General features: G+C 38.0%; 12 protein-coding genes and 1 non-coding gene across 14 annotated transcripts in view; 6 read left to right on the forward strand and 7 right to left on the reverse strand.

Annotated features, from left to right (window-relative positions):
• On the forward strand, nucleotides 12,009–16,763 carry LOC109230795 (serine/threonine-protein kinase CDL1-like). Its single transcript, XM_019396232.1, has 5 exons — nucleotides 12,009–12,570; nucleotides 14,127–14,308; nucleotides 14,568–14,757; nucleotides 15,238–15,629; nucleotides 16,219–16,763. Exons 1-5 carry the CDS (start codon nucleotides 12,423–12,425, stop codon nucleotides 16,528–16,530), a joined length of 1,224 nt encoding a protein of 407 aa, XP_019251777.1. The 5' UTR covers nucleotides 12,009–12,422; the 3' UTR covers nucleotides 16,531–16,763.
• Nucleotides 17,225–26,227, reverse strand: LOC109230796 (microtubule-associated protein TORTIFOLIA1). The gene is made up of 7 exons (XM_019396233.1): nucleotides 25,330–26,227; nucleotides 23,084–23,275; nucleotides 22,503–22,605; nucleotides 22,373–22,429; nucleotides 21,830–22,275; nucleotides 20,864–21,748; nucleotides 17,225–17,678 (listed from the first exon to the last, which is right to left on the reverse strand). Exons 1-7 carry the CDS (start codon nucleotides 25,984–25,986, stop codon nucleotides 17,481–17,483), a joined length of 2,538 nt encoding a protein of 845 aa, XP_019251778.1. The 5' UTR covers nucleotides 25,987–26,227; the 3' UTR covers nucleotides 17,225–17,480.
• On the forward strand, nucleotides 28,052–29,822 carry LOC109231451. The gene is made up of 5 exons (XM_019397113.1): nucleotides 28,052–28,351; nucleotides 28,675–28,848; nucleotides 29,110–29,192; nucleotides 29,245–29,398; nucleotides 29,463–29,822. Exons 1-5 carry the CDS (start codon nucleotides 28,052–28,054, stop codon nucleotides 29,820–29,822), a joined length of 1,071 nt encoding a protein of 356 aa, XP_019252658.1.
• On the forward strand, nucleotides 33,778–37,973 carry LOC109230797. 2 transcript variants are annotated; one of them, XM_019396234.1, is made up of 2 exons: nucleotides 33,778–33,898; nucleotides 36,876–37,973. In XM_019396234.1, the coding sequence occupies exon 2, from the start codon at nucleotides 36,923–36,925 to the stop codon at nucleotides 37,421–37,423; it is 501 nt and encodes a 166-aa protein (XP_019251779.1). In that variant the 5' UTR covers nucleotides 33,778–33,898; nucleotides 36,876–36,922; the 3' UTR covers nucleotides 37,424–37,973. The 2 variants fall into 2 exon arrangements, with proteins under 2 accessions (XP_019251779.1, XP_019251780.1); XM_019396235.1 differs by lacking the exon at nucleotides 33,778–33,898 and adding an exon at nucleotides 35,263–36,369.
• LOC109230798 lies at nucleotides 37,242–38,286 on the reverse strand. The gene has a single exon (XM_019396236.1). It carries the CDS (start codon nucleotides 37,865–37,867, stop codon nucleotides 37,436–37,438), a length of 432 nt encoding a protein of 143 aa, XP_019251781.1. The 5' UTR covers nucleotides 37,868–38,286; the 3' UTR covers nucleotides 37,242–37,435.
• On the reverse strand, nucleotides 40,239–40,310 carry TRNAM-CAU. Its single transcript has one exon. It is a non-coding gene; the product is annotated as a tRNA-Met (tRNA).
• On the forward strand, nucleotides 40,364–43,988 carry LOC109230799 (protein LHCP TRANSLOCATION DEFECT). Its single transcript, XM_019396237.1, has 2 exons — nucleotides 40,364–40,690; nucleotides 43,429–43,988. Exons 1-2 carry the CDS (start codon nucleotides 40,424–40,426, stop codon nucleotides 43,684–43,686), a joined length of 525 nt encoding a protein of 174 aa, XP_019251782.1. The 5' UTR covers nucleotides 40,364–40,423; the 3' UTR covers nucleotides 43,687–43,988.
• On the reverse strand, nucleotides 50,901–51,860 carry LOC109231452. Its single transcript, XM_019397114.1, has 3 exons — nucleotides 51,621–51,860; nucleotides 51,448–51,518; nucleotides 50,901–51,255 (listed from the first exon to the last, which is right to left on the reverse strand). Exons 1-3 carry the CDS (start codon nucleotides 51,858–51,860, stop codon nucleotides 50,901–50,903), a joined length of 666 nt encoding a protein of 221 aa, XP_019252659.1.
• On the reverse strand, nucleotides 51,866–53,327 carry LOC109231454. The gene is made up of 2 exons (XM_019397115.1): nucleotides 53,035–53,327; nucleotides 51,866–52,778 (listed from the first exon to the last, which is right to left on the reverse strand). Exons 1-2 carry the CDS (start codon nucleotides 53,325–53,327, stop codon nucleotides 51,866–51,868), a joined length of 1,206 nt encoding a protein of 401 aa, XP_019252660.1.
• Nucleotides 56,145–63,121, forward strand: LOC109230800 (septum-promoting GTP-binding protein 1-like). Its single transcript, XM_019396238.1, has 6 exons — nucleotides 56,145–56,771; nucleotides 57,414–57,534; nucleotides 57,641–57,737; nucleotides 57,878–57,917; nucleotides 59,484–59,567; nucleotides 62,653–63,121. Exons 1-6 carry the CDS (start codon nucleotides 56,475–56,477, stop codon nucleotides 62,815–62,817), a joined length of 804 nt encoding a protein of 267 aa, XP_019251783.1. The 5' UTR covers nucleotides 56,145–56,474; the 3' UTR covers nucleotides 62,818–63,121.
• On the reverse strand, nucleotides 63,551–71,686 carry LOC109230801 (FHA domain-containing protein DDL). Its single transcript, XM_019396239.1, has 11 exons — nucleotides 71,579–71,686; nucleotides 69,758–70,818; nucleotides 68,911–68,939; nucleotides 67,599–67,665; nucleotides 67,295–67,352; nucleotides 66,292–66,384; nucleotides 64,843–64,957; nucleotides 64,712–64,759; nucleotides 64,573–64,618; nucleotides 64,405–64,475; nucleotides 63,551–63,931 (listed from the first exon to the last, which is right to left on the reverse strand). The coding sequence occupies exons 2-11, from the start codon at nucleotides 70,775–70,777 to the stop codon at nucleotides 63,895–63,897; spliced, it is 1,584 nt and encodes a 527-aa protein (XP_019251784.1). The 5' UTR covers nucleotides 70,778–70,818; nucleotides 71,579–71,686; the 3' UTR covers nucleotides 63,551–63,894.
• Nucleotides 118,394–121,417, forward strand: LOC109231758 (cytokinin dehydrogenase 1-like). The gene is made up of 5 exons (XM_019397390.1): nucleotides 118,394–119,042; nucleotides 120,156–120,283; nucleotides 120,377–120,637; nucleotides 120,742–121,004; nucleotides 121,090–121,417. The coding sequence occupies exons 1-5, from the start codon at nucleotides 118,394–118,396 to the stop codon at nucleotides 121,415–121,417; spliced, it is 1,629 nt and encodes a 542-aa protein (XP_019252935.1).
• Nucleotides 122,620–124,769, reverse strand: part of LOC109230802 (eukaryotic translation initiation factor 3 subunit E) — a 4,380-nt gene continuing 2,230 nt past the window's right edge. The window contains exons 5-8 of the mRNA XM_019396240.1: nucleotides 124,374–124,593; nucleotides 123,420–123,562; nucleotides 123,097–123,234; nucleotides 122,620–122,982 (exon numbers count right to left, since the gene is read on the reverse strand). Of these exons, the coding sequence (XP_019251785.1) occupies nucleotides 122,883–122,982; nucleotides 123,097–123,234; nucleotides 123,420–123,562; nucleotides 124,374–124,593 (601 nt within the window). The 3' untranslated portion in view covers nucleotides 122,620–122,882. The remainder of the gene's footprint in view (nucleotides 122,983–123,096; nucleotides 123,235–123,419; nucleotides 123,563–124,373; nucleotides 124,594–124,769) is intronic.

Here is a 124,769-nt window from a genome sequence, read left to right on the forward strand (position 1 = left end):
TGTCACGCCCCGGATTTCCCACCATCAGAGTCGTGATGGCGCCTACTCGTGGTAGCTAGGCAAGCCAACTTAATTATCTTTCCATCACTAGCAATTATCTTTAACAGTTTATAACATCAATATAGAACATAAAGTCTAACAAGAACAATAGCGGAAGTCTGTCTTAAAATGGTGATTTTAAAACGCGGAATAGTCAAAAACAACCTCTACCCAAGATTTGGTGTCACATTACTCACGAACCACTAAGAATAAACTAAATGCAAAGGTCTGAAAGAAATGTAATAGCTGTCTGTCTCGAAACAAGGAGGCAACAGTCTAAAAGAAAACAATGAGAAGAGACGCCGGGCCTGCGGACGCCTGCAAGGCTACCTCAGTCTCGTGAATATGAAAGCCTGCTCCCGTACTACCGCTGCTGCTGCTCCTCAAAACTTGGACCTGTGCAAAAATGCACAGAAGTGTAGCATCAGCACAACCGACCCCATGTGCTGGTAAGTGCCTGGCCTAACCCCGACGAAGTAGTGACGAGGCTAGACAGGTTACCACATAAACCTGTGCAGTTATAGATATACAGCGGAAATCGAATACCAAGTAATTACCATCATGGGAGGGGAAACATGCTATGGGGAGTTACAATAATAACAATAATCCAGATTAATAACTAAAACAGCTTAGGTTCACAGTGAACAAAGAATCAATACTCAAATGTAAACACATAGCCTCAATAATTGTTGCGGCATGCAACCCGCTCCATAATTACCACTTGTTGCGGCGTGCAACCCGCTCCACAATATCATTGTTGCGGCGTGCAACCCGACCCATATCATTTATCATGTATCATTGTTGCGGCGTGCAACCCGATCCTCATCATCATTTAACCGTCTGACTTCCCAAACAACAGTCACAATTAAGGGCATAAAATAAGCAAATATTTGACAACCATCCCGGCAAGGGAATAATCAACAACGCTTTCTGTTTCTTACTTTTCTTATCTTTTAATTCACTTTACTATTTTGAGCCAACGCTCCAAAGAATCAAGTCATTTCGTATACTTTCAATATTCATATCACAATTCGAGCCAATGCTCCCAGGAATCAAGTGATCATATTATCGTTCACATGTTATTCACACCAAATGGAAATCCTCCAATAAACACGGAGTTCACAACCAAATCATGATAATCACATTATAAAGACTCACGGTCATGCTAGACACCAATGTATAGATACCCGTCACCATGCCTATACATCGTACTCGATCACATAGCAATTAGCAACAAGACTCAGCTCCTATTCCCTCAAGCTAGGGTTAAACCAAACACTTACCTCGAAGGTTTACGGCCAATTCAATCCTTAAGCAATGCCTTTCTTTTCGAATTTAGCTCCAATTCAATCGTATCTATACACAATTGATTTAATATCATCAATAATACTCAACAATCCAACCCAAATACCTAAATATAATCTTTCTAACATTTTGCCCGGAATTTGCAAAACCGACCCCGGGCCCGCTTGGTCAAAACACGAGGTTCGAACCAAAATAAATTCACCCATAACCCCACGAATCCAAAGATATAATTTGTTCTAAGATTCGACCCCAAATTGGGGTTGAATTACCCAAAATTCTCAAAACCCTAACTCTACCCAAAACCCATGATTCCTACCTTGATTTCATGATTTAGGCTTAGAAACTTGCTAATTAATGAAGGAAAAGTAAAGGAAATAAGTGGAAAATTACTTACTTAAGTGGTCTTGAAGCTTGAGGGCTTTAATGGCTTCCTAAGGCTTGGGAGAGAAGAGGGCTCGTGATAAAAAGTGAAAAATCCCGAGTGTACTGTTTCTGTTCTTTTTAAAAAAATCACTGGACGACATTACACTACGCGTTCGCGACAGTAGGGTCGCGTTCGCGATGAATAGAAGTTGGCAAGCATCGCGTTCGCGGACAAGGGATGCGAACGCGAAGAGAAAATATTGGGTGCCTGGAAAATTGGCCTACGCGAACGCGTTGGCCTATACGCGAACACGATGGGAAATGGGCTGGGAACTACGCGAACGCCGTCCGGCCCTCGCGAACGCGAACAAGAAAAGAGGACTGGGCCCTCAGAGGTTCATATCTCTACGCGAACGCGGACTAGTGACGCGAGCGCGATGAAGGAACAAAATGAAGCATCGCGAACGCGTGAGGGGGAGTGCGAACGCGAAGAAGGATTTCACTGGGCAAAAATTGCAGAAAAATCTGCTATCATTCCAAGTGTAAAACACCCCGAACTACCTCCAATTCACTCCCGAGCCCTCGGGGCTCCTAACCAGTCACACACACTAACTCAAAAACATCCTACGAACTTACTCGAGCGATTAAATTGCGAAAATAACATCGAAATCATTGAATCAAGCCTCAAACTCATCATTTCTATCTCAAACTTCATAAACTTCCAACTTTAGATAATTAGGTCCGAAACACGTCAAACGACGTCCGATTTCTACCAAACTTTACAGAAAGCGCTTAAGACATATTTAAGACTTGTACCGGGCGTCGGAACCAAAATACGAGCCCGATACCACAGTCTTTTAATCAATTTTCATTTCCATTTTCCTAAATGATTTCAGAAAAACAATTTCACAGAAAAATTCATTTCTCGGGCTCTAGACCTCGGAATTCGACTCCGGGCACATGCCCGAGTCCCATATTTTTCTACGGACCTTCCGGGACCGTCCAATCTCGGTTCCGGGTCCGTTTACCAAAAATATTGTCCAAAGTCAACCTTAAACATATTAATATCAAAATTCTTCAAATTTTTCACAGAATTCACATATTTCATCATAAAAGCTTTCCGGCTACGCGCCCTGATTGCACACACAAATCGAGGCAAGTAAAAATGATGTTTTTAAGGCCTAAGAAGCACAGAATGAATGAGAAAACAGGTGATGAACCCTTTGGGTCGTCACATCCTCCACCTCTAAAACAACCGTTCGTCCTCGAACGGACAAAAGAAAGAAGTACCTGAGTCGTGGAACAAATGTGGGTAACGGCTCCGCATATCAGACTCGGACTCCCAGTTCGAGGCCTCAGGTGGCTGACCTCTCCACTGAACACGAACAGAGGAAAAACTCCTAGATCTCAGCTGACGAACCTGCCGGTCTAGAATAGCTACCGGCTCCTCCTCGTAAGATAAATCCTTGTCAAACTGGACAGTGCTGAAGTCTAACACATGCGTAGGATCGCCGTGATACCTCCGAAGCATAGATACATGAAAAACTGGATGCACGGCTGATAAGCTAGGTGGCAATGCAAGCCTATAAGCCACCTCTCCTACTCGATCAAGAATCTCGAACGGACCGATGTACCTAGGGCTAAGCTTGCCCTTCTTCCCCGAATCTCATCACGCCCTTCATGGGCGACACCCGGAGCAATACTCGCTCTCCGATCATGAAGGCTACATCTCGGACCTTACGGTCTGCATAAGTTTTCTGCCTAGACTGAGCTGAACGAAGCCTCTCCTGAATAATCTTGGCCTTATCTAAGGCCTCCTGAACTAAGTCTGTACCCAATAACTGAGCCTCTCCCGGCTCGAACCATCCGACTGGAGACCAACATCGCCTACCGTACAACGCCTCATATGGAGCCATCTGAATGCTGGACTGGTAGCTGTTGTTGTAGGCGAACTCTGCTAAAGGAAAAAACTGGTCCCATGAAACTCCAAAGTCAATAACACAAGCCCGGAGCATATCCTCCAAAATCTGAATAGTCCGCTCGGACTGACCGTCCGTCTGAGGATGGAACGCTGTGCTCAACTGAACCTGGGTACCTAACTCTTGCTGAACCGCTCTCCAGAAGTGCGAGGTAAACTGCGTACCCCGATCCGAAATGATAGATACCGGCACACCATGAAGGCGAACAATCTCCCGGATATAAGTCTCAGCTAACCTCTCGGATGAATAGGAGACTGCTACTGGAATGAAATGCGCTGACTTGGTCAGCCTATCAACAATGACCTAAATAGCATCAAACTTCTTCCGAGTCAACGGAAGTCCAGTAATGAAATCCATGGTAATCCTCTCCCACTTCCACTCGGGAAGCTCAATCGTCTAAGACAAACCACCAGGCCTCTGATGCTCATACTTGACCTGCTGACAGTTTAAACACCGAGCCACATACGCAACAATATCCTTCTTCATCCTACGCCACCAATAATGCTGCCGCAAGTCCTGATACATCTTCGCGGCGCCCGGGTGAATCGAATACCGAGAACTGTGGGCCTCCGCTAAGATCAACTCTCGAATCCCATCAACATTGGGCACACAAACTCGACCCTGCAATCTCAAAACACCATCATCATCTAAAGTCACCTTCGTGGCACCTCCACGCTGCACCATGTCTCTCAGGACACACAAATGGGGATCATCAAACTGCCGATCACGGATACGCTCTAATAGAGAAGAACGAGTGACCGTGCAAGCCAACACTCTGCTAGGCTCAGAAATATCTAATCTCACCAATCGATTGGCCAACGCCTGAATATCTAAAGCAAGCGGCCTCTGACTGACCGGGATATAAGCAAGACTACCCATGCTGGCAGACTTCCTACTCAATGCATCGGCCACCACATTGGCCTTACCCGAGTGATATAAAATAGTAACATCATAATCTTTCAACAACTCTAGCCATCTCCTCTGCCTCACATTCAACTCCTTCTGCTTGAACAGATACTGCAGGCTCTTGTGATCCGTGTACACCTCACATGTCACACCATATAGATAATGCCTCCAAATCTTTAAAGCATGAACAACCGCTGCCAACTCTAGATCATGAACCATATAATTTTTCTCGTGGATCTTCAACTGTCTCGAAGCATAAGCAATAACCTTGCCATCCTGCATCAATACTGCTCCAAGTCCAATACGGGAAGCGTCACAATAGACCGTGTAAGGCCCTGAACCTGTGGGCAAAACTAACACCGGTGCCGTGGTCAGAGCTGTCTTGAGCTTCTGGAAGCTCGCCTCACACTCATCTGACCATCTGAACTGGGCACCCTTCTGGGTCAATCTGGTCATCGGGGCTGCAATAGAAGAAAATCCCTCCACGAACCGACGGTAATAACCTGCTAACCCCAAGAAACTCTGAATCTCGGTCGCTGAAGCTGGTCGAGGCCAATTCTTGACTGCCTCAATCTTCTTCGGGTCCACCTGAATACCCTCTGCTGATACAATATGACCCAGAAATGCAACCGAACTCAACCAGAACTCGCACTTCGAAAACTTAGCATATAATTGACTATCTTTCAGAGTCTGAAGAACCACTCTGAGGTGCTGCTCGTGCTCTTCTTGGCTGCGAGAGTACACCAAGATGTCATCAATGAAGACTATCACGAATAAGTCTAGATATGGCCTGAACACTCGGTTCATCAACTCCATAAACGCTGCTGGGGCATTGGTCAAACCAAATGACATGACTAAAAACTCATAGTGCCCATACCGAGTGCGGCCTAATCTTCAGCTGATGATAGCCAGATCTCAAGTCTATCTTTGAAAACACCTTTGCTCCCTGAAGCTGGTCAAACAAATCATCAATCCTCGGCAGTGGATACTTGTTCTTTATCGTCACCTTGTTCAACTGTCGGTAATCAATATACATCCGCATCGAACCATCCTTCTTCTTCACAAATAACACTGGCGCACCCCAAGGAGAAACACTAGGCCTGATAAAACCCTTCTCTAGTAATTCCTGCAACTGGTCCTTTAACTCCTTCAACTCTGGCGGGGCCATGCGATACGGCAGAATAGAAATGGGCTGCGTGCCCGGAGCCAGATCAATACAGAAATCAATATCTCTGTCGGGCGGCATGCCCGACAGGTCTGAAGGGAAAACCTCAGGGAACTCTCGAACAATAGGAACAGAGTCAATAGAAGGAACCTCTGCGCTGGAGTCGCGAACAAACGCCAGATAAGATAAACACCCATTCTCGACCATGCGTCGAGCCTTGACATATGTAATAACACTGCGAGTGGCATGAACTGAAGTCCCTTTCCACTCTAGTCGGGGCAACTCTGGCAAAGCCAAGGTCACGGTCTTGGCGTGACAATCTAGGATAGCATGATACAGGGACAACCAATCCATCCCTAATATAACGTCGAAATCCACCATATCTAAAAGCAGTAAATCAACACGGGTCTCTAGACCCTCAAACACAACCACACAGGAACGATGCACCCGGTCGACTACTATAGAGTCACCCACCGGTGTAGATACATAAACAGGAATGTCCAAAGCATAACTAGACATAGCCAGGCAGGGCGCAAAATAGGAAGACACATATGAATATGTAGACCCAGGGTCAAATAGCACTGACGCATCTCTATCACAAACCAGAATAGTACCTGTAATAACGGCATCTGACGACTCGGCCTCTGGTCTGGCTGGTAAAGCATAAAACCGGGGATCAGCCCCACCTCCCTGAACCATGTCTCTGGGACGATCGGCTACCGGCTGACCCCTACCTCTGGCGGTCCAGCCTCCACTCTAGGGTCTCGACCTCCACCTCTATGATCCCTACCCCTTCCCCTGGCTGGCTGGGCAGGCTGTGGGTCACCTGGTGCCTGAATCATGGGGCGAGGACCCTGCTGCTGTGACTGTGTACCCCTCAATGCTCTCCTGATGTGACCATACTCGCCACACTCATAACATCCCTCTGTACGATGAGACTGGCCCTGACGACCCGAATGACCTCCACGAAAACTCTGAAGAGGCTGTGCACTGATGGGCTGCTGATCAGAATGCGGTACACGAAAACCACGATCGCCTGGAGCACCCTGCGAAGCCTGGAGGGCTGACTGAAAGAGCCTGGAAGACTGACCCCTATCATAAGAATCCCTGCCTCCAGGTGAGGCACCACTGAATCGACCTGAGTGAAGGGGTCTCTTGTCTGACCTATGACCACCCCCTTGTGGCAGAACCATCTCGATCCTCCGGGCCACATTGGCCGCCTCCTGAAACGTAATGTCACTACCCACCTCTCTGGCCAACTGAAGACGAATGGGCTGGACCAAACCGTCAATAAATCTCCTCACCCTCTCCCTCTTAGTGGGAAGTATGACGATGGCATGGCGAGCTAGATCGATAAACCTGGTCTCATACTGAGTGACCGTCATAGACCCCTGCTGGAGGCGCTCGAACTGCCTCCGATAAGCATTCCTCTGAGTAACGGGGAGAAACTTCTCCAGGAACAACCCTGAAAACTGATCCCAAGTCAAAGGCGGCGACCCTGCTGGCCTGGCTAAACAGTAATCCCTCCACCAAGTCTTGGCGGATCCAGATAGACGAAAAGCCGCAAAATCAACTCCATTGGACTCCACAATGCCCATGTTTCGAAGAACCTCGTGGCAGCTACATAAGAAATCCTGGGGGTCCTCAGAAGAAGCCCCGCTGAATGTAGTAGTGAAAAGCTTGGTGAACCTGTCCAGCCTCCACAAAGCATCAACAGACATAGCCGCTCCATCACCGGCCTGTCAACTACTCCCGGCTGAACTGCCACAGCTGGCTGAGCCGGTGGAATCTGAGTCTGGGGAGCTACCTGCTCCAGAGTACGTGCAGTAGGAGTCTAGGCTCCTCCTCCAGCCTGGGAAGTGGCTGGTGCTGCAGGAAGCAATCCTGCTCGGCTGACATTCTCCATGAGGCCAACCAATCGGACCAAGGCGTCCTGAAGAACTGGGGTAGCAATAAACCCCTCTGGGACCTGAGCTGGGCCCACCGGAACTGTCTGAGCTGGGGCCGGAACCTCCCCGTCAAGGCCAACCTGAGGGTCCGCCACTGGTGTTGCTGCTGGTGGCTGGGCCCTGCCCCTACCTCGGCCCCTAGCACGGCCACGTCCTCTGCCCCTAGCGGGAGCTGCCTGGGGCTCGGACTACTGATTGGTAGATGAGGAAGAGCGTGTTCTCGCCATCTGCGAAAGAACAGAGTGGAAATTCAATCAGCATTTAAGAAACCAAATCGCACGACAAGAAAGAACAAATGAGAGATTTTTCCTAACTCAATAGACTCTGGGGAACAAGTACAGACGTCTCCGTACCTACCCCTCAGACTCTACTAAGTTTGTCCGTGGGTTGTGAGACCTATGTAACCTAGTGCTCTGCTACCAACTTGTCACGACCCGGATTTCCCACCATCAGAGTCGTGATGGCGCCTACTCGTGGTAGCTAGGCAAGCCAACTTAATTACCTTTCCATCACTAGCAATTATCTTTAACAGTTTATAACATCAATATAGAACATAAAGTCTAATAAGAACAATAGCGGAAGTCTGTCTTAAAATGATTAATTTAAAACGCGGAATAGTCAAAAACAACCTCTACCCAAGATTTGGTGTCACATTACTCACGAACCACTAAGAATAAACTAAATACAAAGGTCTGAAAGAAATATAATAGCTGTCTGTCTCAAAACAAGGAGGCAACAGTTTAAAAGAAAACAATGAGAAGAGGCGCCGGGCCTGCGGACGCCTGCAAGGCTACCTCAGTCTCGTGAATATGAATCACCTGCTTCCGAACTACTGCTGTTGTTGTTCCTCAAAACCTGGACCTGTGCAAAAATGCACAGAAGTGTAGCATCAGCAAAACCGACCCCATGTGCTGGTAAGTGTCTAGCCTAACCCCGGCGAAGTAGTGACGAGGCTAGACTGGACACCACATAAACCTGTGCAGTTATAGATATACAGCGAAAATCGAATACAAAGTAATTACCAACATGGGAGGGGAAACATGCTAAGGGGAGTTACAATAATAATGATAATCCTGAATAACAACTAAAGCAACTTAGGTTCACAGTGAACAAGGAATCAATACTCAAATGTAAACACATAGCCTCAATAATTGTTGCGGCGTGCAACTCGCTCCATAATTACCATTGTTGCGGCGTGCAACCCGCTCCACAATATCATTGTTGCGACGTGCAACCCGACCCATATCACTTATCATATATCATTGTTGCGGCGCGCAACCCAATCCTCATATATTATTGTTGCGGTGCACAACCCGATCCTCAGCATCATTGTTGCGGCGCGCAACCCGATCCTCAATATCATTTAACAGTCTAACTTCCCAAACAACAGTCACAATTAAGGGGCATAAAATAAGCAAATATTTGACAACCATCCCGGCAAGGGAAAGAATCCAACAAGTTCAACCAACGTCCCGACAAGGAAATAATCAACAACGCTTTCTCTTTCTTACTTTCCGGTTTTTGAACAGTGTCCGATTTCGACCCAACTTTATAGAAAGCGCTTAACACATATTTAAGACTTGTACCGGGCGTCGGAACCAAAATACGAGCCCGATACCACAGTCTTTTAATCAATTTTTATTTCCATTTTCCTTAATAATTTCAGAAAAACAATTTCACAGAAAAATTTATTTCTCGGGCTCTAGACCTTGGAATTCGACTCCGGGCACATGCCCGAGTCCCATATTTTTCTACGGACCTTCCGGGACCGTCCAATCTCGAGTCCAGGTCCGTTTACCAAAAATGTTGACCGAAGTCAACCTTAAACATATTAATATCAAAATTATTCAAATTTTTCACAGAATTCACATATTTCAACATAAAAGCTTTCCGGCTACGCGCCCGGACTGCGCACGCAAATCGAGGCAAGTAAAAAATGAGGTTTTCAAGGCCTTGGAAGCACAGAATGAATGAGGAAACAGGTGATGACCCTTTGGGTCGTCACAATTTTTGGTCAATGTTTTCTGTTCATCGCGAACGCGGGGGAGTTGACCGCGTTCGCGTAGAATAAAATGCACCTAGGCAGAAGGGTTTTTATATTATTTCATCCGCGAAGCTTGGTCCATTTTCCTCCATTGTTGAGCACCTTCAGAGCTTTTTGGTAGAAATTGAAGAGGGTCTCGACGGGAATTGATTGGAGGTGAGTCCTATGGCCTAGAAACATCATTTTATTGAAGAATCAACCTGTAAAATTCATGGAAATTTGAGTAAAATTGGAAGAGCTAGGGCTTGACTTTTGAAATGAAAATTTGGGATTTGAGGGGGCATTTGAGCTCCGATTTTGGTAAATTTGATATGTATGGACTCGTGGCGAGACGAGGAATCCGGTGATGTGAATTTTGTAATTTTTCGAGAAGTGCGCCCGGGGCTCGGGTTTTGCTAGTTTCGAGATTTTTGCTATTTTTCGATTGTTTTTGATTGGGTATTGTTCCCTTAGCATATTGTGATGTATTCGCTCTGATTTTGTTTAGATTCGACGCGCGTGGAGGCCGATTTGAGGGGCAAAGGCGTCGCGAGCTAGAGATTTCACCGGTTCGAGGTGAGTAATGATTGTAAATGATATCCTGAGGGTCTGAAACCCCGGATTTGCACCCATAGTGCTATATTGAGGTAACTTGCACGCCGGATAGAGAGCGTGGGGTAGAGCACCGTTGGGGATTATGACTTGGTCCGTCCCGGTTGTTGATTTTACCGCGTAATTGACTGAAACTTATTTGATATTTTCATGATTTGGGCTGATTGCCGTATTTGGGCTTCGTGCCAATTATTTGAATCCTTCAGGGATTGTTATCACTGTTTTCGCATTACTTTGCATATTATTTGATCTCGGTCCAAGGTTTTAATACTGTTTTGCAAACTCAGCCATTTTTCTAAGATTTGAAAACTTAAACAATATTTTATTGACGTTTTGAGCTGAGAACTACCATGTTGAATTGCCCAAGTGGCTTATGTGCATTTCTAGACTGAGCATGGATGGGGATGCACGCCGCAGCAGTGTTACATGTGTATTTCTAGACTATGGATGGCTCGGGCTGCACGCCGCAGCGGTGTTATATTGATTTTGAGGCCGAGGGCCTGGTTGATGCCACGAGATGGCTTGATATTGCGCTTGGGCTGTAGGAGCCCCTCCGGAGTCTGTACACACCCCGAGTGAGCGCCGTCGACGTTAAATGGATCGGGCTGCACGCNAACCAATCACACACACTAACTCAATAACATCCTACGAACTTACTCGAGCGATCAAATTGCCAAAATAACATCAAAATCATTGAATCAAACCTCAAACTCATCATTTCTATTTCAAACTTCATAAACTTCCAACTTTAGATAATTAGGTCCGAAACACGTCAAACGACGTCCGATTTCGACCAAACTTCACAGAAAGCGCTTAAACAATATATAAGACTTGTGCCGGGCGTCGGAACCAAAATACGAGCCCGATACCACAGTCTTTTAATAAATATTCATTTCCATTTTCCTTAATAATTTCAGAAAAATAATTTCACAGAAAAATTCATTTCTCGGGCTCTAGACCTCAGAATTCGACTCCGGGCACATGCCCGAGTCCCATATTTTTCTACGGACCTTCCGGGACCGTCCAATCTCGGGTCCGGGTCCGTTTTCCAAAATTGTTGACCAAACTCAACTGTAATCATATTAATGTCAAAATTCTTCAAATTTTTCACAGAATTCACATATTTCAACATAAAAGCTTTCCGGCTATGCGCCCGGACTGCGCACGCAAATCGAGACAAGTAAAAATGAGGTTTTCAAGGTCTCGGAAGCACGGAACGGATGAAGAAACAGGTGATGACCCTTTGGGTCGTCACAATAATGCAGTTGTTTACAAAAAAAAAAGTAAGAATAAACTTGTTAGCTATACTATTAGAAATTGCATAGAGATGATCTATGTACATTTTGAAGTTTTCCGAACTAAATGGAAGGTCCATTTGATCTTGCTAAATTGGAGATAATGATAAAGTAATTCACCTTTTAATTAAAGTCTGAATAAATATAAAAATCATCTATTGCTTTCACTTCAAAAAAAAATTTAGTAATTAGCATAGGCAAAAAAAAAATTTAATTTAAAAAAATAGAGCCAGTCAATTTAGTCATAACAAAAAAAAACCTGTTTTTCAAAGAAATATTTCCCTGACAAGTGTAATATTCTCCAAAGAAGGAACAAAATGAATTTAAATATATTCCTATCATACCAGAAATCATTTTGTCTGAAGGGCAAGGAAGCAAAACAAACATTTTTCCTAACCAAAAAAATAATTTATTGATTCCCTAAAAGGCCAGAAAGAAAATTGGTTCTTTCTGGAATTAAAGGGTTTCAATTTTTCATCTTCATGTGGATTATCAAATTTGTTAATGTGTTCTTCTTGGATTCCTATTTGGGAATTTTCATCATTAAATTTGGCAACAGTTAGGACATTAATCCCAAAAAGACGAACATTGTGGTGTTCTAACGAGCAGAAGATCAATTAAATTGGCAGCAGTTAGGACATTAATCCCACAAAAACGAATATTGTGGTGTTCTGACGGGCTGAAGATTAAACAAGAACTTGATGAGCGGAATCTGCCAGCCAGGAAAAAATAAGAAATAAAAAAGAGAACCTCATTCTTGATGATTTTTTGTTGTGAATATTAGGTATGACATTGGGTAACAAGAAGAAAATGAAGATGAATTGCTTTACATGTTGTGTTGCAAAGGAAGAAACTGTTCATAAAAGATCTTTGAGAAAGAACACTCAAGAACACAAGAACACAAAAACTCAATCCAATCTTTCCTTTAGAAATGGTAAAATTTGTCTGCCCTTTGATTTTATTTATTATTTCTAGCCATCCAATTTTGTTAAATTTAATTAGAATTGCATTGTCTTTGAATATTTTACAATTTTGCATGGTTTTCTTTTTCCGAGAGTCTACCGGAAACAGCCTCTCTATCTTCTCAAGATAGGGTTAAGGTCTGCGTACATACTACCAGAGGCGGGTCCAGGATTCGAGCCTTATGAGTTCCTATCGTAATTTCAGATTAATATGCAATAATAACTGGGTTCACAATTATATATTTACAAATATTTAGTGAATTTGTTAATACAAATACAGGATCTACGCAAAAGTTACTGGGTTCCCAGGAACCCATATTCTATGCTCTAGGTCCGTCCCTGCATACTACCATCCCTAGACCCCACTCGTGGGTTACGCTGGGTTTGTTGTTATTGTTCTTTTATCAATAAAAAAGACATTGCCTTTCGTATTCATGATCCTACCCAAAAAACATAAATTAATCATATTAATGCTTGTTTTGAAAAACTAGGCTTATGTGTGCTTAGCTAATTAGCCGGTCCCAAGTCTAGACGGAAAAAAAAGGGGCGCTGCGATAGGTTGATAGCCAGCATAAAAATAGTAGAATTCCCATATGAAAATGCTTGTTGTTAGAAGTTCATTGAAAAGGGTTGCAATAGGTTGACAACCAGCGTAAAAATAGTCGAACTACCATGTGAATGCTTGTGGTGCAAGTTCATTGAAAAAAGTTGTGATAGGTTGACAGCCAACATATCCATGTGAAATGCTTGTGTTAGAAGTTCATTGAAAGGGGTTGCAATAGGTTGACAACCGGCGTAAAAATAGTCGAACCACCATGTGAAATGCTTGTGTTGCAAGTTCATTGAAAAAAGTTGTAATAGGTTGACAACCAACATATCCATGTGAAATGCTTGTGTTAGAAGTTCATTGAAAGGGGTTGCAATAGGTTGACAACCGGCGTAAAAATAGTCGAACCACCATGTGAAATGCTTGTGTTGCAAGTTCATTGAAAAAAGTTGTAATAGGTTGACAGCCAACATAAAAATAGTCGAACCACCATGTGAAATGCTTGTATTGAAAGTTCATTGAAGAAAGTTGCGATAGGTTGACAACCAACATAAAAATAGTGGAATCGCCATAATGAAATGCTTGTGTTGGAAGTTCATTGAACACAGTTACGATAGGTTGATAGCCTGCATAAAAATAGTCAAATCACCATAATGAAATGCTTATGTTGAAGTTCATTGAATAACTTTTCTTGACATTATCATTCTAAAACCGAAGGGGAGCCTCGGAGCAACGGTAAAGTTGTCTCCCTGTGACCTATAGGTCACGGGTTTGAGCCGTGGAATCAACAACCGATACTTGCATCAGAATAGGCTACCTACATCATACCCCTTAGGGTGTGGCCCTTCCTCGGACCTTGCATTAATGCGGAATGCTTCGTGCACCGAACTACCTTTTTTATTATTCTAAAACCAATTAACTTCCCAAGAGACCTGAATTGTCCAGCTTTCACATCATAATCATCATTGTGCTGGTGTGCAGACAGCAGCAGAAGGAGGTACATAGCAGAAGAAATAGCAAAACTTGGAAAAGGGAACATTTCTGCTGAAATCTTCACATTTCAAGAATTGAAACTTGCCACTCAAAACTTTGACAATGATCGTTTGCTTGGTGAAGGTGGTTTTGGGAGAGTGTACAAGGGACACATTCAAAGCAAGAATTTGGTACTCTCTTCGCTTCGATTTTCTCCCTCGGGTGTGTTTGGTATGACATAAGTCGAACTTTTAAAAAATATTTTCTCGCAACCAAACACCAAAAGTTGACTTATTTTCTAAAAATATTTTCCTTCGTACCAATCACACCCTCTATACCTCCAATATAATATACTTGCTTCAAACTTTGAAAGACAAAATGATTATTATATCAAAAGGTTTAACTTCTTCTTCTTGATTTTTTGTATTTTTTGGTTTGTTTTCATTTAAGGATGTTGCTGTGAAGCAACTTGACAGGAATGGTTTTCAAGGAACCAGAGAGTTTCTTGTGGAGGTTCTGATATTAAGTCTTCTTCATCACCCTAATCTTGTCAATTTGGTAGGATATTGTTCAGATGGAGACCAAAGAATATTAGTATATGAATACATGGCAAATGGTTCACTAGAAGATCATCTTCTTGGTATGTATATTGATATGTCCCCATTTCTTACTTTCTTTATGCAACTTGAAATTTTGCATGTTCATCGAGTAACCTTTTTTAGCATTGACGATACTGGTAAGGCTGCTGCCATGTGACCAGGAGGTCACGGGTTAGAGCCGTGGAAACAGCCACTTGCAGAAATGCAGGGTAAGACTACGTACAATAGACCCTTGTGGTTCAGGCCTTTCTTGGGCTGCATAGCGGGAGCTTAGTGCACCAGACTGCCCTTTTGCCAACCTTTTTTAGCACTGTTAATGATACAAGGCCGCTAATTATGTTGCTCGGACTCTCCAGAAATGTTGCTAGGTGCATGTCGGATCCTCCAAAATTATTGCACTTTTAGAGGATCCGACACTGGTGCAGCAACATTTTTGGAAAGTTCGCGCAACATAACCACCAACATGAGACTTGAGTTTTATTTTCACATTGTTTACCAATTATATTCACCTTGTTTGGCAGAACTTGGTCCAGAAAAAAAACCACTTGATTGGAATACAAGGATGAAAATTGCAGAAGGAGCAGCAAAAGGACTTGAATACTTGCATGAAACAGCTAATCCTCCGGTGATTTACCGCGATTTTAAAGCCTCTAACATACTTCTAGACGAGAACTTCAACCCGATGCTCTCTGATTTTGGACTTGCCAAGTTAGGGCCAACGGGCGATAAAAGTCATGTGTCCACCAGGGTCATGGGAACCTATGGTTATTGTGCACCTGAATATGCTTCCACAGGTCAATTGACTACAAAATCTGATGTTTACAGCTTTGGAGTTGTATTTTTGGAAATGATCACAGGAAGAAGAGTCATTGACACCTCAAAACCAAGTGCAGAACAGAATCTTGTTCAGTGGGTAAGTTCCAACATATCATTGTCACTATGAAATGCTTAAGCAATGAGGTGACACTTTTACTTCCAATTAAAACATTGTTGAAACATTATGAACCATTCCAAACTTATATACACTAAAAAGGACAGTCTGGAGCACAAAATTCTCACTAGTGCGGGATCCTGAGAAGGGTCGAACCACATTGGGTCTAATACACACAATCTTACCTTACATTTCTGGAAGGGGAGCCTTGGCGTAACTGGTAAAGTTGCTGCCATGTGACCTCTAAGAGGTCACGGGTTCGAGCTGTGGAAAAGTCTCTTAAAAATGCAGGGTAAGGCTGCATACAATAGACCACCCTGTGATCCGGCCCTTCCCCGGACCCGCACATAGCGGGAGCTTAGTGCACCGGGCTGCCCTTTTTTACCTTACATTTCTACCGGAGGATGTTTTCACGACTTAAACCGGTGACCTCCTTGTCACACAACGGAAACTCTTACCCGTGTGTTAAACTGTATACCCTGACATCAATGTATCTTGACCTGTTGTAGCACGCAACTTGCCTGATTTACTTGACTCTTAAAGCTAAACTCTAACACAAATTGCTTGGCAGGCACAACCACTGTTCAAAGACAAGAAAAAGTTTCACTTAATGGTAGATCCAATGCTGAAAGGGAACTACCCAAAGAAGGGACTGTACCAAGCTCTAGCAATTGCAGCAATGTGTCTGCAACAGGAAGCCAGTGTTCGTCCGTTGATCAGCGATGTAGTCACTGCTTTGGCATATCTATCAGGGAACAAGAAAAAGGAAGAAGAGGAAGCTGCAGAAGACACTTCCAAATCCCCAGCTCCATTGCAAAGTAATGCAAATAACACTGAAACTATTGAAAGCAATGAAGCTAATGTTGATACAGCAAAACACTAAAACCTTCTAAGCATAATCAATACTTTTTCTTGTGAAGTTTCTTCAGATTTTGTACATTGTGTTAGGACAATATAGCCTTTCATGACCATGCTTATGTATTAACACATATACTTAACATTTTTAAGGGGCTAATGTACATAAGATGCATATAGATACAATGACTAAAGTCCTGTAACTTTTCAAGTTTATTCAAAGATACATGACCATAGTTCAATCTATCAATGTTAAATGGACACCTCCTCTATATATGAAGAACATTTATATGTTAAGTATAACTGTTTTTATTTTATTTTATATTTTTAATGGATAAATTAGGTTACAATGACCAAAGTCAACTAACTATTTGGATATAAAGATGGCAGCCCGATGTACAAGGCATTCCGTGTTCACACAGGAGCCGGAGAAGGGCTGTACCTCAAGGGACGTGATGTAAACAACCTATCCTAGTGCAAACATTAGTTACTGTTTTCACGGCTCGAACCATAACTTATAGGTCACACGGAGACAACTTTACCGTTGCAAAGGGAAAAGGGGTGTGAAAATAAAAGAAAAAAGTAGTAACCAAGTATATAAGGGGACCGGGAATTTCTCTATTCCCGTGCTCAAACCTGAGACCTCTAGCTTAGGATGGAGGAAACTCATCCATCCCACCACACCCTTTCGTGTTGATCCTTTACTAAACGTTATATATGAATCTTATTTAACTTTCACAGACCACTTTACTATTAAGCTGCGACAACAATCCGTGACACAATTTTTGTTAAGATGACAGCAAAATTGTGATTTGCAAGCGAAGCAGACTGCCCAAGTACATGAATTTGAAGAATAAAGCATCGCAATTTACATCAAATCTCAAAATATCAATCAATGCAGAAATGTTATCCAAGGTGAACAGGAGAAAATTCACGAGACATAACTTCGTGCAACAGGTGGAACCAGCTAGAAGGCAGCTACTTCTCCAGCTCTTGCAGATCAATATCCCAAGCAGATGCCAATTGCAACAACAGTTGCTCTGGTGTTGCACCTTCCCAATCCTCGGGAATGTCTACCGATGATGAAATTTCATTCAAATTAAACAGCAGCTCTTTTTTCACTTCCATAGGAATGTCCACTACATCAGGTCCATTTTCTACGACAATATCTAGCAACTGAAAATACAATGGAAAAAAACGACATAATTTAGTCAGTATAACTATAAACACTTAATTACATTATATATCAAACTTCAGTTTAAGTGGTACAAACTTCACAGATGAAACAAAGGATTTCGACTCAGATTATGAGGGGAAAGAGAGAAAATGATGTGGAAAATAATTAAACTTTAAGGCCCGCTCTATTATAAACGAAACAATTGTTTTCTGGAAAATAGTTGTTTTATTTTCTAGAAAAACATGTACAGATTTGAAATTCTTTTTTTGGGAAACGAAAGGCTCGTCCAAGATTAAATCTTCCAGCACACAAGAAAACACGTGTTTCCAAAAATAAAGCTAAACAAACTAAAAATAGAACTATCTTGCAGTCCAGACACGATATTCCTAATTGATTAATTCACCAGAGAACAGCATTTGAAAGCCTTAGCTGATGATAGAGGTTTATGGGTTTAGATCTGAAGTGGTTAAGCACCAGATAGTAACAATTGAAGAAAGTAGTATTCCCTCCATTCCAATTTATGTGAACCTGTTTGAATGAAAACTTTTGGAATTTGTGGTCCTAAACAAGTTAAAAAGGGGCCCAGAGTATTTGTGTGGTTATAAAAGCTTCTCATCAAGGGTAGAATTGTAAGTTTAAACTAAATTGTTTCCAAATTTAGAAAGGGGTCATTCTTTTTGGAACGGAGCAAAAAGGAAATAGGTTCACATATACTGGAACAGAGGGAGTATGTAGTTGTAGAAATTAATGTGAAATATGAATAATTTGTCTGTTATACAGTAAAGATGCTCTTTCAGTCGCATAATATTGACAATGAAATGAACAGTTCAAGGCACAATTTTCCATTAGAGAAATCCAGCGGCAAACTAAAGGGAAAGCTGACAGATTGAGTCCTACTTATCAGCATGTTACGTAGAAAGTCATGATTTTACTTGAGCTCAATCCGAAGGAAATGCTAAATGTAGAAGGCTTATACCCAAAAGTGAATGGAATAGATTTCATTTAATTCTCTTGATAGTGAGGCTTATTTTTTGAATGAGTGAGCATGAAGATAATGTTTCGAGCCCATTACCTCATTATTAACATTCAACACACAGTAGCCCAAGTTTAAGTACATGTATCAAAAGCACACAAAATAAGGCACACTATCAAAACACAAGAAACTGCCTTTCTATGTTGTACAAGAGAAAAGCATTTCAGATACAACATAAGTTAAGCCATGAAGCTAGGTGAGATTGAGATCAGGCGCTTCGCTCGCTTAAGTGGCACCTTAGTCCAGGTACCAAGGCACTAAGGAATGACCTCATCACCCACAAGTTTCTCGACAATAAATAAAAAGTATTACACTAATTGTTAACAAAAAGTTGTAAATTTTTCTGTGATTAGATAATAAAAAAGAAATTTGTAAAGAAACTAATCACTAGAACTCAAAACCGTGATTACTAGTTTGGAGGTGGGAAATGGTAGTAGGATTAAATTTTGGCTGGATATTTGGTGTGGTAATGAGAGCTTCAAAAGCACATTTCCCCAGATCTATTTAATTGTGCGTTGAATAAAGAGGGCTATGTTGCAGGTTTTAAAGCAGAATCAGGATGGAATGTTACTTTCAGAAGAAATCTGAACGACTGGGAAGTGGATAGTTTCTGTGAACTGCTTCAACTTCTGAATTCATGTTCAATAGATCAACACAAAACATATAGGCTAATTTGGATCGGCAGCTGGGATAACATATTCACAGTGAATAATTGTTACAAAATGTTGCAACAACAAACTAGTCAGGGAACTCTAAACTGGCCTTGGAAGATGATTTGGAGAACTAAAGCACCTATGAAAGCAGTTTTTTTTGGTTGCCTAGCAGCTAGGGATGCCTGCCAAACTCAGCATAAGTTACAGAGGAGAGTGTTTTCTCTGTGCGGTAGATGTTATTTTTGCAACTCAGAGGAGGAAACAGTTGAGCATCTCTTCTTGCATTGCAAATTTTCAAGAGAATGCTGGGAAATTTTCTTGAACATAGTGGCAATCTTTGGTGCTACCTCAGAAGATTAGTAGCTTGCTGGAAATGTGGCAATCCCAGAGAGTGAAAAGAAGCTTAAAGCTAATATGGAAAACTATTCCCAACTGCATAATGTGGACATTATGGCTGGAGCGAAATAAAGCATGCTTTGAGGGAAAGAGACTGCAGATTGCCAGAGTCAAAAACAAATGTATTAAAAATTTGTATTTCTGGTGTTATAGCAGTTCTTTAGATGAGACGGACCAGTATTTGGATTTTTTGCACTTGTTAGGAGAAAATATGTAGTATGAATTAAGTAAGAGTAGTATTCTGGTCCTGTACTTTTTTTTCTATGTACCATCTTGGTACCAGTTATAATAAAATCTTTACTTATCAAAAAAAAAAAAAAAATTACCGCATCTTTATATCTAAATCTTTTTGAACTTGATTGACATCATTTTTAACTACATTTACTATCTTAATTATAGTTTTCCTTATCAAAAAAGTTATTTCTATACATATTTCTTATCTTTTTCTGCATCAGCTTTTTCTTCGGTAAAACCGAAGTTTTAATCGTCATTGCACTTAAAGCCACAAAGCTTAGTGTTTTCCTAGGCTTTTCGCCTTTGAAAACTCTGTAGGTAGTCCCATAATGGTGTCCTAGCCGTCAAAGTCATTGTGAACTCGGTACGACGATAAGGAGCAGTTGGTTGATACATCAACCTTATCTTTCAAGGCATGTATTCACATCATTTGAGATGGGAGCAGATGCGTGGGTTGTTTAATCAGTCACCTTAGCTCCTTCGGTTTTTATAAACTCAATGGTAAATACACTCCATTCTGAGTTTACAAACTAGGTAGCTTAAAAAAGCTCGTTGCTATATGTGGTCTTGGAGTGCAAAATGAACAGATTCTGCATGGCACAACGAAGGCTAGGAATTTGACTCTCCGCAATGCTCCCATTCAAAACTTGATTGCTTGTATCAGGTAAGAGGAGGTTGTAGTTATGTGTACGAATCAGGATGAGGAACTACAGGTTTCTGTCAGAGGAACTCTATGACGTCTACCTACTAACCCGAGAAGACAACTAAAACTACAAGAAATTTTTGCTAGGGAAACAACTTTCTCTGGAAGAAGAAAAATCTATTAACATGAACTCAAGAAAGGGCATCAGAGATATTTTATTTGTACCTGTTGGACCCAAGATAAACAGATGTCTGTCAAGTTTGGCTCCATAAAAAACTGAGCAATAGCATGCAAGGCTTCACTTGCCACCTCATTAGATAGTTGATCGATCACTGGGCCTGATCTATCCATCAGCTTCACAAGCAAGAAATCGTCTCCAGTAGACAGAACTTCAGAGAAAGCTGATTCCATATCACCCACAGAAAATGCATCCATTGCATTGGTCCAGGAATTCCAAACCGGATCACGCTCTCGCACGATGTTGTCATCTGTTAGTGCTTCAGCCTCTAATTCTGGAATAGCTACTCTAGCGCCTCGAGCAGTTCCATTGTCTTCACCAGCCACACGGATTGCCTCCAAAGTTGCTTCATCCTTTGAAGCTTGCCAGATACTTCTGGCAGAAGGTCCCTCGCCAAACCTAACGGGTCCCGCTCCTTTGGCCCACCCTCTCCTGGTGCCAGCCTGATCTATCTCGTTTTCTGGTTTAGACGACCTAGCGTCCATGTGCCCACCACCTAAACCTCTCCTAGAGCCCAATTGCCCATTCTTACCATATGCATGAAAGTCCCAAGCATCAGGATTATCCAATCTCCCTGGTGGGCTCCTTCCCCTCATGCCCGAAGAATTACCATCAGATGGCACAAACCTTTCGCCAAATGAGATGCTCCCTTCACTACCTCTACCTAGCTTGGTGCTGGAGTAATCATGGAAGCTATTATACTTCCCAAGAGGCCTATTATGAGATTCATCAAATCTCGCCGTAAAAGTAGTACCACCTCTTCGACCTGCTGAAAGCGACAAATCACGTGCCATGTCTTCAACAACTCTTTCAAGGCCACGTACTCTGTTCTCAAGAGCCACCATGCTACCATGAGATCCGCCCATGAAATCCTGCAGTTGGGGAGATCTGTTGGTAGAAAAGTGGCTAGTGAAACCATTGTAAAAATAAGAAAACTAACTAAATAGGCGAACCTGCAACATATTTGTCAGATGAGCTTGTTGCTTCTCCAGAAGTAACAATTGCCTTTGAATAGCTAACCAGTTTCCTTTGTTAGCCATAAATCCCTCAGATGGACCAGAATTTTTTGCAAAACCAGCACGGCAACTGGATGATTCCCTCTGATTCAGATCTCCCTCGTCAACAGTATCATGTTCTCTGCCACTTACTCCGGAAGTTTGACTCTCCGTGTTACTGTACCCGGCATCCAGCTGGCTTTTCCTCATTATTCTCTGTCCTGTTTCTGCTTTGTCTGACTCAGACTCTACTTCAGTTGGTGCATTTGATGCATTAAGACATTGACGAGGGACAACCACTTCCACCGGCAAATCACCTGAACTCCTTTCTTCAAGTTTCTGAAAGAATTCTGGGTTCAATTTTCTGTCCGACAATGCTGGAGCTCTCTTCTTTAATATGCCCACTGTTTTATCAGAAAAGTTGCTAGCCTGAGTTAGGAAATAGAATTATCGGAAAAAGTTCCATAAATGAGTCCTTGACCAAAGCCTCATTCCACTCACCAGCATTTAGGAGGTCCTTCTTTTCTGACGATCCCGTAGATTCAGAGGATTCGCCAGCTGAAATGATAGTTCCATTTAAAGCAGGAAGGAAATCTATACCATATAAAAAATTACACGCTTCCCGGCTTACCATGACTTGAAGCTTTCTGATCGTCTGTGGCTCCATCTTCTTTCCCTGCAATTTTCTTCCAGTGCTGCAATGCCTCCAGCATACTATCTCTCACGGGTTTTATCTGGAAAAGCCAATTACATTTTAATTAGCTAGAACAAAATTACCTATAATGACATACAAATAACATATATTTGCTGAAGTTGAGTGCCGGCACTAAATTAACATTTAGCATAGAGTTAGAATCTATTCGCAAACTTCATATTCAAAGATATGAATAACTCTAATCTTATTCACTTTTTCATTTTGTTTAGTCAAAATTAAGTTTATTTTTTATTTATTCAAGTTTGAGATGCTCCGCAATAATCGTGTCAACAGAGGTGTTATTGTTCACCCACCAACTTTAGCACCGTCTAATTTGGCCTTCAGCATCAAACTCATACAAGGTTTGAATCATTTCAACTCTCTTATGGGCAACACTGGCTAGTCATGATTCTCGATATTGTTGACCAAGCTTTACCAAACTAGTGTTATAGTACCCTTCAAAAATAATCTATGAAATTACCCAAACACTATGTTAAAGCATTACTACATGAAGGTACCTTGTCAAACCGAGAAGCTTCAAGCACGGTTAAAGTGGAAGTGGCTCCCCCTGCTACCAAGTTGCTTGAATTCAACGCCAAGGCGCTTAATGTATCAGCTGCAGCCTTACGAGTTGCCCAATCCGAATTGCTGAGGCATTCGTGAATGGTCTGCAATAAAGGTTCCAAATTTTGCGGTGCTATGGCCCCTACCTGCAGTAGTATGGTTTCTGAAGGCTTTAAATATCACCACAACCACTTTAAAGATGACTTAAGTTTTCTATATATGATGCCAAATAGAACGCACAAGAAGAAAGACAAATTTGAAGCTGTTCTATATATGATGCCAAATAGAATGCACAAAGAAAGACAAATTTGAAGCTGTTCGTTATCTCAATTTATTGTTCTGATGTGATGCTTATGCCCTATGCAACAATTAAGAAAAGAACAAAGCAGCATTTCAACATAACTTGATCTGATTGATCCATGCATCAGTAGAATATTTGAATGTATTTCTAAAGAATTTCACAAATTTGGGGGCCCTCTTTTTTTTTCACACCATCTTAATTTAAGGGTATATTTTAAGGAAACGACAGGGCATTCTTCCACTCAATGTTTGACCTTAAATCCTTCTTTCCACTTCAAGAAATCTTATCCTAGAATGCACAGCCTTTCCAAAATTATCACTTGGCTAACTACATTATCAAATGTTTCTCACGGTGTTTTTGCTTTTCTAGACCTAATTCATCCCTCTAGTTGTTTTAGATCTATCTATACCCATACTTATGCCTGATCATCACCTACATGTTCAAATTATGCTTAGTGCACAACAATAAATATTAGAATGCACTCCTAAGATACATGCAGATGGGGGAAACCAACTGAATCAGACTAATAATCATCATTGTTAAACAAGTTCAGAGAGGTGAAAGTGCTTTGAGAACCAAGAAAGACGCAGAAATGCTACCTTAATTATTTGCACAATACAAATATCAGGTTATTGTTTATAATAACTGACAAGTGGCTGCTTCCTCAAAAAGAGGCATTTGACCTCATATGATAATGACATGAAACAGTTCTAGAAAAATAGAATCTTCAAGCAGGCACATTGAGCATGGAAATAACAATTTCCTCATGGAGCACTAAATGCACACTACATAAGAAGCGCCATATAACCTTAAGGGGTCGCTTGGCTGGTGGGATAAGGGATAACAATCTCGGGATAAAATGCAGGATTATTTTATCCCGCGCTTGATTATGGGTATTAGTTAGTCCCGGGATTTGTACTAAAATGGTGGGATTAGCTATTATCTAATATAGAAGATGGGATAGCTAATCACATGAGATATCCTTGTCTATCCCATCCTGGTAACCAAACAACCCCCAAGTCTTTCACAAGACTCTAGTTTGGCTTTCTTTGTTCTCCCAAGAAGCCTATAGTCATTCTTTCTATATTGTACTGAAGGCGATTAGGTAGTGTATTTGGTTTTCTTATCACAAAAAGGTAATGGTATTTGATTTGTCATTTTGTAGCTAAACATCATTTATACAAAAATCAAAATATCTTACTCACTTTGAGTGTCAAAAGTGACATACAGCAAACAGATACATTTTAAAGCAAGCCAGTGTTGAACTGTGTGAACCCCTGGTCTAAAAGCTTTAAATTGTTGGAGAAAGGAAACTTTTATTTATTCGTTTCAAGTCTGCAACACAGGCCCTCACGTGCCGGCTGATGCTTTTGAACCAAATACGGGAAAATATTCCGATGATGCGCGGCATTGAGATTTAACATGTTAAATTATGTGAGCTATCTCACATAAAGCTTAAGCTATTAGAAAAATGACGCTTTTACTTATTTATTACTTATATTTGGCCAGCAACACTAGCACAAAGTTCACTGGCTTCAACTTAATATCAAGAATATAGCACTACATTCCCGAAATGAATAAACATGTAGCAATCTCAAGGTAAACAAAATACTCCTTAGTTCCTGTCTATGTGACACTATTTCCTTATTACTCTATTCCAAAAAAAGAATGACACGCTTCTATATTTTGAAACTAAAAAAGTTTGCACTTCCCATTTTATCATTAACAAGAAGCTTTTGTAGTCATACAAATATTATGGCATGTTTAAGGTCATAAGTTTTAGTTACATGTTTACAACGACAAATTTCAAACTGTCTTCATTTTTTTTCTTAAACTCCGTGAAAATGCAAACTATGTCACATATATTGTATCGAAAGGGAGTAGCTGCTTTAAGAGAACCTGTGATAAGCTTGACACAACAGGCAACAAAGAAGCCTTAGCCATGAAATTAGGATTGTTAAGGTACTTGCAAATCCTTGGACAAAGCTTTTGAAAAGCCAATAAAGGCGTTTCGGAAGCACATTCCACCATTTTAGCCATACACATAGCTGCACCACTCTGAACACTTTTACTATTCTCGTTCATTGCCTCAAACAATGGCTTCACAAACAATGCAACCCCACTTTGATCACTCTCTCCTTTCAAATACATCGAGGACAACGAGCCAATCGCATCGCGACACGCGTCCCTAACACCCGAATCAGCATCCTTCAGCTTTTTAACAATGCAAGCTATAATTTTGGTCAAATGGGTGGCAGCAGAATCGCTATGTGAAGTACATACGGTAGGGAGGAGTCGTAGGGATTCTTTTTTAACGGCGGGTTTAGGGTCGTTAGTGGCGTCGTAAAGGCAGTTGAGGAGCATTGAAACGCCGTCGTTTGATAGGGTTTGAATGATTTTTTCAAGATCCTCAACGGCGATCTGATGGGTATCTCTATCTGAGAGTTTAGAGAGAGATATAAGGATTCTTTGCTTCAGCTCAATCATGGCTAAATGGGAAGAAAATTGGTTTGTGGGTTTTGAAGGTTTTGTAGATTTGGGAACTGTTGAAGCCATTTTTTACTGAATCTTGATTGAAAAGATTGGATTTTTACAATGTGTGTGTGCGTGTGTGTGTTTGGAGGTCACTGTTAGTGAGGCATAATGGAAGTAGAGAAGGGAACAGAAGAAATTTGAAATTGTGAGAGTGAAGAGAGAAAGTTGGGTTTTGCTACAAAGGGAAGCAAAGAAGTAAAGAGCAGATGGGAAATTTTGAAAGGAAATGGAGATCTGCTCTCAGGAAACAGTTGGTGTGGAGCCAATTTTTTTGTCACATTTTTATTTCACTGAACTCTTTTATAAAAATAATTAATTTCGGAATTAAATTTAAGTTGAGTTTATCTCATATTTGAATGAGATAAATAGCAGCAACTAATTCTGAGATTATAGTATTATTTTTATTTTTATGAAAGAGTGGGATAACAATCCCGAGATAATTAATCTCGGATAACTTATTTTCTGACGAACGACTCCTTGCTCTATTGTTTGGTTCAATGATTGAAAAGGAAAACAATGAAAATGTTTCTCTAAGTCAAATAAAAGTTTTGAGTGAATTAATTACTCAAATAGTAAGAAATAAAGTTTAGCTTCAAAAATTTAAACTAACATGCTTTCTGTTTAGTGTTTTTCAATGTACAACAATATACCCAGTGTGATCTTACAAGTATAATCTACGAAGTGTGAGGTGTATATATACCTTGCCCCTACCTTGTATCAGATAGGGAAACTATTTCTGATATTAGTATTTTCCTAAGTAACAACAAAAAAAAAAAAAGGCAAAATGGAGTAATGCTAAAAAGGATAAAGGTTCAAACATATCCTAATATTTGTGAATTGTCTTAAATATACCCTTGTTTAACTTACAATTTTATAAATGCTCTGTAATATTAAAATCGTCTCAAATATGACCTCCCGCTAATAATTTTATACCGTAGAAAGAATCTGATTTGACTGACACGATGGAAGTCATGTGCAGCTATATTTGGACCTTCACAACTGGGTTCAGGGGTATATTTGGACCACCACCAAACATCATATCCATGTTACCTCCACGGTCTACCTTGGAGGATTGTTAGAAATAGGGGCATAAATGGGTTGGCTTTTTAGCGGCGAGAGCATCTGTGAGCTGATAGGTTAACAAAGGGTATTTAAGACTAATCACAAACTATATGGGTAAGTTTTGACATTTTTCCTACTAAAATTTGGTTGTACGTTAAGGAAACATATTTTTGAGATGAAAGGAGTAACCTGAGTGCAAGGGTAGTTTGGTTTATTTATGTGTTATCGGATTAGTTAGTTAGTTAGTAGCTAATGAAGTGATTGATTGGTTAGTTGGGTGGTTATATTAGTTGGTAACACATGTGTGTGTGTGTGTATATATATATATATATATATATATATATATATATATATATATATATATATATAGGTTGTACAAGGAATTTGTAGTGCACCTATGAAAACAAAAGGTGTATCAATTTCTAATGGTCTTGGATGACTCTTACTCACAAGCTCGTAGCCAAATCCTTATGATGAAACCTCTACCTTAAGTGAATCAAGCATATGTTATGCTCATGAATGATGAAAGTCAAAGAGATGTACCTGCTTCTGCTGGAGTATTAGGACCTTCTCCCACCGTGAATACACATCCTTATGACTCTATTGCACTATATAGTGCTACGCCTAATTTCTATCCAAAGTTAGGAAGAATTACAACATTCAGTGTGAGTTTTGCAAGATGAAGGGCCACAGTAAATAAAACTGCTACTCCCTTTATTCCAATTTATGTGAACCTATTTACTGGGCACGGAGTTTAAGAAAAAATGAAGACTTTTAGAATTTGCGGTCCTAAACAAGTCAAAACGGGGTCCAGAGTATTTGTATGGTTATAAATGCTTCTCGTTAAGGGTAGAGTTGGAAGTTTAAGCTAAATTGTTTCCAAATTTAGAAATGGGTCATTCTTTTTGGAACGGACCAAAAAGAAAATAGGTTCACATAACTGAAACAAAGGGAGTACAAAATATTAGGTTATCTACCAGATTATAAGTTCAAAAAGAAAGGGGGAGTTGGTGCTTACAATGCAATGGTAGAACCTGGTTACACTATGCCTATGTACTCTAACCGTGCCTCTCAGAACATACCAATGCATCCTATGCCTGCATATTATGTTCACCAACAAACTATGGGTCAAAGTGCTGAATATTCTCAGGCTCAAGGACATACTGCCCCTCAGGTTCAAGCAGGTTGTTCTTCTACACAAGTTCAGGGATCAGCAAGTACATCTTCCAAGGCTCAAGGAAGTGTTTTCCCTTTTACCAAAGAACGGTATGATCAGATAATGCAAATCCTGAACAATTTAACTTCCTTTGCTCAAGCAAATGTGGTAGATACTAGCACTGCCCTTTTAGCATCTACTAGCCCACAATAATGGATTATTAATACAGGGGAAACTAACCATATGATGTCAGATGTTAACTTACTGACCAAGACCTCTCTAATTGCACCCTCTAAGCCTAGAAGAGTCTTATTATCTAATGGAGATATCACTCAAGTAACTCACATTGGCGACAATCATATTTCAAACAGAAATGCTATTAAAGAAGTTTTCTATGTATCACAGTTCAAGTTCAACTTATTATCAGTCTCCAAAGTGACTAGAGATCTTAGATGCTTTGCCTATTTTTATCCTGATTTCTGTGTGTTCAGGATCTCTTTAGTGGCAGGGTGAGGGAGATTGGTAGGGAAAGAGATGGTCTATACTTCCTGCAGAGACATGGTGTCAAGAAGCTTGCTGCAGTCTCTTTAGCTGCTACTGGAATAAAGTCAAGACATGGTGACACTGATATTGATGTTGCCTTGTGGCATAAATTATTAGGACATGTATCCAATATAGTCCTTAGAAAATTATTTTCCGCCAAACTAGCAAGTATCACTAACACTATCAATAAATGTAGTGTATGTCCCTATGCTAAGCAAACCAGGTTGCCATTCCCTTCTAGTTGTATTAAAAGTATTATCGCATTTGATCTATAAGATCTTGATGTATGGGGTCCATATAAATGTGCCACTTTTGATGGTAATAAGTATTTTTTGACATTTGTTGATGATTTCACTAGGATGACTTGGTTATTTCTTCTGAAGCTCAAATCTGATGTGTGTGTTGTACTTGTTCAACTTGTTGTATTTGTTCAAAATCAGTTTGACAAAACAGTGAAAGCAGTCAGGTCTAGAAATGGCCATGAGTTTGTCAATTGTACTTGTGCCACCCTATTTCAGAAATATGGCATTATCCATCAAAGACATGTGCATATACCTTTCATCAAATGGAGTTGCTGAGAGGAAGTGCAGGTACATTTTGGAAGTCAAAAGAACTTTAAGGTTTCAAGCTAATATTCCTATCAAGTACTGCGGCCATTGTGTGCTTGCAGCAGTATCCATCATCAATCAATAGGATGCCATCTTCTGTTCTTAATGGTCTTTATCCTTTTGAATAGCTATATGGTAGAGCACCTACTCTGGAGCAACTGAGAACCCTTGGCTGCTTGTGTTATGCCAAGCAAGTTCATGAACCAGACAAATTTCTTTATAGGGCCAAGCCAACTGTTCTCATAGTTTTTTCTGATACTCAGAAAGTCTATGTTCTATTGGATCTTGCTAGTCGCTGCTTCTTCATCAACAGGGATGTCCCCTTCAGGGAACACATATTTCCTTTCAAAGACACTTCAACCCCAGCACATCATATTTTCTTGCCTCCTGGCTCATCTACTTATAGTGAAGAGCAGTTCCCATCATTTTCTACTCATACTAGCTCCAGGCATGAGGATGACGACTCAAGACATGAGTCTCCTCTATAGCAACATCCTGCATCATAAGTGGTGCATTCTTCATTGCCTTCCCTTGACCAGAACTCCATTGTTCTGAGAAGATCTTTAAGGACAAAGCAGGCTCCCATCTGGATGAAACACTTTGTGTCACTGCCAGGGCACAACTCTGTTCCTTATTCTATTTCCAATTATGTGTCTTATGATGGACTATCATATAAGTATCGGGCATATCTGGTTTCCTTCTCCATTATTGGAGCCTACAACCATTGAAGAGGTTGTTTAAGATCCTAAGTGGGTAGATGCTATGCAGGCAAAAATTGCTACCTTGGAATCTAATCACACCAGGGATGTGGTCTCTTTACCTGAAGGAAAGGTGCCTATTGGCTGCAAGTGCATTTACAAGGTGAAGTACAAAGCTACAAGAAAGGTGAAAAGATTTAAAGCTAGGCTTGTGGCCAAAGGCTACAACCAGCAGGAAGGCATTGATTATCATGAGACGTTTAGCCTAGTGGTCAAGATGGTTACTATCAGAACAATTCTAGCTGTGGCTGCCTCAGAGCGTTGGCACATTCATCAGATTGATGTGCACAATGCTTTTCTTTAAGGAGACTTACATGATGAGATCTATATGACTCTACCAAAAGGATTTCAGAGTCAGGGGGAGACCAGACCAGCATGTAGACTCTTGAAATCCTTGTATGGACTCAAACAGGAACCAAGACAGTGGAATGCCAAGCTATATGAAGCACTACTGAGGTTTGGCTTCATGCAGAGTCAACATGATCACTCTTTGTTTGTAAAAGGGTCAAGCAAACACATCATAATCATTTTGGTCTATATTGATGATATGCTCATCACTGGACCTAATCTGACACTAATAACTGAGATTAAGACTAAGCTTCAGCTGGCATTCAAGATAAAAGACTTAGGAAAACTTAAATGTTTTCGTGGCATTGAGTTTGCCAGGGCACAACAAGGCATTCTAATGCACCAATGAAATACACACTAGAGCTAATTTCTGTGCTTAGGCTGGGAGCTACAAAACCTGCAGCAACACCTATTGAGGTCAACATCAAGTTAACCACCAAAGAATATGGTGAGCACACTGCAGTCCTAATGCAACGGATGATGAAGTCTTAACAAACATCAGTAAGTACCAAAGACTGCTAGGGAAGCTACTCTACTTAATTATCACAAGACCAGATATAACTTTTAGTGTTTAGACACTAAGCCAATTTATGCAGAAACCAAAAATATCACTATAGAAGATGCTCAAATGATAGTCAGATATGTGAAGGGTCAGCCAGGACAAGGCATACTTCTATCTAGCATACGAAGAAACACCATCACAGCATACAATGATGCAGACTGGGCAGCCTGCCCTCTTACTAGAAAGTTAGTGACGTGCTTCTTCATCAAGTATGGTAACTCTTTGGTATCCTGGAAGTCAAATAAACAAAGCACCATCTCTAGGAGCTCTGTAGAATCAAAGTAAAGAAGCAATGCATCAACTGTCGCTGAATTGGTTTGGATACTTAGTTTGTTCAAGGATATTGGTATAGTAGTTGATCTTCATGTGAACATCTACACTGACAGCAAAGTAGCAATTCAAATAGCTGGCAACCCAGTGTTTCATGAATGAACTAAACATATTGAGATAGACTGTCATTTTATAAGATATAAAATACAGAATGGTCTGGTGCAAACAGAATATGTAGCAACCAAGGAGCAGCTAGCAGATATTCTAACCAAAGGTCTAACCCGAGTGAAACATGAGTATTTGATGTCCAAGCTAGGGGTACTTGATGTCTTCATACCACCTAGCTTGAGAGGGAGTGTTGAGATAAAAGGAGCAACCTGAGTGCAAGGGTTGTTTGGTCTATTTATGTGTTACCGGATTAGTTAGTTAGTTAGTAGCTAATGAAGTGATTGATTGGTTAGTTAGGTGGTTATATTAGTTGGTAAGACATGTATATATATATATATATGCTGTACAAGTGATGGAATGACAGAGAATTCATTTTACTGCTTCATTCATTTTAGCTTCTCTTTCAGATAACTGCTCTCATCCTCTCTTCTCCCTCGTTAGCTAGGGTTTTTGCTCCATCTCAATTCCTTACTTTAGCACATACCTACTCAGACGGGCAAAAAGGTTGATAGCTTTTTTACACTATTTTTGGATCATTATTACCCATCGTTTTATAATATATTATATTGTATTGTATTGTATAGTATCGTTTTATGGATACAATATTTGAATAGATTGTATCGTTTACTGTTGTTAAATAACATTTTTGTTGTTTGGTTTGACTGTATCGTTTTGTACTGTAATAGATAAATTCACCAAAATACCCCCAATAATTTTTTATATAAAATTTATTAAGAATTACAAGTAAAAGTAATTTAAGAAAACATCTTTCTGCTAATTCATCATTAAGCACGTAGCTTGGAAACAAGAGCAAAAACCTAGAAAAAAAAAGATTAACTAATATTAGCAAAAAAAAAAAAAATTAAAACGATGGAAATAGATAAAGAATCGAATGGAGACTTGGATAAAAGAACGGAGAAAACCAACTCTAGAAAAGATGGAAGAAGACAAAGTATGTCAATAAGTTGGAGATTGGAGTTAAAATAAAAAATAATTAAATGATAAAATAGAATTATGGAAATAAGTAAGGGCATAATTGGAAAAGAAAATAGGAAACGATCCCACCACATCGAATCGGTTGTTTCATAAAATGGGGTTTTTGATTATCCCGAAACAATACATTTAACAATACGATACAATTCATAAATAAATAATCAAAACAAATATTGTTTTGTGATAACAATACAATAAGAGACAACTGGTAACAACCATCCAAACAAGCTGTTAGCTCTCACATGTTACAAAGAGAGTAAAGCATAAAAAATTATAGTGCATAAATACCTCATAAATTAAGTATGAAACTAGCAAAACGTATCTAATTTATTATGGCCTCGATGTATTTTTCCTTCTAACAAAATAATGTATATACTCATACCAAAGTACAGTATATATTATGTCACACAGGAATAGTAAATACAAGTCACGTTCAAGAACCAGAAAACGAATAAAATAAGCCAAAAACATAATCAAAAGGGGAGCTTAACCTGTCAGATATCGCCTCTAAAATCTTCTTCGTTTGACCATTCAGATACGTTGCCCAAAATAGGCCCCATCACAAGTTAAAAAACATAGAGATTGGTGCGTCATTTAGCACAAGATACCTTGAAATTGACACAAAATCATTGAAAATATAAGTCAATTGAGCTCCCGTGAATTAGTCGTTTGGTACGAGGTATAAGTAGATATAGTACTGGTATAAAATTTTAATATCACTTTAATACTTTATTTGGTTAGCAAACTTGGTACTATAAGGGGTCGTTTGGTACGAGGTATAAGAAGGTATAAGGGTGATATAAAAATTTAATACCACCTTAATTCTCTCTTTGGTTAGCAAACCAGGTATAAGTTATCTCGGTATTAATTTTAACACTGGGATAACTTATACCTTATAGAAGGTGGGGTAATTAGCACCGGTATAACTTATACCTTCTTCTTAGAAATTATGCAATTGTCGTTCTTAATTCAACATACCAAACAATGAATAAACAACAATCCCAGCATAACTAATCCCAGCATAACTTATCCCAATATAACTTATACCGGCATAACTTATACCGGCATAAATCATATTCCAACCAAACGACCCCTTTTATCCCGAGATTAAAATTAGTACAGGAATAACTTATAGTACCTTGTCGGGGTGTGGTAATTAGTGCCGAGATAACTTATACCTTCTTCTTAGAAATTATGCAATTGTCATTTTTAATACAACATACCAAACAACGGATAAAAACAATACCAGTATAACTAATCTCAGCATAATTTATCCCAGCATAAGACATATTCAAACCAAACGACCCTTTATAGTAATAAATTTATAGTACTGCTTTTGCTGATGGACTGGTCGGTGTTGCATTACTCTTGCTTTCATATGTTCTTGTGGGGTTTGTTTGACAATCTTTATTTGTGACTCATTTTCTCTTGACACTTTTGAAGAGCTCCATTTGCCACTTTCCTGGTAAATTTCTAATCATAATCTTAATTATGAACTTTGTTATCACCTATCTTTTGATTTAGTACATTGTGATCACATAGTTTTAGATCTATCTATTCATTTGACTTCATAAAGTTTGAATTTTTCTGTGTTTTCTAATTTTGGGTTCCTCTTGTTAGATTTCTACTACTACATATTGTTCCTTTCGCTTTCGTTTTCTTATTATCTTGTTGTTGTTACTGCTTGTTACCACTGCTTTCGCTTCATCTTTCCTTGAGCCGAGGATTTATCGAAAACAGCCTCTCTACCTTCTAGGTAGGGCAGAGGCGGATTTACATGGACCCAAGCGGTGTCACGGGATACCGCTTCGTCGAATTTTTTACTATTTATATATATATAAATAATAAGTAAAACAGAAATACAAGATAAAAGCGTTAAAAGTGACACCACTTGCAACAAAACAGCTCAGTAGTCTAGCGATTGACAGCTTCAAGTTTGATGTAAGAGGTCTTGGGTTCAAACTCCCCTGGCTCCCCACTGAGGTAGGGGTAAGGTCCGCGTGCACACTATCCTCCCCAGACCCCACTTGTGGGACTATACTGGGATTCGCACTCTCCAAAATGTCCGGGATCCTCCAAAATACACTACTTTTGAAGGATCCGACATGCACCTAGCGAAAATATTAGATAGTCCGAGCAACATAGCTTGCTACGTTCCACCAAGGGTCTTTTATCTCAGCCGAGAATCTATTCTAGTTATTTTTGCTAGAAACTTATGAGAACATATATTTCTGCTCAATTTTGCACTTATTGTCATTAAAAAAGGAGAGTAAAGGTTGCATAATTCTTCACAGCTACTAACTTAAAATTTTGCGCTTTAAAAGTTTCAGAGTCAAAACAAAATTTGAGTTTTTGGTTTGACTTACTGTCTACTATGTTGCATTATGTCAATCCTTTTTTGCTCTCATCGTGATGTTAGCGTTTGACCATAGATCCAAAATTTATTTTGAAAAATCTGATTTGGGTGAAGTTTGGTTTGAAGATGAAAATGTGTTTGGACATACGATTTCAAAACATATTTTTTAACTTTATTTTGGGAAAACATGTATATAATTCCCAAGTTTTGGAAATTTGGCCCAAATTTAGCTGAATTTGAGATTTCAAATATGTGATTTGAGTTTTGGCCAAAATGTGGGTCAAATTTATGGCCAAACATGGGATTTGAAAATAAATTTCAAATTAAATTTGGGAAAATGTATGGCCAAACAGGGGTAAGTTTGTTGGATATTTTAAGCAAAACATGGTTTTTCCCTATTTTGATAGTTCTTTTTTGTTCCTTTTGCGGATAGATCGGGGTGGGGTGGGGTGGGGTGGGGATATAGTTGTGGTGCTGTCCAGTAACGACAGATTTTAAGCTGTACAGATGAAGAAGATGGCGATTGAGTAGAAACGAAAGGACTAATCGCTATGTTGCTCGAGACTCTCCGAAAATGTCAGCGGGTGCGTGTCGGATTCTCCAAAAGCAGTGTATTTTCGGAGAATCCGACACGGTGCGGCAATATTTTGGAGAGTTTGCGCAACATTGACTAATCCGGTTTATGTTTCACTGTTATCTTGCACTGGCGAATTCAATTTCCATCAGCCATTGTTTTCTGGTAATAATAGTTGAGAACGTGTTTTAGATGTTTGCACTATTCCTTCTATGAGTGATTTAGCCTTTCAGAGATTTATTTGGTTATAAAATATACATAACTTCTAATACTTTTTATATCTATTTGCATAATATAGGCATAAGATGAGTTTAAATGAAGTTACGGGGGTCAGTGATGATTTATACAGTTGACCCCAACTTGTTTGGGACTGAGGCGTACTTGTTGTTTGTTTCTACTACTCTCTCCAACCTAACCCTGCTAGTTAATATCCATGGATCAGCTGGTTAAACTTTATTTTCTATTACGAGAAGATTTTAGCTGAAAATGATCGAATCTGGACAATCCTTTGGGCGTAGACATTCTTTTGTTGGTAAATCTGAGAAATCTGAACAGAACTTTTCAGTTTAGATCTGCTCCTTTACCCTTTTTAAGCCTCTTAATGTTAGTTCAAATATTAGCGATAGTGCGATACCAAGATGGTTGACTGTGCAGCTCTGAGAGTTAGATTTCAATGTTCTATACTTCATCTACAGTTAGATATCAATTTTGTTATATACTCTGTCTGCTTTCTCAGTTATGATGATAGGTGTAATTGGGTACTCGTGTTTGATTTTTTTTCTATCGATAGCATATTCATATATCTTAGCTGTAAATATAATATAAGTAAAATAACTCTCCTTTTTGTCTAAGCAAATCAGAACTGGATGAGATAGAAGTTTTTCCCAGTCGCGTACTTTCCTACTAAAGAATCCATTGTCTCCCCGCATGTTGTGATTTTTCAAACTTCTGATGAACTTGGCTGACATTTTAGTAGAATTTGCAGTGAAGTGAAGATTATGTTCTGGTGAGTATAATAGTGGTTTCCGAATCACTATTATCTTGAAATTGTATCTTTTCTACGCCCTCCAATTACTATATGCTGTTGCTGTTTGCCTTTACATTGCAAATAATACAGTTGACATTTATCTGGAGGTAGGGCGGAGCTAGCTCTTTGGCGATGGGTTTGGCGAAACCCAGTAGCTTTTGTCCAAAACCTGTATTTGTCTTAAAAATATATTGAATGTGTACGAACTATTAATTTAGATACCAGTAAATTAAAACGTACTATAATCCCGAACCTCATAACCTTCATTTCCTCGCTTCGCCTCTGTCTGGAGGAGCTGTATTTCTCAATCTCCCCTTAGCTCTTTTAGATGCTGTTCATAATAGTGTATATATGTATGGAAAATCAAAAAATTGGAAGAAGCAACGAAATTTATGCCGACCATGATTTCATGTTAATCTAGGCTATGTAGCTCATCCCATCATACCAACTTTCTTACGCGTGCTCTGCTTGCTATTGTCTTACAGGGTGCAACTAAATATCTGCTAGATCAATCCTGGAAAATTTGAAAAGCATGGCCCAAACATTAGAAGCGATCAAGGTCGGTGGAGGTTCTGTTAAAGTGGGAACTACTGGTAAAGTCAGTGCCTTGATGTCAAGAGAATTAGATTCCAAGAAACCTGATTCTCAGACGCCAACGTCATCCAAGAATAAGTCTCCTAGTGTTTGTGGTTTCATTCCTGGTAGCGCGACCAGTCCAAAGAGAATGAAGCCAAGAACATCAGGCGATGAAGCAAGCAGCAGCGGGACATCAAAACATAATAATAGTAAAAGCCCTGAATTTGTCAGGAAGACGAAACACTACAGTAGAAAAACACATCAAGTTCCGATACTAGAATCAGAAAATACTTCAGTTGATGGAACTCCTATTAGCCAGAAAACAGACAGAAAGGGACCTTACATGGTAGAAATTGTGGACATAAAATGCAGAAGTATGGACAGAACTTGGGCAAATCCTATAAAAAATAGCCTGAAGAAGCTTGGTTTCACAAAACTATCTGAGAACGCGGTCTAATTACGCAAAGCTTCAAATATCAGCCTTTAGATTCCTGTAAGTGAATCTTGAAATTACAGTTGGTGGATTACATTCTGCAACTTCTACCATTGAACACATGCTCGGCATCAGCTTACAACGCCGTCTTTTCTTTTTGGGATTCGTAACCAACGATCCAAGCTTTGGCCTAGAGTGACTGTTAGTAGAAGCCAGTTCTGAAACTTGACGCGGCTTCTGCGTGCTGTTGTGATGGTTTAGTTGCAGCCTGCTGAAGTACTCAATTTCTTGTAACACGAGGGATCCAACGGTTCCTCTGCTACCTATCTCAACGAGAGGATTATTCGCAGCCATCTTCTCAACAACTGTAAATCCTAAGCCATTGGCTTTATACTCAGATTTTTGCATGATATGAGAGAAAGTTATGGTATGAGGTTGGTGTTTTGCCTTGATCTGAGAATTGGTCATTTTGGTTTTAGGCCTAATTCACATGACTTTGTTTACCTTATATGCTTTATCTCATAAAGTGAAACCTATGGGCTTAAATGAAGATAAGGAGGCTCTCTGATCACCTTATTCATGTGTTTGTAGTTAAAAAAACTTTAAATTTGCTCAAGTTGTGTACCAACTTCTAACTATTTGTGCATTCATTTTATAATAGTTCTACCTAGAATAGGTCAGGGCCTCAGGGGTCCGAGCCATGAAATTAGCCACTAATGCTTGTATTAGGGTAGGCTATCACATTATATCCCTTGGGATGCGGTCTTTCCTCGGACCCTACGTGAATGCGGGACGCTTTGTGCACCGTACTGCCTTTTTTTTAAACCTAGAATAGGGGGGGTGATAAATTTATTTGTCTTTAATAGCTTGTTTGGATGGTTGTTACGTATCGTTTCATAATGTATCGTATAGTATTATATTGTACTATATCATTTTGATGTCACTGTAATGTTTGGATAGATTGTATTATTTTCCATCGTTTCATGATGTCATGCACCAACAATATGAATAATAAATTTGCAATATTATAAAGAAAAAATAGGTACGAGGTATAATTATTATATGAAAAGGTATGGTATTAGGATAAAATATGATTATTTAATAATATGGAAGGGCAAGATGAGAAAAATAAAATAAAGGAACGACGCGATCACACCAAATCGGTCGTTTCATAAGGTGACTCTTTTCGTCGTTACGTAACGATGGATTTAACGATCCGATACAATAAAAATTTAAGTAACAATCAAGATAACACAATATATTTAAAGTAACAATATGATACAATGCAATAGATGAGAACCATCAAAACAAACTATAACCTTTTGTGTGAAAACTTATGTTTTTGCTGTTGAACTTAAACATCCTATAGCTTTAGCCCTCTTAATACTACAAATTGATATAAGAATTAATTATGGTAAATGAGCTATGTTTTTAGGGTCATAGGCTTTTACTTCTGTGATTAATTTCTCCTAAGTGGCAATGGAGATGGTAAATAGATTATTGGTTTTGCACCTAAGCGTATGGCCGAGCGTCAACGAATGAATTGAGTGAAAATCATTGACGATCAAGATTCAAATTTTAGCGGAGAAAACAACGAAATGAAGTGATATTTTCTCATCTTTCTAAGTCTAGGTGGGTATGTTACCTGATACTTTTGCTAGTGGAATGCAGCAGGTACCTGATGAAATAATTGAGGTATACGGAAACCGGCCTCGACACCACCTTTATCTTTTAAGAAAAAGATGGTTGGTCCTTAAAACTTTTTCTTAGGAGATTTGATCTTGAATTGATATTGGTAATCCCTCTGTTTTTATTTACTTGCAGCATTTTGCTTTTCGAGAGTCACTTTGACTAATTTTTAAAACTAAATTGGATTAAATAATCTTCGCATCTTAAAATTATTAGATGTTCGAAAACTATACAAAAGTACTATAATTTATAATTCTTCTCTTATCAATATGGTGAAAAAAATATATGTTAAAATATTAGCCAAAATCATATAATTTGACTCTCGAAAAGCAAAACGTGACAACTAAATGGGAACGGAGAGAGTGATTTCTTGGTTTTATTGCGGTGGTCATGTGAAATCATGAGCAATTCAGAACTGAACTCTTCCATCACCCACTTACCTCTTTTGTCATTAATGTGAATTTTGCTTATTGAATGGTAAAATAAAATGAAAATGATGGTCCCTAGGGTTCTTGTTTGACTTTTTTTTCTAGGGGATCTTTACCTAAATAGTCGGCCTAATTCATTGTTTATTTTTCCTAATATATATATCGTTGGCTATTTTTCCTAATTCATTGCTTATTTATGTATATATGTCGCTGGCTATTTCTAATTTTAGCGATTGTGTACGCGACTATTTAGGTTAATTCGTTTTTCTGTTGGTGGTGGGGGTTGGTGCTGGTAGTCAAGTACCTAAGTTGGTCCTATACCAATCGCTTTATTGCTCTTTCATTATTTACTTTAATTTCAGCAACTTAATAAGTGTAAATTGTATAAGGGGTTTTAAGGAAACTAGTAAAGATTGAAAAGAAAAACGGAGTATATAATTTATTTGCGAATTTAATTAAGTGAATAGTTTAAGAGAGAAACAAAGAATTGTTTACACAAATATTTTTATGATTAAAATTATTAAATGTCTCTCTTAAAGAGTGTATATAAACAAGGTGAAAAACCTCTAAAAGTTATTTTATAAGTTGTTTCGAAGGCATGGAAGTAAAAAATGAAGAAAAAATATTTTATAAACAAGGTAAAATATATTAATTTTTTTTTTAATTACCAAAAAAATGAAGGAAAAAGAGGTGGTTCAGGAAGCTTGCTCTCTTTACACATATATCAGAGCCAGGTTTCGATCCTGGGACCTGTGGGTTATGGGCCCACCACGCTTCCGCTGCGCCACTCTGATTTTGATGCTATTCCATTTCAGCTAAATATATCGAATAATCATATCCAACAGCGAGAGCAAAGTGATAAGGTAGTTGATTTGAGCTACTTTTTTTCAGAAATTCTTCTCTAACAATGGCCTCAATTTCATGTACTCTCCAACTAAAATTCTCCTCCTCAACTCCAAATTTTTCATCTTCATGTCCACCAATTAGGTTAAATTCTTGTTTTCTGGGTGCTTCAAAACTGAAAAGAATAGGATGGTGTAGCAGACCAAATGGACTTGGACCAAGTTGTGGTTCAAGAACAACTTGCTGGTTTAACTTTCGTCAAAATGCTGAAACTGCTGGTGTTTATGGTAGTCAATCTCGTGATGATTTTGACCGTGACGACGTTGAACAGGTGTTTTTTTTTTTTTTTTTCATTCTCATAGTGAAATTCAAGAATTATACTTGCCTTGTGCCGAGGGTCTATCGGAGGAAACAGCCTCTCTACCTGCACAAGGTAGGGATAAGATTTTCGTACACATTATCCTCTCGAGACTCTACTTGTGATAATATACTTAGTATGTTGTTGTTGTATCGTGAAACTCAAGAATTAGAGTCAGCGTATGCAGACATTAGAGTTTGGACTATGGTGGATTGTTATATATTTTTAGAATTTTCTTTTATTTATTTATGGTCTGTATTAGGGTTGGAGGTCGAGTATTAGGGTTGTAGGTTAGGAGGTAGTTGAGTCTTGTCTTCTGCCATAACTTTGGGAGACTAGTTTGATAGGGATACTATTTTGCTTTTGCTTTTGCTTTGTATCATTCTTCTTGATTTCATGTTGTTCTTATATATATATCTTTCTTATTATTTCTGTGGTGGTACTAATATTGTCTTATTTTGTCTTTTTGTCTTCTTGAGCCGAGGGTCTTTCGGAAACAGCCTCTCTACTCCTTCGGGGTAGGGGTAAGGTCTGCGTACGCACTACCCTCCCCAGACTCCACTAGTGGGATTTCACTGGGTTGTTGTTGTTGTTATTGTTGTTGTATTTATGGTCTGTATTGAAGGTAGCAAGTACAATTGGAACCCCTGACAATAGCGTAGATTCCTATATGTTTTGCTAGAAATATGTAATTAAGTAAATAAAAAAAGTTAACTTTAAGCTTTCAGATGAGATGATATACATTTTAACACGGTGTCAGAGCATCCTTAGGTTTTGAATTCGAATCACACCACCACTCATTATCAGAAAGAATATCCACATGGTTGGCTCATGAAAAAAGGATGTTCTTTATAGCAGTTTAAACATTTGGGTTCGGATGTTCTTTCTGCTCCCTTTGCGCCTTATCTGTAGTATTACTAGTATGCTCATATTGTCTTATTTTTCATTTCTATAACTACCTGATGCTGCTGCTTAGGCTAGCTTACTATCTTTGTTGTTGATACTTTTCTTTTTGCCAGTATTTTCGACATAGCTCCTTTACTATTGTATTCCTTTTAGTACTACCATATTATTCCGTTTTTTCTATTCTTTTACTAGTACTGGTGTGTTATTTTCGCCAGTACTTTTGACATAGTTTCTTTTCTTGGTTCTTCAAACCTGTTTTGGAATCGCTTTCTTTGAGCCGAGGGTCTATCAGAAACAAGTTCTGTACCTCCACAAGGTAGGGGCAATTAAGGTTATATTGTTGTAGTTGTTGGTCACACACTTCGAATTTGTTTAAGGGCTGAACAGGAATAGAAAAGTGAATATGCTACAAGAATTGTACATTTGGACATTGCTATTGTATCAAATAGTTTAATGTATATGGGAATTTGGAAGGATAAGTGCTGTTGACGCTTAGCTATGGCCGTTTACTTCTAAGGACTTCCAACCATCAGTTGACTGAATGAATAAATTGAGTTTAATTTACTGAGCAACTGACATCTCATATAACAGTATAGATTTCTCTTTCCCCAATAATGTAACATTTTAATTTTGAGCGTCTGCCACCTTCAGTAGATGAGTCCTTGAACTCTTTGATCAGTGTCTATAGTCATAGTTTGGTTTGCAGAGATTTGCTTATTCATGTGAGACTGTTTTTAGATATAACAGATATGCCGTATGCGACAACTTTTTCCTTCTTTTCAATGATCCAAAATATTACTGTGTATTAGTATGATACTGAATCTAATGAGTTAAACTGAATTAAAGTAAAAAAAAAATGATGATCAACATAACCTAAGTTTTAGTATTGAGCGCCTGGCATCTTGAGTAAATGAGTCCGTTGCCCGGCAACTTGAGTAGGCGACTACGTTGTGCAGGCTCTCCAAAATGCTGTCGCACCCGTGTCAGATCCTTCTACTATTTTTGGAGGATCTGACACGCACCCGGCGATATTTTTGAAAAGTTCGGGCAACATAGGTAGCTGAGTCCTTGAACCCTTTGACCAATGAGTATAGTCTATAGTTTGGTTTGCAGAGATTTGCTGATTCGCGCGAGACTGTTTAGATATGACAGATAGTTCTGTCTATCCTCATCTTTTATGCTAACTAAACGAAACTGTGGAGATTCATTTCAAAATGGTATACAACAATACCTTATTTTCTTGTGAAAATTTATTGTGGCAAACTACTTTAATCATATGACATAACGAGAAAGTTCTTTGTTTGGAGGTATTTCTCTGAAAGTTGTATGTGCTGCTCATGTATATATGATGCTAACAATGGCGGAGCCATATCTACTCAAGGGGTGTCAACTGACACCCCTTCGTCGAAAATTGCACTGTGTAGCTAGGTAATTTTTTTAAATATATCTACACTATATATTTCAATTTGCTTTACTGTTCTAACTGTACTTGCCTGAGCCGAGGGTCTCTGGAAACAACCTCTCTACCTGCATAAGGTAGGGGTAAGGTCTGCGTACACGCTACCCTCCCCAGACCCCACATATATGAATATATTGGGCATGTTATTGTTGTTGTACACTATATATTGATACCTCTTGGCTTCTTTATTGGTTTACTTCTTTATATTTTGACCCCCTTTAGTGAAATTCTGGCTCCGCCACCGGATGCCAAAGTTGCAGCATAATTTTGTGAGGAGCACTAGTTTCACTTCAGTGAGCTATTTTTCATGGAAACAACTCACTGAATTTACTTACTATTTGTGTAGTACTTCAACTATATGGGCATGCTTGCAGTTGAGGGTACTTATGATAAGATGGAGGCTCTTTTGAGCCAAAACATACACCCGGTCGATATTTTACTGCTCATGGCTGCAACTGAAGGCGACCAGCCAAAAATCGAAGAGCTACTGAGAGCCGGAGCAGATTACACAGTCAAGGATGCAGATGGACGTACCGCCCTTGATAGGGCTTCTAGTGATGAAATCAAAGACTTTATCCTTAACTATAAGGTCCAGAAGGCGTGAGTGAAGAGGGTGTAGCGGAGTATCAAGTTTTGTTGTTAGCATCATATTTGTTCTTGTTTTCACCATAATTTAGATTAACACCCTTTTACCATCTCTCATTCCTTATGTAAGCTCTGCTATTTATCTGTTATAAGCATTAATGCATGCATCAGAACTATACTTAGCGAAAACATTTGTCCAAGTACTTATGTTTGCTTAATTTGATGGTGAAGTATTAGTCCCCCTGTTCTTCGGATACAATTCGATCCTTTTACTACCAAATCTTAATTTGTGGAAAGCCTTCGATGGCTTCCTTATGAAAACATCAATTCTTATTTGGGTATAGACGGTATTTCTTTATTTTTCGTGATATTGACCACATTTCTGATCCCTATTTGCATTTTAGTGGGTTGGTCTTGTATGACAAGTTATGGGAAAGATTTCTTGTTTTCTACATTTTCATGAATTCTAGGTAATGCCGTGGTTGCTTGTTGCTATTGCTTCTTCTTTTTCATCTTTCCTTGAGCCGAGGGTCTATCGAAAATAACTTGTCTACCTTCTCAAGGTACGGGTAAGGTCGTGGTACATATTATCCTCCCCAGACCCCACTTGTGAGATTACACTAGGCTTCTTGTTGTTGTTTCCATGATTCTTGTTCATAGTTGAAGGAGCAATAACGTGATCATAAGCAACAACAATAACAACTACGCCTCAGTCGTGAACAGGTTGGGGTCGGTTATATGATTTCTCATTGCTTCATTTAAGCTCACTGTAAAGTGATCATAAACACACTTCATTTATCTTCAGTGCTGGACCACAAGGGTTGTAGCCTTACCCTGCATTTATGCAAAAAATTATTTCCATAGCTTGAAGTCACATGGTAACAACTTTACCAATTATACCAAGGCTCCTCTTCGTTAAAAGACTAATGCAGAAACACAATATTTACCTTGTACAGGAAAATTGAGCATCTTCTATGCTGAGTCTTGGATTTTTCTTGTTCTTCTGGGATTATTTATTGATTTTCCAAAGTTAAAGTATGGAAAACTCAAACAAGAGATAACCAGGAAAAGATTTAAATGTAAAGAGCTTTTACTCTACAATTGTAATCTAACCGGTTATAGCATATTACTATTTTTTGGGGGGTTAAATTAATAGTGTCATTATTTAGAGTTACATTGACTTAATTCTATAAATACTTTTTGATATTAATGCAGCACGAGGTCCCTGCGCTTAACTAATTTGGAGTATGGTATCCTCATTTCTTATGGAAAAATAATACTGTATAATCGTTCTCGAAATAATAGCCGAAAAATGTATATTTTTTTCATATTTTTTATATATCAATACATTACGTATATTATATACAAAAAGTATACAAATTTTATCACTTTTTCGGCTACCGAATGTTAATAGTTTCAGGCACGGGCTAAAAATGATAATACACCTTTCTTATCGGCGCCACGAAAAGCCCACAACTTTGTACTTTTTTTATTTGGATCCACTTATTTATTCTGGATAGTTTTGATTCAATCAGAGTTTTTACCGAGTTTTAAAATGGGAAATTACCAGTTATGTCACTCTACAAACTTTCCTAACAAAAAATAGCCCAAAACAAAATATCTACTAAAAAGGCCCAAATGTCATTTTTGGCCCAAATAGTTTCAATTAATGTCAGTTTTTTTGTATCCGTTATTTTTCGTATAGNTCTCTCTTTCTCTCTCTCTCTCTCTCTCTCTCTCTCTCTCTCTCTCTCTCTCTCTCTCTCTCTCTCTCTCTCTCTCTCTCTCTCTCTCTCTGCGATTTTTTCCAAAATTCGACCAAAATTGCTGAAATTGACGACAAAACAAGATACATTTCGGTTATTTTCGTCTTATTCCAGGTAATTTGGAGTAGAAAACCTCTTATTTTGTATATTTTTCTGATTGTATGTGTTTTTGTAGAATGGATGTTGCTTTTCTTTAGGCTTTTGCGACTGATTTTGTAAGTTTTGGTCGAGTTTTTGTATTAATTTCTTCACAAATTTCTGTAACCTTTTGTTCGTATATTTTTTTTTAAATTTTGTCATTGAACCTAGTTTCAATTTTGAAACAGAGCAATATGAGAAGACAAACTCGTTCGATGAGTTCATCACCCTATTCAAAGTCAGTTTCAATTGAGAAATCGAGCAACATGAGAAGAGAAACTAGGTCGATGAGTTTATCTCCTCATTCAACCCCGGTTTTAGTTGACAAATTGATTGATGAACAAAATACGCGAAGACAAAATCGTTCCGACGGTGTTAATGTGTTAGAATCTCGAAAGGATATTGTTGGAAAATTTGAGAAAAAGAAGAGCAAGAGGGTTATAATGGATGTTGATCAAGGTAAGAGAAAACGTGTCGTGGAGGACGAAGTGAATTTGGGTGTCAAACCAAAAAAAAAGGTTCAGAAGGCAGAAAAAGTTAAAATTCCTGACAAAGTTTGTAAGGTGTATACAATTTCAGTTATACTTTCTTCTATCGTTGACTCTTCTTTTAAAATTTGGATTTAGTTTGTATTTGTTTGTTTTTAATTCGTGTCATGTATTTGTAGCCTTGGAAGCTCTATATTCCAGTTGGTGAGCCGTTTCCTGTTACTCATTGGTCATCATATACTAATGTGGACATTGTATCGATTTTACAGTCAAAGTTGACTGATGTCCAGCTTCGGATGTTTAGGGAAAGCTGTTTTGGCTATTTCCTTGATTTACCTCGAGTTGCTATCCATGCACAACTTATTCGTTCTTTAATGTTTAGGGAGTTGGTCCAAGATAAGTGTGATCAATTTTATGTGAAATTGAATGACGAATGTGTTTTACGTTTTGGTCTTCGAGAATTTGGTATTGTAAGTGGTTTAACCTGTTGTGGTAATGAACATGTTGAGGGTAAATTCAGTGGACCCAATAGGTTGGTGGATACTTATTTTTTTGGTTTTGAAGTGGTGTCAAAGAAGTCACTTATTGATTGTTTTGAGAAGAAGAAATGGCAGTCTGATGAAGACGCGGTTAAGATTGCAATCATTTATTTCATAAACATATTTCTAATGTCCACTCAGGCTCAGAAGACATTTATAAATAAACGTGATTTCCATCTTGTCGAGAGTGGTGAGTATGTGTCGTTTCCATGGGGTAAGATTGCGTTTCGAGCTTTAATGAAGTCAGTGAGGGACAGGTTGAGGGGAAAGTCTGAGTTTTATAGGATTGGTAGATTTTCTCTTGCACTACAGGTGTGGTTCTATGAATGTTGCACTGTAGTTGATCAAAAGTTTGATGTTCGCGTTGGAGATCATACACTACGCATATTGAATTGGGAAATGACAGACAGGCCAACGCGTGAGGACTTCTCTACTAGTTTCTTCAACAGCACAGGGAATAAGGTACCATCTTTTATGTCTTGATGGGATATACATTTATAATATACTGTAATTAGGAGTGGCAAACGGGCGGGTCGGGTCGGATATGGTTCGGGTTGAAAACGGGTAATGAAAAAATGGATTAATTATCCGACCCGATCCATATTTAATACGGATAAAAAACGGATTAACCGGCGGATAATATGGGTTACTCATATTATCCATGACTTCTTGTATATGATCATTTATGGGAAAATTCTTAGTCTCCCTAACTTGAGGAACCCCCAATTTGAGGCTATACAAGTGTAAAAGTTAGACCCATTGGTTACTCATTGGTTATCAATTTTCTAAATGGATAATATGGTTCTTATCCATATTTGATCCGTTTTTAAAAAGCTCATTATCCAACCCATTTTTTAGTGGATAATATGGGTGGTTAACTGTTTTCTTTGAACCATTTTGCCACCTCTATGATACATCAAACATACAGTTTTTATACATCTTTGATACATCTAGGACTAAGTCACTTTTGGTTACCTTTGTAGTTTAAAAATATCTCTCCGAAAATTGAAGAGCTAAGGAGATTTACTTTGCCTGTTGAAGTTACCGATGAGTATCAGAAATATTTGACATCACGTAACAGGGGAAAACTTCCTAGTGATGATAGCGATGATTTTGTCACGCCACCCCCGAAACACATTAAGGAGCCTGTCCCACCAAAAAAGGCGCCAGGTGTCCAACCTGTTGATTATGACCGTGAGTTGCAGAAGTTGAAAGCTGATGTGAAGCAAGTATGTATTGGTCTTTTTTATATATTTTTTTGAAAGTATTGTTCAAATTGTATATTCAAAGTCTATTATCTTTCTTATTTGTTTCATCTTGTAGCTCCATAAGCAGTTAAATTCCTTCATGGATTATGTTTCTGATAAATTCAAGGAGCTCTTTGAGTTGATAAATCCAAGGTATGTGTTTCTTTTCCATGGTGCATTTCTTTTTATTTTTTAGTGAACTTACTATATCCTTTTTTTAAAAATAGCTTAGTGCAAGCGAAGTCAAATATGGTGCACATCCAGAGGAAGACACCAGTGGTCGTCAAGACAATAATGATTTTGTGAGCAATATGGAGTTTGGTGGCAATGAAGATGTTGAAATGGATGGTTGTCAGGTGTGTTTAGTTGTGCATTATGCACTTTACCCTTTTCTTTTCTTTGTTGTTTTTGATAATTCGATTCTTTTTTAAAAAAATAGGTCGGTGGAAGTGAAGGCAAAGATGTTCCATATTCTCAAAGAGATACTAGTGTAGCATATCAGTTAGGTGTCAATGCTATGGAAGGACCTTCTGGTGTGAAAGTTGACATGTTTGTTGCTAAAGTATCTTTCACACCAGATGTAGCACATGCTGGCATTATTGGTGAGATTGCAGATGCGGCGGCAGGGGAGACGGAGGAAGAATCTGAGAAATAAAGGTTCCTGAATCCCGGGCTGGTGCTGTTTGTGCGACTGCAAGTGTTGATGCGGCGGCAGGGGAGACGGAGGAAGAATCTGAGAAACAAAAGGTTCCTGAATCTTGGACTGGTGCTGTTTGTGCGACTGCAAAAATTAATGAGGCGGCATGGGAGATGGTTCTGTACAATCCTGAATTACTTCCTAAAGTATCGCCGCAAATGGAAAAAAGAAAGAGATGTCCTGCAAAGGCCGTGCAGTCTCCGTTCATTACTGTGTTTGATTCAGGTTCCAGTACTGGTGTTGTTGCAGCGAAAGGAAAAAAGCAAATTTATGCTATTAAGCATCCTTTTCAAAGCAAAATCGGAACTGGCGTTAATAGCTCTTTGTTGAATGTATTTGCTGCATGGGTCAAATAAGGGAAGTCCAGAAAGAAGTATGTTTCCAACTTCTGAGTTTTTTTCAGTTTTATATTTTAATATATTGTCACTTATAGCATTATTTTATATCAAATCACTGTACTCTTTTGTGTATATATGTTACTGAATTCAATCCTGCTTATGATCTTGGTGTATTTCATGTTGAAGACAAAAAATAGTTTTATACTTTGGCATATAATGGTCAGCCCTTGGATGACTCGGTATGTAAGAATTAACTTTTGCAGTATTTTTTTTAAATTTTAGCCAGTGTACACATGAACACTCAGTCCTCTTAAGTTAGAACAGATTATTAATTGCTATTTCCTGGCACAAGAGATAGCAGTGAGCATTCATTTTCCTTTGTTTTCTGTGATTTTGGTTTGAAAGACCGTAGGTGCTTAAAGCTTACCAGCCTTTAGTGATTAGTTATTTGTTATGTTTTGTTTCAGCACATTGATGTTTTGTTCTTTATCTGAGGAAGAAGGAGAATTATGAAAAAACTGTAACATTCACCACCACAGATTGGTACTTCGACGAGAAAATTAATGAGTTGTGGCAGGCGTTTATTGATACGGATGGAGACAGTGATGTGTGCACTCCGAAAAATGTCATTGCAGAGTATATTCAGGGGTTTATCTTGGATGCCAATGTTCCATGGCACACTGTCGAGCATGTCTTAATGCCAATTAATGTTGCAGAACAATGGCATTGGATAATGGATATGATGTCCTTCAAGGATAGGTGCATTTATGTGTATGGCTCTATGCGCGCTGCTCGTCAAGCCAAAGTTCATAAGACCGTGACCAAGTATTATGTGTTGCTGCCTCATTTTTTCGTGCACACGCATTTTTATTTAAACAAAAAAGATATCAATTGGCGCACTGGTGTCTACAAATCAAAAGACTTGATTACCCCCTTTGATGTAAAACTGGTCGAAGGATTCCCTCAATAAGTCGAAGCATATGAATTTCTTTCAACACAATCTGTCTTGTTTTTAGATTATGCAGTTTGATAGTTGTTGTTCTTTTTATTTTTTCAGTGATTGCGGTGTATTTGCGGCATCATTTGCCGAGTATTTCATTGAGGGCAAGACGCCTCCTAAAAAATTCAATGCCTATGCACACCGGCGTAAATTTGGTGCTCTCTTGTGGGATTATGCTAGAAAGAGGATAGAACTGAACGCGCAAAGTGATGATGAGATTATTGGTCGACAGAATAAGTCGCGGAAGCAGAAGAAGTAGTTACTTTTGTCATTGTTGTAGGATAAACTCTATAATTTTGTTTTTGTATTGTGTTCTGTTATGTTTTCATTGTTGTAAGACATATCAGATTTGTTTGTGTTTGAATTTTATGATACTTTTAAGAATTGTATGGTAAATGAGATGTTTGCTCTGTTATAAAGGTTTAATGTATTTCAGTGCGATATTGGATTGTTGCAGTTTAGTTTATTTTGGTGTTTTCTCCCTTGATTTTGTGTTGTGAATTATAGATATGAAAAATATACGGTAGTTTGTGATACATTGTCTCTTGCAGATACACGCATGATACATACATAATACAGATATGATACACATATGATACACAGTTTTCAAAATATGTATTGATGAAGCCACTCTTATTTACAAATTTCTAAAACTATTTGCATAGTTTTCTAGCTGCTACGACTGTTTTCCATTAGTTAGCTTTGTTATTACACAAATACAGGCATGAGCAAGAGCCTATACACAGAGATACATAGGCGTACACAAGCGATACATAGATGATACAAATGTGATGCACAAGCGATACATATATGATACATAGCTGATACAACTTCTTTTTAATCAAACAGATGTATAATATAAACTTGCAATACGATTTTAAATGATACGTCAAATATTTATTTATATCTAAAATTCAAATGACATTCTACAATGATATAGTTCTTGATATATTGCATTCTTCTAAATCTCTATGATATTCAGTAAAGTAAAATAACAAGTAATTCTAAACTTGACATATTTCATCCTCTCTTTGGATTATTTCTACAAGTTTTCCTGTTGTGACCTTCTTTTCCACTCTGTCCACATGAAATCGACCTTTTTCGTTTCCTTTCAGATTTTGGCTTGCACCTGCTCTTCCTTGGCATTCCTATTGTTTTAGTCACGTCTGGTGGCAAGACTTTTTCATTTAGAACTTCTGCAGGAATTTCCCATGTGCTTTCATCAGGAACCGGATAAATTGGAATTTCATAGGTCTTCAATAGGTACTTCGTGGTGTAGTACACCGAGCAATACTCAATGTGATCAATGTATTTGTGTTTTAATATTGCCCAAGCATGTGCACATGGAAGCTCATCCAACTGAAACCTTCTACAGCTTCAAGTTCAATCTTTTAGGAACACCATTCTCTGCTTACCCTTGTCAAGTACTCAATATAAGTAACTCATCGAAGGGGTCACCTACAAAATTTATCAACTATAATTAGTGGTGACAAAGCAGATGCCCTAAAAATGCATATACTAGAGAGCCTACAAGATTCATAATAGTTTAATATCATGTCAAACCAACCAATATTTCAGGAGTGGGGTAGGCATAAATGCTACATTAAATTGAAAGCCTTTGCTTTGTGTAGGTGGACACTAGTTTAACAGAATCACACAAAGGGTTCAAGATATAACAGATCCGTTAATTCGGCATGATTACATATTCTATGCGGAAGTATCTACAGATTCCAGTCATACCTTCATCTGATGTGACAATTCAAGATTGTCCATCAGCATTGTGTCATATTTTTTTCCAAGATCAGTGAATGACTCTACTGCATTCTTTAGGTTTTTAACATTCCATCGTCTGATCAATTTCCTTATATAGTCTAGCAAAGGCAGTACTGGGAGTTCCCTAGCAGCCTTGAGTGCTGCATCGATCGACTCCGCATTGTTTGAAGTCATCGTCAATGTTCTGTTGACAGTGGTCTGGACCATCTTTTTTACCCAACATTCATTAAGTAATCTTTGAGCCTCTTATAAATTTTCTCTACCTCTGCCAAGTAGTAATCAAACTTCTCAACTGTGTATGTTTTGGCCAGAGCAAAGAATATGTCTTTGAGCAGCAAATAGTTTTTTTTTTTGTAGTTTTTTTTTACATTATTCCATAGATGCCATATGCAGACAGAATGAGGTACTTGTGGATACAATGTTGCCGCTGCATTTTCAATGCCTTCATGCATGTCCGAGACTATGCACATTCCCTCCCTTTCCCCAAATGCATCCTTGAATCTCGCAAAAAACCACTCCCAAGAAGCATTATTCTCTGAATCTACTATGGCATATGCGAGTGGTAGGATATTACCTGCCGGATCTTGTGTTGATGCTATCAATAATGTTCCTCTATATGCCGATTTAAGAAAGGTTCCATCTACAACAACAACCGGTTTGCAATACTGCCATCCTTTTATAGACGGATATAGTGCAACGAAAGCATACATGAACAAGTCTTCCTCTGTTTTTTTCAAACTTACCACCGACATTGGATTTGTAAGAACCAGCATATAAATGTAGCTTGGCAGCTTTTCATATGATTCGCTCGGGTTCCCTCTCAGTACTTGAACTGCATATTTTTTCGATCTCCATGATTGCATATATGTCATCTGAAGACCATACGGCTTGTTCATGTCTCCAATTATGTCATTAGGAGTGTATATTATGTTTGGGTCTTTATACTTGTCTATCAGAAGACTGTCGATGAGTTTTGCAGTAGCTTGAAGTTGTGCGTAAGATCTGTCTTTCAGGGGGCATGAGTGCACTTTGCTGAAATTTCTGACCTTGAAAACGTTTGCTTTTTTCAGGCTCAAAGACTTAAAATACCAATCACAGTTGTTGTTGATGCATACTAGGCAGTACCTACGACAAAACTATAAACTTTTCCATCAATAAACAGAGCGACATGAAATACAATCATATATAGTGATACACACCGCCATCAACAATACTAGATGAATAATACAACGACTATACAGTACTAGACGGTGACAACCACAACTTAAAAGTGTACAGCCACATACTTACAAGCAACAACTTATTTTCTGCATAATTATGCTTCTAACATCAACTACGCTATACATTGAGATACATAATTGTACAATAAATATTTTGATACTTGCTTTCACTTGATCTATGCACCTTAAACTGAAATTTTTCCTTTACTGCCAAGTGCCTCATGACTTTGATTATCGTTGCCTTCTCTTTATAAATTTGACCTTTTTCTACATCTATGTGATTAGGGTCAGTTATTATTGTATTTTCATCAGATTCTGTATCATTCCAGTCTTCTCCATCCCCAAACTCGATTATCTTAATTGTATCGCCATTGTATCTCTCCTCTACAACTGATCTTTGTGCACATTCTGAGGAAATCACAGCAGAATTGGAATTGTAGCAGATCATGTCCATATCTTTTTCACTCGATGTTATACAAAGGGGATACATTGTAAATTCTGAGCTTTTTTTCAGCTCAAGATATACAGATACACCAATACTATTGTGTATCACTATTGGTGGAGAACTGTTTTGGACAGTGTATTTGATTTCAATATCATTCAATGAAGTATCTATCATAAGTTGTTTCGAAATCACATCTACAAAATCTTCAAAACTTATATTTGGAGTAACTATTACAGCATCTGCATTATAATCTACAAAGTTGTTGTCAACATTCCATCGGCCAACTGAATAAAAATTGGTAAATTCGCCATTGAAGTAGCTGAAATTAGGTCAAAACTCACTAATTCCTTGATTGATTTTGATTGCAGTTCGTAGTTCCTTCTACACAGAAATTGCAAAAGCTATATCTACCCAGAAATTGCGAAGGTATATAGTGAAATTGATCGATTTTGAGTGAAATTTGGAGCTCCTTTGAGAATTTTTGAGAGAGAATGCCGTGATTTACAGAGGTAGAGAATATCGTGATTTGTTAAATTGATACGCTTGAAAAAAAAGGGAAGGGAGGAAGATCTTTAGCGTGATTCTCGGATAGAAGAATCCTTCCTTCCGTGTATCTCTAATTTTGGGCTACTTTTGGTAAGTGTCTAATTTTGGGCTAGAGGTTAGTAAGTTTGTATTTAAATTGGTTATTTCTGTACTTTTCCCTTTTAAAATCATTAAGACTAGGGCTGCTTATCGCGCGGACTGGGCGGTCATTTACTCTTAACGGTTTGGCTTATCGGTTATCGGCTTTTAAATGTATTAATCCGCTAGCCACCCGATAAGATATCGGGCGGATTGGTATCGGTTTAGCTCTTATCGGACGGTTATCGGGCGGTTTTTCGGCCTAATTCAGTCAAAATAAAATAAAATTTAGTCTCTGTATGTTTAAATAGGTGGCCGACGTACTAAGAGGGACGAAGCAGAAGAGACATCGTGATGGGTAAATCATCTGTCTTTATGTTTATACACATTGGCCTTTGTCCATGTGAAAGATTTTCAATTGGCCGTTGTTAAAACAAATGTTCGTCTTGAATTCTAGGATGCCTTAAAGCCCGGCAAAGTTGATGAAGTAGAGGTGTAACTGGTGTTGTTATCTTGTTTCAGACAGCAAATTCTGTCTTTTATCACAGTTAGATGACTCTTTTTATTTGGCTTTCTTTTATTCTAATTCACTTTCATAGAGTACTGGAGGAAGAAGGGTTTTTGCTTATTTAATATATACATGGATAAAAATAAATTTTATATATAGCAGATTATCCGTTAAGAAAATTGAATAATTCGCCCCCAAACTGATAAGCCGTTAATAAAAAAAGTTCAATCTGTTCCCCGTCCGTTAAACTGTTAACCCGATAACAATAAGCCATTAAGTTTCTGTTTCGGTTCGATTTTCGATTTTGGTTCGATTTTGAACACCCCTAATTAAAACGTTGGACTATAAAAAGAAAAATATCCTCCTAAGGGGCCTATGAAGGCCAACAAAAATCATGATTGTTAAATTAATTATTACACAATTCAGTTGTATTTATTCACAATCATACTTGTGGCATTTTTCTTCATGATCACGTCTTCTACCTAATTTATTTTTTTCTAAATAAAATATCCAAATAATTTATGCATGGGAATATTTTTGTTTGTTTACACGTGTTATTGATCAAGCTTTTCAAAGTCTTAAATATTAGAAAAAATAATTAAGTTACAATTTCGTTCAATGTATAATTTATTTTTAAAGAACAAAAAAGGTAATCACATTTTGCTAAAAAGTTGTATATTTTTAATATAGTATGATAGATAGATTCGGTGTTCAGTATTCATTTTGGGCTCGACTAATCTAGATTCACGCTGTGTACGCCAATCAAAAAATTGTGTTCCCATCTAGGAGACACCTTCCTCACGAGATGCCTGTGCCTTTTATATATACTCCCCAATCAGAGATCTATTGTGCATCTTATCCAATTACTCATTGGATTTACCATAGTGCCCTTAGTTGAAGAAAATGTCTTTTGGAGGTACATTTAAAATGGTCCTTTAAATATATTTTTGAGTTGTTTTAGTCCTTTAAATTTATTAAAAGTGGGCACTTTAGTCTTAGTTAAATATTTAACAAATTTTGATTATTAGAATTAACAAAAACTATAACAGAAAATTTAATATAAAATCACATTTTGAGGCTCAGTTTTTGTTATTTATTTTTGTTTATTTATAGATTTTGGTGCGACTTCAATTTTTGTTACAGTTTTATCTATTTCTGGTGTCCACTGCAGTTTTTTATGTTTCGAGTTCGAGGATTTAACGGGGCTTTTTGGTGTATCGAGTTAAATCTCTTTTTGCACAATTTTTCGAAATCTAACAATTAGAGCTTGTTAAATATTTGGAGGAAGCTAAAAGTGCTTAGTTTTTGTAAACTTAGAGGACCAAAACTATGCAAGAATACATTAAAATGGATCAATTCGTCTCTGCTACCTGATCAATATTGTCAAATCTCGAACTCTATCCATATAAATTGTACTCCATCTGTTTCAATTTAAAAGGTTGAGTGTGTAAAAGATTTTCCGTGAAACAGAGGTGTGTAACAGAGATTTCTGTGCAAGGTTGATGGATAAATTATGTATTTTGCTATAAACCAAAAGATCGTAAGGACTTTTTCGTCATTTTAATAAATATATATACCACCGGTCAACTGTCTAACACACGAATCTCAAAACAACGAACGCACCTTCCAAACTTTGGTTTGGTCCGTAAACGTTCTTCAAAACGACCAAACCCCCCCCCCCCCCGCCCCCCGCCCCCTCCACCCCAGAAAAAAGGCCAAAATTAAGCACGAGAATCTTGAAAACCAAAGCTCTCGTATACACTTCTTCTTCCTCCTCAAAATATTCATGAAAAATTCACTAGAAAAATGACTGACCCGATTAATTTAGATTCGTGTTGTTATCATGATCATGACTTGGAAACGTCAACAGAAAGATCGATTCTGACTTCATAGAGCCGGTGTTGTTGTTGCCTGTGTTGCACGTAGGACCGTCCCCTACTCCCGTCCATTCCCATTTAAGAGAAGCGGTCCGTATCAAGAATTTCTCCTTTTTTTCATGCTCCACTCGAGACGTCTGGTTAAAGATGAATCACCATCAGCTTTGCCGGAAAGTTGTTCAAGTTAATACTATAAGGTGGAAAATAGTTGAAAAAGTTTCTATATTTAGAAAGTTTTTAAGGTTCATTTGGGAAAGAATTATGGTTTGTTCAACTGGAAATTCAGTAACGTACAGAAGATTGTCTACAAAATTTTCTGAGGAATTATTAGCTGTGGAATCATCAGATGAAACATTAATTAGTGGATATGATAGTGATTCAGATTTAGTTGCATTGAAGATTAGTATTTTGGGTGATTGCCAGATTGGGAAAACAAGTTTTGTGGTAAGTTTTATAATTAATTGAATTAATCTCTTCTTCTATAACTTGTTTTATCTAATCCTTCAAGCTTACGGGTTCGAAATTCCAATCATTTTAAGTTAGTGAAAATTTTAGAACAATGGATTTCTTAAGATAAATATAGGTTTGAACCAAAGCTACTGGTTTTGCTTGATCGCAATCTCAAGACAAGCTCCGCTCCTGCCTATTAGGAGCGGAGCTAGAGTGCTGGGAGCAGATTCGGCTGAACCCAACAGCTTTAGTTCGAACTCTGTATTTGTCTTAAAAATTCCATTGAATATGTATAAATTATTAATATAGAATCCAGTAACTTCAAGCGTAAAATTTCGAATCCATAAGCTTGAAATCCTGGGTCCGCCTCTACTGCCTATATGGTCTTACTACTTTATAGAGACATGTGTTTTTTGTAAACAATCTCGTTGACTTGGTTGCTGCGACCCCTTTTTACTGATGTTTAAGGGGACTCGAACCTGAAACCGCTGGTTAAGAATAGAGTGATCTCTTACATTCCACCATATCCTTATATAGTTCTTTTATAACTTGTTTTATTCTTGATATACATGGAAACTAATGATTTTCTTTTTCTTTTTCTTCATTTTTTTTTTATTTTGGAAAAAATTATTTTAGATAAAGTATGTGGGAGATGAACAAGAAAACATGTGTTTGGAGATGAAGGGATTAAATTTAATGGATAAAACATTAATTGTACGAGGTGCAAGAATTGCTTTTAGAATATGGGATGTTGGAGGTATATTTCCATTAATTTCTTTCTAATTCCTTTTTATATATTTTCCTGTAGGCCAATTTTGAGTAGGTAATTATTATGATTTAATTGATTTTTTTTTTTAATACAGGTGACCATAGTTCATATGATCAAATTCCAATTGCTTGTAAAAATTCAGTTGCAATTCTCTTCATGTTTGATCTCACTAGTAGAAGTACTTTAAACAAGTATGTTTTTTTTTTTAATCATTCTTTTCTCAATTATTTCCCATAATAATCTTTTAAAAAGCAGGGAATAACACGGTTTTCACACTTTTTCCTTAATTAAATAAAAAAATAAAAACTTTTTTCCTTTTTTGTAATTGCAGTGTAATAGATTGGTACAGTGAAGCAAGAAAGTGGAATCAGGTGCGAAACTTTGCTTCTATTTCACATTACTGTTGTTTTATTGAATAGAAGAAAGACTTTTTAGGTCATGAATTTATTCTCTTTTCTTAGTGATGAATAAAGCTAGAAAAAATGGGACCTGATACTATTGTTGGTGGGAGGTAGCAGGTACCTAATGAAATACTCGACGTGTGCGTAAGCTGGTCAGGAGTTAAAAAAAAACTAGGAAAATTGGGACTGATAATTATACTGGTGGGATCTAGCAGGTAATTGGTGAAATAGTCGACGAGATGTGCGTAAGCTGGTCAGGAGTTGAAAAACTAGGAAAATTGGGACTTGATAATTGTACTAGTGGGAGCCTGGGAGGTAGTAGGTACCCGGTGAAATAGTCGAGGAATAAGAAGGTAGCAGGTATCCGGTGAAATAGCCGACGAGATGTGCGTAAGCTGGTCAGGAGTTAAAAAAACTAGGAAAATTGAGACTTGATAATTGTACTAGTGGGAGCCTGGGAGGTAGTAGGTACCCGGTGAAATAGTCGAGGAATAAAGAAGGTAGCAGGTATCCGGTGAAATAGTCGAGGAGTGCGCAAGCTGGCCGGACACTACTCTAGAAAAAAAATTAGGAAAATGGAATCTAGTAACTGTATTAGTGGGAGATAGCAGGTACCCGAGTAAAATAGTTGAGATGCGCGCAAATTAAGTTCGGACACCATCGTCGTAAAAAAGCAATAAAAATTAGGATATGATAATTGTGCTGGTGAAAGGTAACAGGTATCCGGTGGAATATTGAGGTATGTGCTAGCTAGCCGAAAACCATTGTTATAAGAAAAAAAAATAGGAAAATATGAGGAAATAATAGGTATTCGAGTAAAATAATTGAGATATACACAAATTAGTCCGGACACCACCATCGCAAAAAAAAAAAAAAAAAAAAAGGCAGTAGCAGTTTCTTTCACCAAACAATGAAATAGTAACAAGAATATAAATACAGTAGTTGAGACTTCAATGACAGATTAAAAAAAGGCTAGAATGGCCTGAAAGAATAAGAGCAGTGGTTGTAACTACTTTCATTCTTTTAGAGGAAAAAGTAGAAAATTTAATGGCAATAATTACAGAACTACTTCAAAGCCTCATTGCATAAAATATCCGGTGTTTATGCAGGGTTCGTGAAAGGGCTGCACTCCCACGGGTGTGATGTAAACACCCTATCTTTAAATATAAAAAAAGGTCAGCGCGATATACTAAGCTCTCGCTATGCGTAGGGTCTGGGGAAGGGCCGGACCACAAGGGTCTATTGTACGGCGCCTTACCCTACATTTCTGCATGAGGCTGTTTCCACGGCTCGAACTCGTGAGCTCCTGGTCACATGGCAGCAACTTTACCGGTTGCGCCAAGGCTACCCTCCGTAGACAGGCTACCTTAATGCAAGTATTTAGTGGCTACTTCTACGGCTCAAGTCCGTAACCTATAAATCACACCAAAATAACTTTACCGTTGCTCCAAGGCTCACTTCGAAAGTTTTAAATAGTTGAGGTTCAATTTGTTAAATATCTAATCCTTTCTTTTTGTTTGTGTTGGGCAATTGCAGACTGCTATTCCAATACTAATTGGGACCAAGTTTGATGATTTTGTCCAGCTTCCACTAGATATTCAATGGTCTGTTGTCACTCAGGTACCACTTCCATAAATGTTGCACTTAGTAAAGTCATTTCTTATTTATTTATTTTTTAATTTTTGGGGCTGATCGTATGTTTGTTCGAACTTTCTAAAAATATCATGGGATGCGTGTATGATCCTTCAAAAAATAATGTATTTTTGAAAGATCTGACACGACTACTGCAGGAACTTTTGAGAGTTCATACAAAAAAAAATTATGATTTTTTGTTCTTTAAAATGACTAATATATTGGACTTCAATCCTTTTATGTCGTTTTAAGGTTTTAACGCACTCACTAAGATCATCATTCAATAACATTATGGGATATCCTCTTATAATAATTCTAATCTCGTATTAAAATTTTTACTTTATAATTTCAGTATAATTTATTCTCAAATAAATGACCCATAAATAAGTTGTAAGAGTTGAATTGGAAAAGACAAAAAAAATAATGATTCTTGGTTCTTTAAAATGGCTAATATATTGCACTCTTTTTTAACCAAAGTGAGATAAAAGGTGCAGGTTGCAGGTAGCTATACTTATTAATTTATTATGGTTAAATCATAAATAACTATAATTTAATGATAAAAATACATATAAAGACATGTGTCATGTATTCATTGGTTCGTCGCGATAAAAACCTTTCTTTCTCATCTTGCTATTTTTATTGTGTGAGTTGGAAAAATTGTGTGCTCTAAATTGAGAAACTGGTTTTAAATGGGCAACTCTTTTACCACTTTAAACTTTATTTCCTGAAAATCGTGCATTATTTGGGGGTGACAGAGTCATACTCATCGTGTGATCAATCAAAACCAAGAAAAAAAAGTTAAAAGGGAGAAAGAAAAAGTCCTTTGACGTGTGAAACTATCAAAGAACAAGTTCATTTAATGTTCTTTTCTTTACTATACCAAATAAAAAAAAAGAAATTATTAAGAATTGTGGTGGGGAAGGGAATCTTGGAACAACGGTTAAGTTGTCCCCATGTGACTTATAAGTCAGGGGTTCGAGCCATTGAATCAGCCATTGATGCTTGTATCAGGGTAGGCTGCCTACATTACTCTCCTTTGGGGTGCAGTCCTTCCGAGGGGTGGATGTAGCATAACACCGATATATTCAATTGAACTCATAACTTTTGACGTGGAACATAAATTTATGTGCAAAAATTTACTAAAATTGTTATAACGAGTAGATCTGAACCTATAATTTTAGAAATATAATGGGTTCAATACTAGAAATCACCTCTATTCCCAGATCCTTCGTGAACGCCAGATACTTCTTAAGAATTGTGGTGGGAAGGATAGGATCTCTTTACACTTAATTAAAGCTCCCGGGTTTGAGTTATGAGTCACGTAATTTTTTTTGGAAGAGAGTGTTTTCTTCTTTAATAAGCTTTACGTGATGCGAATTCGAATAAGTCGATGTCCTAATACAACTACCAAATACCGAATGAAAAATTAAATAGATACTCCCTCTGTCTTATATTATGTGTCGTATTTCTCTTTTACACGTCCCTTAAGGAATATTAATTAGGAAAGGGATTGGACTATTCTACCGTTATTTATGTCATAAGATATAATCTCCCTTATTAAATATTTATTCTATTTATGTGTTATCTCCATCTTCAAGAACAATTATTACTAAGGGTTAAAAAAAAATCCGTTTTGTCTTGAACTTCTTAAAAAAAGGTAGCCTGGTGCACTAAGCTCCCGCTATGTGCGGGGTCCGGGGAAGGGCCGGACCACAAGGGTCTATTGTATGCAACCTTACCCTGCATTTCTGTAAGATGTTGTTTTTACGGCTTGAACCCGTAACGTTCTGGTTACATGACAGTAACTTTACCAATTACTAAAATAATTTTTGAGATAATTATGTTTAATAACCACGACTGTCAATATGACCGAGGGTGTAATAATGTCTTCATTTACTCTTTCTGTCCCTCTCTATCTTTCTGTCTCTTTCTCTTTTTCTGTTAAGGATAGGAAGTTGGTCTTTAAACGTCAACATAGAAAAGTAAAGAATGACCAAACTAAAACAAGTGAGTAAAGTCTAGAAATGAAAAGACAAACGTCAAATATTTTTCTTTTCCTACCTTTCCACATTGGCGTGATAGATAAGCACAAACTGAAAAAGATTAGGATAACACTTGCATTTATTAACAAAGCAATTATTATATCACTTTACTATTCAACACTAATAGGAGAAATAAAACTTCTCCTTTGTATAGGATTTAAGTTATAGTTACTTATTAGTACTGCACCGACAAGGGTGGTAGTAGAGTGGTAAGTACCGTTCCATCCTTAACCAGAGGTCTCGGGTTCGAGTCCATGGATATAGCCTAATGTGGGATATCCCGGAGCGAATCTGGATTTAATCGGACCCCAATATGGGTACCAGACACCAGGTGGAAAACCCAAAAAAAAAAGCTTATTAGTACTTCTTTCGGTTCACAAAAAGTGACTTTTTAGCCTTTGACACACTACTTAAGAAATACTAACTCCTAAAGAAATAAAAGTATTTTGACTACCCTTAATTAAAATTTGCATATTGTTACCTTCACACATTGGGTTATATAAATAAGGGCAAATTCTAGAAAAACAGAGTTAATCCTTTCTTGATTATATAAAAAGACATTTATTATGGACCAAAATATAGAGTCCAACAAGTCACTTAATATGAACCGGAGAAAGTATTAATTATTCTAACATTGTCAAGCATTTACATTAGGGGATTCAAAAAAATATTGGAACTTCACACTTAACATTTGAACCGGGGCAAAGTAGCCCGATGCACAAAGCTTCTTAGTACGCAAGATCCGAGGAAGGGCAGCACCCGAAAGGTGTGATGTAGACATCCTACCCTAATGTAAGTATTAATGGCTGCTTTTACGGCTCAAACTCATGACCTATAAATCATACGGAGACAACTTTACTGTTTCTCCAAGGCTCCCCTTCTGACATTTGAAGCTATAACCTAAAATAATTTTTGGCTCCGCCCTTGATTACAAGTGTTGTTTAGCATGTAATAACTATTTATGAATGAAGTTTATGGTAATCTAAATTTTGGAATGTTTATTAAGAAACTTGTATTGCGTTAATTTGCAGGCAAGGGCATATGCAAAGGCAATGAAAGCAACTCTCTTCTTCTCAAGTGCAACACATAATATCAATGTGAATAAGATCTTCAAATTCATTATGGCCAAGCTATTTAATTTGCCTTGGACTCTCCAAAGAAATGTCACCATTGGTGAGCCCATTATTGATTTCTAGAAATTCTGACGGACACTAGCTCTATAGAATTTACCTTTCACCTCGACCGTCCCCAATATCATTCAGTATCATATAGCATTGCCGGTTTTATAGATGTTTTATAGGACTTATCTTTCACCTCTACCTTTACAAATATCATTATGTTATTTGTAAATAGTAATCTCTAGCCAAGGGCCCATCGAAAACAACCTCTTTATCTTCCTAGGGTAGGGTAAGGTCTGTGTACGCACTACCCTCCCCAGACGTCACTACTGTAATTTCACAGGATTTGTTGTTGTTGTAAATAGTGATCTCATCCTCACTCAAGATCCCTTTCTTTGCCTAATAAAAATCAAGGGTGAAAAAAGAAGGTAGAAAAATGAGAAGAAACAGTGTTTCTTTTAACCTTTAATATGTCATTTCAAATTTTTACCAAAGGGGATTCTTCCTTTTGTTTTTCATACTAAATGTGTACAGATAACATATATGTGGAGTTGAAAAGTTGAAGGTATATCCTAGAAAAACAAATGGAAAAATTTAATGAAATTCAGAGATGTTCTACTACAAACTGTTTATTGGAAGTTGATGGTCCTAACAACTCTGTTATCTATTGTTGGAATTTTGGAATTTCATGTATTTGAATAGTTTGTAGTAGGATAGCAGAAGAAAAAGAGACTAAAATATGCCATTTTCATGATGGATAAACTTAATCGACTACCCGAATTCATTAGATTCAATTGCTATAACAAAGAAGTGGAAGAAGACAAAGAGAAACATTCAATAATTAGAAGAAATGTGTGAGCACATTCACAAGTTAAGACCTAATGAACAATTACATATCCCATATATAGGGGACAAAGAGCTTATAAACAAACTGGAGGATAAATCACTGATGCATAAACCAAAATTTTCATTAGCAGTGAAAAACTTTGCAAGCAATGCCCAAATCTCTACCACATTACACGATTTCGGCTAAGCACTTACAACGGCTATCCTGCTAGTAACTTGGTACAGCAAATATTTGATCTTCTGATAAAGCTTCCGACGTCAAAGCCAATCAATGCAAATGACACCTCTGTCGACCATTTTAGAGACTCATCATGCTGAATTCTCGTGAAGCAGCACATACTCCCGGCTGCAAATTTTCCAGTCAAAGTATTAATGCAAAATGTCCCAAGGGAGTATCTAAAAAAATCCCCTTAAAATCACCTTTAAGATACAGATAATTCAGAACTAACAAGCGCAAGCTCCTAAAGGCAAAGCGAGTGTAAATGAAAGAATAACAGAAAACAAAAGCTAATTCAAACTGCTATAATCAACTCAAAGATCATGTTAAGTTGTGCAAGAAATTGCATGTACGATAAAATTAGCAATTGGAGTAGATGATCTTGATAGGAATTGTAGATATGAGATGAAGCAAGCAAAAACAGGGATTCTACATTAAAACCGCAAAGATAAGGGGGGGGGGGGGGGGAGGGGGAAAGAAGGAACAAAAAAACTATAAGTATAGCTCATGGAATAGTCTTATTCAAACTATCGCAATTTTCATAAGATAAAAAAGATACTGTAGATTCAAGCAAATTGTTACATTTAATGAAAGCAACTTACCTACTATTACCAAACTTAAGTGTATCCTTTTCTAATAGCTCATAGTATCTCTGGGGCTCAATCCGATTTTCCTGCACGCAAGTGAATGTCATCAAACCATAGGGAAACCAATCATAGCATCTACATAATCTATACAGGAAGAGACTAGAAATGCAAATCACGACTCACATTAATGAAAGTACCATTAGTGCTTCCAAGATCCATTACGTATGGCCTATAGACCCATTAAACAGACAATTGTAAGTAAGGTATATATAAAGATATATGTCACAAACTTTTACCAAACAACTGACAGCTATAGTCGCACCTTACTTGCTTCGATGAAGTACCATCAGGGTTGTCTTTCTCAACTTGCCTATAAAGCAAATAACCAAAATACTAAAATCAAATAAACTATCAAATATTGAAGCTGAACTAGTACTTGAGATTATATTGTACCTGTACTGGAGGACAGCATGTTGCTTGCTGCAAGATGGGTGATCCGTAGGAATGTCTGCAACCCTCCTTTCTCTCCCAAAAAGATAACAACTTTGGCGATGAACATACAGAGGCTCTATAACATATGAAAAACACATTACATAGATCATTTTCCATTACCATTAAGGATAATCGTGCCAAAATCCACTTCAACAATTTAAATTAAAAGTTCAAAGACACCCACCCGCACACTAACATCCATGTATCAAAAGCCGTATATTTTCCGGCTCAATGAAACATGTGCAGCCAACATTTTAGGGTCAACTAGACATACCTCTCCTGTAGTTACTAAGTGACCCCGTCACACTCTCATCTAGTTTAAGAAATGAGAAACTACCCCTCTACTTTAACACGTGGCTCGAGTTTAGCAAAGCTTTTTATGGTGTTATAATAAGGACTTTCTGAGTTTTTTCTCTACCCTTGTTTCTCAAAGAATGGAAAATTGTTAGATAATAGAAAGTCACGACCTTAGACATATTACAGAATTGGATAAAATGCATGAATCAACTGAAAAATACAAGAAAACCCTACAAAATAAGACATCAGAGTAATTGAGTCAAATTATTCTCAAATTGAATACCATCTTACGCGACTCGTAGCGAATACAGGTTTCATGGAATTTTACAAGCTAAGAGGAGGACCATTTAGTTTCGTTAAACTGCTGTGAATCTCACGTGGTTCTGCCATATTTCATCTTTAAAGGAAAACAAAAGTCAGATAGGACATTAAACTTGAACTAAGTTTACCACTTAAATAGCAGAATCATGTGTAATGGATGCCATCCACGGATTATGATTTCTACTAACCACATTTTTTTTGATTTGCACCGGGTGTCCGAGTCTCTAAGAGCCCCGACTAATCCCGGGGGTGCACAGGCCCTCGGCAAGGAGTTTCCCGCAAGTGCACCACGGTTAATTCAGGTTTTACCCAGTCCGATGGCCCTCAAAAATTGTTTGCACCCAGTGGGTTTCGAACTTGAGACCTTGAAAGGGAGCAAACCCTAAGGCTCAAGTCAATTGCCACCAGGCCAACCCCTGAGGGTTAATTTCTACTAACCACATTACAACGAATAAAGACATATCAGTAGGCAGATGTGAATGATATGTACACAGCATCCCCCCAAAAGAAAAGGAATGCACGCGTACTTGGTAGGTGCAAATGATACATATAATGCATCCCAAGAAGCAGGTCGTCTCAACACTGTGATTAAATAAATAAAAAGGAATACAACATGCTAATTATTGGCAGATTGACACTGCAATTTAAGAAGGCACATAGAATACGTTTGTTAAATTTTGAGTATTACAAGTCACACTAAAATAAAATAACAAAAAAATAAATGGAGCCACGTATGGAGCAATTCAAAAGAAACATAAAGAATGAATAAGTAGAAGGATCCAGCAAATGTACCATTGAGGACTTCACCACCCTTAAAAACATACAAGCGCCATCTTATGTCGGGTTTTCTAGCATCTGGTGGCTCATTGAACAGAAGCGTTATACCTGGCATGAAACACCACACAATGAGGTAAGGCAGATACAATACAGAGGCTTATTCTCTTTGTTAGTTGACAAACGCAAGACCAAGATATGCTCTCTTTGTCCTCTCATGCTAGAACATAGGGCAAAGTCTCCTATAGTCAACAAGTTATTCATTTCCTTCTCTACCATTTCTGTTCGAAGATATCCACAGCATATGTTAACACTTAACATCTTGTTACCAGAAATATGGACAATCAATAAACTGTATTAGTTTCTGAGGCGATCAAGCTCAGAATGTTACAAGCTGAGAAGACCTAGGGCAACGCAAGCTCGAGAACCTCACAGGCTCACTTGATCCAGTTTCATCTATACCTCAAAATCTAGCTTTGGGTTTCAGTAATTTCTTGGCAGCAAGGTATACATCAAGGTTATGCAGTTTAGTGCCAACACCACTGCTCAAACTTAAAGATAAGATACTTGAGATTCTGGATGGATTTTCTGTCAAAAACAATATGGTTTTTACGCCCAAGAAAACCATGTTTTGAACACGACCAGCCACTCCAGGCAGCAAATAATGACTTTGTGGAACATAAAAGAACTTTGCTTACGAAAAATGAGCAGATCAAAATAATTTCCGTTCAGTCCAGAACATGTTCTGCCAAAGCCATGAAGCCATTTAAGGTGGAGTGGTTTTAACAGCAGTAATAATTGAATGATGAACTCGAAGACTTTTTTATAAAATTACAGAATAAGCTTGATGGGCAGATTACCCAAAAATCCACTGAAAGTTTGAAGTGTACTAACTCTCGGGAGAGAAAGACAATATAACTTGCAAAAGAAGTGACTGAAATTTCCTTATCAAAAAGAAGTGACTGTATTAAGAATGTAAACTTTCATCAAGTGTAATCCTTAAGCAACTTGAGTCACTGACCTCTTACTCGATTAGTTTCTGCTGCAAGCTTTCCAGAGAGCTCAAACGAAGGCTTGTCCTATACATCATAGTACCAAACAATTATGTTAGTACTATCAAATAATAAAGCTACTAATCAGAAGGTACCGAAGATCCACACATCTGCATAATAACAATCAGTTAAAGTGAAAATAAACACAGATCATCCTCACCCCAACATCAAGTAGGAAAAAACTTTCTACTGTAATTTAAAACAAAAATAAAGGAAACCTCGGGTCTAAATTAATGGAATGCAACTCAAGGTAATTTGGAAAAGAAATAATACTTTATTTTTAGCCTCCAAAGCCTCCTCGGCCGCCTGCATTTTAGATAAGGAGTCATCATCACCATTCCTGCCCAAGCAAAGGAATACTTATTAGTAATTCAAGCCTATATACTTTTCATAAAAATTCAAGTCTATATGCAAGCACATCAGGAGAGAAAAATCAAATATTTACGCATTAGAAAGTTTTGCACCAGCTAAAAGAGAGATTAAAATTCAGCAATAAGCAACAGCATCCATACAACACAATGACTATGTTGTTCCACTAAACACGGTATTTTAAGCAAATGTTAGCATCAATATCCATATACTTCCATGGAGTAAAGTAATAAATCAAAAAGTAATGAGAATCAATTTCAAGGAAAATGTAATGAGTACTGAGCTTAGAGATTAGTGCATAATATATGTTTACATAATAACAAGTTACTACTGTGCATCAGCAGTACAACAGGAAAACATAGGACCCTGAGATTTACTGCCCAAATTTCCATTGTTAAACGGCCTAGTACATATATTTAAACTCCTTTCCGTTAGGACTCGTGTTAAGCTTTCTACAACGTAACATTCCTCGTTGCATTGTCAGGTGGCTAACCAGTTGTAGAGGGTGGTCTTTAATTTGTTTGGGACGCAATGGGTGATGCCAAGAATAGTAAAGGAGGTGTTGCATAGCTAAGCTCACAGGAGGGGGAGGATAAGTCCAAGGGCATGATGTGTGGCCCAATTAGCAATCACCTGGGTTATTTGGAATGAGAGAAATAGGAGGGCATTTGAAGGGGTGGAACAAGATTTTGTAGAATTATAAAATAGCCTTCTGTTTATTGTTTCTTTTGGTGTACTCGTGAGATCCATATTTGTATAGAGGATTGGATCTCTTTTGTTGAGAACCATATTTTGGTGTACGTTCTCTTCTTTTGGTATATGGCTTGTCTACTGGGTATCTCCCAATTGCTAATAAAATGTTTGCCTTATCAAAAAATGTAACATTCCAGTATGTTTGGAATATCTGTAGACATGATGCTAATATATGCACGATTCACCAGGATTCAAAAGTTAAATTCATTAGAGAATGCAAATTTATCTAAGATGTAATTGTGATGCTTTCTCCTCCAGACAAACCTTGTAGACATGCAACAATTAAATTAACCTTTTTTCTATTAGAACAAATGTAATTGTAGCCAAGCTAACTCCTTGATGTCCAAGCACAATTTAATCTATTCATAAAAGGGACAGAAGGGAGGAAGTCTAAACCATATTGCTCAAACAAGCATGAGAATGATAGCAATTTACTCCAGAACGTTCAAATTCAGCAACTCACCTGTGTTCACCTCTCCTTGAGTTTGTCACCTGTAAAACATAAGCACCCAATATGAGCTGTGAATTATAGCATTCAGTTAACCAGCAACTGATATCAGCATAGAAAACTGCATGGAAAAGCAAAAGTCCTGACAGAAGTAAACAAAAAACAACAACTTTAAAACTAAAGCAAGGTGCAAATTATTCGATTATGGATGCAGCAATTATATGATAAATCTCTCCTGAAGTTGTATAGGAGATTTTTACTGTGTACACCTCGATAAAGTTGTAAGAAATTAGAGATGGTGTTTTATTGCAATTCAAATCTACAGATTTTCTTTGCTATTTTGTTCAGGGATGCAATTACAGTTTTTATCACATCTCATCCAATTTGAATGAATTTGCCTGACCATAAAATTAATAGGTCAAACTACTAAAGCTGTTCTGCAAATTGTAAGAAGAGCATCTTATGCAAGGATTTCCATAAGAATCAACCACAAAAAGTAAGCAAAATGACTGTTTATTTACGTACTCGAGAAAGGAAGAGAGGGGGGGGGGGGGGGGAGCTAAAAATCTTTGTTCTGGAGTCAGCATTCCGCTAGAACCTTAAGAAGATAAGCGGATATCAACCATGTCTTCTTGGTTTACATCTTTCATTATTAATGTTACCATTCTTAATAAATCATCTTTCATTATTACCCTGCTTCCCCAGTCCATAACGGGAAATAAATAAAAGGAAAGGAAAACTCAGTGGCGAATTTGTCAAGGAGCAATATACGTTTTAAGGTTTGTCATAGGCAGGAGAAATGACATCATTTGTTTCAAATAATGCTAAAGGTCACTTAATGTGATCGAATATCACCAGACACCTCATCGCGTTCTCTACTACCCGCTGCTGCAGGTGATCTTGATCTGTGACGACTCCTATGCTGACGTTCTGAAGGTGAAGCTGATCGACCATTTCTTGACTTAGAAGATCCATTATCCAGTGCATCCTTTCCTGATCTTTTCTCTCTCCTTTCATTTTGCACCATTCTGTCAGAATCCCTTTCCCTGTGTGTAGCCCTTTCACTAGATCTACCATGATTTTTCTCAGGCTCCCGCTCCGTTGACTTTTCTTTGGTCTCTCGTTCTGCTCTCCTTAGCCTTTTTGTTCGTGGTGAGGGTGAGCGGGATTCAGGCACTGTTCTGTCAGAATCCTTCTCCCTATGTGTTGCCCTATCACTAGCTCTACCATGATTTTTCTCAGGCTCCCGCTCCCTCGGCTTTTCTTCAGTCTCTCGTTCTACTCTCTTTAGTCTTTTTGTTCGTGGTGAGGGCGAGCGAGATTCAGATACCATTCTGTCGGAACCCTTTTTCCTATGTGTATCCCTATCACTAGCTCTACCATGATTTTTCTCAGGCTCCCGCTCCCTCAATTTTTCTTCAGTCTCTCGTTCTGGTCTCCTTAGCCTTTTTGTTCGTGGTGAGGGTGAGCGAGATTCAGGAGACTGCAACTTGGCACGTCTGGGGGACCTGGCCCGGCCTGAAGACTTCTCTACCTGTAACAAACTCGAATCAGGAGACCTTGACTTAGCTCGTTTTGGAGACTTTGTGCGACTTGAGGGTTTCTCTCTGATTGGGGAGTGAGATGCAGGGGAGATTGATTTTCTACGTTTTGGGGACCTATCACGACTAGAAGGCCTCTCCCTTCCAGATGAAATAGGAACAGGAGATCTTGACCTTGGACGTCTCGGGGACCTATTACGGCTTGAAGGCTTCTCTGCTACAGCTGAACTAGCAGAATGTGAACTCTTTTTCCGAGCAGGTGACTTTTCCCTCCGTGAAGGGCTCCTCTTACGAGTAGATCCACGATCCCTGGCAGGTGATCTAGAGTCACTGCGCCCCATTATAGAGGTCAAATTGACAGATGAATCTTCTGACGCAAAAACTACAAAAAAAAAAACATAGGATTAATCCTCCAGAAAACACCATAAGCAAAACCGAATCAAAATTATTCGATGAAAAATATAAAATTCATCACTCTTTCAGTCATCTTGTCCATTTCAAGCAAATAAACAACAAAATCGCCACTTCTTTAACAATACTAAAGATTGTGAAAGAACTAACACATATACAAATACATTCTGCACAATATGCTTTCATATCCTAAGAAATATAATACTCCTTATGTTTCAATACTCTCCGTTTCCAACAAACTAATAATATTATTATAAGTAACTTTCACTAGTTTCAAGCTTCAAACTTTATACTTAGTTCGATATTTTCCCATAAGAAGCTACATTTTTAATAAATAAAAATTGTCCTATCACTGATAAAGCATACAAGTCAAATTAACATTTTAAGCTTCATATCCAGTCAAAGAGTAGTTTAGAGGTAATTCCGTACATTAACCTTGTTCTGCTGGTTGAAAAATTACAACCTCAGGGGTTGACAATTATCAAATGGCAAACACATGCTGTTACAGCGCAGCATTTACTGATCCGAACGAAAAAAAGTTCCAATTTGAGCTTCTAGAGACAGAACCATAAGTATATAATTCAAAAAATACGCAATTTGTATTGAATAAAAAAACACATTACAGCACTTCGAATTCAATAAAAAAATAAATTAAAATTCATTTATTTGCTAGCAAAGATTTAGCAGTGGGAATGTTAGCAGTTCATAAGCGTGAAGAAATGGAGTTTTACCCAAAGCTGAGGATTAGGGTTTGCCGCGCATTGGAAGTTGGAAAACTCGGAAAACAGAGGAGAAAACGATAGTGATGAGAATCTCGGATCTTCGCCTTTTTGGGCTACTGGGCTAGTTTATTCAGAAAATATTGGGCTTCTAACAGTTTGGTTAGGAAGAAGTGCACAAATAGTCACTATTTAATAATTATTTAAAATTTAGCCATTTTATTACGACTAAGTAAAATTTGGATACAGAAATAGCAATGGAAGTACAAATAGAAGGGCAGCCTCTAGTAAGGTAGCTTTCGTTGAGCAAAACGATTGAGCATGAAGTAACTCAATTGAAAGAATACAAGAAGCACCCAAGGGTATGGGCTGGGCGTTGATCGGATCGATTCGGATTCTGTAGGATTTATTCGACTTTTCCTTTTTGATGTGTTGCATCATTTGCCGAAACTAACAGTTTTACTTGCTCAATATTAAAATTTAATTAAGAAATGAGAGCAAAATAGAATAATGGAGACAAGATATATATGTAGGAGGAGAATGTAGAAGTTATCTTATTCAAGTGTGTTTCTTGTGTGTCATTCATAAGATAAAGTATACCCTATTTATAGGATACATGAAAGGTTACAAATATTAAGTGATGACTTAACTAAATACACGAACGCAAATGGTCCATGGAATAGGGATGTATGGAGTATTCATGGACATCCACTTAATATATTCATAACACTCCTCCTTGGATGTTCATCTAAAGGATAGCGTGCGTCGTTAAAAACTTACTAGGAAAAACCTAGTGAAAAAACGCCCAGTGAAGGAAAAAGAGTATACACATCTTGTAATACGCATTGAGTGCTGCCTCATTAAAAACCTTACCATGAAAACCCAATTGGGACAAAATCTTGGTTAAGGAAAAAAGAGTACAGCGCGTATTATACTCTCCCTAATGAAAACTTCATTTGATATCTCGAAGACGATGCATTCCAATCTTATGCCTCAACTTCTCAAATGTTGATGCTGGCAATGCCTTAGTGAATGAATCTGCCAGATTATCACTTGAACGGATTTGGTGAACATCTATCTCACCATTTTGTTGAAGATCATGCGTGAAAAGGAGCTTTGGTGAAATGTGTTTTTGTTTTGTCTCTTTTGATATATCCTCCTTTTAGTTGAGCTATTGATAATAGGCTAGATTTATGTAATTTGGCGGTTGTTTATGCCCCAGCTTGATTATGTTTCAATGTTATAATATAGTTAAATGATGAAAAATAGGCTCTAATTGTGAATTTCACACGTTGCAGGAGTGAGGAGCTTGTATGAGGCCTTAAAGGTGTGATTGGAGCTACATTGAAGCAAGAAAAACCCCTAGGAGATGAGTACGCAAGAAGACGAGAAAAAAAATAGATGAAATGAAGGCCTGGACTAGCGCGGCCACTAGCGCGACCGCGCTAGCCCAAATGGTCGAGGCAGAATGGTAGGGAATAAGCGCGCCCACTAGCGCGACCGTGCTAGCCCAGTTCCGGAATATTAATTTTCAGGGGTAAACTTGGAAGTCTGGAGGTAAATTAACTTAACCTATAGAAGGTCAAGCTCGCCCAAGGAGGGATTATCAAGTTTTTCATAGCTTAGTGGAAGAAAAGGAGAGGCAAGAGGCAAGGAGGATAATTCAACATCGAGTTCTTTCTTTATTCCTTTTGTTTTTACGATTTGTGATGAATTTGAATATTGTTATGGTGAATACTAGTATGAGTAGCTAAATATTTAGTCTAGGGTTTTGATGGAACCTATTGAGGGTTGAACTTCTTGTTATGTTAATATAGTTTGCCCGGTTTAATCTCTATTTGTTCAACTACGTTCTTATTGTAGTTAATTGACAGGATCCTCAATTAGTTGTGCCTATTTAGTGTGCATAACTCGGGAGAGAGTGCGTATTTAGTTAATTGTTGAATAACACCACTCCCAAAGTATATGAGGGATCAATAACCGAGGGTTTAAAGGCGGGATTAGGGATAACGAAGCCTTGGGTGCAATCTAAAGTGAGCTGTAATAAACAAAGCCAGCTAGTGTATCTCGGGAGAGTGCGTCTAGTAAATTATCGTGATTACTAGGGAGAGATTTACGGTAATAATAGTGCTCATGATTGATAGAGATGATTAGGCAATTCTATGTGAAACATAACCGGAAGGGATTCCATCAATAGAGGAAATCATAACCTTAGAACCTTCTCTTAATTGTTTACAACTTAATCATAGTTAGTTTTCAGTTGTTTATTTACTTTCATTCTTAGTTAGTTGAAATACCATCAATTGTTATTTACAACGTTTGGGAAGTTGATTCTGTAGAATTTGGTAAGTCCAACGAAAGTAATTGATAGGTTAATTCCTTGTGGGTTCGACTCTGGGCTAAATACTCAGATTATATTTGCAACGTCCGCGTGTCCTTTTTATAAGGCATAGTTGGGCGTGATCAATTTTGGCACCGTTGCCGGGGAATTAACGGTGTTATCAATTACAATTGAAAGAAATACAAAAATTCTTAGTGTAGTCAGTTTTCTCTATACCCAATCTATACATTGAAATTTTAACGTTTGTTGACTTGGTTGTACAGGTGCATGCCTAGAAACTCAATGAGAACTGGTGAAGTACTCGAAGTTCTATCAGATCCCGAAAAAGTTTTTAAGGCCTTGAACCGGGCCAACCGGAAAAGCAAACAGCAGCAAACAATTGAACAATCCGAACCGAACATGGGAGATCACGAAAACAATCCACCTGCACCTATAGCGCCATCGGCGCCTCTTGTACCAGAGGCTGCTCTCTATGACTGGGCTCAACCCACAGCTGAAAATCTGGCCACAGCGATTGTAGTCCCGCTGATACAGGCTGAATCATTCCAAATCACGAATAACATGCTGCACTTGTTGCAGAACAAGGGACTATTTTCGGGGTCACAAGTCGAAGATCCTCAGCAACACTTGAAGAATTTCCTGTCAATCTGCAAAACCCAAAGGCAGCCCAACGTAACTCAGGAAGCAATCAAGTTGTTGTTGTTCCCATTCTCAGTGACAGGAGCTGCCCAGACCTGGCTAAACTCACTCCCCATAAATTCCATAACAACTTGGGAGGAGTTAGTCAAGTAATTCCACAACAAGTTCAACCCACCCAACAAGATTTCTCAACAAATTGATGAAATTTTGAGTTTTAAACAGAGACCAATGGAGACACTGCATGAAACATGGGAACGCTTCAAAGGGATGCTGGTTATATGTCCGCACCATGGTATTCCAGATCTGATGTTGGGGCAGCGGTTTTATATGGGGTTGTCAGATAGTGTAAAGAACATAGTTGATGCTTCAACTAGTGGAGCATTTTTGAGCAAAACATGGAGAGATGGCCAGAGTCTGCTTGACAAGATGGCACAGAATTCGGGATGGATAACCATGAATGCACCTATCACCCCAGTGGTTCGCTCAGTGCCCCTAGATCCATACAACTCTATGGCTGAAAATATGGCCACCTTATTGACACAGATGAGTATACTCACCAAAAAGGTGGAAGAGTCAGGGCAGAAGCAGCAGGTACACATAGTAGATACTACCAATGGGGGCTTGTGCGCATCTTGCATTAGTCAGCCAATTGGTAACTAGTGGAATGTAGAACATGATCATCATCACTACCCTGAAGACATGAATTATGTGTCTAATTATGGAGGCCAGAGACAGGGTGGTCAAAATTAGGGTCAGCAGCAGCAGCCATACAGGCCAGTCCAACCACAGTTCAACAATGGAAACATGGGAGGTATGAGACCCCCTAATAATATGGTACCTTACCAAAGGCCACAGGGATATAATAATCAGAATCAGCAGCAGGGGTATCATCCTTCTCAGCAGCAGCATGGTGGACGGCAGGAAGATGGGTTTGCTAGACTTGAGGCAATGATGCAGCAGGTTATTGGGTCTAATGCAAAAATTAGTGAGAGAGTAGATGCACATGATTCAGCTATCAAGAATATTGAAGTGCGGATGAGCCAAATTTCGATGTCTCTGAACAATCGTCCTCATGGGACATTACCTGCAGACACCCAGATAAATCCAAAAGATCAAGGCCCGAAGCAGCTGATGGCAGTGAGTCTACGCAATGGCAGAGATTTGGATGTAGAGCAAGAGAGGGCTCGAGAAACCAGACAGGCTGAGACACTCATACCAGTGCCCATTGAGCTGGATGAGTCAATGAAACTGACAGAGGTGATAGTCCAGCCTGCCCAGGAAGAACATAACATTCAGACTGAGACTAAGAAAGAAGCTGAGACAGCCCGGGAACCAGTGGTTGAGGTGGTAGTTGACAAAGAGCAGTCCCAAATCATTGGGAAGAAGAGACCTCCTGCACCATTCCCTCAGAGGCTGGCTAAGTACCATAAAGAGGAGCAGTACAAGAAATTCTTGGAAATGCTGAAACAAATCCAGGTAAATATTCCATTGATAGATGCTTTGAAAGAGATGCCTGGGTATGCAAAAATGATGAAGGACTTGATGTCCCGAAAATTTGATTTCCAAGGCTTGGCCACGGTGACTCTTACTCGGACCTCCAGTGCAGTGGTGACTAGACCAATTGCGGAGAAGCTATCTGACCCAGGGAGCTTTACAATTCCCTACACTATTGGTAATTTTGCTTTCACTAAGGCACTTTGTGATCTAGGGGCCAGCATAAATCTTATGCCCCTAACGATTTATAAGAGGCTGGGGATTGGAAGAGCTAGGCCCACCTCTATGTTGTTGCATCTAGCTGACATGACTGTAAAAAGACCCTCTAGTATCCTGGATGATGTGTTGATTCAGGTAGGGAAATTCGTGTTCCCTGCAGATTTTGTGATCTTAGACTACAAAGTAGATGAAGCGATTCCCATAATTTTGGGAAGGCTGTTCTTGGCCACTGGGAGAGCTCTCATTGATTGTGAACTGGGGAGCTCAAGATGAGATTGAACGACGACGAGATAACATTTAATGTGCAGAAATCTATGAGGCGACCAAGTGAATTCGCTAATTGCTCTCTTATTGATGCTGTGGATGTAATTGTAGAAACTGATGATGAGATGTTGACAATTGAGGACCCCCTGGAGGCATGTCTGATGAATTTAGATGAGGTGAATGGAGAAGAACTAGCAGAATGGGTGTTGGCTTTAGAGGGCAGAGGGTTATGGGACAGAACTCTTGAATTTGAGCCCTTACACTTAGAAAATAGAGAAACTCCTCCAGCTAAGCCATCCATTGAAGAACCACCAAAGCTGGAATTGAAGCCATTGCCAGCCCATCTCAGGTATGAGTTCCTTGGACCTGAATCCACATTACCCGTTATTATCTCATCTAGTTTGTTAGATGTGCAGGCACAACAACTCTTGTAGGTACTCAAGGAGTGTAAGACTGCCATTGGGTGGACCATGGCAGACATAAAAGGGATCAGCCCCGCCTACTGTATGCATAAAATTCTGCTGGAAAAGGGACACAAACCTTCCAGGGAAAACCAAAGAAGGCTGAACCCCAACATGAAGGAAGTGGTGAAGAAGGAAGTGATAAAGTGGTTAGATGAGGGAATCATTTTCCCAATCTCTGACAGCAGTTGGGTTAGCCCGGTTCAATGTGTACCTAAAAAGGGTGGCATGACGGTAGTTAAAAATGACAATAATGAATTGATCTCTACGAGAACCGTCACGGGCTGGAGAATTTGCATGGATTACAGGAAGTTAAATCTAGCCACCCGGAAAGACCACTTCCCACTTCCCTTCATTGATCAGATGCTAGACAGATTGGCAGGGAGGTCACACTTCTGTTTTCTAGATGGGTACTCAGGGTGCAATCAGATCTCTATTGCACCAGAAGACAGGGAGAAGACATCCTTCACTTGCCCATATGGTATTTATGCCTTTTGGAGGATGCCCTTTGGCCTATGTAATGCACCCGCCACATTCCAAAAGTGCATGATGGGCATATTCACAGACATGGTATAAGATATAATGGAGGTATTCATGGATGATTTCTCAGTGGTGGGGAACTCATTTTACGAGTGCCTCATAAATTTGACTCGTATGCTGAAGCGGTGTATTGAGACTAACCTGGTTCTTAATTGGGAGAAGTGCCACTTCATGGTACAAGAGGGCATAATCTTGGGGCACCGGGTGTCAAGTAAAGGAATTGAGGTGGATCGCGCTAAAGTTGACGTGATAGCAAAGCTACCACCTCCAACTTCAGTCAAAGCAATCAGGAGCTTCCTCGGGCATGTCGGTTTTTACCGGAGATTCATAAGGGACTTCTCGAAAATTGCCAACCCTCTATGTAAGTTTTTAGAAAAAGATCACCCCTTCTTGTTTTCTGATGATTGCAGGGTAGCATTAGAGGAGCTGAAAAAGAGGCTGGTCACATCACCAATCATTGTTGCCCCCGACTGGGAGCAACCATTTGAACTCATGTGTGATGCCAGTGACTACGCAGTGGGGGCAGTGCTGGGACAGCGGAAAGACAAACTAATGCATCCAATCTACTACGCAAGTAGAACGCTGAGTGGAACTCATGTGTGATGCCAGTGACTACGCAGTGGGGGCAGTGGTGGGACAGCGGAAAGACAAACTAATGCATCCAATCTACTACGCAAGTAGAACGCTGAGTGGAACCCAATTGAACTACACTGTGACAGAGAAGGAGATGTTGGCGGTGGTGTTTGCTTTCAATAAATTCAGATCATACCTGATCGGTTCTAAGGTAATTGTATACACTGACCATGCAGCTCTCAGGTACTTGATTGAGAAGAAAGAATCTAAATCGTGCCTAATTCATTGGGTGCTGTTACTCCAAGAGTTCGACCTCGAAATTCGTGACCGTAAGGGCACAGAAAATCAAGTCGCTGATCATCTATCACGACTTGAGGGAGCTGAAAATTCAACTGAGGTTGAGGACATTCTGGAAACCTTTCCAGACGAGCAATTGCTCGCGACCCATCTTGAGGAAGTGCCATGGTATGCAGACTTTGCAAACTACCTGGCATGTGGCATAGTTCCTTATGATCTGTCCTCAGTACAAAAGAAAAGTTTTATCGTGACTGCCGCATGTACTATTGGGATGAACCTTACCTGTTTCGAATATGTGTTGATAATATGATCCGGAGGTATGTCCCCGAGATAGAATAATCTTCTGATTTGTAGGCATGTCATGCATCAGCATATGGAGGGCATTTCGGAGGAGTTAGGACAGCTGCAAAAGTGCTAGAGGCCGATTTCTTTTGGCCAACAGTGTTCAAAGATGCGCACCAATGGGTGAAGGGCTGCAATGAATGTCAGCGAACTGGGAACATTTCCCGGCGCCATGAGATGCCCATGAACCCGATTCAAGAGGTGGAAGTGTTTGATGTCTGGGGATTGACTTCATGGGACCCTTCGTTAGCTCCTTTGGCAATAAGTACATACTTGTTGCTGTAGATTATGTGTCCAAATGGGTAGAAGCTGCTGCATTTCCCACTAACGATGCAAGAGTAGTGGTGGGGTTTTTGAAGAAGAACATATTTACCCGTTTTGGGATACCGAGAGCCATAATCAGTGACGGAGGCACCCACTTCTATAATCGAGCTTTTGAGAAGCTGCTCGCAAAGTATGATGTGCGTCACAAGGTGGCAACACCGTATCATCCGCAGACAAGTGGCCAGGTGGAAATGTCTAATAGAGAGATAAAGAGTGTATTGACAAAAACAACAAACGCCACAAGAACTGATTGGGCGAAGAAGCTAGATGATGCACTCTGGGCTTATAGAACTGCTTTTAGAACACCAATTAGTATGTCACCATACAAGTTGGTGTTTGGGAAGGCTTGCCACTTACCAGTGGAACTTGAACACAAAGCTTGGTGGGCACTGAAACAGCTGAACCTAGACATTGAGGATGCGGGCACAACGAGAATCACTGAATTGCATGAGCTTGACGAGTTCAGATATTTGGCTTTTGAGAGAACGCGGTTGTACAAGGAAAGCTCTATAATTCAAGACTACGGTTATTCCCGGGAAAGCTCAAATCACGATGGTCTGGTCCATTTCGAGTGGTCGAACTATTCCCCTCAGGGGCTGTCGAAATTTCCTCGGAGAAAGATTCTCACACGTTTAGAGTCAATGGGCAGCGATTGAAGTTATATGTAGGTATGAGTGAACCAAAAGAAGTGACAGAAATCCAATTGATAGAACCTCAGAGGTCGAGCGAGCCTTAAATGCGCTTGTCTGCGTCGTGCCGCGACGTTAAATCAGGCGCTGGCTGGGAGGCAACTCATTGAATTGTTGTAATCGTCGTGCCACGACATTAACTAAGGCGCTGGTTGGGAGGCAACCCAACGATAGTAGTAGTTGTTAATCGTGAGTTTTTGGAAGTGCTAACCAATGCAGGTGACAATGGGCGGGTAATAAGGCCATCAAAAGTGGTAAGAATAGGTGATAAACATGGAAAAAAAATTGCCCAGGAGCGTGCCCTCGCTATTGGCCGCGCTACAGGCCGCGCATATGGGCAAACATTCTGCCTGGGCTCAAAAATATTAGCGCCCGCGCTTGTGACCGCGCTAGTGGCCGCGCATATTGGGTAGTATTCTGCCTGGGCTAGCGCGGCCGCGCTTGTACCGCGCTAGTCCGCCCAAAAATCTGACGATTTAAGTGTTATATTTTCTGATTTGGTTTAAAAAAAATTAAATGTTAAGTTTTTTTTTCTTTCTTTTTTTTCTTTTTTTATTCCCTTAGTCTAAATTACCCCAACTAACACCCCCCCCCTCTTACTCTCAAAACCACCGCCCAAATCAAACTCCCCCAGCAAACCTTTCCCAACCCTAACCCCTTCTTCTTCAACGTTCACTCCTCCTCTTCCTCTTCCATCTTCTTACAAATTCCTAACCACGCCCCCCCTCTACTTTCTTTTCTTCTTCCCACATTCTCTCACTACAGGTATGTTGCTCTTGTTCCATTTTGTTCTTTGTCTTTCAATTTATTTTTGCAGAATTTCATTTGTTTTAGTGTGCATTTTTGTAGTTATTTTGCTGTGTTTTTGAGTAGTAGAATTGGTAACATATGTTGTAGTGTTTGTGGGTGGTGAGATTGGTGGGGTGTTGCTTCACTTGATTTGTGATTTTGGGAAGATATTATGGTGGGTTGATTTTATAAATTGCTTGAAATGGGTCGTGAGTGCCTAATGCCCACGAGGTGTTTGTGGAAAGGCCTCAGTGAAGGAATTATGTAGATTGTGACCACTTATGCGTGTGAAGTCTGAGTAACCGCATTGCGTCACAATTTTGTGTTGGGCTGTGCTAATGTGTTCCCGTTTTTCAGGTACTATGGCTCCATCTCGGAAACGCCGCACCACAGGTGCATCTTCTAGCAGCCAAGACGGCTCGTCCAGGACACGAGGGGCAGCCCCTGCACACCCCTTTGATAGTAACAGATTTGTCTCGGACAAGGCTCAGGACCGCTTTGCGGAGAAGGCCTCTAAAAAGCCGATTCCGGAGAGGGGTATTGACATCGGTTCGGTCCAGCTACACTGCCTCACATGTACACTGAGCTGGTGAGGCGGGGGTTGCAAACCTTCATTAATGAGCCAGGGGAGGGCAATGCAATGGTTGTTAGAGAGTTTTACGCCAATGTGCCGGAGCATGACAATGGTGTAGTCACGGTGCACCGAAAGGCGGTGAATGCCTCGATTGAGGCGATATGGACGGCGTACCAGCTGCCCCCTCCTGTGGTTGATTATGATGACTTTTATGGGTATGGCCGTAACCCAACACGCGCAAAGTGGAAGCGATTCTTTGAAACGATCTGTGTACCCAGGAAAGAGGTGGTCTGGATGCAGTATGGTGAGAAGTTTCACTCATCGGCACTAACCTTTGAAGGGAAGTGCTAGTTGTATCTGGTTAACAACCGTCTGATTCCGTCCTCCAACACTACGGAGGTAAATGGGCCCCGAGCTGCTTTGATTTGGTGCTTCATCAATGGTCTTGACTTCGATGTGTCCAGAGTGATTCACGAGGAAATGTTCATCCGCTACCCAGTCAAAAGGTATGGGTTCTTTTTCCCTTCTTTAGTTACTCAGTTTTGTAGGGGAGCTCGGGTGCCCGAAAATCTACCTGTGGATGGACTAGTACCAAAAGACCGCAAGTTCCGGGCTGACAAGGTAACCACGGGTAAGGAGCCAGCGGCAGCAGGTGGGGAGGATAGTAGTGGCTCTGATGACTCGGAGGAAGAGGAGGCCGAAACACAGGCCCATGAGCCCAGTACAGCAGCTGCAGCACCGTCCGGGACGGCAACATCTTCTGGAGCTGCCTGAGTGTCCCATTTCACCTCTATGGAGCAGGAAGTGGCCGGGTTACGTTCCTCCGTGATTGATTTGGGTACCCGCGTAGACGCGGTGGCTGACCGGCAGGTAAAGTCGGAGAAGAAATTTTTAGGCTGGTTGAGAGCTCTGGGTCGTGCTTGCCATGTGAACCCAGACACCGTCTCCAATCAGGAGTGATTTTTCAGAGAAGTTCCTTTACCTCACTATTCTTTAAATTTTGATGCCATGAGGACATGTCTACATTTTAAGTGTGGGGTGGGGGATACTTCAATGTATGTATGTAATTGTACAAATTGACTGTTTTTTGCTTTGATTGTTTTTGGTGTTTTGATTAATAGTTTTCTTAGGTAAGTTTAAAGTAGGTAAGTGGCTTTTCCTGACGACGGATCTCTTTTGGCGGGGTTCTTGAGGGACTAAGTCGGGAAAAAAAGGAAATATGGAGACTCTTCCTGATGACGGATCCTTTAGACAATTTTCTTGAGGGAAGTAAGTCTAGAGAAAAGACCAAAAAGATATTTTTTTTTAGGTAGTGTAGTAACTCCCCCTTGGTTTTCTTTGGGCCACGGTTCTTTTCCAAGGGTTTAGCTTGAACCGGGTGTAGGTAGTTTTTGTTAGGTTGTTTTTTAGTTGTTAGTTAGGATTAACGGGCTACGAGCTAAAATCGAAAGAGAACCCATAGCGTTGATACACCTGAACACAATAGACACTAGAGTGTAACGCTTAGTCCCAGTGGTTGATTCTTACTAAAGTGCCTTAAATTGTATGTTTGTCACCGACTTGAATGCTCAGAAGAGAATGTCTTGATAAGCCAATCTGGAATGAGTCATATGCCATGTGTGTGTGAGTTTTACTGTATTCCATGATTCACATTTGATGCTTAGAACTTGCCCCGTGTGTTTGCAAAGCGAAATAGTAGTTTCATTCAGTCTGAGAAGTGATATAGGCATTTCTTTGTTGAGCCAGACATATAAGTAAACCCACCTAATTGTAATACATCTTAGTTAACCCAGTTGAGCCTATAAGCATGTTTCTTTGGCAACCACAATGCGAACCTTACCCAATTGTTTGAATAGCCTGCTGTTTGAACCCTTTTACCTCCCATAAGCACTTGAATGGTATTGAAATTATGCAAAAGCAAAAGTGTGGGGTGGTGGTTTGGTTTTTGAGTGGAACCGTTGAAATAGAGAAAAGGTGCAATGTTTGGAAAAGGAAAAGAATAAGCACCACTTAAAAAAAATGAGTAAAGGTAGTAATCAATAAGTGGTGGTTTGTTATAATTGCACCTAATGGATGGGGTTGTTGTAAAAGTGGTTGAATGTTTGGTTGACATAAGTATGGTTTTGAATGTTAATGTAATTGTATTAAAAAGTGCTTAGGGAGGCTAGTCACTATATCAAAATATATCCTACCCGTCCCTTACGCCTACATTACAACCAAGTGAAGTCCTATTGATCNATAAAAGAAGAAGCACCATGAAAAAAAATGTTGTAAATAAATATAGTGGTTGATAAGTGGTGTTTTGTTATAATTGCACCTAATGGATGGGGTTATTGTAAATAAATAAAAAAAACAATTGGTGGAATGTTTGGTTGACATAAGTATGGTTTTGAATGTTAATGTAATTGTATTAAAAAGTGCTTAGGGAGGCTACTCACTATATCCAAATATATCCTACCCGTCCCTTAGCCTACATTACAACCAAGTGAAGTCCTATTGATCTTAGGCTGAGTGGGCTCGATTAGTAGAGTAGTACACTACGGGCAAGCCTATGGTGCATCTTTGTGGCATGTGAATGTTCTTTTTGAGAGTGAGCAAATTTTGTCTATCTAAGTTCCTAATTGTTCTAAATATCATTATATGTGGAACTACTCTCTTGTGTGAATGTGAGGGCATGTGATTCATGAAGGAAAGGCAAGTCTTGACTTCTGTGTAGAGTAGCTTGAGAAAGTATGAATATTTTCACGGCACGTGAGAGTCGACTTTTGAGGCTAAGATTTTTCACTACTAGGAGTAACTTATGTGATTTGTTCTTGGTGTGAGGCGTTAGGGAATAATACTTAGTGAAGGAACCTCTATAGAGTTGGGATTGCTCGAGGACTAGCAATGATCTAAGTGTGGGGTGTTGATAATAGGCTAGATTTATATCGATTTGGCGATGTTTTATCCCCTAGCTTGATTATGTTTCAATGTTATAATATAGTTAAATGATGAAAATAGGCTCTAATTGTGAATTTCACACGTTGCAGGAGTGAGGAGCTTGTATTGAGGCCTTAAAGCTGTGATTGGAGCTACATTGAAGCAAGAAAAAACCCTAGGAGCTGAGTACGCGAGAAGACAAGAAAAAGAATAGATGAAATGAAGTCCTGGACTAGCGCGTCCACTAGCGCGACCGCGCTAGCCCAGATGGTCGAGGCAGAATGTAGGCCACTAGCGCCGGCCACTAGCGCGGCCGCGCTAGCCCAGTTCTGGATATTAAGTTTTCCGGGGTAAGTTGGAAGTTTGGGGTAAATTCACTTAACCTATAGAAGGTCAAGCTCGCCCAAGGAGGGATTATCAAGGTTTTCATAGTTTAGTGCAAGAAAAAAGAGAGGCAAGAGGCAAGGAGGATAATTCAACATCGAGTTCTTCCTTTCTTCCTTTTGTTTTTACGATTTGTGATGAATTTGAATATTGTTGTGATGAACACTAGCATGAGTAGCTAATTCTTTTGTCTAGGGTTTTGATGGAACCTATTGAAGGATGAACTTCTTGATTATGTTAATATAGTTTGCCAGTTTAATCTCTATTTGTTCAACTACGTGCTTGTTTTAGTTAATTGACAGGATCCTCAATTAGCTGTGCCTATTTAGTGTGCATAACTCGGGAGAGAGTGTATATTTAGGTCAATTGTTGAACAACACCACTCCCAAAGTATAAGAGGGATCTATAACTGCGGGTTTAAAGGCGGGATTAGGGATAACGAAGCCTTGGGTTCAATCTAAAGTGAGATGTAATAAACAAAGCCAACTAGCGTAACTCGGGAGAGAGCGTCTAGTAAATTATCGTAATTACTCGGGAGAGATTTACGGTAAGAGGAGCGCTCATGATTGATAGAGATGATTTGGTGATTCTATGTGAAGCATAACCGGAAGGGATTCCATCAATAGGGGAAATCATAACCTTAGAACCTTCTCTTAATTGTTTACAACTTAATCATAGTTAGTTTCAGCTGTTTATTTACTGTCATTCATAGTTAGTAGAAACACCATCAATTGTCATTCACAACGTTTGGGAAGTTGATTCCGTGGAATTTAGTAAGTCTAACGAAAGTAATTGATGTGGGTTCAACTCTGGGCTAAATACTCAGACTATATTTGCAACGTCTGCGTGTCCTTTTTATAAGGCATAGTTGGGCGTGATCAATATCCTAGACATTTGAAAATTATACAAGGTGAAGTATGGAGAAAGAAAAAACATTAGCAGTAACTTTCACTCTTTCACAATAAACAAAGCAAATAGTGAGTAGAGGACAATAACCTGGCTAGCCCTAGCCATCAAATTAAACAAGAATGGCTAGCACATGCTAACTTCTATAATATGCAGAATGGAAAGCAACTTATCATGACTAAAGTCTTTATAATGAGTCATTCTATTGGTGATCTCCCTGTAGTTTTCACGTGCATGCATATGTTACCTATGGTGTCTGATTGTTCCAAAGTCACTAAAAAAAGATGAGAAGTCCTAGATCTTCTTAGGCTTTCTTTTCTTGTATATAGCAATAAATAATACTCCCCATGTTTCATATTAATTGAGGTACTTTCTTTTTTAGTCTGTTCCAAAATAAATGACACATTTCTAAATTTGGTAATAATTCAACTTTAAACTCCTCATTTTACCCTTAATGGGAAGCTTTTATAACCACACAAAAGTCATGGTCCCACAAAGCTTTACCCCTTAAGCTTTTAAGACCACAAATATCAAAAATCTTTCTTTTTTTCCTTAAACTCCATGCCGAGTCAAACTACCTCATTTAATTTGAAATGGAGGGAGTAATGCAGATATTTTACGTATACAGTTTCATGAGAAAGTATCATGCAGACTAATAGCCCGTTTGGATTGGCTTGTTTTAAGTGCTTTTAAGCTAAAATAGCTTTTAAGCCATTTTGTAGTGTTTGGATAAGGTAAAAAAGTGCTTTTAAGCACTTATTTTTAAGCTAAAATGACAAAAACAAGCCAAAAGCCAAAAGTTAGAATTCCTAACTTATGGCTTAAAAGCTATTTTGACTTAAAAGTCACTTAAGACAAGCCCATCCAAACGGGTTCTAAACAAAACATTGGACACAACTAAAGAAAAAGTTCAATAGAAACTCGATCGAAATTGTTTTAATCATGTTTAATACGCTTTCCTAAAAAGGTCTTATATTTTCTAGAAGTCGTTTAGTCATCTTATACACCAGTAGGAACTATAGATATACTACTACTTTTTCTTTCCATTTTTGTTTTTTATACTATTGGCTTGAGATGAACTTAACTAGCACTAAATGGTTGATCAAGATTAATAAAGTTGATTCCAACTTGAGTTTGAAATTAAGGCGTAGTTTTTTGGTATTGTTGTAAAGTTTCATGAGAAATATAGACTTAACGACACATCACTGCGCATCGTTTTCAAAGTTGTTGGTAGAAAGATGGCCCTGAGAGAACTAAGTGTCTCAAATTTAGTTCATAAAAATGTAATCAGTGCAATTTATCCAATGTTGTGAGTAGTTTGAGCTGGACATATGATTCAATTTACGCAACAAACAAGTTAACCCGTCTAACAACTAAGTCATTTTAGATTACTTATACAGTTAAAACAGACCGACTTGTCAAGAGTCAAAACATAATTAAACCAAAAACATCTGTTTGACTAATTACAGTATCCATGATATAATTTTTTTTGTTTGTTTGTTTGATAACTAAAATAATTATTAAAAAAACAAAATTAAAGTGGGAAAAGTTAGACGAATTGAATTACGACACATGGTCTAGCCTAATTATTTGACCCAACTCATTTTTACCTAATTAAATGTGAAATAATTTATAACCTTATTCAACCTATTTTAATCTATCAAAACTTACTCCAACTAACCTCGTCCATGTAATGGAACTTTTAATTTTAGCTGGTTGTGATTAAGAAACCACTCATTTCACTTGGTGAGTCGAAAAATGCCTGACAACTCAATTAATCCGATAAACTAGGAGCTCCCTGATAGTTAGGGATGGCAATAGGGCGGAGAGGGTGCGGGCGCGGGGCAGGATGGGGAGAGTTTGAACCTATGCAGTGGGGGAGGTTGCGGGGCGGGTTCACTTTTTTTTTCTAAAAAAATATTCGCAGTGTGGGGCGGGTGCAGGTTCAAATCCTGACACAAAATTAAGAAAAAGATGAATCTATTCTACACAAATTTTATTGCTAGCTATTTTAAAATCCGGCCCCTGCCCTCGAACACACCACAACCCCACCCCACCCCTAGAAGAAACTAAAAGCAGAAGATAAATTAACAAGTATACTTTTTGACAATGAAACAAGGAAATTAAACGCCAAAAATTTTCTTCTAAAAAAAGTTCTTTTGATTTGTTTCATTTATGTAATTCATCGGCATTAATTATTTTCTGTTTTTTTATGGGTTAAACTTCTAATAGCTGAAGCATATTCTTCAGCAAGATACAACTGAAGCAACCGAAATACCTCTAATCATAAATGTAATCCAGATTTAAAATCCCAAAAGAAATATTCCATTTGATATATACCAAAGAAATGAATTAGTCTAATGAAAGTAAATATAATTAACTAACTTAAAAAGCATGAGCAGAAAATTCAAAGCTAAAAGAATAAAAATAAAAAATAAAAAAATTTAGTGGAGTGGGGCGGGGCAGGGCAGGTGGATGCGCGTGGATACAGGGAAACATGCTATGCGAGGCGGGGTGGGCTGAAATTTTGTGAGTTAAAACAGAACCTGCCCCGCCCGCCCGATTGCCATCCCCACTGATAGTAACAAGCCATCATCCTTGTATTACGATAGGATAGTATTTGGCACAACCCGCGCTCGGTGAGGTATGCAATTGTGTCCACTTGTCGAAGACACAAGCATTGCTCTAAGTCCCACTGGATCAAGCAACTTGGTTTTGACACACATATATGCCTCTGAATTACTAGTCATTAACTAACTCGATTGCATGCCCCCCAACTAGTTACCTCTTCGCCTTTTAAAATGTCCCTTCGTGTTCTCTAAATGTCTATTTTTCAAAAAGTAGTTTGCTGTGTTTTACTTTCAATCAGTCTCTTGTCCTTTGTAATTTTTCTTTCCAAAATTGGACATATACATCTGATCCACTTTTAGGAGGTCTTGTCAGTGCTCTTTTGGCCAAAAGTATCTTTTAATCAAAAAACATGTGAAATCTTGTGGTAGTTATAGCCAGGTGGATTCAAAACTTAAATTTAATGATTTCAACTTTTAAGATTTTCAGTATTGAGTTTATTATACTGTTAAACTTCTGAATTCATATCTAATATTTATTAAGATTTTAGTAGGTTACATGTATATATATTTATATTCTATGTTGAAAGTTATGAGTTTAGATTAACTCATAGCTCAAAAGGTTACATCTACCCTTGAGCTATATGATATAAATTAATTGAGCAAAATCGTTCTAATTTCAGCTAGAATCTCATGGTCAGGGGCGGACGCACGTTCAATGAAGCGGTGTCACGCAACACCGCTTCGTCGGAAACGGATAAGTAGAAAAAATGATACCACTTGACAAAAATTATCTCATGGTGCATTGGTTATGTGCTTGAATTTATTCTAAGAGGCTAGAGGTTATAACCTCAACTGCCACGTATCTTTTGCAAAAATTATGATTAACGAGATTCGAACTCACCTTTTCTAACTTAAAAGACTCAACAAAATCAATGGACTATGAGTAACTCTTATATAGAAATATGATAATTAAAGTTATTTATTCCCGTTCTTCTATAAAGTTGTATACCGCATATAGAAATTCCTGCGTATGCCCCTACTCATGGTCATGACTAATGGTGTTGAGATTGGAGTTACAGCTTCACATTACAACTTCTGAAACCAATCTCTCTTTCACTTCTGTCTAACAGCACAAGAAAAAGAAGAGAAAGCTTTATTATTGAGTAGTATACAAATTTGTAACATCATTTTCAAGAAATAAAGCATGAAGTAAGCACAAATAGCTGTAACTAATTTCAATCTTTCTTAAGAAATTAATTAACCAAAAACTAATTGGAGGAAACCAGGCTAGCCTAATAGTCATCAAGCCAGCATGAGTAATTTGCACATTCTAATACTCAATATGGAGAATGGAAAGTGACCTAACATAAAACAAGATTTCTATGAATGATAATCTTGATTCTTAGCTTGTTCACTTAACTAGCAACTTTAACTGATGTATAAAGAAAAGATCTCCCTATTTAATGATGTTCACGTGCAATAAGGGTCCTATCATGTCTGATAATAATAAACAATAATACATATATTTCTGTTTTATAGATAGGGAAAGGTAAAAGAAAGAGCGATATATCTGGCAATGGTACCAAAAGTCTTCAAGAAATAGACGTAAATTCTAGTATTCTACCAAGCGAACCTTTAATAAAGCCAATCTCATAGGTGCTTGTGGAAAAACAGAGTCATAATCAATTAATATCCCTAGCTAGTTTCTCTGCTTCTTGAGTTGCTTTCAGCCTTAATATTCCTGTTTTGTGGGGTACATAAATCTCCTAGCTCTTATTCTGAATGATATATATATAGCATAAGTAGTACTCTATATATATGTCCCATTATATGTGACATGCATATTTTTGTAAATCTGTTTTAGAAAGAAAGAAATATTTATGTGGTGAAATTCTTAGATTATCATGTCATTTTCGGTAACCGCTTTTATTTTCAAGTTTACAAATTTAACTTTTTATGGAAGTAGTCACCTCATATTGTTGAAGAAATTGATCATGATAAAGATAAGTTTGAACGAGATAAGGATAGTTAGATAATTGTAGAGTTTGTACTTAACTTAATGTAATAGCGATACATGTAATAGAACTCTAGGTCATTTGTAGTAGTTATCACTTAGCATACTTAGCCTAGTTTTTAGTTGTTTTGTGACTTGTATAAATTCAGTAACTTGTGGCTTGGTAATACATAAGAAAACACACGATTCTTCAATACAATTTCTTCTCCATCTTGTGATTTTCTACATGGTATCAGACCTTACTGAAGCTACGCTGCCCACACGATCAAACATGGCCATAACAACACCCTCAACCTCTTTGTGTCTATCACCTGCTTCCTTGCACCATCTGATTGCCTTCTGTCCAGTTAAGTTGAAACCATCGAACTATTTAATCTGGAGGATACAAATACTCCAGTTGATTCAGGTAATGAAGGTGACAAACATGACTAAGGAAGGCAAGCCAGACGCAAGCAGTTCATCTACTTCTGCTAGTGCTAACAAGGTTGTCGACATAGGTGATGATAACACTGACTGGGAGAAAAAAGATGTGCTCCTGAGGAGTTGGATCTCTGCTACATTGACTGAGGAAAGCATGTACCTCATTGTGGGATGTTGAACTGCCAAAGAAATCTAGGAATGCCTGGAGGAAACATACCTGCAGGCAACCAAGGATAAGGAATTTCAGCTTAAGCAAAAGCTAAGAACATCAAGCTAGAAACCAAAAGGCTTGATAAATATTTGAAGGAATTCAAAGGCATATGTGATGGTCTTTCAGCCATACACAAGCCTGTTGATGAAGACGGCAAAGTAATTAACTTTACAAGAGGACTTGGTCCAAAGTACAAAACCTTTAGGACTGTCATGCCGGGAAAGGCTCCATACCCTACCCTCAACTAGTTTGTCAATGCTCTTAGAGGATTTGACAAGAGAGAAGATGAAGAAGAAGTGGCTCAACAAGGCTACAATATGGCCTTTGCTGCTCAAAGAGGAAGAGGTCATGGAGGTTACTCTAACAGAAGAGGAAACTCAAACTTCTCTTCAAGAGGAAGAGGTTTCAGACTTGCAGGACAAGGTAGCAATCAGATTAATCAAGCTACTCAAAACACTGCAAATTCAAGTCAACAAAAGGGCAAGGAAAATTGCCAAATATGAAGAAACAACCACGCAACCTTAAAATGCTTCTACAGGTAGGACTATTCCTACCAGGCTACAGAGGATCTGCCACAGGCTTTTTCTGTTGTTAATCTGCAGAATACACAGGCTAAAGATGAAGATGTGTATGTTGACTCTGGTGCAAGCAGTCACATAACCAATTCAATGGGTAATTTATCAAACCTTCAACCATATAATGGTTCTAATAAGATAATAGTTGGGGATGGCTCTAAACTTGACATCACACATATTGGCAATACAACAAAATTTGGACTTAAAGTAAAGGAAATCCTTGTTGTTGCTAAGATTAAGAAGAAACTGTTGTCAGTTAGTAAGCTTGCTAAGGACAATTCTTGTATACTTGAGTTTGATGAATCTGATTTTGTTGTAAAGGAAAATAGCTCAGGGAGACTTCTAGCTAAGGGATCTAAGAAGAATGATCTATATGCACTGGAGGACAATAACTTTTATGCCTTATCTGCATCAAATGAGTGGAAGAATACAGACAGTATTTGGCATGCTAGATTAGGCCACCCTAGCTTAAAGTCTTTAAAGATTCTTAGTAGTAACAAGTGTATTGATGTCAACTATTGGAATAAAGTCCCTACTGTTTGTGTTAGTTGTCAGTTAGGAAAAGGATGTAAGCTTCCATTTGAATTGAGAAATAAGATTGAAAAAGAGCCTTTGCTTATAATTCATTGTGATCTTTAGGGTCCAGCACCTGTTGAATCATCTCAGCACATGAAATACTATGTAGTGTTTTTTGATGACTATACAAGATATACCTGGCTCTATCCACTAAGAAGGAAATCTGAATTCTATGATATTTTTGTTAAGTTTCAAAAGATGGTCGAGAAACAATTCACAAAGCCTATTAAGATTTTTTCAGTGTGATGGAGGTGGTAAATTTAATAGCACTGCATTTGTTGAACATCTAGATAACTGTGGTATTTTTAGACATATATCGTGCCCTCATACACCTGAGCAGAATGGAGTCTCTGAGAGGAAACGCAGACATATAGTAGAAACTGGTCTGACTTTGCTGTTTCATGCAAAGTTGCCACAATTTCTTTGGGTAGAAGCCTTCTTGACAGCTGTATTCTTAATTTATAGAATGCCTTCATCAGTGTTACAAATGGTAACTCCATTCTTTAAGATCTTTGGAGAGCATCCGGATTATAATAGTCTAAAGGTCGTTGGATGCAGGTGTTTTCTTTACTTGAAAGGAAAAACAAAATTCTCTCCAAAGACCTATCCTTGTGTGTTTATTGGAAACAGTAGCCTTCGCAAAGGCTATAGGTACTACTACCCACCTACCAGGAGAGTGTTTGTCTCAAGACATGTTGTCTTTGATGAGAACATATTGCCTTATGTGCAACCAGATGCACCACTAGACAGTTCAAGTGATTCTACTCACATTGCTACCATCTGTGAGTTTTTCTCCGGGTTGCAGGATACCTCAAGCTCAGATGTGCACTCTTCTAATTCAAGGGAAGTGTTAAATGGATCACCATTAATTGGTGTAGGTGATCATCCTACAGCTGATGTGAATGCACCATCACCAAGTGATCAGTTCACAGTTTATGTTCCTGTTGAGCCTACACCTACAAATGATCACAATGCTGACCCTGCTGCTGAGCCTATACCTATAACTGATCATAATGCTGAGCCTGTTGAATCTCCTTTAGCAGCAGTTCCTACAGGAACAGATGATCGCATGACTGCAGCAACCCCTAGTCTTCCTTGGATCACTACTGAGAGTGAAGAACCAAATAACTCAGCTCAGGACAGTACACCTTCTGACTCTGATCTAATGTGTTTTCAGTTTATGATCCACAGGGAATTCAACTTGAAGTTGACTTGTCTCATTGGTTCAATACTAAAACTAATCAGGATACAAGCCATACCAATACAAGCTACACCAACTGATGATGCAGAACCAACAGAGCATACATCAAATGCACAAAACCATCACATGGTCACAAGACAGAAATCAAAATACATGCAAGTGAGACACATGTGTCTGGTAGCAGCTAAGGAGCCACAGAGTATAAATGAGGCACTTAGCTCACCAGAATAGCTTGCAGATGCAAGAGGAGATAAATGAACTTCACCAAAACAAGACCTGGATACTGGTGCCTCAGGCACCTAGTATGAATATAGTTGGCTCTAGGTGGGTGCTTAAAACCAAGTTAAAGGCTGATGGATCCATTGACAGGTACAAGGCAAGACTAGTTGCCAAAGGATATTCACAGCTTGAAGGAGTCGACTTTGAAGAAACTTTTAGTCCAGTTGTTAAAGCAACCACTATAAGAGTAGTTCTCTTAGTAGTTGTGAGTCTCCACTGGTGTATCAGGCAACTAGATGTAAAGAATGCATTTCTACATGGACATCTACAGGAGGAGGTGTACATGAGTCATCCACCAGGTTTTAAAGATCCTAGACATCCTGACAGTGTGTGCCTTCTAAAGAAAGCACTGTATGGCCTTAAGCAGGCACCTAGAGCCTGGTTTGACAGGTTAAGTTTACACTTGCTCCACCTTGGTTTTAAGTGCAGTACGCAGACTCCTCACTTTTTGTGATACATTGTAAAAGAGGCACAGTCCTGCTCCTTCTGTATGTTGATGATATAATTGTCACTGCTAAGGGTGTTCATAAAAATCCGAAAAACCGAACCAAACCGAAAACCAAACCAAACCAAACCAAACCGACCAAAAAACCCGATACTTTTTGGTTTGGTTTGGTTTTGGGTTTGAATTTTAAAGACCGATCAAATTTGGTTTGGTTTTGGTTTTAATCAGAAAAAAACCGAACCAAACCGACTATAGGAGTAGCTATTTCAAATTTATTATTACACATATATATATGTATACTTTTATATAAAGTTTCAAAAATTTAATGATAAATGTTAATAGTTTGCACTTTTAGTATAGTTCTTTACCTTTACATTCTAGTTTGATTGGTAGTTTTCTTTTGTTAAGTGTAAGAATTCATTTCGTGTTAAAAATAATATATTTTTAATTGAGTCCTTAAATTATTCATTACTATTTGATTCAATTACCATCAATATATCTTGGTAAATAATAGATTTCTCAAAGGTCAATTGATTTGATAGTGTTACGTTGAAAATGTGGTCTCCGGAATATGTGTTTGGTAGTGTATGTCTTATATTTAAGAAAAAACCGATAAATAACCGAAAAAACCGGAAAACCGACATAAACCGAATCGAGAAAAAACCGACTTAATTGGTTTGGTTCTAATATTCAAAAAACTGACTTACTTGGTTTGGTTTCTTTTTAGGGAAAAACCGATCCAAACCGAACCATGAATACCCCTAGTCACTGGGAGTCACACTGCACTAATTTCAGGAATTATTGACACACTAGGTAAGGAGTTTGCTATGAAGGACCTTGGCCATTTGCACTTCTTCTTAGGGATTGAGGTCACCTACTTTACTGGAGGCATTCATCTGAATCAGAGTAAGTATGCTGCAGAATTACTTGCCAAGACTAGCATGGCACTTGCAAAGCCAATAAGCACACCTCTAGCACAGAAGCATGGTCTACAAGAAGCTGTGGATGATCCAGTTGGTGCTTCACTATACAGGAGTATTGTTGGTAGTCTGCAGTATTTGACTCTCACAAGGCTAGACACAGCTCATGCAGTGAATTTATCAAGTCAATTCATGCAAAGTCCAAACAACACTCATTACCAAGCTGTAAAAAGAATCCTTAGATATGTGAAGGGCACAACTGAGTATGGTCTAAGAATCCTGTCTCAGTCACCATTCAGGTTATATGGTTTCTCTGATGCTGACTGGGGAGGGTGCCCTATGACTAGCAGATCAACTACAGGCTACAATGTCTACCTAGGAGCTAACTGCATATCTTGGACATCCAAGAAGCAACACACAGTGGCAAGGTCTAGTGCAGAAGCTGAGTATAGAGCACTAGCCTCGACAACAACTGAAATGACATGGATAACCTACATTCTCAATGACATTGGGGTTCGTTTAAAAACTGCACCAACTTTGTTCTGTGATAACTTGAGTGCACTATATATGACAGTCAATCCAGTAATGCATGCCAGAACAAAGCATGTTGAGATGGACTATCATTTTGTTAGAGAAAAGGTTGCTAGTGGTCAGCTTGTCACAAGGTTTGTTAGATCAAAAGACCAGCTAGCTGACATTCGTACTAAGGCATTGACTAAGCAGATGTTTGCAGGTTTTCGAAGGAAGCTAGGAGTGGTAACTACACCCCTCAGTAGCTTAAGGGAAAGTGTTGAAAAAGTTGATCATGATGGGGATAAGCTTGAACGACATAAGGATAGTTAGATTGCATTGTAGACTTTGTACTTAACTCAATGTAATAGTCATACAAGTAATAGAACTCTAAGTCATTTGTAGAAGTTATCACTTAGCATACTTAGCCTACACTACTAGAAAATAGACCTATTGCAACGGTTCCAAAACGGTTGCAATAGAGAGCAAAACCGTTGCGACAGACATATTGTAACGGTTCACCGACCGTCCCATCATATCGCGTGCCAATAGCTCTATTGCAACGGTTTCCCAACCGTCGCTAACGAAAGCTTGTTGCAACGGTTTTAGAATTGTCGTCGTAGGCCTATCTGTTGCAACGGTTATTTAGTCAAATGGAACGGTTCAAAATCGTTGTAATATCGTTTTATGCAACGGTCGTTGAGGCTGTTGCAACGGTTTTTGGATGCTATTGCAACGGTTCAGGCTACATATTGCAACCATTATTAGGAGTTGTTGCAACAGTTTATTGGACTATTGTTATAGGGGTTTATCGCAACAGTTTATTGTGGCTATTGCAACGGTTTATTGAATTAAATATGTACCCTTTTATTTAGTTGTTAATTATTTATCTAAATAAAAACTGATGTGCTAAAATGATGTATAAATCACGAAAAGATACTATTATTCATAATCAAAATTATCATTTAGAATATACAGCCAGTAACATACATAAGTTTGCACATTAATTAGAAGTTCTAAAACAGAAAATATTCTAAAGTATCTAAACAAACTAATGTTTCATCAACAATCTAATATGACTCAATATCATCTTCACTGCTTCAATATACGCATTAGCTTGTTTGATCCACCTATAAATGATGAAAAAGAAATGTTAGAAAAAACTTTGAATGGTAAAAATAATCATTAAGTTTGAATTAGTCAGTAATGTGCTACTAAATCAATCAAAAGTTGCAAATTATATCACATAAGTCTACCCATTCAGAGCACTTTGTGCAGGAACAATCATGCACTATGAATGAATCTCAGAAGGGGACTAAATATTCAGACATATACAAATTAAAGATTCAAAGTGACTAACTTCTTCAATGTCAAAATTGTCTATAAGATATCTAGACCTTTTACCTTGTCTACTTTTCATAATAAGTCTTGTTGCCTTCTTCATGTTGATGTCAACAACTTTATGCCATATGTAATATAATTATAGTATGTTTCTATAACTATTCGTTGGATAAATACTGATGTTCAACCTGAAATAGCTTGTAGAAAGAAACATAATATGAATGGAATCTGTTACTATAAGAAAGAATCACCTGATAATAAAAAAAATTGGCAAGAAGCATCTATGTAAACTGGAATTCTGTTTGGTGGGTGCTAGTAAATTTTCTCTACAAATTATATTTCTATAAGACAATCTGAATTGACAGTTAAAAATGCCTTAAGAAGAAGCAATTACACAATTCATGTAAGAGACAAACTACTGATCAAAAACCTTAAGTAGTCCTTTTAAATTACATGCTGGAGCACAATAATTTTCAACCTTACTCTGATATGAAAATCTTTGGAAAAGGGCCAAAGCATCAGGTGACAGAATGCTACATCTTTGTAAATTGAATTAGGTGACACTTTACATAACCTTTAATTAATTGGCAAGTTGCATCATCACATTTCAAAGTCAAATTTATAACTTTACGATACTAGATAATTTGTACCAGTTCTTCGTGAAACAACTCCAAAATATGATTCAATCTTGCTTGATGTCTCATGAGGGAAAAGCGCAGATGGTCTGTGTACAATTCCTTAGCACCCTGTGTAACACCAAAGAAATGCATCACTTCCCAAAAATCCATTCTCAGTGAAATGGTAAGTATAAACTTCAAGCTAACGCTACATCATTAGCTCTAATTAAGCAGTTCAGCAGAATTTACCTCAAAAGCAGCTAGATATTTTAATTTCAAATGAGTGCCAACCAATAGCTTTTACACATCGCCCTTACTATTCAGGACATAGAGAAACAATGATTCCCCTGTCTTTCTCATCTTCTGTCTTTTCCAACATAGCAATAGACCAAAATGGATTTCACTCAACAGTTAAGCATGACAGAAAAGTATACTATCATAAAGTTGTGGTTTACCGAAAAATACATGAATTGCATGTAACTTTACTATTACTCCAACAAAGCTATTTATTCATTCTTCATACATCTTTAATAAACCTTTAGACAAATACCGTCTTCATGCAAAGATGGGAAAGTTTCAAGAAAGCTATTAAAAATAATTATTTGAGTGGTGATTGTAATCTTGTCTCAAGGTTTATAGGAGAGAGATCCATGTACAAACCAGTTGTTTGATCATAAAGGCCAATATTACCTCGTACAATGAATTGATGTTCACTTTACCAATATTCAATTCCTGAGCAATAATTGGTACTTTCTTACCCGATAAAAGCAGAGAATATTGCCTCCAAGATTTCTCTATATCCAGCAATTCAAGACTACAAAGTTTAAGGAAGTAGTAAAAGCGAAAAAGTCAAAAGGCAGCACTAAAATTACAAAAAGAAACGTAAAGTCGAGGAACAAACGAAGATAAGATTTACGAAAGGAAGATTTAATTTGTCACAAATGGATTAACAGACAAGACTGTAGCATAAGATTCAATTCTACACATAACCATAAATAGAAGGCTAAGACATTGAAACAAAGAACTAATTGAGAAGCACAGTACCTCAGATGCTACCACAGTAATCACTTCCACATAGAATGCACAAATCCATGAATTGATCTATTATAAGTTTCACCTCCTCTAATACCTGGGAAAAGATATATATATATATATATATATATATATATATATATATATCATACTATGTACTTAACATCAATAGAAAAGGAAAACCTTCAGGTTCATTTTACCTTGAAAATTTTAAATTTCTTAACTGGATCTTTTTAGAGCTAGTATTCATTAAATGGCAAAGAAACCTCGAAGTTTCAGAAGTCAAGAAATTGATATCTTCTCAGTCCACAGCAGAAACCTGACAAGTAGAGAAACTTTTAATCTGATACTCATCTATAAGGATGCCAGACGAATTACAGGTGATGCATCTTAATGAAACTTAATTTTGTAAATGTAAACCATAAGTATATCCTTTACAATAGTATATACTAGATGGTCTAATGATATGGAGCACCACGCAAGTTACTAATGCCTTCTGCAACATCCATCAGAAAGTTATCGATATTCCAACCAGAATTAGGGGGAACTTTTCATAACCAAATTGGTACCAAAACACAACAAAGATAGTAATTGCAAAAGGAAAATGCAAATTTTATGTAGAGTAGTTTAAAATCAATCTCATAATGTAGTATTTCTAATTCAAAAATGGTCTCTGTTGTATCGATGTTTCAATCTCAAAATCATATGATCCGTTTTTCTTTAATGAACATTTTTTGCTTCATAAACATATAAGAAGCACAAAGGATGTAAAGAATATAGGTTAACCCTAGTAATTAACCTTAGTTAGCTTAACTTAACTATAGTATTAGTTAGTGTTAGTGATGTACAGTTGTCCTAAGGTGGTTAGTTAGTTAAATATACTGTAGCTTCTTCTTCTTTCTAGTTGAGTCAGTTGTATCGATATACAGAGCACAGCTCTTGACTGATTCTCTCTCGAAAATTCTCAATCTCAATTTCTCTATTCATCTGCACATTCTTAAATTCTTCATGGTATCAGAGCATTGATCGAGTGATTCTAGGGAATTTCTTCGCTGAATTCAAGATAATTCGAGAGAATCTGCTCAAATTCAGAAGCTTTGAAGCCTAATTTTGTGGTCTATCAATGGCGCCTCATGAGAACTCGACTGATAATGCAAACAATGGAGACAATACGAGCACCGGAACGATACCTAGCTCGATTGTGTTAGATCATAATCATCCTCTCTACTTGCATGCATCTGATGGTCCGGGATCGATGTCTGTGGGACTCATTTTGACTGGTATGGGAAATTACTCTCTTTGGAGTCGTGCAATGAAAGTAGCATTGTTAGGAAAGAACAAATTGTGTTTAGTTGATGGATCAACATCGAAGGAGAATTTTGGTCCAAATCTGGGAAGTCAGTGGGATAGGTGCAATGCGATTGTGACTTCATGGCTCATGAGCAATGTGAGCAGAGATTTGGTAACAGGAGTGCTATTTTCTTCGAATGCACAGAAAGTATGGGCTGCTTTCAAGGAACGCTTTGACAAAGTGTATACATCGAGATTATATTACTTGCATAAGGAAATATTCACCCTAACACAGGGGATTTCGTCAGTATCAATTTATTTCACCAAGCTAAAAGACCTTTGGGCAGAATATGACTCCATACTGCCACCTCCTACATCAGCCACTGAGTACATTGAACAATTGGAGTATCAACGACTGCTACAATTTTTGATGGGATTGAATGACAATTTTGAGCAAGCAAGGAGTCAGATTCTATTAATGCCAAGCTTGCCATCTATAGATAAGGCTTATGCTATGGTAGTTCAGGAAGAAAGCAGGAAATCATTTACTGGTGGTACTTATGGGCAAACTGGGCATAATGATCCTACTGCGTTGTTTACTGCTCAATCTACATCTAAGCCAAGGAGAAACTATAGCTTAGAATGTGATTTTTGTCATATGAAAGGCCATACTAGAAATGAATGTTATAAATTAATGAGGTGTGAATTTTGTAATAAGACAGGGCACTTGAAGGAGAACTGTTACAAGATTATTGGTTATCCATCTGATTTCAAGCAGAAGAAGAAAGCAAATGCAGTCATGATAGATGGATCTGGACAGCAAGGAGTGATAGCTTCACCAACCACAAGCATATATCAGCCAAGCAGTAATGTTGAACCAGCTCAGTTCTTTACTAAAGAACAATATAACCAGTTGTTGCAATTGCTGAACATGGCAGGTAAGTGCTTTTGTGGTAATGTAGTGCTTTTGTGGTAATGTAGCCTTATGTGAGAACTTAGAACTTTGCAAATGGATAGTAGATACTGGTACTACTAACCACATGACTGGTGATAAGAGTTTACTGAAAAATGAAACTTCAGTAGGAAATTCAGGACAAGTGCAATTACCTACTGGAAATTCAGCATCAATCTCACATATGGGGGAGTATCAACTCACAGGAGGTGATGTACTGAAAGATGTGTTATGTGTACCTACTTTTAAGTTTAACCTCATGTCAGTCTCTAAATTGACAGAAGATCTTAAATGCAGTGTTACCTTTTTCCCAAAATGTTGTGTGTTCCAGGACCTCTTATCTGGGAGGGTGAAGGAGATTGGTAGAAGAGAAGAAGATCTGTACATATTGTCAACAACTTTAGGGAAGACTGTGAATAGAGCTTTTGCAGCTACCAGTAAAGAAGGAGGCATGCAAATATGGCACAGAAGAACAGGACATGTTCCAATTCAAGTTCTCAGAAAGATTCCTAGTATACAACACTATGGTAGTAGAATAAATAATGACTCACTGTCTAAATGTGAAATTTGCCCTCTAGCTAGGCAAACTAGAGCACCTTTTCCAACTAGTACTAGTAGAAGTTTACATGCTTTTGATCTGATCCATATGGATGTGTGGGGACCCTATAAGATTGCTACTCATAATGGCATGAAATACTTTCTTACAATGGTTGATGATTTTACCAGATGGACTTGGTTATTTCTTATGAGACTCAAATCTGATGTTATCTTCTTACTTAAGAACTTTATTAGTATGATCAAAACAGAGTTTGGGAACCAAATTAAGATGTTTAGATCAGCCAATGGGAGTGAGCTTTTTAACAGTGTATGTAATGACTTGTTTCAAATGCATGGGATTGTTCATCAAAGCTCCTGTCCATATACTCCCCAACAAAATAGAGTTGTGGAAAGGAAACATAGACATATATTGGAGACTGCTCGAGCAATCAGATTTCAAGGCCACTTACCTGTTAGATATTGGGGACATTGTATTGATGTTGCTATATATATAATCAACAGAATTCCCTCTTCTGTCTTGGGACATAAGTCACCATATGAATTACTTCTGAATAAGCCACCTTCATTGACACATTTAAAGGTAGTTGGATGTTTATGTTTTGCTACTAATCTGACAGGCCATGATAAATTTGCTCCTCGAGCTGTGAGGTCAGTCTTCCTAGGATATGCTGCACATTAGAAAGGTTACAGACTTTTGGATTTGGAGAATAGAGTATTCTTTATAAGCAGAGATGTAGTGTTCTATGATGATATATTTCCTTTCCACACAGCAGATGGATCATCAGAATCATTATTCCTGGATAAAATTCCAGTGCCAAGACAAGATTTTGATGAAGAACTGAAAGTCGTCAGTTCCGCTACTGATACACATATTGAGGGAACCAATATGCCATGCTCTCCTACTCTAACTATAGTTATCTCAGATGAGCAGGACATTTCACACCCTGTTGAATATAACAGTGTGGATAGTCTTGGTGATTCTCTTATTTTGCCTGATGATGGGGAACCTAGAAAATCCACAAGAGTATCTAAGCCTCCCATATGTCTTAAGGATTATGTTAGAGATGACAAAAGAAGTTCTACAAGCTGCTGCAAGTACCCTATTTCAGAGGTGATCGGATATGAAGGTATCTCTTCAAAATATCAAAGCTACTTGGCAAATTTTTCAGTGGAAATGGAACCTACATCATATTCAGAGGCAGTAAAGGACAAGAGATGGGTAGAGGCAATACAGGCAGAAATCAAAGCATTGGAGGACAATAAGACTTGGGAACTGGTATCCTTGCCACAAGGACAAAAGGCAATAGGATGCAAGTGGGTTTATAAGATTAAATATAAGGCATCAGGAGAAATTGAAAGGTTTAAAGCTAGATTGGTGGCCAAAGGGTATAATCAGAGAGAAGGTTTAGACTACCAAGAAACTTTTTCACCTGTGGTGAAAATGGTTACTATCAGAAGTGTGCTGTCTATTGCAGCTTCAAGGCAGTGGTCTATTCATCAAATGGATGTTTACAATGCTTTCTTGCAAGGAGATCTATCTGAGGAGGTATATATGGAGGTACCCCAAGGTTTCAATGGACCACAAGCTGAATTCAGAGTTTGCAAACTACTTAAGTCCCTCTATGGACTTAACCAGGCATCTAGACAGTGGAATCTCAAGCTCACATCAGCCTTGGTGGATGCTGGATTTCAACAGAGTCATTTAGATTATTCTCTGTTCATCAAAAGATCAGGAGATCATATAGTGGTAGTTCTGGTCTATGTTGATGACCTTCTTATCACTAGAGATAATCCCATCATGATCCAACAGACTAAGGATGATTTACAAACCTCTTTTAAGATCAAAGACCTAGGAGAGCTTAAGTACTTCCTGGGCATAGAATTTGCACGAAATAGTGATGGTATATTAATGCATCAACGCAAGTATGCCTTAGAACTCATAGCTGAGTTGGGGCTATCAGGCTCTGAACCTGTTTCATGTCCTATGGAGCCAAATGTGAAGCTCACTACTGCTGAATTTGACACTCATACAGGTACTTCTAATGACACATTATTGACTGATCCAGGGCCGTATCAAAGGCTTTTGGGTAAGCTTCTTTATTTGACTGTTACGAGACCAGATATCTCTTTTGCTGTTCAAAGTTTGAGCCAATTCATGCATAGTCCCAAGGTCTCTCATATGGAAGCTGCACTCAAAATGGTTAGATATATCAAAAACAGTCCTGGACTGGGAGTTTTCTTGGCTGCTAAGTGTTTTGAATCACTTTCAGCATTTAGTGATGCAGATTGGGCTGCATGTCCAACACACGAAAGTCAGTCACAGGCTATTTCGTCAAGCTTGGCTCTTCTTTGATTTCTTGGAAATCTAAGAAGCAGTCCACTATCTCTAGAAGCTCAGCAAAAGCTGAATATCGCAGCTTAGCATCCACGGTTGCAGAGATTACATGGATTATTGGTTTACTCAAGGAGCTAGGAGTGGATCATAATTCACCTGTGCCTATCTACAGTGATAGCAAATCAGCTCTTGTTATTGCTGCCAATCCTGTATTTCATGAACGTACGAAGCACATTGATATTGATTGTCATTTCATTCGTGAAAAGATTCAACATGGTCTTGTTTCTACTCTCTCTTGTCCTACAGCTGAGCAGGAAGCTGATATACTCACAAAGGGACTTGGTCGCATTCAGCATTCATATTTGTTGTCCAAGCTAGGTCTACTCAACATCTTTCCTAGTCCTAGCTTGAGGGGGGGTGTAAAGAATATACGTTAACCCTAGTAGTTAACCTTAGTTAGCTTAACTTAACTATAGTATTAGTTAGTGTTAGTGATGTACAGCTGTCCTAAGGTGGTTAGTTAGTTAAATATGTTGTAGCTTCTTCTTCTTTCTAGTTGAGTCAGTTATATCGATATACAGAGAACAACTCTTGACTGATTCTCTCTCAAAAATTCTCAATCTTAATTTCTCTCTTCATCTGCACATTGTTAAATTCTTCAAAGGAAAATAAGAAAAATAAGAAGCGCATACCACAAAGATGGGTCTAAATGTTCAACATACCATCAAAACATGGGAGAGCAATAACTTCCAGATATTTTTCTTGGCCAACACAGAAATAACACAATCAAGGCATCTTTCTTAAACAGACATGAATTATAATATGAATAACCTCTAATAGATCCTCAATTTTGATTAAATGCTTCAATTAAAAGCAAAATGATCGGCTCGATAATAAATTAATAAATCGAACAAGAAAAGAATGCTACAAGAAGAAACCCCCAAAATTCCCATGTCAATAATATGAGACTTCGTTCAATTACACTACCGTATATCTCAAAGTTTTTTGAAATGAAATCTGCTTATCTTCTGAAAAGAAAAAAAGTGCTATAACAAAAAATTATACTTACATCTTTCTTTTGTTCTCCCCGAGCTACCAGTTTCCAGTGTGGAAAGCTCTAACGCTGAGAAGATGGCTTTGGGAAGAAATATTTTCTGGCCAACAGGGGAAAATATCAAAAAATACTCACCACATACACCAACTATGAAAACCCTAGGCGAATAGCAAAAATCCTGCTCTAACGTACACTTTACCAAAATCCTAATTTCCTAACATCCTCGTATTTCTCTCTCACTCTCACACTGAACTCAGTACATTCTTATTTAATCTTTGAAAGAAATTTAAAATGATAAAAATAATAATTTTGAAACCAAAAATAAAATTACTTGCCTAGATATCATCATATATGGACTATCAATTTAAAATCCTAAATCAATTTTTTTTAATCCTAGCCTACCCCTTTCGCGGTGGCTATCGACCTCCACAGGTCTAAGAGAGCTCGATGATGCAGCCTTTAGATTGGTATATGCGTTCTTCAAATTTGAGATAGATGTGGTCTTTAGATCTAAGTGTGCTAAAGCCTTATTGGGAGTTGTTTCAATGTGTCCGAAGCTATATGAGAAATAAAATTAATAAAGTAAAATGGAAAATAAAAGAATCACTTAGCGCGGGATTATGAAAAGTAGGGAAAATAAAGAGGGAAACAATAGCCGTTGCAACAGAGAGTAAATCCCAAAAATCATTGCCACAGAGGTATCTGACGTAATGGATACAATCACCGTTGCAATAAGCACTTCCTACTGCAACGGTTCTTATGCTAGTGCAACGGTTTCATTGCAAAAGTGTGCCAATAGCATCAACATCCTATGCTACGGTTGTAACCGTTGCAATAGACCATCTATTGCAACGGTTCTATAACTGTTGCGATAAAAATCGTTGCCATAGGTCCAATTTCCCGTAGTGCAGTTTTTAGTTGTTTTGTGACTTGTATAAATTCAGTCACTTGTGGCTTTGTAATACATAAGAAAACACACGACTCTTCAATACAATTTCTTCTCAATCTTGTGATTTTCTACACATATTTGTAGATATCTTTTGGGCGATTTGATGGTGTAAAAATATCTTTAGGTTGTTATTTAAACTCTTTGAAATCTTACATTTCAAACCAACTAGAGACTTAAGTTATTAAAAAAAAAAAAAAGGAAATATTACGCTTCATCTCCAAAATGTTCCTATCCTTATGGGAATCATGGACGCCAATTCACATAGAATCGTCCTTATAATTCAGAATCTTTCTCAAGTTGCCATCTTGGTTTCCAACAGTAAGAGAATATATGGGCAGAGCTAAACCCTAGAGCACTTTCAATTTCAACCATCAACATGTCTTTAGGCCTAATGCCTCGTTAGAAAACTTTTGCCTATAATTCAGTATCTCTTATAGTATTGGACCGACTCTTATGTCCTGGAGTCACTACTAAAAAACAACTGTTTACCGACGCAACAGTACCGACGGACTTTTTTCCGTCGCTATTCCGAAGAACTTTCGGATGGAGTCCCTCGGTACTTTTGAACTTTTTAATTTCAATTTTTTTTAATAAAAAAGAACCGACGGACAACTCTCGATAAATAATGATACTTTGACCGGTCTAATCCAATCTCATTCACTGTTGCCCAAGACTTAAAAAGAAAAAAGAAGCAAATGCCATCTTGTCCAGAAGAATAAGGCAAACAGCATCAACATGTAGAAAGATCACATAAAGACAAATAGACAAAACTAGAACAGAACGTAAATAGGATGGGAACATGATAAGTAGAAATTTTCCTTATATAGCCAGGTTTTAGGAATACCCTTTTGGCTCCTCTTTTGAGCTACCTCCCTTATAAGGTTTACATACCCTTAAAAGACCTTGTGTGTTTTTTCTCTTAATCACCTTATTAGTTATTATTATAGGATATATTACTATTCTTTTAATTCATATACTGATATTGTGGTGGGAAAAAAAGAACGATCTTTTCGAATTTCTCAATAATATACAAGACAAATCTTCTCAAGGGCAGAGACAACCTTATTGTTACGCGTTCGGCAAAATCTAATAGCTTTGGCTCAAACCTTATATTTTAGTTAAAAAAATTCATTGAATATGTATAAATAATCTACTTAGAATCCAGTAAGTAAAAACGATTATGGTTCAGAACCTATAAACTAAAAATTCTAGCTCCGCATCTGAATCTTCTGACTTTAATTAATACTTAAAGTTGAACTATATATCCCACAACTTTGCCTAAAAATTAAAATTGTCTCTAATGACGATTTGTTGCATTCTCATTCTTGGTCTCTCCTGGAAGAGGTAGCAGGCAATTAAAAGCTAGATGCGCATAATTCTACTGCAATATGTGTTACTATATGGTATTCTTTTGTCTTAGTATTAATTATGTTTCTCCAAGACTTGGTCTTTCTTTTCTTGATTGTCTCCTTTTCATCGGCACAGGCAATAATATGTACCTCCACTTTTTTTATTTTAAAATAATATTTTTTGGTTTTGCTCCTTCCTTTGGTTCTTTAAAAACTATATTCATTTGCACTAGAGAAAATAAATAGTAATCATTTTGGGAATCCATTTTAGGGAGGATGTCTCAAGGGACTGTGCATGTTGGGTTCAAATAAGATATCATAGACAGAATGAAACATGATTCTCCAAAAAAGAAAAAAAGAAATGACGCCATGATTTTAATCAACAGTGATAAAAGTTGATGCATAATGATGTTGTCTATCAGAAACAATCTAAACCAGTCTTTAATTATATGGTGAGGCAATAAGGGGTACTAGTGGATACAAGTATTTTTCCTAAAAGTATCCTTATGGGACCTAGAAATTTAAGCAAATCAAAAACCTAAACTTAGGACCAGTTTGGCCATGAATTTTGCCAAAATAAGTTTGGGTTTTATTTGGCAAACACATGTTTGGCCATAGATTTTGCCTACATTTTGGTAAAATTCCAAAACCAGCTTAATGGCGGGTTTTGGGCCAAAATATCACTATTATATTTTTTTAAAATTGTCCCAAACTTTTGTATTTTATAAAAGAGCCCACCATTTATTATTTAGTAACAATGTTGCTTCGTCTTCTCGGTCATCTGACAGTGTATCGTGTAGTTCATTATAAAAATGATAATTATGTACCAAATTTATTTATGTTCAGGACTATAGTTTTTGATAATATAATGAAATATTATTGATAATGGTACTGTTGGATATTTGTGATAGTTTTTAGAACTTGTGGGTATAAGTCATGTTTCATATTTTTCCAAAATAAATCCGGGAAATATGTTTTGAAAACTAATGTCCAAACACATTTTCATCTTCAAACCAAACTTAACCCAAATCATATTTTTCAAAACAAATTTGGGAATCTATGGCCAGACACTAGCTTATATTCATCCAAGAAATGGAGATGATTTCTTCAAAGAATTTTATAGCTACTTGCATATATCGAATCTTTCCAAGAAGTAATGAGAAACTTTGACGCGACAGCTGATGCTAAATTAGGGTGTTGGAACATGAAAATTATTAATCTATATAATTCTTCTTTTTAATTAGAGTATGATGGAATTTAAATGATTCATACTCTCTCCGTTTCATATTAAATGAGGTGCTTTCCTTTTTAGTCTGTTCCAAAATAAATGACACATTTCTAAATTTGGAAATAATTCAACTTTAAACTCCTCATTTTACCCATTTTACCCTTAATGAGAAGCTTTTATAACCACACAAAAGTCATGGCCCCACAAAGCTTTACCCCTTAAGCTTTTAAGACCACAAATTTCACAAGTCTTTCTTTTTGTCCTTAAACTCTGTGCCGAGTCAAAATACCTCATTTAATTTGAAACGGAGGGAGTATTGAAAATGTCAAATTAGGAAGGTGGTTACTCAGAAGATAGTCAGTTTAATTGTAGCTATGATTTTAACCGAAGGCAAGTTGCTAAATGTATCCCTTTTAGGCTATGCTTTGGATGGTGACGTTGTTATGTCGAGGAAGAGGCAAACCCGAAAATAAAGAAGATAAAGAACACCAAATTTTAACGTGGAAAACCCTTCAAATCGAAGNATCTGATTTCGAGCCTCGAACAACAGTTTCGTTTTGTGGATTATACTCTTTCTTCAATTGATTAGTTGTTGCTCTTGTTCTATTGTTGCTCCGTGTTTGGCCCTTGTTGTGTAGCCAATTTGGAGAACTTTTGTAACCCTCTTATTGTTATAGTGGAGCTTTTGGATCTTTGTGATCCCGTGGTTTTTACCTTCGATTTTAAGGGTTTTCCACGTTAAAATTTGGTGTTCTTTATCTTCTTTATTTTCGGGTTTGCCTCTTCCTCGACATAACAGTGGTATCAGAGCCTTGGTTATTTATCCGGGTTATTACGGAATGGAGGCGAATATGAGCAAGATGGTATGTTTAAATGGGAGAAATTATAATGTTTGGAGAAGCAAGATGAAAGACTTGTTGTTCGTGAAGAAGATGCATCTACCCGTTTTTTCAGCTCATAAACCCGAGAGTATATCCGATGAAGATTGGGATTTCGAGCACTAACAAGTATGTGGATATATACGGCAATGGGTTGAAGATAATATTCGCAACCATATTGTGAACTAGATACATGCGAGATCATTGTGGGAAAAGCTAGAGACTCTATATGCTTCAAAAATCGGGAACGACAAATTATTTCTGCTAAAGCAATTGATGACCTTTAAATACAAGGAAGGCAGCTCTATCCTTGATCACATAAATAATTTTCAGGGCGTCCTTGATCAGCTATCTGGAATGAGAGTTAACTTTGATGATGAGATACAAGGACTTTGGCTTCTTAATACTCTGCCAGACTCTTGGGAAACTCTTCGTGTTTCTTTGACAAATTCAGCTCCTGGAGGTAAGGTGACCATGGAATATGCCAAGAGTGGTGTGTTGAACGAGGAAGTAAGGAGAAAATCTCAGGGTTCATCCTGACAAGCAGATATCTTGGTTACAGAAGACCGGGGGAGAGATAGAACAAGAGGCTCAAGGAATAGAGGTAAAAGTAGAAGTAAGTCAAGGTCCAAATACTATAATGTTACATGCAACCACTGTGGCAAGAAAGGACACATCAAAAGGTTTTGCCGCAAGTTGAATCAAGACACTAGAGAAGGAAAGAAAGTTGAAAATAACAAGAACAATGTTGCTGCTATTGTTCAAGATGACCTTCTTTTTGCTTATGATGAAAACGTCATCAATTTGGTATCCCATGAGACGAGCTGGATAGTAGATTCTGGAGCTACCTCACATGTCACACCAAGAAAAGATTTTTTCTCATCTTATACTCATGTTGATTCTGGAGTGTTAAAGATGGGCAATGCCAGTGAAGTTAAGGTGTTTGGTGTTGGCACAGTTTGTTTGAAAACTAATAATGGTTCAACGTTAGTTCTTCAAGATGTGAAGCATGCTCCAGACTTTCCTTTCAATTTGATCTCCGCAGGAAGATTAGACGATGAAGGTTACCATAATGCTCTCTTTAACGGCCAATGGAAGCTTACTAAGGGCTCGTTAGTAGTGGCTCGAGGAGTCAAGTCTGGTCAATTATATGTGACACAAGGCTCTATTCTTAATGACTCAATAAATCTGGTGGAAAGTGATAGTTTGTCAGAATTGTTGCATCGAAGATTGAGTCATATGAGTGAGAGAGGGATTACGCATTTGGCTAAGAAAAGTTTGCTTTCTGGAGTAAAACAAGCAAAGCTGCAAAGGTGCATACATTGTTTAGCTGGCAAATAGAAAAGGGTTTCCTTTCATAGCCGTCCTCCCTCAAGAAAGCCCGATTTATTAGAGCTAGTACACTCTGATTTGTGTGGTCCTTTTAAAGTAAAGTCAAAAGGTGGTGCACTTTACTTTGTGACCTTCATTGATGATCATTCTCGTAAGCTCTGGGTGTATCCTTTGAAATCTAAAGATCAAGCACTTGGCGTGTTTAAGGAATTTCAGGCCTTAGCTGAGAGACAGACGGGGAAGAAATTAAAATGTATTCGCACTGACAATGGTGGTGAATATTATGGTCCCTTTGATAACTATTGCAAGGAAAAAGGAATTCGTCATCAGAAAACTCCGCCCAAGACGCCTCAATTGAACGGTTTGGCAGAGAGGATGAATAGAACTCTAGTTGAGAGAGTTAGATGCTTACTTTCAGAGGCTAAACTTCCAAATACATTTTGGGCGGAAGCACTTAACACTGTTGCCTATGTTATCAATTTGTTTCCTGCTGTTGCTTTGGATGGTGATGTCCCAGACAGAGTTTGGTTTGCCAAAGATGTTTCTTATGATCACCTGAGAGTTTTTGGGTGTAAAGCTTGTGTACATATTCATAAAGATGAGAGATCGAAACTGGATGTCAAAACTAAGCAGTGCATCTTTATCGGTTATGGTCAAGATGAGTTTGGGTATCGTTTTTATGATCCAGTTGACAATAAACTTATTAGAAGTCGTGATGCAATATTATTTGAAGACCAAACTATTGAAGATATTGACAAAGCTGAGAAGATAGATTCTCAGAGTAATGAGAGCTTAGTTGATATTGATCCAGTTTCAATTGCTAAGGCACCTATTGCACATGAAGGAACCCAAGACATTGATGGAGATAGTGATCAAGATCAAAATGATCATCATGGTATAGATGTTATGGATGCTCCAGTTGATGAAGTTGTGGTTGATCAGCAACCAATTCCTGCACAGGTAACTACTTCGAATGCTCCTGAAACCTCTCTTAGAAGATCTACAAGGGAGAAGCAAAAATCCATGCGATATCCTCCTAATGAGTATGTACTTTTGACTAACATGGGAGAACCTGAGAATTATGATGAAGCCATGCAAGATAATCACAAAGATCATTGGATCGAAGCGATGGAAGATGAGATGAAGTCACTCCATGAGAATGGCACATATGAGTTAGTGAAATTGCCGAAAGGTAAGAGAGCTTTATCTAACAAATGGATATTCAGAATAAAGCAAGATAACCATACCTCTGCGCCTAGATACAAGGCGAGGTTAGTTGTTAAAGGTTTTGGCCAGAAGAAGGGAGTTGACTTTGATGAAATTTTCTCCCCTGTTGTGAAGATGTCTTCTATTCTTGTGGTTCTAGGCTTAGCTGCAAGTCTAGATTTAGAGGTTGAGCAAATGGATGTCAAGACTGCTTTTCTTCATGGTGATTTAGATGAGGAGATTTATATAAAAAAAACCTGAGGGCTTTGTAACTAAGGGAAAAGAAAATTATGTCTGCAAATTGAAAAAGAGCCTGTATGGATTGAAACAAGCTCCAAGGCAATGGTATTTGAAGTTTGAATCTGTCATAGAAGAACAAGGGTACAAGAAAACTTCTTCAGACCACTGTATATTCTTCCAGAAGTTCTCTGATGATGATTTTATTATTTTATTGCTTTATGTGGATGACATGCTTATTGTTGGCAAGAATAAATCCAAAATCGCAGTCCTTAAGAAGCAGTTGAGCAAATCGTTTGCGATGAAGGAGTTGGGGCCAGTAAAGAAAATCTTGGGCATTCAAATCCACCGACATAGAGACAGAAAGGAGTTATTTCTGTCCCAAAAGCAATACATTGAGAAGGTACTCAAGAGGTTCAATATGACAGATGCAAAAGTGGTTAGTACTCCTCTTGCTAAACACTTCAAATTGAGTATTAGTCAGAGTCCATCTACTGATGAAGAGAAAAAGGAGATGTCTCGTATTCCTTACTCTTCTGTCGTTGGTAGCTTGATGTATGCTATGGTTTGCACTAGACCAGATATTGCACATGCCGTTGGTACTGTTAGTAGATTCCTTTCCAATCCTGGAAAAGAATATTGGGATGCAGTAAAATGGATATTAAAGTATTTGAAAGGTACTGCAGATTTGAAGCTGTGCTTTGGTAATGGCAAGCCTGAACTTGTTTGTTGCACAGACTCTGATTTAGGAGGCAATCTTGATAATTCAAGATCGACTTCTGGTTATTTGATCACCTTTGCAAGGGGAACTGTTTCTTGGAAATCTAGACTACAGAAGTGCATAGCTCTATCCACCACAGAAGCCGAATATATTGCTGTCACAGAAGGTGCCAAAGAACTATTATGGATGAAGGAGTTTATTAATGATCTTGGCTTTGAGCATCCAAGGTACATCTTATTTTGTGATAATCAGAGTGCTATCTGTCTCACCAAGCACTCCACTTTTCATTCTAAGACCAAACATATAAATAGAAAGTATCATTGGATAAGAATGGCCGTGGAAGAGAAATTATTTGAGGTTAAGAAGATACACACTGATGAAAATCCTTCGGATATGCTGACAAAGGCGGTGGTTGCAGATAAACATGAATTTTGTAGAAAATTGGCAGGCATGAAGCCTGTCAATAGTTCCTCTACTTAAAGACACATTTGGCCCCTTGGCTGGAGGGGGAGTTTGTTGGGCACGTGCCCATGTTGTCCAGCCAAAGGCCCAATGGCCTAATCCTATTCTCTTTTGGTTTTCAATCCTATTTGGAATTGGATTCGGTTTATTCCTATTTTGAGTGGGTTTTGGCTTTAAGAGAAAACACCACTCATGATCTATAAATAGGACAATCTTGGAGAATTATTTTATGCTCATTGATACAAGTCTTTGAAAGACTTAAGCACATAAGAGTGGTTTAGAGAGAGCTTTCATCAAGAGAGAAGAGAGAAGAAAAGTATTTGTTTTGCTGCAGATTTTTATTATAGTGGATTGCTCATCTCCGTTGTGGACGTAGGTCAGTTGACCGAACCACGTTAAATGTTTGTGTCTCTTTTGGTAGATTTCTCCTTTGTTGTTAGATTTATCGTCGCTCAAGGTTTGCTTTGCTAGCTTCCACATGACACCTGATTTTTTCGGTCCTAACAGACGTCACACACTTTCCATAAGTAGAATAGATCATGAAGAAAAGAAGACCAAAACCCTAGTCACATATATGTAATTATTATACACATCATATGTCAATAAGCAACAAATTTAAACTCCGCCGTTCAGACAATCAATCGTTAAGGACTTAAGGTGCCTCAAGTGTTACACACACACGTAAAAAAAGAAGAGGGATTATGTTATGTAAGACCAAGTAGATATTATGAAGAAGAAGAAAAAAAAAATTGACATGAAATCAATTTAGAGAACACACTAACTTTTCCTGAGAACTTACAATTTTCACTTCTTTTTTTTCATATACATGTTTTACATTTGACAACTCTCGGAACAACTGGAGTAAGAAGTCTAAAGTGAGCGCCTTGTGAGTGATGAGGACCGTCAAGCCAGGGGCGGAGCTACGTACTAAATGTAGGTGCTTCAGCACCCATTAACCTCAACACAAGGTGTGTATAGTTATATAAAAAATTTAAGGAAATTGATAAATTAAACCAAGAAGCACCCAAAAAAAACGAACAGTTCCTCTAGTAGAGTAGCAAAATCCATCCAAAAAAATGCATTTTTTGTTACACGCGTCCATAATATTAATATGAGTCTTTTTATTAAATTTTTGACGGACATGTTCAAATAGTTGTGCACTTATACTATGTGATTGGTAGTAACTGCACGTCAAAAAAGTTAAGCACCCACGAATCCAAAGTCTAGGATCTACCACTGCGTCAAGCCCACACAACGAGGATCAAAGGAGATATTGTACATGTTGCATATTTCAGGTTAGAGCGATCGAGATGCCAATATGCATGTAGTCTGGCAATGGCGCATCACACGCTCTTTAATGGAACTTAGCTGGTGTGACCAGGAAACCACCAATTTGTACTATAGAGAAGCCTACGTACGAACGAAGGTCAAATTTTTCCTATACCTGGGCGCATTTAATGGTCGGCCCTAGTGGCGAAACCAGGAATTTACTCAAGGGTGTTCAAGCTTGAAAGAAGTGAAAAATATTCTCCGAGAAAGAGTGTTCAATATATGTCATACATTTTTAATATCTAATATTTTACCTATATACGCAGTGTAATTTTCTGACGACCTTTATAACATGAGCTTCGCCCATGGTCGGCTCAAAGCGATAAGTTATGCAGGGAATCATGTTGATCTAATTACTCTAATTATCAAGTGCTGAGATCCTGGACGCCATAGCCAATATGTTTTGCTGTATTAATTAGCTTCTTTCTTAGATCAGCCATTTAGCTTTGGATATTTTTTGGTGGCCACAATATATAGATTGTTCGTCAATCGTCAGCTGACAACTGAAGACCAATCAATCAAAAGGGTTCATTCAGTAGTTTTCACTTTAATTTAATGTAAAAAAATTCTAGATTTTCTCATTTTTATTGAAGCTTTATTTTTATGTCATTTTAGACTATAATCAAGAGCAGAAATGTTGCTTAAAATGTGTCTGTCAATGATGAATTCAATTCGTATGTCTTCCAACAGTAAAGCAGTTAGAAGCTCAATAACCGAATATACATTATAATGTCTAGCAACGTAAATATCCTTAAGAAAAAAAGCGACTCAGAAATATTTCAAGAAGAGAACATATTAAAGTTGTCTCTTTGCCTGGATCAAATACCACAAGACAATGGCGTGAATTGGTTGGATTTTAGTGTTTTTTCCAGTCAAAAAAACTGCGATATCCAATGTGGACTTCTGCTTGCTTTCTCTGCAATGCTTCCTTATTGAGCCAAAGACCAGGCCCCTACACGTCCAAGAAATACCAACAGAAATTACTCTTAAACCTATAATACTCTCCCCTTACATAAAGATCAACAAAAAAATTGTAATTTAACTATGGGGTATATACATGAACGACATGAACGTCCATGCATTAAAGGGTGTGATGGAATGCTAAAAGTTTTTAAGGTCAGAGGTTTTGTGAATATGGAGTCCTTTGTGGTATATGGAGACACTAATAACCCCCCCCCCGCCCCCAACCCACACACACACCCAAATGTGTTTTCTGCAGCGTGAATCCAAACTAAGTGGACCAATGAATTTCGAACACGCGATGCTGAAAGAAAACCCCTAAAATGACATGCATGTTCAACGAAAAAATCATTTCTGAGAAAGCAAGAAACAATGTAATTAGGGGTCGTTTGGTAGCCGGTTAGGGGAAAAGTTATTCATGTATTAGGGGTAACATAACTTATACCATGTTTGGTAGCCATTAGTTATTTTGTAAAAAATTCAGCATAACTAATACCATGTTTGGTTGGCATTTTACAATTCTACATAAATAATACATGTATAAGTTATGAGTCAATCTGTGTGTTATTTTATGCGGGGGAGAAGATGGAATAACTAATACATGTATTAGTAATACATGGATAAAATACTGAAATGACAAATTTACCCCTATCAATTTACCACAAATCATTGCCATTTTCTCCAGCAAACTTTTCATTGTTCGTTTTCTACCGCAAATAACAATCTTGTACTATGATATTTTTGAATTACTAAATAAAGTGTGTAACAATATAGCAAGAAATTCAACCAAAATCCAAGAAAGAATTATATACACTACAATTAGCATGACCTTTTTTTTGAATTTCACGTGCACTACTCAAGGACTAATCCTTGCATAACTAATGCATGCATAAGTAATCCCTGCATTACTTATTCTTGCATAACTAATACATACATAACTAATACCTGCATAACTAATACATGTATAACTAATACCTGCATAACTTTAACCGGCAACCAAACGACCCCTTAGCGTATGGTTTTCTAAATCATCTATTGGATGTCTGCATACTGATGTCAAATCCATTTTTATATATATTATTCTAAGATCAAAATTCTTCTATGGGTGACTCAACTAAACCTTTTATATTCAAAACCACTATACTTAAAAGACCGGGCCGGATTTAGGGGACGTAAGGGGGTTCTAACCCCCCTTCGCGGGAAAATTACATTATACATATAAAGTTAAATTCGTTTTGTGAATCTATGTATTATATTTTGAATCTCCTTGACACAATCCAAAAACTTAGCTCAATGGTCAAGGGGGTTCAAAACCTTTGTGAGGTTGTTGTGGTTCAATTCCAGCCATAAATTCTTTAAATTTTTTAACTTTTTTCTTTTTTTAACCCCTTAGCGAAAATCCTACCTCAGCACGCATGAATTGTTTGGATTTCCATACAAGTCATTTAAGTTCAGAATATTTTGGTTCAAGAATCTTTTTTCCTAATATTTCGCAAACCCCAAATGCAGAAAGAAGGTAAAAAATATTTATAACCCTTCAAAAATGACAAGTTGAGGACCACCACTACATCCAATTTCATCAGCCACTCGAACAGCAATGAACTTAGCAGGGGCCTCCCCATTCTTAGGCTCTCAAAATGAGCACTAAAATCCATCAAACATATTACTCACTCCATTTCAAATTAGATGACATATTTCGCTTATCGAGAGTCAAATTGTATAAGTTTGACCAGTATTTTAAAATACTTTTTTTTTTTTTTAACATAAGAAAAATTGCAACTTGTAGTATTTCTCGTATAGTTTTTGAATATCTAAATTTTAATTTTAAAATATTGAGTTGAGCTAATCCAATTTAGCTTCGAAGTTTAGTCAAATTGACTCTCGATAAATGAAATGTGTCATCTAAATTGAAACAGATGGAATATCTGATATTCTAGTGGATGAAATGATCTATCAAAGAAAGTAACACAAAATCAAAGACGCATCCATGTGAAGAGAAATTTCAGAGCCGTTTACTCGTTGAGAAAGATAGAATTGTGGCCGTGGCTAGTAAGTTGAAAGGGTGAATACAACAGGGAGAATGAGCAAATAATTGTAGCCATTAAGACTCTATGACTCTCAAATTAGGATTCATTGAACAGAATGTAAAATAGCACATATCACACTCATATGGAATGGCTTCTATAAAGGAAATGGTGTCATAGCTTTACCTAATTTGGACAATCTAAAATTGGTTCAAAACCCCTATTCTGCGGATAAAAATTACTCAAAATAGCAATAAGACAGTAAACTATTAGATGGTAGTTGGTAAGTGGGAAGCACTAATAGTTGGTGTTAAAAAAAGATTTTGAGGTGTAACTTCACCTCAAAAACTAGGAGGCAGGCATTGTCGAAGACCATATAAAGAGACAACAGCTCAATCCCTCGACTAATGTGGGACAATCTTACATTGTCGCCTGGTACATCCAGGGCTGGACTTCTGAAGATTGAGACTTAATATTAGGTTAACCAAGAATAGGAATAATTATTTTTAAGAAAAAGGAACAGGAATAAAATTTGGCTTTGATAATATTAAGAAAATAAACATTGAGCCTAACTCAATCACAAAATCTACTTTCATAACTTCAAGATTGTCCAAGACCGTACAATGAAATCAACAATCCATTCCCTGGATCAACGACAATTTAATAATATGTGAAATTTCCTCTTCTATTTTTTGTTAAGAAAGTTGAGGCAAAATTAGATAAATTTTCTCAAAGCATACATTAGCAAATAATAGCGAGAGAAAGCTTGCTTTGCTTGATGTAGCCCTATTTTTGTAGATTAGGCTTGGTAAGCTCGGCTAAACGATCGGACCATACAGGCGCAGGTAGATGAGTTTATATAAAGTAACATAGTGAAAAATCATATAGCTGGAACCACCTTGAGGAAAGGAGGCATTAATTGTTGTTTCCGTTTGCAAACATTACAAACATCATAGTCCTTGACTACAAGTGTCCAACATTGACAGTGACATCTCAGGCAACCATAACAATAACAACAAATTCAGTGTAATTTCATATATTGGGGTCTGGAAAGGATAGAATGCACGCAGATCTTATCAGTGGCGGAGCTACCTTATAGGAAGGGGTGTCAAATGACACCCCTTTGCGGGAAAAATACACTGTGTAGGTACGTAAAAAAATAAATTATATGTATATATACTATGTATTGACTCCCCTTAACTTCCTTATATGTTTACTTTTATATATTTTGACACCCCTTAACGAAAATTCTGGCTCCGTCACTGGACCTTACCCTACCTTGCGAAGGTAAAGAGACTATTTCCAGCAGACCCCGGCTCATTAATAGTGACATCTCAGACATACACCTATATATTCTCTTCACCACCCTTCCTTTCTTGAAGCCATTCAACACCTCTGCATATACTCTCAAACAAAAGGTAAAGTATTAAAAAAACCAAGATTTCCTTTGTTCCCACTAAAACTTCCCTTTCACACATATTTATTTATTTAAAAGGAATGAAGTTACCACCCCATTTTTTATTTAAGCAAAATGAGTTGCTCCTGAAATTGCTTATATTCATACTCTGCAGTTGTTCAAGCAACAAAAATAAACTCTGCTGTAACTATCATCAGTTTGCCACCCCCTCAAGTCTCTCACTGAATTATTTATCATTGAAACAATTACAACTTGAAGGGTACCTTAATTTTGAGAACTTAGAATATGCAGCCAAAGACTTTGGTAATAGATGTCACTTCCTCCCATTAGCAGTTTTGTACCCAAAATCAGTTTCTGATATCTCTTCCACTATAAAACTTATCTTTGAAATGGGTTCCAAAACTGACTTAACTGTTGCTGCTAGAGGCCATGGCCATTCTCTAGAAGGCCAATCTCAAGCTTACCAAGGAGTAGTGATTAGTATGGAATCACTACAAACACCAGCAATGAAATTCAAGACTGGAGAAGTACCTTATGTTGATGTATCTGCTGGAGAGCTTTGGATAAACATCCTGCATGAAAGTCTTAAACTTGGGCTTGCGCCTAAATCTTGGACTGATTATCTTCACCTCACAGTTGGTGGCACTTTGTCTAATGCTGGAATCAGTGGACAAGCTTTCCGGCATGGACCCCAGATCAATAACGTCCATCAACTTGAAGTTGTCACTGGTATGTTCATGCACAACCATCTTTGAGTAAGCTTATACGCTTGGTCAAATTAGCTTATGAGCTCTTTTTCGCGTGTATATACGCATCTGGTAAACATAAAAAGTGCCTCTATAAGATAATTTTCCTAAATTTGACACTTTTTGTTCGGTACACACCTTAACTAGTTTTGGTCTTAGTTACCCCTTCCAACTTGGCAGTTTGCAGGACTTCGCCTCCCTGAATGATAATCTCAGTCTGAGGAAGTGTGATGCACTCGTTGCCACATAGATATATTTTGTCCACGTGATTTTTGTAAATAATAAAATATATATTTTTACCATTTAAATCATTTTTCAAGCCAAATTTGTGAAAAAAAAACATATTTGGGACTTTATTATATTAGGATTTTTTTATTTAGCTGAACATAATTGAGTTTCACCCCAATTTCTTTTATACATATTTGACTATAAAAAAGGAAAAGAAATATGCAGTTGAAATAAATCGTCATCGCATCTAAAGATGAAATACAAAAATACACAGTTGAAATACACTATTTTAGCTTAAAAATTGTAGTTCGCTAAAAATAATGGATTTTTAGTAAATTTTGTATAGATTTCGCAGGAAAAAAGAAGAATATTAAAATTAAACAGTTTGAATAAATATCTAGTATCTAAAGAAGAAATAAAATAAAATACATACTTGAAACACGAGGGGGGGGGGGGGGGGATTATCTCGCTAAAATTAATTGATTTTATTCAAATCTTTTTTAATACATATTTGGCGAAAAGAAAAAAAGCACTGTAAAATAAATAGCGATTGCACCAGAAAAAAAATTAAAATTACAAACTGATGTAAAATATGTGCGGTATATTAAGAAGTAAGAAAAAATACATAGTTAGAACAAATTATGTGGCAATTGACCGTTGAAAAATATTCCACTTGGAAGTTGATTTTTTGATTTCTCATAACTTTCACACGCCATGTCAATGTTAAGGGGGCGAAGGCTATCAAACAGCCAAGTTCGAGAGTAATTAAGACCAAAAATAGTTCAGGCGTGCACTGAATAAAAGATGTCAACTTCAGGTGGTAATTAAGACAAAAAATTTGTTCAATAGTAAAAAATACTTGTTGTAGGTAAAGGAGAGGTGATTACTTGTTCGGAGGAGCAGAATGCAGACTTGTTTCATGGTGTACTAGGTGGACTGGGGCAATTTGGTATTATTACCAGAGCAAGGATTGCTCTTGAAACAGCACCTAAACAGGTAATGGTTGAACTCCAATTACCAAAGAAGTAAGATTACACGAAGGGAAAAAAACAAGCTCATTTAGCATAGCTAAGATTTACTTATTGACAGGTAAAGTGGATTAGAGTGCTGTATTCAGATTTTGCCATATTTTCCAATGATCAAGAGCACTTGATATCAAGTCAGGATACATTTGATTATATTGAAGGGTTTGTCATTATCAACCAAACTGGATTATTGAATAGCTGGAGGTCTAGTTTCAATCCTAAAGATCCAGTTCTAGCCAGCAATTTCAGTTCTGAGGGTAGAGTTTTGTTCTGCCTAGAAGTTGCCAAATACTTCAATCAAGAAGACACAGATAGTATTGATCAGGTAAAATATTTTACAATCATATCAAACTTCCAGACTTTGACAACTTAATATAATGTTCACCTAAACATGTCCACATATTGACCCATGTTTCTTAAATACTATAGGATATTGATGTTCTCTTATCAAAGTTGAATTATATGCGATCCACGCTGTTCCTATCAGAAGTTTCCTACGTGGAATTTCTCGACAGAGTGCATGTCTCTGAGATGAAACTCCAAGAAAAAGGGTTGTGGGATGTTCCTCATCCATGGCTAAATCTTCTAATACCAAAAAGCAGGACTCTTGAATTTGCACAACAAGTTTTTGGCAAGATTCTTACTGACACTAGCAATGGTCCTCTACTCATCTACCCAGTGAACAAATCAAAGTAATAAATTTCTTCATAAATAACCAATCTACTTATAGAAATATGCATTGACCTAATAGTTTATCTGGGGTAATTTCTGTTATAGGTGGAGAAAAGGAACATCCATGGTTACCCCTGACGAAGATGTTTTCTACCTGATCGCATTCCTATCTTCGGCAATACCATCTTCAACAGGAAACGATGGACTAAGACATATTCTTGCTCAGAACAAAAGAATACTAAATTTTTGTGAAGAAACAAAAATTGGAATGAAACAATATTTGCCAAATTACAAGACTCAGGAAGAGTGGAAAGATCACTTTGGCCCCCAGTGGATACCATTTGCTAGAAGGAAATCCACATATGACCCTTTGGCAATACTTGCTCCTGGCCAGAGAATTTTCAGAAGGGCAGAAGCCTGTGAACAACAATAACCTCTTAAAAATAAATAACTTGGTACATAGAGTTTTTAGCTTTAGATGAATGGACATAATGCTCCAAAACTAGAAGTGTACATATATTTGTAGTTAGTAGTATAACTGTTGTACTACTCTTTTGCAAAGACTTGTTTATGGAAAATACTACAAAGATGGTAATGCTGGCTAAACAAATATAGCTGCTGAGGTCAGTCGCTACCAAATTCTCTAAAGAAAGAATTATTGCTGTGGTTGTACCATCGGTCGTTAAAGCTGCAGAAAATTATAAGTTTGCTGACTCGCATACTAGAGAAGCATTTATTAAATGCCAGACATTTCAGACAAAAAGAGAAAGGCTGCCTGAACATCAGTGGCATGCCTAAGTGTAATGAACAAATGTACATTCTTAAGTGAATTCCTCCATTCTTGCCAAGTCAAATGATAAGTCAGATAGATACAGTGCATATATACATATATTAAATCTTACATATATTAAATCTTTTCTTCTTTCCTTTCTACATTAGACTACATAAAATGACTTGCGACAGAGGCGTGTTATATAGAGCACTCAGCTATTTTGCCTACACCACTTTGTCAAGCAGATCTCTTGTGGATGTTCCTACACTCCCAGGGAGGTATGATCGATGCCTTATGTACCAATTGATGGAAGAGGGCTCTAGGCGATCACTAATGAAGACATGTCAAAGTGAGCCAGCCATTCAAAGGCGACTAAAACACAAAAATAGGGACAACACAAGCTAATGATAGAGGCAAGAACAATTTCCAACCAAGCATCATTAATTGTTCATAATGATATCAGTATCGAAAACAGTCTCTCTGCCCTTCCTTCCAAGGTAGGGGTACGGCTGCGTACATCCTACCCTCCCCAGACCCCACTTGTGGGATCCCTGGGTTGTTGTAATGATATCAGTATACTCAACTCAGTCGTCTGCCTGGCAAGCACCACTTAATAAAACACTGAAGCTAAAGAGTGAAGTAACATTATCGGAATCTTCAGAATAGAGAGGCTTGTTTTGGTGAGTCACCATCGACCTACAAGTAAAAGGTTCAAGCTGGTTTGAAGAAGGTGATCTTCTAAGGTGGGGTATGATAGGAAGCTTAACTGACAATTCCATAGAACAACTATAATTGCTACTGATGTCCCAGTTTTCTCTTGATAATTTTGTATACCTAATCAATAAAAAGTGCAAAGAGCATCATATGAACCATAATACCTAGGCAATACAGCCAAAAAAAAATCTCCCAGGCAAAACGAGTATACACACAGGGGTGCTCCACTTCCAATGGAGATGCAAGATAAAGAATAGTGAGACAAGATATTTAATGAACCATGAATCTCGAAATGTTCCTCCAAGGAAAATCCAGGCATTACAAAAGTGAAAAAACATTCTTCAATATAAAGGTTAATAAGACCGCACGGGAGCAATGCAAAATTGACACTGGCTTGATTTCCTCAACCAAACTAGCGAGCAGCCTGTGTTTGTGCATGTTCAAGAAGCTGGCTGACTAATTTGTAAGTACGACCAGAAAGGGCCTTGGTATGATCAATGAGCTGCTCATACCTGAACAAGACAATCAATAAAGATAGTGCATTATAAATCAGATACGATAAAATGGGTTAAAAACAAGTTGCTTTCATTAATCTATTAGAGTTAATACATCTGCATCAAACTTACACATTTGGTTGAGTTGGTTCCATTATAACTGTTCCTGACTCGGAATCAATCTTTGCGTCAAGCTTTGAGGTCCTAATAAGATTCACTATCCATCGCTCGGCCTCCTCGTAGTTCAAGTTTAGTTTCTCAGCTAGAACCCTGCCATATATGAATCAAAAGAAAATTGTGACTAAATGGACACAGTTCTCCTTCCGCCAGCAACTATACTGCCAACATCCCTTTCATGGGTAATAAAGGGGGATATAGAATATTAAACACAAGGGGAAAGAGGGTAGAAAGCAAACCAAATAGATATAGAAATTGTTGATGCATTAGCTACATACCCCATGTCAACGCGTTGGTGAATGCGACAATAGGTCTCAGAGATAAAAAGGCGAGCATTTTCAAGGAATTCATCCCTCAATAGCACACTGGAAAAACTGCCCTCTTCAACTCGTTTTCCCAGAAATGGGTCATTCATAATTACCTGCACGTGACATCCATATTAAAAAGGAGGGAAACAACTGCATAAAAAAGGAAGAGCTCACAGACTTAGATTAAACATGCTTAGCTACGGGTAACAGAAACTAGAATGTTCAAGTACCAAACTTGCGAGTATTATGCAAAGGTAACATTGAGCTAGCTCTTTCAGAAAGTTAGCAGAGAGCATACAGCTTTGGATGATTGATTTTTAGGTTTTAGGAAAACAATCCATGTTTTCCAGAAAAAATAGAAAATTAACATAACACAATATTGTGCAAAACATTGCCCCACTGTAATATCCATGCCCATAACTCAAACATTATAACATCCTTAATAAATGCATTACTGGTTTTTAAAGTTTACATTATAGCAATACCTAAAAATAGTAAAAGATAAGAAAATTATTTATATTATAAAAAAAAAGCATAAGATAGTAAAATATTCCACGTAACAAATAGGGAATAAAAATAGGAAGATTTTTGGAAAAAAAAAATGACTATCTTTCCGTCAACAATTATAGTGGGATCAAGTTCTACCTTTTCCTATGATAGAAACTGGAAGAAGCATCCTACTTAACCACAGCTACAGACTACTATTGACTACTGATCAGAGCTAATAGGGGACTAGCATTTACAATTATATATAAGAGTAGTCCTCTTAGTTCAAACCACAATCCTCATTTCATAAATTATCTTAAAGCCAATTACAACAACTGAAGTTTCTACATTTGGAATACAAGAAATGAGCAATACAATGAAGAAAAACTATGATGTTAAGCACGCATCAAAGCAGATAAACTAGGCGCAAAAGCTCACCTCTTCGCACTCCTTCATCTTTTTCTGTGCTCCATCAAAGTCATAGTTGACGTAAATACACGCCAAAAACTCTGTGATGGGATCTTTGCAAGAGTATTGTTCCTGCTGAATAACTTTTATAAAGTCCTTAAATTGAGGTCTTCTCCGCTTGTTCACAATAAATGCAGTCGCCAAGTATCGTAGCAAGTGGGGAGCACTTGTTTGAATGGCATTCAAATACCTGCAAGATTTTCATGATTTAGAAGCTCAAGCAGAAATAGTATTCCAGATTATCACAGCAAAAGAAGATATTTCAAACATAACCCTGCTGTGCGCGCACACAAAAAATACTATACACTTCTACCCCCTCCCCTGAAGATTATATTTTCTTTCCTCCTTTTTTTTTGTGGTGGTGGT

This window comes from Nicotiana attenuata, chromosome 8 (assembly GCF_001879085.1).
Source record: "Nicotiana attenuata strain UT chromosome 8, NIATTr2, whole genome shotgun sequence".
Lineage (NCBI taxonomy): Eukaryota > Viridiplantae > Streptophyta > Magnoliopsida > Solanales > Solanaceae > Nicotiana > Nicotiana attenuata.

Bases quoted from the DNA above. Each gene is read 5' to 3' on its own strand.
- LOC109230795 (XM_019396232.1), top strand. From the start codon at position 12,423: ATGACATTGGGTAACAAGAAGAAAATGAAGATGAATTGCTTTACATGT. The intron at 12,571-14,126 runs GTAAAATTTGTC...GCTGGTGTGCAG, and splicing joins CAATCTTTCCTTTAGAAATG to ACAGCAGCAGAAGGAGGTAC. The intron at 14,758-15,237 runs GTATGTATATTG...CTTGTTTGGCAG, and splicing joins ACTAGAAGATCATCTTCTTG to AACTTGGTCCAGAAAAAAAA.
- LOC109230796 (XM_019396233.1), bottom strand. From the start codon at position 25,986: ATGGCTTCAACAGTTCCCAAATCTACAAAACCTTCAAAACCCACAAAC. The intron at 23,276-25,329 runs GTTCTCTTAAAG...ATACTACTGCAG, and splicing joins TTGTGTCAAGCTTATCACAG to GTAGGGGCCATAGCACCGCA. The intron at 22,276-22,372 runs GTGAGTGGAATG...CTGATAAAACAG, and splicing joins GAAGGACCTCCTAAATGCTG to TGGGCATATTAAAGAAGAGA.
- LOC109231451 (XM_019397113.1), top strand. From the start codon at position 28,052: ATGGTAGAACCTGGTTACACTATGCCTATGTACTCTAACCGTGCCTCT. The intron at 28,352-28,674 runs GTAGATACTAGC...CTGTGTGTTCAG, and splicing joins CCTTTGCTCAAGCAAATGTG to GATCTCTTTAGTGGCAGGGT. The intron at 29,399-29,462 runs GTATCCATCATC...CCTTTTGAATAG, and splicing joins GCCATTGTGTGCTTGCAGCA to CTATATGGTAGAGCACCTAC.
- LOC109230797 (XM_019396234.1), top strand. From the start codon at position 36,923: ATGGCCCAAACATTAGAAGCGATCAAGGTCGGTGGAGGTTCTGTTAAA.
- LOC109230798 (XM_019396236.1), bottom strand. From the start codon at position 37,867: ATGACCAATTCTCAGATCAAGGCAAAACACCAACCTCATACCATAACT.
- LOC109230799 (XM_019396237.1), top strand. From the start codon at position 40,424: ATGGCCTCAATTTCATGTACTCTCCAACTAAAATTCTCCTCCTCAACT. The intron at 40,691-43,428 runs GTGTTTTTTTTT...CTATTTGTGTAG, and splicing joins ACCGTGACGACGTTGAACAG to TACTTCAACTATATGGGCAT.
- LOC109231452 (XM_019397114.1), bottom strand. From the start codon at position 51,860: ATGGTCCAGACCACTGTCAACAGAACATTGACGATGACTTCAAACAAT. The intron at 51,519-51,620 runs GTATGACTGGAA...CTGTTAAACTAG, and splicing joins AATTGTCACATCAGATGAAG to TGTCCACCTACACAAAGCAA. The intron at 51,256-51,447 runs GTTGGTTTGACA...TTGAACTTGAAG, and splicing joins ACCCCACTCCTGAAATATTG to CTGTAGAAGGTTTCAGTTGG.
- LOC109231454 (XM_019397115.1), bottom strand. From the start codon at position 53,327: ATGGACATGATCTGCTACAATTCCAATTCTGCTGTGATTTCCTCAGAA. The intron at 52,779-53,034 runs GTATCAAAATAT...GTTTTGTCGTAG, and splicing joins CATAGATCAAGTGAAAGCAA to GTACTGCCTAGTATGCATCA.
- LOC109230800 (XM_019396238.1), top strand. From the start codon at position 56,475: ATGAATCACCATCAGCTTTGCCGGAAAGTTGTTCAAGTTAATACTATA. The intron at 57,535-57,640 runs GTATATTTCCAT...TTTTTAATACAG, and splicing joins TAGAATATGGGATGTTGGAG to GTGACCATAGTTCATATGAT. The intron at 57,918-59,483 runs GTGCGAAACTTT...GGGCAATTGCAG, and splicing joins AAGCAAGAAAGTGGAATCAG to ACTGCTATTCCAATACTAAT.
- LOC109230801 (XM_019396239.1), bottom strand. From the start codon at position 70,777: ATGGGGCGCAGTGACTCTAGATCACCTGCCAGGGATCGTGGATCTACT. The intron at 67,666-68,910 runs GTGAGTTGCTGA...TTGCTTGGGCAG, and splicing joins TCAAGGAGAGGTGAACACAG to GAATGGTGATGATGACTCCT. The intron at 66,385-67,294 runs GTCAGTGACTCA...GTTTCATGCCAG, and splicing joins AGAAACTAATCGAGTAAGAG to GTATAACGCTTCTGTTCAAT.
- LOC109231758 (XM_019397390.1), top strand. From the start codon at position 118,394: ATGAAGTTACCACCCCATTTTTTATTTAAGCAAAATGAGTTGCTCCTG. The intron at 120,638-120,741 runs GTAAAATATTTT...TAAATACTATAG, and splicing joins ACACAGATAGTATTGATCAG to GATATTGATGTTCTCTTATC. The intron at 121,005-121,089 runs GTAATAAATTTC...TTTCTGTTATAG, and splicing joins TACCCAGTGAACAAATCAAA to GTGGAGAAAAGGAACATCCA.